The sequence below is a fragment of the Prorops nasuta genome, unplaced genomic scaffold, assembly GCF_024137725.1.
Source record: "Prorops nasuta isolate Cenicafe-Biocafe unplaced genomic scaffold, Cenicafe_Pnas_1.2 PNAS00045, whole genome shotgun sequence".
Taxonomy (NCBI): domain Eukaryota; kingdom Metazoa; phylum Arthropoda; class Insecta; order Hymenoptera; family Bethylidae; genus Prorops; species Prorops nasuta.
Window position 1 is genome coordinate 92,476 of NW_027116842.1, and position 121,896 is coordinate 214,371.

Sequence of the window (121,896 nt, forward strand, 5' to 3'; positions counted from 1 at the left end):
TTGCCAAAGACTCGATACTTTCCCACACCAGCACGCATTTCCGTCTTGCAGCAGATATATATATATATATATACTTACATTACTAAATTAAAAAGAGCTATATATATATATTAGTTGGCCCAACACGAAAGTATTTATTTACGAGAAGAAAGAAGAGTTAATGGCCGAGAGGTGGAGTATTGACAGGGAGTAGTTGAGGTTCGCACCGGTAGATGTCGCGGCGGTACGAAACTCGGCCACAATGTTGGCGCGCTTATTCAGTTATCGTGCGAACCGCGAGGCACGCTACTCCGCAGTTTGGTCGAGTCGCGACCTGCCTTACACGCGTCCAACCAGTGCAGCTCGCGATCCTTCTCGGATGATTTTTCTCATCCGCTGTTCCTCTCGCCTCGTCGCGCTCGCGTTATCCGGTTATCGCGACGTTTCTGTTGCTTCGAGGGGAAAACTGGAGGCATTGCGATAATGTGTGCGGAAGAGGAAAGGTGAAAGGAGAACGGAACGTAAAAGAAAGAGAGAATGAAAGATTGAAGTGGAGCGAGAGCGTCAGCGTCGTCGTCGTCGTCGTCGTCGACATGCAGGGTTGGTGGTATAGGTAGGGAGTGTTGCTCGCGACGCGAGAGAGAGAGAGAGAGAGAGAGAGCGGGCGCGGGGAATAGGAGAGGGTAAGCGGCGGCTCGGCGAGGGGAGGGGGGAGCCGGCTGGGTGGGCGGCAGTTGTCCAGGCGGTCGCAGTCTTCGGCGACGTGGTCTCTGCGACTGCACGGAGCGACGGAAGAAACGCTCGTCGTCCTTCACTCTACCTCCTCCGCGTCCTCGCTGATTTTCTTTCGTGTTTCTACCTCTCCCCCTCTCCGTCCCCCTACAGTCCCCCACACAGTGACGCGCCAAGCTAGCAGTACGAGCGTCCGTCTCTCTCTCTCTCTCTCTCTCGCCTCTTCCAACACTCTTCTAACCTCTTTTTCCTGGAGAACCCCCCCCCCCCCCAAACAAACTCGCGCGCGCGCGTGCACGCGTGCCTCCTCGAACGCTGTGCGACGACGCTGTTGCAATACGTACGGTGCGTGGCTTTGCGTCAAACTCCGGGCCGCGACTAGCGAGAGAAGGAATTCGCAACGTGCTGCTACGTGCTATGCTCCTCCGCTCGGAGATAAACTCTCGAGCGTGTTTGAGGTACACGCTGAAGGAGGAGGAGGAGGATTATTATTCGACAGGCTCCGGAAGCCGCGAGTCGTCGGTCGACGATCGTCGTCGGCGTCCGCTGCCTTCCGCCACCCTCGACCAATCGCGCGCGATTGTCTCCGAGAGCTATATAGTGTGCATTGTGAATCTTTTCATCAGCCGCACTCCTCTTCTTCTTTGTTTCTCGGCCAACGGACTCGATGAGTTATCGTCGCTTCGGTAATCTCCGACAGCAGGCTGCTTATCGGTCGGTCTCGCGGCGAGTCTTGATGAAACTTGATTGGGGCCGCTGCTACTCGTACGGAGAAAATCTATATAAATGTGAAGAGGGAGAGAGTGCATAATATAGCGGTGAATTTGGAATTTTTCACATCAACACCGAAGGACGCTTCTCGCGCTGACTCTTCAACAGCTCCATCGGGCCAATTCTGCGGAAAAGGAGGGAGAGATACGTGTTTGTGCGCGAGTCACAACAGCGTGAGAATGCGCCGATAGGGATTAACAAGTAGCAGGATCGATGAGTTTCGCGTGTTATTGTTGTTGTTGTTGCAACGCCGCACCCGATGACGATCGTGCCTCGGAGTTTGGTTCATCTCGACCGTAATAGTTTTGCCTCTTCGTGCTGTCGATAGAGCATCCTATATATATATATATATATATATATATATCCTTCGTCGTGGGCCAATATCCCGAGGTTTTTAACAACGGTTCTCTCTCCGAGCGACGATGAACCGCGGTGGATATGGTCAATGGACTCTCTCGGTGCCTCCGAAAGACAGTGGCACCACGTGACACGCAGTTCGTTCAACGTGAATCGATTGTGTATATATTACTGCGACCAGAATTATCATGGCCTGCTCCAATGCTAATCTCAGAGTCCATCAGAGTTGACCCTACAGAGTCACTGACTTTTACTCTAGTCCCCGAGTGAACGTTTCGTTTGACAGCTGTCACCTATATGGACAAGCTTTATCTATCTACGAGAGAGAGAGAGAGAGAGAGAGAGAGAGAGACTTTTTTTTAGATTTTCTCATTTTCTCCGTGCTTCGGTGGAATAACAGTGCTTTCTAGGCAAGAGCACAGCGTAGTCGAGGCTGTGTACAAGGTAGAGAGAAAGAAAATTAGAGGCAAAGGGAGGTATTTGCGAGAAACGCATAAGCAAGCGGCCGAGTGAGTCACGCCTAATGCTCCTCTCTCTTCATCTTCCTCCTCCGTCTCTACCTCCACCCCCCCCCCCCCCCCACTCCATCTCACTGTATCCCTTTTTCTCTCTCTCTCTCCCTCTAACTTGGCGAGTCTTTTCGGGCCAGCCGGTTCCGCCAAGGGATATAATCTGTGTCAGGTTTGTACCTGAGTTACCTGTTCAGGGACAAAATGTGTGTTTATACCGTAGCAATTCGCCTACCTCGAGGTCCATTTTTCGAATTCTGCCAGTTGGTTCCGACTGGCCTAGCCAGTAGGTTATAAAATCATCGATTCACGATGCGCTGGAACATTCGAATAATTTCGCCTAATTTTATCAGTGTTTGACTCTATAGCCACGTGAATTTAACAGTGCGTTCTAAAAGTTTGCTTCATTCACCTATATTTTCACACGATCGAAAAGTGGACGTTGATGGTGAATCTTGCTGATGCTGCAAAAGTACGGTTGGGGTGGATCTGTGAAATCATTATAGTGCTGAAATAATCAAATTGTTTCTACCCCCGGGCAAAATATATATATATATACCTATGTATAATTAAATGAAAAGATTCTCAGCGAGAGACGAGACTGGGAACAGCGCTGTTGGCATTTGTTGTGTATCATTCGTGAGTAAAAGAGAGAACGATATATAATTGATCCATAAACTGATCTTCTCAGTTGTTAACCATATATTTATGATATATTATTCTTCTATCATATATATTAATTTTAAAGTACGCAAGATTCCATTAAATAAACTGCTGGATGTACACTATTAGGTGCTTCGAGGAGGTTCGTAAGTGCAGATGTCCTTGACATCTCGGTACAGGTACAAAGTTTCGTAATTAGGTTGAATAGCGTAACTTTTTCTTCGCTACTCTGCTCTTTACCAAGTTCGAACAAGCCGTGGTTGAATTTTGGCATTATCTTCCAGTCGGAGCTTCGAAGGAACGCACACATACATATTCTTTTATCTATATCGATGATTTCGGATCGAACCCTCGTCGAGTGCCCACCCATTATACAATATTTGCCATGTGTCTCGTATCGGAGAGATGGAATAATTTATGTAAACACATATATGCTACAAAGTTATATATATATATACTTAATATTAAGTGGGGAAAATATGGAGAATGGTCGAAAGTTGAGATTTGAAAGTTATAAATCGATAGACTGCTGTTGCTGCAAAAGAAATGGTGTAAATGCATAAGATGGCATGGCGGTGATCGGAGAATGTTGTAAACGCGTTTCTCGACTCTCATCTCGCGGCTCTCCAGAGTTATCGGCCTTAAACGCGTTTACGGAATTGTGCCTTCGCATCTAAGCTGTCATTAAAGCGTCGATTAGCGCTTACGTCATTAAACAGCTTCTAATGGTACGTTTACGAGTGGCTTGGACAGATTGCCGCGTGGAACCTATATATATATATATATATATATATACGTACTCTGCCGGTCGTTCCAGATAAACCACTGCTTCGACTGAATTCTCTATAAATGCAACGTTAAAAATGCAGATGGTAAGAGGATAATAGCCGGATGCTACTATGGTCATTAAATATTAATGAATCGTCACTGCGGAGACGACGATCAATGGCGACAATGGATCACGCTTTTCCTCGCTGATTTATCGCTCCTCATTGCCTAGTCTCACTTCCCATCGGACTGATAAGCCCTGAAAACCAGCTTGCACAGTTTTCTTTTTCTCCCCCCCCCCCCCCCCCCGAAAAATGTCGTAATTCTTTATCGTTCGATCAGACGAGAAGGCTGTATAAAGGGAACGCAATAAGAGATTGCGCTACATATAGTCGCTGAATTTAGTGAAATAGTTGCAGATAAAGCGGTTATTATCTCGCGCTTACGTATTCTCCCGCGTCGAAGCACATTAAGGGTCTCGTATGGATGATAGCGGGAGTTTATCGCTCCTCGTTTGCTTCGCGAGTAGCGAAAAGTATTGGCAATGCTGAATACCTGCAATTTAGCCGCACACGTATTATACAATTGCGGTGTGTAAGCTTGGTAGTAAAATGGTGTGGCTCGGTTTGCCTTGTGTACGTTGCTCGCTCGCGGTACGTCGATCACAATTGCGAGCCGGCGCTGCGAGTAGCGCTTTCTACCTCTGGGCCCCACCTATCGATACACGCACACATTTGCGATACATGCATACAGCCATTGGTACGTATAAAAAGAGAACACCCAGATTTCGACAAACTCTCTGCGCTCCACCATGCTTGCGATAGATTTACAGGCTGCGAGCGTTCGTTCCTGTTAATATCGCATTATATATATACTAGAGTCATTATTAAGCAGCAATTAGTCGCAGCTACATTGTTTCTCTTTTAACGAACCTTTCGTTGCACTTGAATTACGTGGAAATTATTATGTTGCAACGAGAGAGAGAGAGAGAGAGAGAGAGGGGGGGGGGGGGGGGGGAGATGGTTAAAATTAGCTTATAATACACAGTATAGTGCAGCTTTACAGTTAGGGAGCATAGAAACTGGATGGTATAGAAAAATTGCTTCTTAAAACGAATAAGAATGATGAGTTGAAAAAGATCAATGCTAATACCGGATGAACATTAACATTTATATTGCTACACCCGTATATATATATATATATAGGTGTACTCTCTCGCGGTGCAGGGGCACTCTCGCGTACATTATAGATTCTGAAATAAGCGAGACTCCTTTCGAGTTATTATTTCACTCTTCGAGTCTAAAGCTTCATTCACACTGGAATACTACGGGCAGTTTTTACTCCAATGGGCCGAGTTGGCTCTAAATAAACACGTACAATGTTGTATAGGAGAGACGTTGAAAAGTATCTGGAATTTATAATATATATATAGGCGTAATGGATGGTGCCTCGTCGGTATATAATTGTTACGTACGCGCGTCCGAAAGCTTTATGAATATAATTAAGGAAGGAGCGAGAGAACGAGTTTGGTTGCAGGAAGATGTATGAAACGTGTAAAAGGTCATTTTTCCGAGAAGCGTCGCGCGTTCCTGCGCGCGTGGTCGATGACATTACAACTTACTGTCCCTCCTGGCGTTTTAATACTGCCAGAGACAAGATCTATCGATCTCTCACGGTTCTCCTGTTCATTTCTTATCCCCGATGTTGGGAAGCAGTTGCATGTTTTCTCACTTTTTTAATTCTCTGCAAACACACACATACATATGTATGATAAATGCGTCAATAAGCTGGCAATCTCGATCGAAGAAAGGGAGAGTTTCTTTCAAAAGTGAGTGGAATACGTAGCGTACATATTGAATGAGAAAATGACGAAAGAGGGAATGGAGCAAGCGAAGCAAAGCACCGGAGAATTTGGTTATTTTATTGTCGTTTGATTTGTGTAAAGAGTACACGTAGGCGTATAGCAGGTGGTGGTGGTGGAGGAGGAGGAGGAGGAGGAGGAGGAGGAGGAGGAGGAGGAGTAGAGCATGCGAGGACGAAAAGAAAGTGGTTTCCATCGTGAGAGATTGCACAAGAGAGGTTGAAAACGACCGCCACGGCGAGGCGAGGCGAGTTGGACGACGAGCAGCAGCAGCCACCACCCTCCCCCCCCCCCCCCCACCCTCCATCCCTTTGCAACATGTCCACTCCAATCGTGTCGCGCGTTTTCTGAATTTGGCACGATCGCGCGCGCCGTGTTCTTTGCCCCCAATCGACTTTGGTAATCCGCTCTGTGCGGGTAAAAACTGCAGAGGGCCATGCACCCACCGACTCGACTCCGAAGAAATATATATAGTATTTCCTCTGGCGCGCGATCCCACTCGCACGCCCTTTCTCCTCACTGACAAACCTCTGCGCCTGTCAATTATATCTTATCAGCTAATAGGCTAAGAAAGCAAAGAAATAAAGAAAAGCCATATTGCTTTCAAAATTTCAAGCCTATTTCACATCTAAAAAACTCTATAGAGTTCCGAAATCATTTGATTTTACTTTAAATGTATAGGAAAATCTTGTTCGATGCTTTAAAAAAACTTATTAAATTCTTTGTAGACCTATAAAATCTTCCCTAATAGATTTCTTTTCATAGAACATTAAATGAAGGATTTTTCTTAGGATATTGAACAAATTGCTATTCTCTCGATAACCCTCTTAACGCTTGAAAGTTTACATGTTATATCGTGATATATGTACATGCAATAAATGAAACAACTTACCAATTGCTCATTTAGAGTTATTTTAACGATTATATAACATTTCCTAAGTGATAAACACGTTTTTCAGATTTCTAATTTTTTTTTTTTTTTGCTAGTACTCTTCATACTACTCGGTTGATATATATAAGAACGAGCCAGAGGTATTAAAATATGTATCAATTGTGTAAACTTTTTAATGTATCCGTGCATTTTGTATATGTATTTGTCCCCCCTCGTAGAAAGTATTATACATGCAGGTTTCGTCGAATTTATTAGGTTTAATTGTATGTTTTTTAACGCGATGCGAAAAACCTTTTTAAATATATATATATATATATATATATGTGTGTGAAAAAAATCGGTGCTCCGATTCTCCTACTTCTACTAGATTCTCCCGTTCTGTTTTAATGAATTTAATGTGAAAAATGAAAAATTTACAAGCTAAATTCATTTAATATTTACCGTTGACATAATTTAAATATTAATTAAATATCACTATAACTTTTACTTTCGGGACCACAGCAAAACTTGGTAAGATTTCTTGCAAAAATCAATTATATGTACAATAGATATTCGTGGTATCGTAATTTTTACCGTGTACACTATAAAAAATATAATGCAATGCAGAGTTACGATAGCCATATTTTAAGAAATAGAGGACAAACTCCTGTGTTTTTCACCAAATTTTACCATAATTTTCTCACCATGTAGGAATTAAGATCTTAAAGCAATATGTAGGATTTTAAGAATCCTATTTAATTCGAAAAAAGCTGCATTGTTCAGTTTTCGACACTTTAGACTTTTGTAGGATTTTGCATGTACACAGAATAGCCTCCAATATAATTCTAAATTATCCTCTGGTAGAACCATTTAGGTTTATTGTATAGGTATTAGATTTTGACTTGGGTACGATTTTTTTCTACTACTAAATTCTATTTTTTATTACTTTATGCTAATCCAAGGAGCACTTCTCGAGAGATTTTATGTAAGGAAACCATTGTTTTATTTTTTATGCTCTCAACTTATCGTTTATACGTACATTAAACAACGGTCGGTGTTGATGGTACACAAGAGCTTTGCAATAAAACTCGATAGCATTGCTGAGCTACGGTTAAATTACAAGCTATATATGTATCTCCGAGCAAATGTATCGCGATAATGCGGGAGAGCAGCTTTATCAGATTAATGAAGTAAATTATTAGAAGGATTGTAAAAGTAGGGTATCTTTTGGATAAACATTGTTAAATTTACCGTAGGTGCATGTTTACGTAAACACGTGGGATCGCGTCATCCACGTGAATTACTCGGAACAACATTGGCGACTCGCTCGTGTTAAAAGAATTATCGCCTCTGAGCTTTCTTCTTCCTCCCTTTTTCTCTCCTCAGCAACAGCCGTATTTGGATCTTTCGCGACGACGATCGATGTCTAGAAGAAATAGCCCAGTCGATATATGTATCTATATACATATACATATATATATATATATATATATATATACGAAAAATGATCGGAATCTTTTACGAGGCTTTAACTGGTTTCTTTGCGATAGACTCGCGTGAAAAGGCTTAGTTTGTCCAGCTTTGTGGCGTGTCTTGTTGATCGTACGTCTTGAGATTAAAAAAGAAGCGTGTAAATATACCTATACCTGCGCGCACTCACATTCGCACTTTAAATATCATTTTTAGACATTTCGGTAAAATCTTTGGAAAATATCGTATAATTATATACGTATATGTATGTGTACATAGAGTTTATGTCTTTCTTTCGGCAGCTTTTTGCACTTTAGCATTGCACAATGAATTAATCCAGCAATCGATTCTCCGATTTTCTCTTTAGAGAAATGTATGTTGCTTAATTGTGTAGGTTCTTTGTGCAGATTCAATCACGTCCGTTTGGATTGCACGCCAGACACACGTGTGTATATATATATATATATGTATATAGCAGTATACGACGAGGGGAAGCAATGGCGGAGAATCGTGCTCTTATAAAGCTAATTTAAAGGCATAATGTCTGAAAGCATTGGTTACCTCTCGTCACACACTTTATACCCAGATCGATCCTTGCGTGGGCAAACTCGTTTGGGCAGGGCGAAAGACGTCTATATACGTTTTTGCTTTGCACGCCTGCCCTTTTTCGTCTCGTCGTAGGTTACCGCTATCAAAAAGTCCACCACCACTTTGGATTTTCACCACACGCGCCTATAAATACCACATTTCTTTTTCTCCCTTTGTCCATCAACCTCTCCATTTTTTTCTTCTTTTTTATACGAATATTCTTTATCTCGTATCATTGTCCCTGATTCAAACACATCTCTGCCGAGTTATCGGACCAAATATTCTTCCTCGACACTCTCATCGCATCATATATACATTGCACTTGAGATGTTTGTGGAAAAGAAAAATTTAAAAACACGTATGATATTCCTGGAAATAAGCTGCATATTGAATTTCTTGATTTATCTACGTCAGTCGATAAACATTTGATAGTTTCCACCAATCGAGACAATTCAAAAGTGTAGATTTTTAAAATGTTTGATTTACATTTGCAAAAAAAAAGTGGAGAATCCACTTGTGACAATTTCATCGACAGCATTGAACGTTAAATAAACAAGGCGAAGCACAGCGCATTGTGGCGTTAGAAAATTTAATCTCCGCTCTCGGAGCGCGAATGATCATTGCACAATTGGTCAGGTATCGAGACGATACTTTGGAATGATGCGATAAAATTGTGACGATACAGCGCTATTTTTTCACTCTTACCTAACGCAACGTTGCTCTCCCACGTAATTCAAGTCGGGCCCTCTCGGTTGGCCATTTAAGGATTGGTCGTCATATCCGATCGTTTCGACTGCCTGCACTTCTTTTCCGAGTACTTTATTGCCGGTCCTAAACGAGCAGAACAGCCACTTTTGCGGCTTGACACGGTCAGCATCAGCGAGCGAGCGAGCGACGGTGCGAAAGAAAGCTATGAAACTTTTTTTCGTAATCCGCGCCGGCAATATATGTGTCGCATCTGTCAAATATACCTACACGCGTACACCTGTTTTGGTCGGGCTGGTCCTGAGAAGCAGCGCTCGATTCACTCGAATGCGCGCGATTATACCTAATATGCTATATATCTATATATATTTGACAAGTTTCGAGAGATTGGGCCGGAGAGAGAATATCGGGGCCTCTCGGGGCCCCAGAGCGTCGTATTTCTTGAAAAAAAAAAAAGGTTGAACCTTTCGCGATACAGCAGCCTCTTTCCGCTTTGTTTCGTGCCGAGCTATTAAAGCAATCCTGCGAGTTTATTGGTCACACGTAGCAGAGAGAGAGAGAGAGAGAGAGAGAGAGAGAGAGAGAGAGAGAGAGCGAGGCCTTTGTTAGGGCTGCAATGCAGAATTAAAATCGGATTGGCAGGGTCGCGGCTGGTTGAAACGGTTCAAGGCCGGCCTGGCTCGAAAACTAAAAATACCCACTGACACTCGTCACTCTCGCGCGAGCAATAGCTACGTTTTATTAGTGCGAGCACCGATGCATCGCGCTCTTTTCTTTTCAAACACATTGGAAGCCTCGTGCGCTCGCCGAGCGTCTAAGCACGCCAGCCATTCGCTCCTCGCGGGGAATGAATAAAGTTAGCGCGCGCGCGCGCGCTCACTGCGATGCCTCTTTAAACTTGTCCTAGGTCGCGCGCTGCGCAACTTTTATTCCTCCATAGGTACTGTGTGCCTCCTCTTCTCACTCCTTCAATTAATTTTCTCGCACTCTCGAAAAACCTTCAAAATTTTAAACGATATATATATATATATATATGTCAGTCGTCACATTACATTAAATCCGCGGAATCTAGCTCGCATGGCTCTCATCGAGGAAAACGAAGTTGTTATCGTTGGTTCGCGTGTACGTGCATAAGCGAGGATGATGAGAAAAGCAGCCAGCCGATTCTCGCTGAGTTTCATGACGGAACTCTTTTATGGCCGCATGCACATGGTACTTTCCTCGCTACTATTTTAGACAATTGTTTCAGCCGGAACAATTCGATTTTTTCAAAGAAGCATTTTGGCCCCCGTTGAGACTCTCTTCGTGACTCTGCCTCGTTTCTTCCAACAGCTCTTATAATTCCAACGTAAAGCGAGACCTCGTGGTTCGCGTACGTTTCATTCGAATGAAACACTGCGCCCTGCTATTAATTAATTCCTCTACCACGCGACTCTTCGCCTATTCAAATATATATATATGTATGCTGGAACCTACGAGCGGTAAAGATCGATGATCGCGAAAGTGGATGATCGATCGCACGGATGATGGAAAAGGTGCGAGGTTTTGCTACTTTGGCACTTTTTCTTCTCGTCCACTTTTCTATATATATATATATATATATATATACATAGGCGAGGTGTGTATCGAGGAGCGTTTAAGGTGTTTGATCGGAGGTTAGTCGTGGCGAGGCGAACCGAATCGAGTCGAGCGGAGCCGAGGAGACGAAACGAGTGGCGCGCGCGGCTCAGCGCGGTGCGGTGCGGTTCTCTACTATACCGCGCGCCGGCTCTTGCTTATATCGCTGCAGCAGCAGAGCGAGAGAGAGAGAGAGAGAGAGAGAGAGAGAGAGAGAGAGAGAGAGGAGAGACTTTGGACCCGTTATGCAGCTCGACTGAAGAATGCTGTTGCAGCGTAGGGTCTCGTGCCGGCGAACCGACCGAACGACCAACCACCGATAGCAATGAACAGCAAACAACCTGGTACCTTCTTCCTTCTTCTCCTCCTCCTCTTTAGACTTTCGCTATTCACGCGTCCTCCGTCCTTTCCTCCCATTACACACATACGTGCACGTGTCTGATATCTGTGACGACCCACACACGCGCGCGTTTTAGCAATTTCGAGCAGCTCTGAGAATCCAACGATGTAGGGGAATAGGTGCGTGCACACTTTTGCGAAGGTTCGTTTTATTGGCTCTCTGCCGCCACGCCACGCCACGCCACGACGCGGCGTGCTGCTTTCCTTTTTTTTCTACCCGACTAGCCATTGCATAATCGAGAGATCTCTATTGACTCACTTTGCGCCTTTTATTATATATTACAGCCTTTGGAAACGAGATACTGGCCGAATGCAATCGATACGTCTCCATGGGTCTCTACTCGTGTATCTCCTCAAAGATCCGCATTCTTAGTCGAGCTTTTTTTCGACCTTCCAAACACCTCTTCTCTCAAGGATGCCTCGTGTTTCTCGTTCAAGGATCGATCGGATATCCCCCGTACCATGCTCTTGTATCAAAACTGCAACGTAAACGCTAGAATATATACGTATATATAGAGGCGAAATATATAGCGTCGCGGCGTGCTAGAGCGGAATGAGAGAAGAGCGAGAATCGATATAAAGAGATCGGAATGTTGCTGAATGGTCGTTGCGAGCTCGATGGACACCCGCGGCGGCGTGTTTCGAGCAGCGGCACTTGGCTTGTTTTGCATGTGCAAATGGAGGGGAATGCGTCGAGGCCGGACGGACGGACGGTTTTAGGGGGCGTATCCATGCAGAGGAGAGAAGCTAATCAATGCGACGTCGTATTTAATTTCATTCGTCCATATTGCGCTATGTGGAAAGAAGGTTCGCGCAGCTTCTGCCGGCCGGCCAAGCAGTATCGAGTTCGCATTCGTGCAAACGAAACGTGTGCCGTGCACAATAGTAATCCGCGGACGGACCAGATCCTCGTGCATCCAATGCCCCCGAGCAAATCTGGCATTACATATAATAAACTGATTCATAATTGATTACAGTTTAGCAGTAAATGGTCGTAACTCTGAGGCCTTTTAATAAATTTAGTTTAGAGTGGGGGGGGATCACGTTGGTCGTATAAAATCCTCTTGGAAAATGCACGTGCATCTATATCGCGTTCCCTCCGCATATTAGCATGCCTCTATCTAGATGAGATAAAGCTAGCAAATGCGAGGAGGAACACGTGGGTCCCCGCTCGGTCTCCGCTCTGCTTCCGCAGCAGCTGCGCCTTCTCGGTATCAGCTGTTTCAATGGGAATTATGCCGGTCTCTCCACTACTCGATCGATTTTTTTCTTTCTTATCACTGCACAATCGGTACAGCACGAAGCGTATAGATCCTTCGATCGAGTTTGCTAACCTGCGGAGATATATCCCATTACTGGCGTTTCGCGTCTCGATGAAACTGATCAAAATTGCAAATTGAATCGTCCCCGTTTTTCCCTGCTTCCTTAAATTTCTTTCTCCGATGAATCGAGTATTTTTCGTCGATCGATTCCGACAGATGTCTCGAACGGTCGATAATATAATAGAGAGGAGACTATTAATAATATTGATGTCTTCTCGTCTATGATTACTTTGGACGAACGGTGAATAAGAATAAGAGGAAGAAGAAGAAGTAGTTTGTCAGTGCCAAATACTCGAGTTGATCAAGGCGTGCATTTGCAAATTGGCAGACGTTCAAATCGCTCATGCCTCCTCCTCGTACTTTCTCGCGGCTCTCTCAGACTCCACGTGTATGTATATATGTAAGTTCGCGTCGGAAATTCCACTGGCCTCTCTTTTAAAATGTATGCGACCTACAATTGTCAAATTTTTCTCCCCTCTCTTATCTTCATCGATTCTTATGGACGAAACATTGGAAAATGATTGCTGTACTTTATATTGCAACCAATAAGAAAGGGTTTTGCAAAAATGCTTCGCCAATTCTCCTCGACGATACATATTGAATTTTTCTTATTTACGATAATCAACTGTTCTCTCCTTTAACGGTATACCGTAAAACAGCAGAGGCTTTCTTCTCGTGTTCACCGGCCACAGTTTAGAATGTCCCTGAATTTACGTATTGGCAAGCACTCGAGCAAAGGCCTGGCTGCGTGCTTTCGCACGCCTCACACGCATTCTCGCACGTGCATGCCACTCGTGAATACCTGAAGCGACCGTCCGCGCGAGCTGCTGCTCGCCGCTTCCAAATGATGGCGATGAGCAAAGTAACACGAATGGGGCTTTTGCTAATTATTGCGCCAACTTGTTATACTTGCAAGTGTAAATTCCACCAGTAAAGATGCCGTAAGAAATGTACAAATTTTCTAGGGAAAGAGTATTATTACCTTTGTTAAATGCGAGAAAGAAAAGAAATGGAGGAGGGGGGGGGGGGGGGTTGTATATAGTTGGATATTTTCAAATAATAAAACGACCGCAAGGGTACCACCGTGCTGCACCTGCACTCTTCTCCGATCGCGTCAAATTGTACAGCTACTATATATATATATATATATATATATATATATACTGATGTGTGTGCCGCGAGAGGAACCCAATTGTGTCGCGTCTATATCGTTCACATTGCAAAGTGGCACGTTGATGAAGGTTCGACAATAACAGTATAAGAGAATCGTGCTGGAGTATCCGAAGGAATTATAGCGCTGTTCTGTGCTATTCGAGGGGGAGGGAGCATTTCCCGTCGTTGTTTCTCTTCTTATTCGAATATATCATCGACGACGACAGGACGGACAGTAGGAGGTAGGCTCGTTATTGTTACGATTAATTCTATTCGCATTGTCTTTGCTTCTCGCAACTTTTTTTTCAATCTTTACGACGATTCGTGAAAATTTACGGACGAGCTTTCTCCGAGAGTTTGTACACACATATATATATATATATAGGTGTATATAGTAGCGAATGAGGCTGACCGTCGCGACGAGTCGGGTCGGGTCGGGTCGGGTCGGCTTCGGAGAAGAGTCGAGGCACACACGCACACACCGCATCGACGACGCGAGGCCAGCCATTCTATTTTCTATTCACTGCTAATTCCAGCAGCAGCAACGTCGTCGTCGTCGTCGTCGTTGCTGCTGCTGCTTCAATTCCGCTCCGTGCGCCCTGCTTGATGCCGGCAAGCCATGCAGTTACGTATACTCGCGCGAGCCGCCGCCGGTTCATGCACGCTGCGAAACGCAAGCAGTGAACGAACCTTGCCGCAGGAGTTAACTCTTGTCGCGCGTGCAAGCAAAGCTATAGATAGATTTTCTCTATTTTCTCCATTTTCGCCCCTTTCACCTCCATTTCATCCTCTCTTCTCTCTCTCTCTCTCTCTCTCTCTCTCTCGATAAATTATAATACTAGGAACAAACTCGTCAATTTTGTAATTTTATTACCGACTCAACCAGGAAAGAAGATTTTCGCTCTTCTCATCATTGTAAACTCTATTCTTCCTTAATTAATATATACCTTTGGTGCCCAGACTCTGTAATATTTTCAAAGTTGCAGAGGCTCGATTTATGGGACAGTGGGAAATTTTATATAGTATGAAAATTTTCAGGTCGCTCAATTGCAAAGAGAACTAAGACCACTGTTGCTTGTTTTCGCTATACATACTCGTAGGTTATATGTTTATTGCAATGTGGCTAATTATAATGGACTGGGAGGAAGCGTGGTTTTTGTTGATAGATAAAGTACAGGAAGCAACAGTTTCATACGTATTTTAACGAATGGTCATGTGCTATATTTGCTACAAGCAATTTCTTTAACGTCGAATACTCTGCGCAAAGGAATTTTTACCTCCTTATCGACCTATATTTATATATAGTTTGGTATAACATAATTAGCGAGATTATATAATGAGAATCCACAGGTGTATTATAACCTTTCGCTCGTTTCATAGAGAAAGGAACGTTTGCTTTTTTAAATAATACAAGGGATAGAAAATTATTAAACGTGACTAAAATTTTCTTCAAATGGAGATAAGATAGATGGAAGAATTCGTCGATCGTATTTACCAGGAGGATGCAACGTAGTACCAGCGATATATAACAAAATTTCATACTTTCATCGTTCATGTTACAATCTGGGGAATCGAATTTCGCGGTATCAAAGGGACAGGTGCGCTCCGTCCTCAAAGATTATTTCGAGCAGGGAACGCCTCTACTTTCGCAAGGTACCGTTAGGTATGTTTCCTTTAAAACCACTCAATAATCTCTTACCGATCGTACAACGCCATCTTTATATACACACGCGAGCTGTGTTCCTAACTTATTCCGCCTGTAGCAACAATAACGCGAGCTTTGCATAACAATTACACGTATATAGATAAATATCTCTAAAGAGATTCCTCGAATTAGTCTTCCACCTAAAAATCCATCTCTCTCGCTCGATATGTGTATTTGCATCTGCAATGCGCACGATAGCGACGGAACGAAGTAATTAGTGCTGCGGGCAAGTAGCAGTTTATTGCATACTACTGTCAAAAAGTTGCCGCCTCTCGGATCTGAAAATAGGTCGCGCGCGCACGAGCGAAACAGGCCTAAAAGGAAACGCTGCAATTCTCGAGCAATGTACCGGAGCAAACGTTCTCAGCCTCCGAGCTAATTCTTTCCAAAGATGCAGACCGCGGAGCTTAACCACGACTCGCGGACAACTCTATTCGTTCTCGAGAAATACGAGTGTTGGGTAAATGGATACGACGCCTGGAAATTACTGCCGAAAATTTATTCACTTCCCTGATGACTCTCCGCCTTCCTAATAATATACGTCTCGCTAAACTTGACTTTCCGCGGTTAGTACGTTATTAGTATAGATGTCGGGAAATGTCCGAGAATCGTACGCGTGCACCCAATCTATATTCCTATACCGTGAAATCAAAATATAGCCGAGTTAAATCATACCCAATATATATATATATATACGATATATTCTTTATTAATTTCTTTGAAGATTAAAAAATCCTCGGATATAATTAATCGGAGGAATAACACGCGAGCGGCTGATAGTTGAGAGATAACAAAGTTAAATTTCATCGAGGATCAAGAGGATTACAAAGTCGAGCTTCGCGTGGAAACTGTAATATATCGATCTTATAGATTCCTTAAGCTTGATTTATAATCGCGTTGGGTAGAGTAGTGGCAGCTGTAAAAAATATAGTGTGATAATCGAAGAAAAAAAGTGTGGCATATCGCCGCGCGCAACACACGTGTTTTAGTCGTCTATATTAAATATATACCGTATGGTGTAAAAGTGTATTATTGCGAGAGTGTGTGTATATATATATATATATAGGAAGGTTGGGTCCTCTAGATACGCGCGCGCGACGCTCTCGCAGAATCCCGTTTATGAGTGGAATGGCGTCGACCTTGCCTCGGAACGTTCTGAATGAAACGCGCTCTTTCGAGAGAAATCTACTTTGCGAGGATGAGGACTGGGCTCTCGCCCATAGCTTTTGTATATGTATACAAGAGTATACACGGGGAGAGAGACCGATGGATGATGCTATCGCACGCTCGCCCGTCATATCAATGTCAAATGCGGAGCGTGTCTTCTCTATACCTATATATACACACACAATAGAATATATGTACATACAACCAACACCTACCGCTTTGTTTTTTCTACCGTAATTGCATCACTGGCGCAAAGTACCATCTCTTTCGACCGATATATAACGAGGCAAAGACAGCGGAGAAGAAAAAATCACTCGTATACGTAACAGCAAAGCTGCTTTTATATATATAATTAACATTTGATTGAACAATGCAGAATCGAGTCTCGTTACAGCATCGGTGGACCGATAACGTCCTCGATTCTCTCGTTTCTATTCATATATGATACAAGGTTTGGAATATAGTCGCGCTATTACTCGCGGTGCAATTATAGCGAGAGTTTGAATAATGCGAGCACGTGGTGTATCTCGTGGATGCTGTAGCTGCTGTACGTTACGAAAGTGATTTAATTTGACACCGAGGGGCAATAAAAGCTATAGGGATAATGGGGCTTCTTCTATCCAGCCGAGTTACGTTAATACAGACCAGATTTCCTGTGTCGTGGAAGGAAGAAGAAATAGTTTCGAGCGAGGCGTCGCGCGTCTCGGGACGGGACGCACGAGTGTGTTGGGCCCGAAAGAAATAAAGGAATGTTATTTAGGGAGGAAGAGAGGGAATTGGTGACGCGTCGTGTGCGTATCACCAACATGAGAATCGTCAGAGTAGGAAAATCATAATCTCTCTCTCTCTCTCTCTCTCTCTCTCTCTTAATTATTGGAATTGGTATAGAGAGAGGGAGTTACGCGTTATAAAGAGAGAGAGAGAGAGGAGAGACGAAGCTGCAAAGTGGTAGCGCGAGTGATCGAGGCTTTGACCGCGATTGGACGAGGTGAGACGCGAGACGGTCGATGATTGGTCGAGTCGGCTGGATCCAGAGGACGACACCCACACTCAGGCGTTCCTGGATTACCATATGCGGGCTTCCCGATCGCGCTAAGGTCCGTTCCGGTCGTCTCGAACAGTTCTCGAGCTCTCTCGACAGTCTCTCTCGCCACTTTCAGCCAGTTTCAGCTCTCAGTGTCGCGTCCACGCGCTTCATGGACAGTCAGTCGGTTAGTCAGTCAGTGTCGGCGCTCGCCAATCGCGCTCCCCGGCAGTTGCTCCCGTGTCCCGTCTCCTCCACCCCTCCTCTCCTCGTCCTCTTTGCTGCCACAACCGACAGCACGCTTTTATTTTCACTCTCAAACATTGTATCGGCTCGCCCCGCGACACCAAACTCTTTGCCTCTCCCAACGTCAATCGTCTCTCTTCTAGTTCTCCTTCTCTCTCTCTCTCTCTCTCTCTCTCTCTCTCTCTCTCTCTCGCTTCCAATCGCTAATTCGCGCGATTAACACCGCGCAATTTGATCGGACAAACAAATGTGATGAACGTGCGTGTCAAATTTTGATATTCCTGCATTTATGATCAATGTGTCGCTGTGTATCGTTAATCGAAGCTTCCTGCACACATCCAATCGTCGTAAAGTATTTTTGCCTCTGAGTAGAAACGTTATTGCGACGATATTAACGCAATTTTAACACGCTATCTTTCTCTCTTCTCGGGAAATCATTTAATCGGCGCAACGTATCGATATACTCTGCTTTCACAAATTTTATCTTATCGCCTGGTCTCACCATGTGCCTTTTAAATTGCGTAACTGTCGTAGTACGCGTGTTTCTTTTTGCCTTTAATAAAGAGCTATATATATATATATATATATATATACGATTATAATTGATAATCGTTTTTCATTCTGCTCGCTTCGCGTACGATGACGAATCGAGGGCTTCTGCCATCGGAGTGAACTTTTGCACGTATCATCGTATATTCGTGGATGGAAAAGGAGAGTAAATTTTTTTCCACTGTATTTCATTGTTTATTTTTGAATTAATGTTCCTGGGGGGTGAAGGATCAGTGGTAATTGTGTTAGTAGGATTTGTGCCTCGATGCGAGGATCGATCCACGTGTTTCCGGGACAGTCAGTTGGTAATCGTTTGGTACTTCTCTTCTCGGTGTCAGTTGGACTGCGTTGGAAAGGCTGCCAAATGCCGGTCAGCTGTTTGATAGATTTTTATAGTGTAATAGACGTGATTCTCTCAGTGTGTGCGTGCTTTAAAATCTCGACTCTCTCTCTCTCTCTCTCTCTCTCTCCGTGTTAACACCAAGTCGAGCAGCGTTTGAGCAGAAAACGTATTTTGAGACAATTCTCGTGGAATGGGTTATTGCTCGGATAAGTGATTACAGCCAAGTGCAAAAGAGTGTAATGACTAACGTAGCAATGACATCACCGTTTGGACAGTCATTTCCTTTTGACAAAACGCACCTTATAAGGAAATTACCTCGTAATGTTTTTTTGGCTTAACGAGTTACTGTAAATCAGAATGAGAAGAGTTTCTTTTGCGTAGACCATATCGGGTTAAAGGCAGCTGGCAGAAAAGTATTTATTAACGAGTTCTCGAGAGAAACAATGACGAAATTGGGCTATTTCACATCCTCGCTCCGTTGGATGTTTGCCGAATTTCTTTCTTCCCACCGCTCTAGTTTTTGTCCCAGTACCACGCGTTTAATCGCCCGATATACTACCTCATCGCGTTACGTCATGACGGAACTGTTTAATAAGCGCGATAAAAAAATTGATTACCGTCGTTTCATGGAACTCTTCTGCTGCAGCAGCATTGTTCCTTTCTCTCTGCGTTGCTCGCTCACTGCCGAGCTCTCTCAGTGCCGACCGATGCACACGGCTAGAATTTCCTTTCGTCTCAACTTGCACTCGTTTATTTTCTCCAACCTACAGATATATCGACTCTTGTCGTGGTGTGTGGACACGGATCCTTTTCAAAATGTAAAACCTAAGGATCTCTTTGGTGCTCGCAATCTCTTATAATTGCTCTTGTTCAGCAGCGGTCGGATCCCTTTAAGGTTTATGCATTTTTCAAGGTTATCGTATCTCCTTTCCGTCGTCGTGCAAACTGTCTCGCAGCGTTCTTCGCGTTTCTTCCTCAATTTCTACCAACTTTTCTGCCGTTCCCACAAAATTTACCAACTTTTTGCCGCGTATTCCTCCTGCCTTTTTCTCAATGTTCACGCTACTTATTTAGAATTTTCTTAGTACAGGGATGAGTTAACATCCGCGAATGTTTTCAAATACAATCACGTATCTCGGTTGGTGTAATGCAATTGGAATGTTAAACTTTCCTCGAATCAAGCCGCGTACTTTTATCGTTGTAGATTATTTAGGCGATACGTCTCGAAGCAGATTTAATGGAATCTCGCCGTTTTCTTTTCTTTCACGGATTTACCATATATTTTCGTTACAATTTGCTTCTTTTTTTTTTTTTTTTTTCATTTCTCCTTTGGCAGCATTGCGAATCAGCGGGGAAGCGGGAACTCGACGAGAAGCGGCGTTATCGCTGGATCTGCTTTCAAGAAGGAAAACAAACTTGCATTCTGCGAAGCTCTCGAGTATTTTGACAAAATAGTACAGAGTTTCGCGCGGAAGAGAATTCACAGTGCCATATCGTCGGGGAATTATTTATAACGAAGGGTGGTGGATGGGATTTAGCAAGAAACGAAAAAGTGTTTTTGCCAAGTTTTTACTAACCTCTTTTCCGAGAGAAAAGAAAATAAATCGTTTACGGCCTAACGCGGATGGTATATAACGATATATAATTAATGCATAAATGCTTCGCACGAGAATCCTCATCGGGATCGACTAATATCTCCCAAGTATACATATAACGCCAAGACTAATTTTACATAAATCACAAATAAAAAAGTGCGTTCGATCGAAACGCATAACTCTTAGTAATATATAGATGAGTAGAGACTATACCGAAGAGGCAGGAGCGTACATAACACGGCACACACTGCAATATTACAGATATAATATAAGGGGACGAAGAGAGGTAATCGAGGCAACGAAACGGAACTCGATATTTCCCATCGGTATATAGAAGGGTCGAGCTGCAAGTTTACCAACGGGACAAAGGTTGCCGCCGCCGACGACAAGTTTGGCATATCCTGAGCAAGCGATAAATTGTGTAAATATTCAGAGGGAGATATATCGGCGCGGACAAGTTTGGGAAAGTGCAGGCTCCAAGACGGATTGGAAGTGCGATGCGCGCGAGTGAAAATCTCCAGTGAATGCCCGATCCTCGTTGATAGTTTGCTCGAGTCGGAGCACGCACATCGGCAGCAGAAACAGCAACAACAGCGAGAGCAATATGTCGACCCAAGCCTACTACAAAGAGAGGCTGGGATTCGATCCAGCGGACACCGTGGCCGAACATCATCGCGAGCAGAGATCTCAGCACGGCTACGAGGAGTCGCTCTCCATGTTCAAAGGTCAGAATGGGAATGATGGTATCCACGTGGGAAATGGTGAGAGGGTTGAGGGCGATGATGGAAGAATGAGCAACGGGGATAGGAACGAGGAGGAGGATGAGCTCCGAGTACGACGTCCAGGCTACCCTCAGGCTTTCTGGGGTTGCTGGGCGATGTTCATCGAAGCGCACGGTAGGTGGGCATGCTCTCTCGACTATATATATATATATACCAAGGCTCATGTTTTTTCTCACCTGGTTCTCTCTCGTCTGGTGGCTCGACCAACAACACCACCTCCCTCCCTCCCTCCCCCCTCCTATACGTACTCAAGAAATTCTAATACTCGGCCATGTACCGCTTCGCTATATAGACAAATCCTAATCGATCTCAAGACTTGTGTATGGAAAGTCCGATTCACGTATTGCTCGGTCTTTTCCGATGGTTTCATCTTGTCTCTTTGATCGATTGGTCGAAATTGGTTTTAATCTCTAGTCGTGCTTCGAGTTTGATGAGTTTTCATCGGGCGGCAAGCTTTTTACAGATTTTTACATTTTTGTTTTTGATTTTGATTTTGATTTTGATTTCTCTTAGCAGCATGTGGTGTGATACAGTTAACACTAACTTTTTAGACAAATTTTCTAACGTTTATACCCTTTTCTTTAGCATTTGTTTGTGTTCAATTTTAGTTTGTTTGTGTTTTTTTTTTTTTTCTTCTATTTTAAATTTGTTCGTATAGTCGCATTATTATTACACGCGGAAAGATTTCGTGGAAAAGTAAATATCTATCTTGTTTTTCGACACTTACGTATATATATATATATATATATTTAGCCTCTTCTGCTTCGTGGCGATTGATGGTACAATTATGACTTATTGAAGAATTGTGTATCAAGCCGTGGCATCGTTTCCTCCATTGGAGCCGATTGATAATTATATCCACCATGAGAGCAATTAGTGTCGGTTATACGTGCTTTATCGTAATTAATGACATTTTATCGTTCCGCTCATTACTGTCCGTTTTTACGAGATTCTGCTATTTCTCTTATATTCAAGAGTGTTTAAGCGTGTATTTGAGAACAAAGATTCGTGTTTGATCCTAAAGCGGTCGAAATGTCATAAATTATCGATAAAGATACGTGATATGAGCTTGGATTATATATTGCGAGCATACTTACCACTGTGTTATAGCACAATAGTGTTATCTCCTCACGAATCATCTTGACTCTCCGAGATTATTAATTAGTATACACACACACGCACATATATATAAGCATAAACAATGATTAAAATTTCTCATACAGTCACCAGCCAACGATACGATATACTCTTGTCTCGCAGTTATGATTTAACCAATTACGTAATCCCATAATTAATGGATCGATTGATAAATGAATTTTGTCATTAACAAGCGCACGCAACATTCAATTATTTTATCACGGCGAAGAATGAAAACTGACGGCGAGAGTACGGAGTCTCGTGGAGCGTGAAAAAAAAAAAAAAAAAAAGAAAGAAAGAAATAAGTTTGGTAGTCGATGCGGCATATCCGCTAAGCACATATTTACCATAGTTAGTAAGAAAATGCATCGCGCATGGTCCATTAGTTGGGCGAGGTCGCACACCTGTTCTCTCCGCTTATAATCGCGTCGATCGGTCACCGCGAGGCGCGCGCTGCGAGTCGATCGGAGTGAACTCGTCGATGCATGTGGGAATCACCCACGTGACGTCACACGCCGCCACCACGCCCTTGCGCACCTGTAATCAATGTACGCGACACGCGTGGGTGTTGCACGCCGGCAATTTGGGATCGTCGATCCATCGAGCGGGCAAATTCATGCAACCATTGTGACGCGGTCATTCGGAGTCCTTGCGCGTGATTCTCGTCATCTTTCGGCGAGATTTCGCAAGACGGAGGAGCGAATCGTCAGAGGCCGGTGGTACTCGGTAGTCGCGAGCAAATTCCAGCTGAGCAAATTCAGGAGCTCTCGGCGACGGAGCGTGCCTATACGTATGTACGGGTGTCTATACTCAGCTTGTGTGTATTCGCGTTGCAAATAGAAGCAAAGCTTCTGCCAATCGCGCAAAAGCGATTTCCTTTACGTAATCGCGCACGAGCGTCCTCGCCAAGTGTATTCTATAGCTATTTCACACTGTATGTATACAGTTTGAGAACCACTGCTTCGACATCGTAGTCTCTATTTTACGCTCGAGCGATCGTTTTGGTGTAAATTGAATTTTTAAACTCTTTGCTCTTTTCTACCAACGCACTATATATATATATATATATATATATATATATAATAATCTTCTCACAGCCATAGAGGCGAGGCTCGCTATTATAGAGGCGCGCGCAATGCGCATCGTAAATCGCAAGGACGCCTCCTTGGAAAAACCAATTCCATTGTCATAAATACGTAAGAAGGCGAATAGTTGAAATATCGCCGATGATATTTCGTCTCTTCTCATCGCCGTCTTATTCTTGTATTAAACCAGCTAAAGAAGGTTTCAACATGCTCATGCGTGTACGTGTCGTTTGATTAAGCGTAAAAATGTTCCTTTTCCTCGACGGCACGAACCGTGACCGATACGCGCAATCGAGACTGCCCTAATGTCTTTTCAAACACGTACGTTTCTCGATCCTTCGCTCCCTTATTTGCTGCAACTTTTCATCCCTATGGGAAAAACCACACACACATATATACATTTATGTATAAATCTGTTTTCATTTAACATGAAAAATGGGGAGAATTTTGTGCGTCGTCGGATTTTAGCGTATAAAATCGGACGTTGAGAACAACGGAACAATCGTTATACACGCGTGTACGTTGATGGGTTTTAAGGATCGATAATGGCCGCTATAAGAGGGCAAAGTTGAAGGTGTATGTGCATAAATGTTTAGGTAAAGAGCGATAGGCTCTGGGTTTGTACGATGATGAATGGCGTATCGTAACGCGCAGTCAATGAAAATCAACCCACGCAGCATATATTGTAATCGTTCTGCGCTAGTGATATTCTATTGGCGTTACGTATGTATATACATATACATATATATATCTGAATAATTTCGAGCTTCCTCGCAGCCGCGACTCGAATTACGCAGGTGATACGCGATATTCCGATGATCGCGATTGGAATTGGTTTCGTCTTACGGGTCGAGTCACCTGTAACCGTTCATTTCCGTTTCAGCCGTTTTTAAGCCATAATTCGCGCGCGTTTCCGTTCTCCTATATTCGATCATATATCTCTCTTCGTAGCTCTCGTCGTATCTTTTTCTCTCATCTTCTGAAAATTACTTAATGAAACTTACGACGTACCGTATATGAGAGACAATGTACCGATTGCTGCAATGTGTACGGGTCGATTTAACGAATCGCGTGCTGTCTCTCACGTCGAACCTCCCAATCTGTCCGATTTCTATATACAGAATTCAACCTGAATCTCGGGTACACGTTGACTGTCGATAGGCTAGAAAAGTAGGTCGAAGGATTCACAGCAGGGTAAATTAATCTGTCTGAAACAGATGTTGGCTCGCATGCTTTCAATCGTCGAACAGAGTGCAAAGTTATTGTGATATTTGTGCGATGTGGCCGGGATATTAAGATTTTACAACGCTTGAAATTCATCGTTGAATCAATGTGCACGATAAATGAGAATCCATTGTTACTTTGGAATGGGATTCTACATAGATAATGATACCTACTTGCGAATGAATGGTAAATGTTTTTAACGTAGAAAGTGTAGTTTTGCTTGAATTTTTCATTATTATTGTTTCGACAGGGGTTTTAAATTTTATAGAGCGGGAGATTAGGAGGGGCTTCAGGAAAATATGATTAGAAAATAACAGCGAGCGTGGTGAAACTCGAGGTTTATCAGGGTTTACTCCCACGTAACAGGTAGCACTCAATAAACCCTGCTATCTTCGAGAGGCCACCACTTAAAATAGTTTAAATCGTCGAAGCGTTTTAGACAAGCCTCTTTCGAGGGTGACTGAACGGTGGAATGCGTTTTAAAACCTATACCACTCTCTCTCTCTCTCTCTCTCTCTCTCTCTCTCTCTCTCTCTCTCTCTCTCTCTCTCTCTCTCTCTCTCTCTCTCTCCGTTGCTGCTGCTTGCGTTTCACGATCGTCGATGATGACATCCCAATTGCTGCATCTTAATTCTCTCATTACGCATATATCGTTATTCTTTCCAATCATTATCACGCATCTCGTACAATAATTATATATCACTAGATCGACTCGATATATTATCCAACATATGGTACACGATCTATGTTAAAAAAGAAAATACCAAACGTATCATAAAGAACAAAATTTTAAACATATATCACAATATGCTTATTATCGCATGCTTTACGATAATTAAACGTAACGCGTATGTGTATATACTGCAGTTGCTATACACAATATGGTATACTATATACATATAGTAACAGTGTTAACAAGCACAATTACATGGTTGGTAATGTCTTCTTCATCGTCTTCTTCGAGGATTTGAGACGTAATTGAATCCAGCTGGATGCAGCAGCACTATATCGGTAACACTATATATATAGATATATATATACATATATATTTGCCATTTAAATCTACAATTCGTGCCTCCTATTAAAGCATCATCGCTTGATCCTTCGGTATAATTGATAGAGTTGACACTGCATCGATGTTTCGTAACCGAATAGAAAAATCTCGCGTTATGAGTCAATAGGTTATTGCTGGATCGCGGTGCATGGTGTAGCGCGATAGGAGATAATCCCAAAGGCTGAGGAGGAGGCTCGTGCATGCATGATGGATACTCGAGCCCTCGCGCAAGCTGCGAGGGCGGGCGGACAGAAACCACGTGTGTAGCCCGAGCATTTTTTCGGAAAATCAAGTACAACGTCGAGTCTGGCAATGCGATATCACATCTGTATATATATATATATATATATGGGAATATCTCGAAAGGTCGAGTTTAATTTTGAACGATTGCAAATCGACACACGTGGTCTCATTCTCTCTGCGGGTCAATTCTAACGGAGAAACGAGTGGTCCGAAAGAATCCGACATAGTCTCTTCTACATATACGTTATTAATCAAATGGTCACTCGTGTTTTTTGTTTTACCACTCCGTGCCATTGACATCGAATCGGTGCATGGTAGCGCGAACGGAGAGAGCAGATGGCTTCTTCAGCTATCGTGATTCGTCATCGCGACTCTCGACGAGCCAAGCTGCGAGTCGCGACTGCTAATATACGAGTCGTTGCACATTACTCCCTGCAGTCATGACACGAACTACGACCTCGACTCTGTATAGTTATTCGCGGCCGTAGCTTCGCAGTCCATTAGCACGAATCCTTACGGAATATATGGGAGTAAGACTGCTATTTGGAATTCCTGCCTGCGACCCGTTAGCCTCTCGGCGAATCTTGACAAATCCCGAGGAGGATACCATTGTCTCGTGGTATGGTGGTACATCGATGAGGTTCTTCGTGTCTTTGCTACCGTACGTCCTCCATTGCTTGTGCCAATATAATCACTGATCGACACTTTCTTTCAATCTATATATATATGTACCATGAATAAGACAAAGTGACAAATATCTTGCCTCTCCATCCTTTCTTTTTCATATACTTATTCAGACCCACGTTAATAAGATGTGTACGCACAGATGCTTGGACGTTGAGAGATATTCCACGTTTAAGTTGCGATACTGCCATTTATCACCGGGGAATAATCATTAATTTCTCCTCGCTCTTGTACAGTGAGCTACTACTGTGAAAAAAGCAAAGTATAGCTTGTGTTTTTTCCAGTAGAAAAAGAGGCATTATTTTGCGTAGAGTGATTCAAGTTTAAGCTACTTCTCGCGTTCGATAAGCGATGATCGTTTCTAACGGAACGATTATACGTACGTGTGTGTATATCAATGGTATATGATTTAACGATGAGAGGACAATGAAAAGAGACGTCTTTTGTCGGAAAGCTCCTTTTTACATTGTAATTAAGCATTGTTCGTTTAATGTTTCAGGATCAATTGCACTCGAATGTGTTGTTTTTATCGGTTTGTTTGTATGGTTACAGACGAACGAGACGCTATACAAAAGAAGACCTTCACGAAATGGGTGAACAAACATTTGAAAAAGGTGAGTACAGCATTTTAATTATTATAATTATCCCTCATTAGCATACACAGAGCCTTTAGGCGCTTTCGGGAAGATCGTGGCAATCTCGATGCTTTTGAAAATTCATCGTGGAGAAAAAAGTCTCTTTTAATGATACATGTATATATATATATGCGTCGCGGTAAGAATCAGCTGTAGGCCTTTTCTCAAGAAGCACGTGTGATCCGCAAAAACTCGAATCTATGTTAATTCATGCATCATTGCCATGCAGTTATTGGCGATATTGCTAAATTGAGTATCATACACGTGATATCGTGCGCATGCAGGGAAGGTGTACGCTACAAAGTTGCATTTTGCCCAAGGAAAGTGTCGTAGGTTGTTCCGCGAGCTTTTGTAATACGCGCGCGCGCGTTTTATAGTTTCTCTATATAACATATATCGTGCCGAAGAATGAAGCAATAACAGCGCAGAGATTGATATCTGGTCTCGCAAGCAAATTTATCGCTGAAGAAACGACGACTAAATTGAACATGTCACTGTTCCGAAAGGAAAATTAAGCGTCGAGTACGCACGGATTCGTCGTGTGTGCAGGTATTTCGATGATAATTTACGGAGCTAGAGAAAAATGTGGTGGATTTACGCGTGGGTGCGTTTCGGACCCAGCAACGGACCCTGAAGAAGAGACACGTCGCGCAAATCCATATAACGCCGCTTGGAATATTCCAAAGAGTTTGTCAAACGCTCGGGACGCGCGCGTCTCTTATTCTCTCCCATGATATAAACGCAGTAACGAGCCGGGGCATTGTAACATCTATTTCATGATTTATTTATGAGCTATCGATCCGGATGCACGATCACTCAGAATTCGTGACCGAGACTGATATACACCGCGGAGTATTTGGAAATCTTATCCGAGGCTCTCTCGATCCTTTTTTCCCAATCTTTTTGATAAATTAAGAAAAATACGAAGAAAGCACCCTATCTCTTTCGAGTTATTTCCGATAAGAATAAACTTCTCCTTAATTTCTTTGCCAGATTACATACCATATACGCGTACATCGAAGATCGGCATCGTAACAATTCTGAAACTTTGCCAACGACTCGAACCAGTCGAGTGCCATTTGGTATATCCTGCGGCTACGATATAAACGTTTTTCTATTCAATATCCTTTAATTAACGGCAAATATTCGCAGGTGAATGTGGTTGGTTTGATCTTACCGATGCGAGATTGAGAAAAAGGGAAAACCATCGGGATTGGATGAGAAGAAGGAAATGAGGATAAATTGCTGAGGTCTCCTCGAGCCATTAGAAGCTAATAATTCATCGTTCGGTTAAACGAACTTACCGTTGCGTGGGTCGAGAGTCGCATTGCTCGAGTAGGTGTCATGTATAGGAAAGCAAAGGTAGCCCGTATGTTCGATCCTGACGCACGTCTCATGGCACGTAGCACGTGGGCCGTTGATTCCCGGTTAGTAGGCCTATAGAAGGCAGTAGGTTTTTCAATGCTTCGATAAGGAGTAGGCGAGACCGAGAAACATTTTCACTGAAGTTTTTTTGCTCGTCGAACAAACAATTAGCACCTTCGAAAAGTCATTGGTCCAAGAATGCAAGTCTGTCGTCGCGTTTAATTGCGTATTACCCCTTTTAATTGCACCTTTCGATAAAATCCAAACAAATCTCTTTCTCTCCGAGTATTATATTCGCTCTCTCTCTCTCTCTCTCTGGCGCAACCACCGCGCTGTATTTATTCAATCAACTTGGTTCGTTGACTTGCTATACGAAGCTTATATCGATTACGTACATTCGGAAGTCGATTCATCCGTAATTATAATTACCATCTTATTTTCATAATGGAATTGCGTTAATCCCGTGTCACTTGCAATCAAAATACGCTTGTACTACGAGTGAAGGAACACGAATGATCGTTATAAAAACGTAAACGAGTGATTTTTAATGGATAAGTAATAAGAGCATCCGGTTCCTTCTACGAATGTCTGGGGCAATTACAAGTGCATCGATGAGAGGAATAATAAAACTCTTCATTGTTTATTTTTCGAGACCTAACGCGCGATTAATTATTGGACTTGGAAAAACACAGTTCCGCTCGTCTGGTTGGATTATGAGTTTTTGAATGTACAAAAGTAGAAGCGATCGCGTTTGTTTTCATCGCCTAAAAGGAGACTCTCGATTACACGAAAGTTGGTGCGCGCGATGCGTCAGAGTTGGAGTCAGTTGAAGATCGAACGGTGGAAAAAACGTCGTCCAAATTGGGCCAAGTCGACTCCAAGGCGAACCACGACCTTCCGTGGACGAAAGCGTATATCCCGAGAAAAACGAACGCGATCGGAAACATACCGCGTTCCTTTTCACTTGGCGTATCGAGTCTTGTTTTCAAAGTGACTCATCTGTTGTCAAACAATACGAATACGGTGGGGGGGGGGGGGGGGGGGTGGGGCTCCAACACACGGCCAACATTTGCATACGTGTGCGTCTCTACACTTGTAAACACAGGGCTTGGACTTTCAACGAAAAAAAAAAAGAAAACATTAGCAGTTCTCCGAAGTTGACGCCTTATTATTTCTCCCAATCTTTCCTCGAACATCAAAGCACATCAGCTTCTATAAACATTGTATACTCTTCTATTTTATCGCGACTGTATATCAATAACAGCTTTCGTGCATCTTGCCGTGGAAATTACAGAAGAGAAGAATTTTATAGTAAAAAAAAAAAGTTTAATCTTTGCGATTACAAGGAATAATTCACACTAAAATTATATATCGTATCGTAGATTCACCCCCCCCCCCCCATTTTAATAAGGTTAATAATAAGAAGAAAATGGAGTTTGCAAGAACAGAGGAATATGAATTTCTTTTTCAAGCGTTTTAAAGATTCGTCGAGGAAGGTATTAATGGCGAGTGTTTTCCGTGTGTGGTCCGCGCGTTTATAGACGAGCAATGGCGTTGACGGCTGTTATCAGAGCAGTAAAAATAAATGACGTGACAAATGCAGGAGATAATACCTGCGTACGTGCTAGAAAAGCACCTGGTTTATTCCGAAGGATACGCTACTAGATCGTGGACAATAAGCGCAACCTGATACTCGGGAGAGCCTTGATGCCTCGATGGCTCACTCTCCTTAACGGCTCCAGCGCTGTTTCTTGCTCAGAGGGTGTATCGGGCGCACCTCTTATTACAATTGCCAAGGCCGAATGGCACTTCTTAACCACCGACACTTATTTTCCTCCGTCTCTTTCTCTTGCCTTAATTAGCCACGTACCTTATGTACCCAATGACAAATCACGGTGTTTATAGTCGGCAACGTCATTATTCTTTCCGCGAATAATACCACGCTATATTCACTGCCATTTTACCGTGCTGTACAAATTATACCCAATGGCAAAATGCAGCGAGGAGCGATGAAAACCTTTGGATTTTTCCGTACGTGCATATATGTGTGTATCCTGTACATAACCTCCATTACCTTGGCAGGTTTGATATAGGTACACGGTATATTGCAGGATCCGATCGATCAGCAAATTGAATAGGCGACGAAAGAAAGTTTGGATTGTATACGTACGTATATCGTAGAGATCGTGGGGGTTGGTATGGGTTTTCCAGTGAACGTGTGGTAGAGTCGCCGTGTGATCTAATTGACGAGGTAGGTGTGGGGAAGGGCTTCCTGCGGAACTATAACGGCGCGTAATTTTAATGCGAAAGGTGCATCTCCGGTGTATACGAAGAAGCAATTTTAAAGCGTTTTAATACGATAAGGAAGAAGGGCGTGGATGGATCGACTGGTGCTAGGTAATAATGATAGTCTAATGGGATTGGAAGGAGCCTCCGTACATGACCGAGGGGAGGGGGTAGGCGTGGATAAAAGTTTTTCTGCGAGCCGCGCGAGGGGTGTGTCCAGTCTCTGGCATTAATCTTCTCGGCATCGATTTACAAATTGTAGAGGATACTTAGTAGGCTCGTTCCACGCGCGACGAGTCACAGCGCGGACACGGCCCACAACCCGTTCTTTCTTTACTTCGTCGAGCGTAAAATTGGCCCCGCGGTCACTCTTATACCTTCAAATGCTTCATCAAACTCGAGCGTAATATTTATTCCATATACCTATGGTAAACGCTCTCTAATGTGTCTTGCACCACTTTTGCAGCATATTGTTTTCGCTTTTTATCTCGCGATCCCCTTGATTTACTTGCACCCCCCTCCCTCGTAAGTATTATTCTTAAGGGGGGCTCTCTCGACTATCGTTAATTCTCTCGGAAGACATTCGAGTGAATTTTAACGCGACGAACGACTCGTGGAGGAATTTTGTGATTGTTTTGGAGATTGGAGAATGGGCATAATCGAGCAAGCGCGTAGTCTGCGAGGGTTAGAGAGGGGGGAGGGTGGGGGGGGGGGGCTCGAGTTTCGTGGCAGGCATCTTATCCTCGCGTTGACCGTTCTTTGTTGCATTATTCATGTCGCTCCTAAGGTCGCGCTGATTGTTACACACGGCTCTGTGCTGTAAGGTACATACGCGCATTGTCGCAGCCAGGTACGCACTTTACGCTCCGTTACGCAAAACGATAATAATACCGAGCGGCTGTGCTCTCGAAGCACCGTGACGAGAGTTACAGGACCCCACAGTCTGAGCTCTGTTATGAGATCACGTATAGCGTGTACCAGAAGATACGAAAAAAATTCTTCGTTCGTGATTCGTCCTTGCCTTTTCCTTCAATTTTACTGCGCGTGATAATGAAAAATTACAGTTTTCTATCGCAAAATACGCGAGGTGTTGTGCTCGATTCTTCATTGCGGGTTCAACGGTATATATATTTATGTACAGGGTATTTTCCTAACAGCGGAGCATAGTAGATTCGTGTTAGTTGACTATAGCACTCGGAATGATGGAATCTGAGAGCGCTGATTGGTCAATATTGCGTAGTACCAACATATAATAGGCCGTTACCAATGGTTGGATACGAAAAATGAGATTCATCCGCCATTTTGATGTGGAGAAATGTTTACATGCTGATCGTAGCAGAAAGAGGTGTAAAATGGAAAAATGTGAAATGTTGTCGTTACTAAAGTAAAAATTTAATACTTTGAATGAAAATGAAAAATATTCGTACTTTCCACTCATTATTTTCAACTTTTACTTTATAGTAACCTTACCATTTGACATTTCTCCATTTTACACCTCTTTCTGCTAGGATTAGCATGTAAACATTTCTCCACACCAAAATGGCGGATGAATCTCATTTTTCGTATCCAACTATTGGTAACGGCTTATTATCTGTTATTGGTACTACGTAATATTGACCAATCAGCGCTCTCAGATTCCATCATTCCGGGTGCTATAGTCAACTTACACGATTCTACTATGCTCCGCTGTTAGGAAAATACCTTGTATATATATATATATGTATATATAGTGCGTTTGTCCACTCTCTAAAAGTATCGTATCGAGATGTTGAAGAAACGGATCATGACCGTGTGACGAAACACCGGTGGTTTTGTGTCAGGTCGAATTTGCATTCTTATACGAAAAGCAGAGGAAATTTCTCGTGGCATAAAAGGACCGGCGCTAAAAGTCGTTTCACGGTACCACATAAATATTTGATTTGTCGTGGGTGTCACGTGGAAGGTGAAGGAGGAAGTGCTTTCTTTTTTGTATGAGTAAAAGCCGTTGGTATAGACTCGAGCGAGCGCACGCTTCTTTTTGGTCACTTTCGATGACGGTTGCATGGATGACGAGAGATACGCGTGCTTTGAAATAATACGTGATTCTTCTATAACCTACCGCCATATATTAACGTATATAGTAACACGAGTTTCATTCTATTGAGGCGAAAAAGAAATATTTTTCTTAACACGAGGCGTGGATGCTTCGATAACGCGTGTCTCTGTAATATTTAAAACGGTTTTTTATCGAATCGATGCTAATAATGTTTTACGAAGATTATAATGTAGTCCCTTTTTATATTTTATATATGATACGTATGTATATAGCTGTACATCCAATTAACAGCTCCAGCTCTGTTAATTTTCTATCCTCGCTCTGCGGGTGGGTCTCTCGTGTCTCGATCGGTACCGAAACCCTGCTGATATTTCGCAAATATCCAGCTTTGCGATAAAACCAAATAGTTTTAATGGGCTAATTCAAATGCAAACCACTCGCGCGACTCCCAGCTCAGATAAGATCAAGAGTCAAGGCTGAATTTTTAAGCAAGTCGAAAGAAAGGAACACGCGTTTTCTTTAAACCCGTATGTGCATCGTAGAAATATTTTCTTGCAGCGGGCAGTCGAGAGGAGAGAATCGGGATGATTTGTTTGTAGAGGAGGGGGGGGGGGGGTTGAATTTGTGCGAAGATGCGATACTTGGATCCGCAGAGATTGTTTTGCTTTTAAAGAAGCGCGCACGTGCTTCCCGGGGTGAATCGGGTTAGCAATGATATATTTTAAGATTTTACAGCAATCAGAGGCGAGATTGTTATGAATGTAGCTTTCGCCATATTTTAGCAGCATCCTGTTTCGTTTGTGTCAGCGGAAGAGGAACGCGGCGCGCGAGATGAAGAAGAGGGAGGCGGAGGAAGAGGAGGAGGGAGGGGGGGGGTGCCGTGGAAGAGGAAGAGAAGAGAAGATCATGAAAGTCAAAGTAGAAATGGGAAAGGAGGAGGAGATAGAGGTTGCGATGGTGAGAAGAGGTGAATGGCGAGGGGTGAGGGGGTGGGGGGATTTTTTCCTTCCTACGACCGACTCGCGCGAGAGCAAGCCGTACGCGGCTGGTGGTACCGACAGAGAAATGGATGTTTGCTTATGTCAGTGATATCTCGGGACTGCTTCTCGGAACCCTTCATCCTTCTTCTCCTTTTATTCTTCTTCTTCTTCTTCTTCCTCCTTCCCTCACTTTTCGTTACACCCTTCCTTTCACGACTCTCTCTCTAGTCTCTCGCAGCTATAAATCAAGCGGTTCGTCCTTTCCATTGCAAGTTGAGACGAAGCCAAAGTGAATTCTATTGCCGATACTTTATCGCGACTGTCACGTCAATGATTAATACTTTTATTGCCTTTTCCCCACTCGGCTTTATCAGTATCGCTTTTCCAAGCATCGCCAATGTTTTGCAAAGCTGTATAGGTATAATATACGTGTATATATAGGTGTGTGTGTGTAGAGAGAGAGAAATGGCCATTTTTCTACCGTTAATAGAGTCGTCCTTCATCGGATCCTAAGAAATACACCACAACCAGGCTAATAACCAGAAGTATATATAGTTGCAGCCGTCGCAACTCGCAATTGGATAAGACAAAGGAGGTCGATTCCCGGATTTCCTTTGGCATCGGACTAAAGGAAACGTCGTTCCGGAAACTGCGTCGTCGAGCCAAGCCGTTCGTCTCTGCAGCATCCTCCGCGAGGGGCGCCCCACACACGCTCCAGCCCCACTTGCATCACGCGCATAGTCCACGCAACAATATCAATTCTTCCGCATCTCTCTCTCTGAGATTTCGCGCGAAAGCACAATGGCGCTGAATTCCACCTCGATTTCGCGCCAAAGTAACTCTCTCGACGAATGATTCACCGGTGCAACTAACTCGAGATCCCAGCCAGACGTTCCGCAATCGCCTTGAGATCACTGCTGCTCCTCCTCGCAGCCATCAGAATCGTCTCTTTAACGAATTATCAGAACTTAGGATCTGCCTCGCTACTTCCTGCCCTCTACTCTCCGCCATACCATTTCGTCCTTTTCCTTCCCCTTTCGACCCTTTCTCGTGCCTCCTTCTCTCCTTCTCATGGTCTCGGATATAGCCGGTTTAGATCCTATAAATTACGAGGGACGCGACGCGAGAACACGTTGGATTAATCAAACATGTGTGTGTGTGTGTGCGCTGTTTACCTATATATATATATATATATATATACGAACGACTGCACGGTTCAATTAATCAATCTCGATAGGACGTTCGACAAATTGTACAAAAAACTTGGGACGGTTCACCGTGAAGATACAATTATAAAAGAAGTATATATATATAGGTGGAATTATTAGCGAGTCCACCAGCTTATTAGCACAGTGGATAATTCGATAGAGTAGACAATATAATGTCTGTTATTATGAATATCGTAAAAAATTTCGGATCCGGAATAGAGTTTACCAAGCGAGGCCATGAGAAAACTCCACAGTAGCGTAACCTTCGGTTCTTTGTATGGGTATGGGTATAGTAGGTGCCTACATGCGAACGGTGATCCGTTATAGCGTTCCATTGTGCGTACGACCTCCATCGTGCAAGAAGCACGAGCGCCCAGACCAGGGTCAAGGCTTGGGTGAACACCATCCTGTCTTTTTTTTTTTTTTTTTTCACGCCTACCTTATTTCAATCGATATTTCTTATAGTCGATGTACAGGGATAACACCGTTAATCCTGGAGGAAGAAAAGGGAAATTTCACCGTTTTCGTCGCATCTCTCTTTCAACATATATATATATAACGGCGAATTAAATTTGGATGCAAGAGGATTTATCAGCCATCTCGACCGAGTCAATGATTTCTTGGAGAAACGTATATATATATATATATATATATATACATAGGAAAGTTCTCGGTCAAAGAGGTTTGGATCTAATTCGAGCTAGTTTGCTGTACGAGAGTGTAAAGACCTATACGAGCGGGAATAACTCGTTCTTGTTACTTAAGAGTCTATACATATATAACACCTTTGGAATATCCGTAACCTGCAATTGTCGCTTTTGCGTAGGAGAGTAAAAAAGCTCCGAGATCCAGCGACCTGCTCGAACGAAACGAATCGATTCGAACCAGAACATCCACTCGTCGATAGAACTTGGATGGAATCTGATTACTACGCTATTCACTGCTTAAAATCTTCCTATGAGATATCGTAGTACCGTAAGTCTGATGTTCATCCTGACAATTGACCAGGCTATTTGTTTATAAGCGTTCTGTGTGTAGATAAATATCTCAAAATTGGTCAAACATACGAGAGATTTTTATCAAACTATTTTTTACCAGTCGTCATAAGGAACGAGAAATAAAATTTACTGTAAAATATAGAATTTTCATAAACGTGTCTAAATTATGAAGGTCACTTTCAATGTTTTACATAGAAACATGTATTTTTCATTTCATATTCTTGCAGCTTTTCAAAAACTTTACGAAAAGCTCTCCCAATTTTTTTTTAATTAATTTAATGGTTAGCCGGATATTTAAATTCGAATTTAAACACGTAAATGTGCAGTTTGCGTGAAACAGTGTGCGTGGCCGCTGTACGCAATCGTTAACCTAAGTACGCACTTTCAAATGGAAATAACCACTGGATAAAATGAAACGATGGAGAAAGAGGATTTCGGGAAGCTCTCCAGTGAAATTGCACGATTACATGCAATAAAAAAATATAAGTTTCGATTTAAAAAATTCAAGGTGACCCTTGTTGCTCGAAAACTTTATAAAAAGTTCTTTCTTTCATTGTTTATACATTTTGTGCTCTAGAAAAAGTCAGAGAAAAACATTCGACAAAAGTGTCTCGTATCTTTAACCAATTCTGAGATATTCATTTATAAACAAGTACCCTCTACATTCTAATTAAAAAAAAAAAAAAAAAAAAAAAAAAAAAAACTGTCTGTATAATGAATTGTTCCATTCTTCCCAGCTGCTTAATTATCAATTGACAAAGCAAACCAGCTAGTATATACCGTGTTACACAGACTCCACTCGCATCCCTCGTCTAGCAAAAATGGCGCAACACAGCGTACGCGCGTAGAGGAGGCCTTAATTATTTCGGTAAATCACTTTCTAACAATAATTAGATTCGATCGGTTGTTCGCCGCATGTTTACCGATTGGTTGGCATTCGATTTATGGCGCGATAGGCGGAGAGACGATTGAGCCTATCTTGGAATTTAAGTTACTTAATACAATGTAGCCAGTGGTTTAATTGCAACTTTACTAATTACTGCTGGTGGAGGCTTGCAAAAGAAGCGGTATTTTGGCGCTGTCGTTGCGGACATTGCGTGGACGACGAGAAGGCGAATTCCTCGCTTCTTTTCTCCTTGTCGTGTTCGCGCGCCAGCTGATACCCAAGCAACACACGCACACACACACATAGTAAGCTCTCGTGCATGGACTCGCAGCATCGATTTGTCGCCAGTCACTGTGTGCAGCTTTTTCTACTTGCCAAACGCACGACGCGGGAGATCCTACTACGACCACCAACCTCTTTGCTATATACATATATATATATATATATAGTGCAGAAGAAGAGGAACGCACGCGTTTCCTCGATTCGATGCGCGAAACCTTGCAGAAATTTGCAAGAGCGTTAGCTAAAATCCACTCGAACAACACAAGCGTATATCTAAAGACACACACACACACAGCAAACGCTATTAGCCGTGATTCTACATAGCAAAGTACGTTACACCCCGAGCTATAAATCTTTGCCCCCCCCCCCCCTCACCTCGCGTCGTCCACGCCAAACGCTGTGCGCAGCATTCGTTATGGAATCGGCCTGCCGCGGTATAATCAGGTAGAAAGCAACGTTATTAGCGCGATTTATAGTCCACGTGACAATTATTTATTCCTCTCTTTTTTTTCCATTAGAATTTTTTCGCACGTGAATTTTGTCGACGCTCGAATCATCGTCCACCGGAATGGAACCGCTTGATAAATACATATATATATATATATATAGGTATCGATCTCGCAAGGTGAGCGAATTTTTTGCAGCGATTAAACAGGAGTACCTGACTCGGTTAACGCGTTATTCGATTGGTCGACGCAGGTTTTTCAGCCCACCCGGGCGATTCCGCGCGCCCACGTATAAAGCTTGGAAGTCTGACCTTATTCGGACACCTTCTCCTGCGCCCACCGCGTTCGCTCACTTGCCAACTTGTTACTTCGTCATGTGGGAGGGGGGAGGGGGGTGTTTTACCCAGGGCTTTCGCAGCTCTCTTGTCGCAATAATCGCTCAAAGTGGGTGCACTTTTAACACCAGATTCGCGCACGCACCGTCTCTCTCTCTCTCTCTCTCTCTCTCTCTCTCTGCTGCAGCGATTCGCCAATATATATATATGTATAAGAGAGATTGATTCGCGCGTTTTCTCAAGCACATCCCCTCCGACGCAACGGCGACGGCAATACAGCGCTGCGAGTCCTGTCAGCTGACGAACAAAAGTCGATCGTGCTCTTGATCGATAGGCATTGCAGCGTGTTGTTTCGAAAGCAACGAAACTACGAGCCACTCTCTTCTATACGTATATCGATCGTCGAAACACTGCTTTTATAGCGAGCGAACGATCTCATCCATCAAAACTATATTTAACGTTGAATTTCTCCATAAAACTGATATATTCGATTGATGAAAAGAAAATGAGTGGGACGAGGCTTTGTAATCTAACCCACTGGATATACGAAACGTATATATATATATATATATATATATGTATATGTATAAGAGACTTTGCAGCGCCACGATCTTCCACGTGTATCCTACGAATGATTAGTTTAAAGAAATAATTTGTCCCAATATTATTATTAATCTTATATTTAAATATATATATATAAGCATTTTCTTTTCCCCTAACAGTGTTCCGTGCTATTAATAATACAACGATAAGCGTGTACAATTCTTTTTACGTAACTTAAAAATTAGTGTTGAAAAATTTTCACCTGTTAGTATATAATACTTTCCGCTCGTCATAATAACCAAGTCGAAAGTACGTTTTGCAATTAAGTGTTTACACACGTCGCTGGGCATTCTACCTTACCCAGTCGCGGAACAAACTCAGTCACTAACAAACTTACCTAGTCTATGTTTTCTCCTTCTCTTTTTCATGCTTTCCTCAGCATTGGAAATACGTCAAGGTACGTCGTCATTGCTTTTCATCAAATTTGTATAGGAAAAGACTTGATAAGAGAGTTGTGTGTGTGTGTGTGTGTGTGTGTACTACTTTTTTTCTCACCAATTATACCTGTAAAATGATAATTGGAGTAGGGTATGTTGACAAGTCTAAATGTATATAAGAGAGCAAATAAAATGACCCTATGCTCACTCTATACACGCGACTATAACGAAATATGCAAAACCGCGATGTATCAACTTGCATGAATTTCCATTGTCGAAATTCATGAGATTTAAAACTATAACCGCGACATTGTTCAACTGATTAGATAGCGAGAGATAAAATAGCAGGTATCGACAGCCGTCTCAGTCTCTAACGAAGTCATTTACAAACTTGTTATCATGAAACGCAATTTTTCTTTCCATAATTGTGCACGCGTTGTACGAACGACTCGACGAAAGAACTCTTGTGTGTGCGTGTAACTTGGCACCGAGGAATTTATTTACTATTTTAATTAGCTTCTAACGCAAAGGGTCGAGTAACAAAGGGATCTTGGAAACTTGTTCCTCGACAGAGCTATGTCTCTGCGCTTATACAAAAAACATCGATCAAGCAAACACACACAAGAAACACTACACTATATATATATATATATATATATACAAAGTTTCTCAAACACGCTATTGGTTTTCTTCCATTTTTCCAGACTTACACGTGCCTTCACGTGTGTGTTGTTGTCAACAATCAGCCCTGCTGTTCGCCTACAGTAAGTTGTTGCCCCCACACTTAACTATCGATGTTGTGTCAATCGTAAAGATTTTGCCTCAAGTTGCACGATGTCATCTTGCATGTTTCTTCACAGCAAATTGTTTCTCTTCGACAGATCCTTTCATCCTTCCTTTGCTTTCATCCCTTATCGTTGTTATACGTTGTGCAAATGTTACCGATGAGTATATATGTTTCCTCGCGAGCTTAAAGTGCACCGAGTGGTGCTCTTTAATTGCACTGCGACTACATATATATATATATATATATATATATATATGGCATTTTCTTTCCATTCTCGATACCATTTGTTTACACGTAAGCGCCATATATAAGCGTCCCGATTGTAATTGTATTTCTGATTTCGGTGTTCAAGCTATAATTAATATAACGAAGCGATATTTATCGGGCTCTTGATTTACGCTTATGGTCTTTACGTTTTATCGGCCGACTGTTATTCGTCCGTTATTTATTCCGATCGTGAGCTACATTGCACGGTGTGTTTAACGCTTTGCCCCATTTGGGAAAATGTTACAGGCTAGCAGACATGTTGGCGACTTGTTCGAGGACCTGCGGGACGGGCACAACCTCATCTCTTTACTGGAGGTGCTCTCTGGCGAGCATCTTGTAAGTATTACTATATATATATATATATATATATGTATGCTGTGCTTTTATTGCAAATTTACTTGAAATTATGACGAATGCTTAATTGGTAAGAAATCGTTGGAATGGTCGATCGGTATCCGACATGAAAGTTACAATCGTGTAAACGGTGTAAGGCTGAGGAATAGTTGATGTAAACGCGATGAGAGGTTAATCTCGAGTGTATCATCAATCTGTGTATAACATCGGATTACAAGAACGAACGATCCGCCTTCTGGCAGTTAATTACTTTACACTTTGAAACTTTGGCACAATTAACCAAGTCGTGCTTATATATAGAGATATAAGAAGAAGAAGAAGAAGAAGGCAAGAAAGGATTATTTTTTAACGAATTACCAGGCTATCGGGTAAATCTAGCAGGTTCTCTCTTTACCCTTTAGAAACGGCCGAGAATACAATGAATCAATCAGTGAAATTAGCGTAGCTGAGACCTTTATTGCTGACACGCGATATTTGAATATCGGCCGCGGTTCGCATATTTAGGCCGGCTGCCAATTTCATTTCGAACCGATAAATTCCGGCCTTACCAATCAACGCAAACTGACACTGCAACTATAATTAATGCGTCCAACCAGCAATCGCTCTGCTGCATAATTTCCGTTTTGTTCCACGCGCGTGTATTCCGTATATAGAAAAAGACACCGCGCGTAACGCAACGATTGTCCCGTATCTCTCTCACGTTGATTTTTCATTTTCAGCCACGAGAGAGAGGTCGAATGCGTTTCCACATGATGCAAAATGTCCAAATGGCCCTCGATTTTTTACGCTACAAGAAGATCAAGCTGGTTAATATTCGAGCCGAAGATATCGTCGATGGAAATCCCAAGCTCACCCTCGGTCTCATATGGACCATTATCCTGCATTTCCAGGTAAGTCCGTTTCTTGGTGCGATTAATTTGCTCGATTACCGATCATGCGAGAATTTTCCTCGGGCGAGCATAAGTGATATTAAACATATCTACCGTAGTATATATATATATATATATATATATATATATATAGTTGTTGCAAAATGTGCGGTTGAGTTTACGTCGTAAATCGATAATCGAAGAGTGGCGCGAGGTCGGACTGACTGTGGTGGTAAAATATTCGCGAGGAATACAAATTAGCCGAGGGAATTACGTACCCTGAGAATTTTAAGTCTTCTTGGGAAAACGCGCGGCGCGCACTGCGCAGGCCAGCCTCTTTTTCTTCGCTCTGCATTGCTCGCATCGTAAACGAAGATTTGCATATATGCGAGGAGGAAAGATCGACCGGGCATCGGCTCACGCGTCCCCCGCTCCTTCCACGCTCTCCTCTCTCTCTCTCATCGCCTTTTCTCTCTATATAGCGATCGATCCACAAGTATATATCTATATTTTGCTAAAGAGAGACGGCCCTCCTTTGATTCCGTCTCATCAGCACGGCGATTAAAGAATTTTCCAAGTAATTAAATGTGCCATTTGTTTTTCCTACCTCTTCCAGGAGGTTCCCACACGCGAGACACAAGAGACCTTTATTGTCTTCCCTCCCTACACACAACATTTTCTCCCCAAGTTTCTACTTTAAAATCTCTTCGCTTTCACTCGCAAATCTGGCAGCTAGCTACAAATTTTACATCCACGTACCTTCTTGGATACTGTAGGAATTTTTGCATAAAGGAAAGTTTCGATAAACTCGAAAAATTTACGGCTCGATTCTTTCCGTAGCGGATATAGAACGCGCGAAACGTAACTATCGGGTGTTTCCGATCGATCGGGGGAATAACGTTGTAATAACGATGAATGCCGATCTCGAGGGACTCGCGAGGTTTATATCGGGTGACTCGATTGGAAATTGTTTATGTTACAATAAAAAAGAATGAATCGTATGTTTACATTGGGTATCATCGCGAGGAACTATGATGATATTTTACGCGTTGAGGCTGAAAGAGCTTATTCGTGCGATGTTGAGAAGAGGAGGAGTCGGTGTACGAGGGGGCAGCAGGCGAAAAGTCCAAACGGGCTTTCTTCGATGTTCAAAGGGTACGCGCGCCGATCTGGTATGTCGAATGCATCGTTGAAACGAGGTCGCGTGCACGATGCGGAGCAGGCAGACTCGAGGATCGAGCGACAGCGGACGAGCGACGTTCGCACGTCGAGAAAATTATGAGCGCCTCGCGAAGCGCCAGAAAAAGTCGCGAGAGCCGATTAACCGAGTTACGCGCGCGCGCGCGTACAAAGCCGATCGGTCTTTCCAACTCGTTGCGTTTCTTGGCCTTTTTTCATTCCCAATGGGACTCTCGACAACTATCGATCCATTTCATTCAACTCCATACACACAAGAGCACGCGTGCTTTACGAGCAATGCCACAACAATTTGCTCTTATCGCAAATTCCAGTCCGTCGAGTTCCTCCGAGTGTGTTGGTTTTTATAGCGTTGCCGAAGCGATAAAGATTAACACCTTGAAAATGAATTTATTTCGTAGATCGAGGCAAGAAAGAAGTAAAACAGTGTGGTATCCACTATTTTTACAATAAGAACACCCGGTAGTCGTTAAGAGAGAGTGTATCATCGATCTAATTGATCTTCTTTGATTTTCTTTTCTTTCGCACCACAGAGATGGCGACGGAAGGTAAGTGAACCTTTTCTGCACCCCGTAGAGTTCCAATTAAAGTATCTACTCGATTCGATGAAAATTTTCATCTCCTCTATATTTATATGTTTCGATGGTAGGGATCTACTTTATCGAGCGTTTCACTTCTTTCTCGCTGTTTTACCGGCAGAGTTACCGACCGATCGTTAGCCTCGTTCAGTGTAGATGGCGACACTAGGATGATCCCTGGCGTGCTCCTCCGAGGCTTTCAATCATCGACGGTGCTGCCAATCCGTTGAATTATTACAACAAACGGGGATCATTTCTTCTCTCGCAGTACACTTTTCTCTCATCCACAATTTTCACCCTATGGACGATCCATTCCCGTTGAAACGACGCTCTCTTACCAAGCGATATATACGATAACCAGCTGGCACTTTTCTTATCGCTCCATACCGTGTTTAGGTTGAAAAAAATTAATTGGACCGATTAACCGTGGTCGTTTATCGAAGAAAAAGGTTGCTCGATCGTCATTTAAATGTTGCTTTGGCTCGAGAGTTTGTAGATGAGAAAGTCGAGGTGCAACTTTGTAGATGCGATAGATTAAGATCGGAACGACGGTGGTGCAGGGGATTGGCGAAAATTCTGCGAAACTGCAGTCCCAGAAAAGGGGTGGAGTCACATCACACGCCAAATGGCCAAACACGCTCACTCTCGGATTCCCTTTACCGGTCAAGGTAGCAGTACGTGTGGTAAATACCCACGTGTTCTGCAATCCTAATGAATATTATGTCGCAACCTGCTCGCCGCATTCGTCAAATGACTCGTCGACTTTCGCGAGATCCAATTGCCGATCATCCCTTATTCGTCCCATGCACGACTCGAATGTTCGCCAAACGCCTGCAATGTTTTTCCTCGCTAAAATCTCATAAATTTATATCGTCGAGCCGAAGAATTAATCAGTTTGATTAATCCGTGCTCGACATTTCCCATATCTGGCTTGCTTCTTTAAAAACCATTAATATGTCCTACGCAGTCCCCTATACATATATATATATATATATATATATATGTATATAAACACTCGTGTGTTTTATCCCTGAGACACACACGCTTCCTCTGCCAACGGACCGGAACAATCCTTCTCAGTCAAAACACTTATGTACATTTGCTATTATCGTTTGCTTTATTTATCTTTCTTTTTTTTTTCATAAAGAATTAACCGCAAGTATAAAATGGGTGGTCCATGTGTGCGTGTTTGCGGTGTCCTTTTACGGTTTTTCACGGATTGTTCAGTGAACGTCAATAAGTAGTAGGAGCAGAGAACGTGGGCGAAAACGTGCCTTCCTTATAATTATGATAATACGAATCTACCTCTGTCAAACAACGTAACGGACAACACGTTTCTGCCATGGAAATAACCACGTATTCGTTCGTCCAATCGCCACGGGCTAAATGTAAAAAGATACGAGGCAGATTTCTGTTTACCAAACTGACTGGTGGGATAAGACAGCCGACAAACAAAAAAAAAACAAAAAAAAATTGACCGAGTACAAGGATTATTTTGATTTCGACCGGATTATCGGACGTTCGATCTTCGAGTTTCTATTTAACGCGATGTATACATATAAACAGTAGCGCGGAAGCTCTACCATCTGTATAGAATGTTACACTTGCTAGTGTAATCCGGCCAGTGTAAAAAGGCTTTTTACAATTAATTTAAAGCCGAGCTATCAATACACTTTTCCCCATAGAAGATGATGCGAACTTTTGTTGCAAAAAAAAAAAAACCATTCATCCATGTGTTTTATCACTCTACAAACCATGTCATATATATATATATATATAATTGTCGATCGAAAGGAAGTACAATGGTTATTTGAGAAAGCGACCGTGGACCTTGACTCTTCGTCCATGTCCATCGTGACCTGGTTTCTCAGCGAGCTCGAGAGGAGACGATCTTGCGTCCTACGAGAAACGAGTAAACAGCACACCTACGCAATTGCCCTGACCAAGTCCTCGAGAGGATAGAAGAGTCGCATGCTGCAGCTCGACAGTAGTAAAAAGCTAGTCGAGCGCTAGCGCGCGCGCTGCTCTTTGTCTTTCTCTCCTTCCTTTTTCGTCTCGCATTGTCCACTCCGATCTCCAACTTTGCGATGACGCTACTTTTCTATGACATCATCCAACTCGAATAACCGCTAAGAGAGAGAGAGAGAGAGAGAGAGAGAGAGAGATTCTTGCAACGTTTCTCAAATCTTGGCTTACCTGCGAGTATACCGTCGAGCGCGGCCAAGAAACATCTCCGCTCTCTGTACGTGTATATATATATATATAGTATATAGCTCTGCGCGCTTACTCCGAGGAGCGAGTATAAATACCGGTATGATATTCGCTTTAACGGTACCGAGCATTTAGCGATGGTCTTTTCCATCCTCTGAATTTTTCTCAAGCGCGCTTCTTCTCTCCTACCTGCCTCCTCCTCCTACAGAGTTTCAGAACTATAAGAAGCTATTGCTCGCAAAGCAAAAGATCAATCGGACACTCCACTATATCTTTTTTTTCATCTTAACAATTCATTTTTACAACTTTGTCACTTGGATGATTTTTAACTCTTCGAACAATGTATATTTTCCAATATATCGTTGGAATACGATCCTCCGTCCAATTTAAACCATTACCTCTGCAGTATATGGGCAATTTACGTATAAGAAGAGAGCATAGGAACCGTTTTTCATCGCGTGTACTCGTAAAACCGGAACTCTTTTGCTATATGCTCCATTTGCAGACGAAATATGGAAATTTCTGCTCCTCGCTTCGGAGGTGAATCGAGTTTCACGTATATATATATATATATATATACCACGTGTAGCCTTATGTACAGTGTATTCTACTCGACTTTGAGATTATGAGAAAAATAGCGTCGGTTGAATAATGGAAATCTGAAAGTTTTTCTCCTGCGAAGCGTTCGATATTCCGATCGGTTGGAAATTTGGAAAGTTCGGAAGACGCGCGCGGTTGGTCGGAGAAGAGCAAAATTGAGTTTTCGCACCGAAGCCGGTAATTGGTATGCGCCGGAAGTCGCGGTACAATCAAATACCGTCGAGTGCGATGACTTCATATCCGCCCTGCGATCTCTCCTGGCGAGCACTACTAGACTCCCCTTCTCGCCCTGTCCTCTTTTTACGTGTCCCGCGCTGCTCATTTATCTCTCTCACCTCTGATTCGCCCCTCTGATCAATCAAACATAGCGAAGACGAGCATCCGAATAAGGGATAAAAAGTGCTACTCCGACTCTATTAATTTCAGCAACTCGAACGGATCGCGCAATAAGCCGTTCGAAGGTGATAAGGACGCGTTGCGCAAGTTGCGTGGACCGTTTGGGTGCTCGCTCTACGTCATGCACAAATCAAAAGTGCTTTTCGTGGATTTTTCATCGAGGCGAGCAATTCCAACGAAACTGTTGTATCGTCACTGTTTACGCTCGAAGATAACTGGCCAGTGGGGAGACAAGGAATTTTCGTCGTACATCGGTTTACGCGTATGTGTGATTATATGCTGAAAGTTTGTAAAAGAATAAAGAAGCCCGGGGGGGGGGGGGGGGGGGTTTGGCCTCGTTATTCCTCATTGTAATAGATAAGCGAGCGAGTAGACAACGAAAATACGACGGAACGCTTTTCACAGACGCTCGAGACGCTCGTATCTCGATGCTCGCGCTACGCGTTTCATTCAGAAAAAAACTTGTTCGTTTAGCGCTGGCATTATTCAATTCGACGAAAGGTTCGTTATTTGCTTTTCACGTTTGGTGCAGTCACGTGTGGCCGACTTATGAATGGTTTCCACACGAGGAACAACGCTGACGCGTAATCGCCGTGCAACGATACGTTCCACGATAGAGAGAATTAACGAACGCAAGTGCAATTTTTCTCTAACGACGATAGATTACGAAAAATTAAGCGAGCAAAGGGAAAGCTGGAGTTGACCTCGTTGAGAAATTTGCAGGAAGCGCACCTGTCGTATCACGTGCCCTCTCCAAGCGTGCCCCCGGTCTAAGCGTTTTTTTTCCTTTTTCTCTTTTTTTTTTTTACAAAGGGGCATGCTGCCCAGCGATGCGTAGACACGCTCCGCACTCTGTCATGCGCACAGAAAAATTAACTCGAAACGCATAGCTCCGCCGCTTTGTTCAAAAATTCGTATCATGCAAATGCAGGGTTTCTTTCGAAATGCGTCAATTTGCATCATTGGGACTTATCTTCCAGCCCGGTTTGCACTCTTTTGATTAATTCATGCAAATATACATATATATATATATATATATATATATACATGTGCATGCGATAAACCTACCGTTTGTCGCGATACTCGAATCGATTGCACGAGCAATAAAGTGCGAGTGTCTTTTACGGATTTATGATAAAATCATGGAAATCCGTGAGCGAAGAAATACATTTGTATAATGGAGATTTAAGTATAAATGGCATAATTGCCGGCCGGGTTATATAATGTGATCTCGATACGTGAGAGATGGTTGGAGCAAAAATATCGATTGCATCGTAAGGATTTTTCGAGCCGAAGGCGTTTCCTTGTTGTTTTGCCGCTGGAGATTCCGGGTAGCCTTCGCGGCCCGGGCTTGCGCTTGGAGGATAATCGCGCCCACCTCTTATGCTTATTCGCGCATGCAGATGAGCGCGCTCGTCAGCTGTCTCGCTGTCGCATATCTCTCCGGCTAAGACGATCGAGTAGCGCGCGTGGTCGCGAACCGGCCTTTAGCCGGGAGAGGGAGAGAGAAATCCTCTCTTCTCTTATGGTCTCGTCGAGCAGCGAAATCTCTCGAAAAGGAAAGGAGGAAAAACAACTAAGGTAATTCACGCCGACTACGAAATATGATCGATCGTCTTAAAAGAGCACTGTGGACCCACTTGTGGCATACCAAGCATGAATTACCCGTAGAAAATTCACGATTGTGCAAGATATTTCAAGTACACGGCGCACTTGGATCGACTGTGCGTTGGAAGAACGATCGCCAGGCTTTTCCAAGTAAATCTAACCAAGGTTCACCGATCATAATACACAATAATAAAGGAACGTCTCGAGGAGATTCGTAAGAAACCATTTCTATAGCGATGTTTTGGAATCTCGAGTGTCTATAGAAAATGGGCACGCAAAAAAGCAAAGACGTTGAATGAGTTGCAAAGGTAGTCGAGGAGATAAACAAACGAGGATGGTGGAGAAGGGGAAGAACACGGCGGGCGCATGCGCGGATGCTCTTAGCAGCGAGTTTGGAAGGGATAGCAGGAGGGAGGGGGGGGGGGAGCAGCAGCTTAGGCGCGAGTGCGCACAGGGAAATGTCTCACCTGCGCGCGTTTGGCTAGCCTGCTCTCTGGCTGGCGTGGTTCGTGTCGTCATTGGACGCGCGGCGCGAGGCCGGAGGCCCGGAGCCGCTGGAGGCGAAGTCAAAGCCAACGACGGAACGGACGAGTATTGCCGAATAGCACAACGGGAGAGAGCGGAGCTAGCGCCGCGCGGAGACTCGGAAACACACCGAACCGATCGCGGCGCGCTGGTGGTGGTAGTGGAGAGGGGGGGAGAGGGGACAGCGAGGCAGCGACGACGACTGCTCACAGTCACTGCTGGATGGATGTCGGCGATGGACACGCGTACTCCATTCTCTCCGGCGCCGACTCCTTCGCGTCCTTTCGAAACGTCCACGCTCTTACCTCCTGGATTCCCCTCGTCGGCACCGACAGCAGCAACGGGCCCGACTTTGATCATGACCATCGACGATCCCCCGATCCGATCGCCCCTGCATCCCACGCTCCTCCCACACCTGCTCCGCCGACTCGAGCCAGTAGTAACGTTCCGCATCTCGTCCACGCCGGTATTCTCTCTCTAGTCTTCCACTCGACTCGACTCTACTCGACTTCGAGTCGAATCAATTCGATTCCGATTATTCCATCTCTCTCTCTCTCTCTCTCTCTTTCTCAGTGCGCGTTCTCTTCCGACAACTCGCGTCGAGTGATTGTTTCCCGTGTACGACGTGACACTGGTGTTCGTGTGTATGTGCTTGATCCTCTCTGTTGTCGATACGACGGGTACAAATCTCTTGTTGTTATGTACTTGGTAACTCCTGCCAGAGATACGCCTTGTGTGTACCCAGCTACTTTTCCAATTTCATGCAATGTCGGAGTGTAATCTTATATAGCTGTATTTCAATCTTACACGTATAAATTTGGTAGCTTTAGCTTCCCCGGTGCTTTTTCCCGAATTCTTCCGAATGATACAGCGAAAACGATAAATAAACTAGAACCCGTTGCACACACTCGTGTGTTGAATCCATCTGAAAATAATAACTGACGTCGCGTGGAATCTTTGCTGGGCTAACAACGCGATTCTTCAACATGCCGACAATTTGATTTGTACTTGTGTGTATCGTACGTGTGTGCTCGCGAGGATTGATAACCGCGAGTGTAACAGCGAGCGCTTCGAACGCGCTCTCCTTCCTCCATTCAGCAGTGATAGACTTTTACCGTGTCTCGCGCGCAAATCTTGAAGAAAATTCTTCGAAATAAATAGCGTGAAACTCGCGAAGCTTCCTCGCGCGTTTATTCGCCTATTTTATGGATCGGTTGCTTTAATTTCTAGAGCTGCGTGTTCGTTACGGTCTGGTATATATTGTAACCTGGTGGAGAACAGGTGCAGATGAGTCTCTCTTCCGTCGATCGACCGTCGATGGAAAGGGATCGCTTCGGTGCTGTTCGATCGAGAAAAGTATATAGTGAAGTTTGAGAGGCGGAAGGGACGATATACGGAAGGAAGAAAAACTCGCCCCTCTGTGCACATACATATATAGAGATAGAAGAAGAGGGAAGAGAAGTAGGGAAAGTTTGTGGTGTGGCGAAGGAAAAGGATGTCGATGTATCGCTTCAGCAAAGGCGGTCGCCTCTTTGTACAAGGCACGCGCGAGGAGGACGATCGCGACAATGTAGCTGCGTCGAATGCTCCTACAGGAAATCCGGCCAGTGACGATTTGCAGGCAGTCTACACGAAACGACGACTATCCACCGAAGTCTTGGGTACGACACACCCCCGCGCACCTGGAAAATTCAACAACCTCCGAATCACAATGTGGATTCGTCTCTCTCCTCCTCGAAGGATTCGCTTTCCCGCCTCGCAAAACTCGGAGTGCCATCCCATGCCGACCGCGCATGCGCGTCCCAACCACGTGCCACCATTGGACATTTCGCACTTTCCAATTCAATCCCTTTTCCATCGTGAAAGTTTGCTATCGGTTTGACGAGTTTTTTCCGCGGTCGCGTAACCAATCTTGACGGAGTCGTTGCTCTTGCGTTGGAATTATTGTCGTGGAGAATCGATTTTAAAGACGTGCGCGATAATCGAGGCAGGTGTTGCCGCTGCTCGCGAAACAGCTGATCGGCCCGTGTGACCTTGATCTTGCCCACGCTCCTCATGCATACTTTCAAACTGTCTCCTTAATAAACTCTGCGATTCCGGAGATCGTTCTCGTGTAGGAGTGAGATACGTTGTCCGTGCTCGTTGTTATTGGTCGATAGGATCTTGATCGCGCGCGCGCGCGCGCGGTGTGTCCTTCGTTATGCATATTTTCCAATGTATAATCAAATTTTATGCAAAGTCGCTACAAGGTTTGCGCGTTGCTCGAGTTAAATTGGTCGAAATCGATATATCGGGATGATCGTGGGATGTGGCTCCTTTGACGTTTTTTTTTTTTTCTTAGCGCGAAGGCGAATCCTTTGTATGCATATATGAATACTCGTGGAGGTGGTATCGAGAGAGAGAGAGAGAGAGAGAGAGAGAAGCAATTGAGAAAAGTTGGCTTGTTGAAATTTAGGCTCGTCGATCGAGTCGACGAAAACCTCGAGACGAGGTGAGAATGGCACAAAACGCATCGTCACTCGAATCGTTCGAAAAACAACAACGCTGACGCGTGGCGAGGAGAAAAGCGTTCCTCAGGATCTTACGAAACGTGCCTATCAGAAATCCTTGCAGGACACCAAGTGCATCTCGGTTACTCGACAACAATCTCCCAAACCGAAAACTGTTCGGGTAAGGAAACTATACAATTATTTTACACATGCTTTGCGCAAAGTGCTCCTTTAAATATATTTACACTCTGTATAGCCTTGTGAGAATTGGGTCTTTATCTCTGCGTAGCATGTATGTATAAAACCTATGAGGTATAATTTGAATAAACATCCATAAAGAGAGAGGGAGAGAGAGAGAGAGAGAGATGGATTAGAACCGATCGAAGCGTAGTGGAAACCAGTACAGAAATTATCTCTCCAGAAATTATCTCATCCTCGTTCACATAATCAGCATGATCGGAACAAGAATTAGGAATGAAAAGCGTTTATCACGATGCTCAAAGTTGTTGCACTGGAGAGACTGCGGTAATCTTAATGAGATGCGAGGAAAGATTGGATACTTAATTAAACAACACGGTAATAATTTCATAATCTCATTTTATTCACGAGATATATTCATAAAGCGTTCGTACATTCACCCAATATTCGAGTCGCTACTATTATTTATCGCCGTGAAGTATTCAATGAGAGCTAAAACGGATGCTATGCAGCTGATAATAATTAGGATGCACGAGACTGAATGCATCGCAGGAAAGGAGTTGTTTGGAGAGATTGATCGTAGCTCGTGCCGCGCAGGATAATTGCACTTTTGGTTAATGCGTGATGAGCTGGAATCGGTTATCCTATAGTTAGGGGAAAGAGAGAGAGAGATTGAATTTTTCCCAAGCAAGTTAATTATTGCCCTGCATAACTGGACATTAATTAGAGAGCAGTGGGGAGGGGGGGGGGCGGGGGCGGGGGGAGGCTAATAATACAATTATATGAAGAAGGCTTCATTCGCGATCGAGGAAAGCTCCCCAGAGCCATGCTATGATTGGGGGTCTTTGGGGAGTTACAAGTACCTATATATATATATATATATATAGTTAGACAGATAGATAAATAAAAAGAGCAAGTGGGTCTCATTATGAAAGAGCCCCGGGCGTGAGTGGAGCAGTCTATGTAGCTCCTTGCTCGATGTGTATCACCACTGCCTTGCATTCCTCGTCTTTTCTCATTCCGGTCCGTTCCGGTTGCTGTTCGTTCGGGACCAGTTCCGCAACTTGGCTCGCCTTGCCTTCATCGCGCGTTCTACTCGGCTTCGAGTAACGTTAAGCAGCCCGGTCGGCTGGACGGCCGGACACCAAGCAGCCTGCGCACCTTCTCTGCCGCGCGAACCTTCTTCTTTCTCTATCCATGCACCGTAGTATATATATAGTATAGTTGAACACTATACCAGTATATATACTTATTCGTTATACTTATACACATATATACGGCCAAGGTGATCGTGGCAAGTGGAAACCGATCCAACGGCAGATTTCTCGCTCGCCGCACGTGACCGGTTTATCGTCCGCACTTTTCTCGGAAAATCAGAATCGTCCTTTCACTAAGCACTTTCTTGCTCTATCAAATATACAATCCTATCATCCATTAATCATTCCTCCACGAGACGAGGCACGAGGCTCGAAGCCCTCCACTTTGCACCGAGCAATTCTCCTATTGACGCTCGAATACACATTACACACCTATAGCCTCCCATCTTTTCTTTCGCGATTATTCTCTCCTTACAAAGTCTGCTCGAGTCGTTTTATCGCTTCTGCTCTCTCCTCTACATTATTTATAAAGGATTTTACGCGCGATGAGTCAGATCTCTCTCTCTCTCTCTCTCTATATATATATATATATATATATATGTGTGTGTGTACTATATATATATGTATATACCTTTTGGCCTTTTTAATCCCGTTTTCCTGAATGACTCCGATATTCGGGACAAGGTGAACTTGGCAGGATACGCCAAGGTCGATTACGCCATAGAGCAGTACGTTCACACTGCTGCAAGTACGTTATTGTTGGAACAGAGTCCGTGTGTTTGTTCGATAAATCTACCCGATTGCCGAGCGATCGGAAGTCGCATGGGGCAATTTTCGACTTTCTTGCGATATAAATATTAATAATGCTTGGGGCCGACGAGAGTCGTTTCTATTAATAGAAATAATACATCGCGTCCGGAAATTGTCGAGGATCGATCTCGAAGGATTCTCGCATATGGGTGTGGGATTAAGGCGACATTTAGCGGCCTCCGACGCAGCTGGATTGGCGCGCACGGTGCCATAACGGCAGTCGACGTCAAACTCGATTAGCATCCATGACGCATGATTGATCGGTTTGTTGCTTCGATCGTAGAGGGACAAGGTGGTTTTTCTTTGGACCGGGCGCCGGCCGCCGTCGCTGTTTGGCGCGCCGCGTGGGCCGAGAATCCCCATCCGTTCCTCCTCGACGTCCTAGCTCTTTTAAGGCTTCGCGAGCAACTGCCTCCTCAACCTCGGCCCAACTGTTTATCGATGGACCGTGAAGCAATGATAGAGTATAATTTGCAATTAACATCTACCAGACGGAAATACCCGGACCACGGTCCACCAGCCCACGTATTCTATATACGAATTGGTACAAGACGATAGAGTTGCGTCTTGCTTCCTCATATATTTTTTCATTAAGAATCTGCTTCATAAGTATTTGCCGTGATTCACTCATGTATGTCTCCTTATAATGATTTGCGCAAATATCAAGTTTTTTTCGCTTTGCCAAAATATATTTTTCTTTACAGCTGCAGGAAACGGCGAATTCTTGTAGAGTTGGTACTGGGAAGAAAATTGCATCGTATACTTTCTTCGTTTATCTGCTTTAACCATGCGCACTCTCTCGGGAGGACGGAAGATCGCGCGCAAATGCAATATCGGAAATTACAGGTTGCAAGTACGGTGTCTGGTCTCTCCCTCCTGGAAATGGCGAGAATTATCCTCGACTGACGTTTTCCTCTCGGGAATAATACCTACAGCTAGTCCGACTTTATCGACGCTTTTGCCATTTCTAAACACGCAGCAATCCTTTCTCCCTCTTCTTCCCTCGAACATCGCTCATGTATACCTGCGAATAAATTGCACATCTGCTTCGTTTCTGCTCCCATTCGTTCGGCGTTCCATCGGATAACTCTCGACTCATCCTCGGATATTCCTGCAATTTCTTATTCTAATCCAATACAAATTTTTATCCACTTTTCGCAAATTATTCACTCAATCATATTTACACTTTTATTCGTTGTTTCGATAAAATTCAAAAAATTTAATCTCACTGTTTACCTTTTAATACTTGAACCAGTATTCAGAAAATTCAAACACTAATGTCAATTAATTATTACTCAATATTCAGTTATGGATATTTGAATGTACATAATTATGCACGATCCATAAGACTCTAGATTTCAGCAGGTATTTAAACTATATATCGTTTTATATTGGAACGTGTATACACAAAGATCCTTGGTAAAGGTTCATTTTGTCCTTTTTTTTTGCAAGTAAGCAACTTTCTCCAATCCATAGGAACTTGCAGTTAATACGGCAAATGCCACCCACTGTAAAACTATTAAGTTTGCTTGTAGAAGCAAATTAAAGGGCATTAAAGATCGTCCGGTCTTTTAGTTGCCATGCAATCGTTTAGCTCATGTTCTCTTGTTCGGTGCTTTTCCGCCGTTCAGCTCCTTCTTTTTACCCCCCCCCCCCTCCCCCCAGTTATTCCCTCGTCTAAAAAAGTTAACAAGCCTTCGTTCCCTTTTACCCTCGTTATTGGCTGATTTGGAGAACGAGAGGATAAAAGTCTGCTCGGATAACACTAATTATTATCATTATTATTACGTACCCTGTATGAAATATACTAATTAAATTACTGCAGAATAACATTTGTGAATGTTCGAAACTGCGCGATTCGCGCGTAAAAGGATGATTTTCCTGCGCTATTTTTATTTATGGGTTTCCGCAGGAAAGAAGAGCGGTGCGAGATGAAGAAACCTCGAGGTTCTTGAGGGGAGCGAACCGACGAAATGGTGCTTCTTAAAACTCGTGACGTCACTGCGACGTTTATGGCAATGTCGGGGACTCGATCGGGCTATCGAGTTATTGTGTCTCTCGAAAAGGAATGGAACCTGGAACCACGCACCGTAGAGGCCGGCACGGTGCGGCAGTAAATTGACGTTGCGAAATCGAAGAGATTGACAAGATGCATTATTTTATTGGTAGCCAAATGTCTTAACTTGCCCAACGTCCATGGTTCGACGACTGACCAAACGTTTCTTCGTGCAATATCTCGAACCACCTGTTCAACACACCTATATATATATATATATATATATAGCACCAAAAAATAATTGGGTCAAAAGAGATAAGAGTCGGAACCTTACATCTTTGATGAGATAATCGTGTCGTGTCTTTATTATCGTTATAGCACCCTTGTGTTTTTCTCGACAGTGTACCTCGCTGTATATATATATATATATATAGAAATGCAGAGAGAACAGCGGTTAAGGCAATGGTATATAATAAAGCTCTGCTCACAGCGCTCCTTTAGACTTTTGACGCCGTATTTAGCACATGCTGCGGCGTTAAACGCTCCGAGATGCTCGGTGAAAACAGGATGCAGAAATTCTCCCTCGCACGCGCTGAAATATTCGACGTTGACGAGTGCGCGGTCATTAAAATGGAAAAGCGCGGCGAGATTGCCATTAACGCCGCGGCGAAAGAACGGTTCGCGAATCTCGAGTCTCGACTCCACCCACGCTACGCGAACCTAGCGAGACTCTTCAATTCCATGATGCATTCGGCGGAATTAAGAGACATAATTTCACTTGAACGACGGTCGTCGTTAAAAGGACAGTGGGGAATAAGGCAGCGCGATTACTTTCACAAACTCTCACGAATTCTTTCATTCTTCTAAATAATCTTTCAGCGCGACATGTACGACGATTATAACTTTAATCTCTAATTGCTTCGAGCCGTGCTTTGTACCAATTAGTGTCTCTTGATGCGTACACGTACCTGCTGTATCGTTTGAATTAGCATCGTCTGTATAATCTGAAAGAGAGAGAGAGAGAGAGAGGGAGACTCTTTCCTCTGATATACATATACTCGTACGTATACCAAAATACAATTGATTCTGCTTCTTCCATTTCATCCCCCCTCTGGTATTAAATTCTTTTGGAACAGAACACGGTGTACATTTTCTAATTCGCCTGCTTTTCCTTTTAAAGTACGATTTATGTCGAGGCCGTGACTCCTGAGATCGCGCATTATCAGAGCCATCGATGATGATGATAATAATTGAAATCGTGCGACTTTTCTCTGTCGTCGTCGTCGTCGTCGTTGTCGTTGGCGACGGGGCGGGCTTTCTCCCTTATACTATATATATATATATATATATATATATCACTTTTTTAATCGATACTTATTATGCGTCGGTTGCGATATATAGCAAGAATTCCTTGAACCAAACAATGCTGCGATGCTTTCTCACGGAATTCAAGATTCCAACTCGATTGAATCAGTTGAATCAAAGCCTGGCACAAGTAATGTTTTAAAATGATCGTATATATATACAGCCGAGCGAATTAATGGTGCTGTAATGGTGTTTCGTGTCACCTGATCGCTCCTAGGCGACATCATTAGCTACCTAATTACACATCTCTACGGTTACTATACATTTAATTAGAAAAAATTCCCTTAATAAAAGGTAATGTCGGTGTGTTGTGACTTTTTAACAATATTGCAAGATGCACCATTAATAATCATGTCAAGCTTCTGCCAGCTACTCTATTTCCCTCTTATACTTTTGCACTTTTTTCCTCGACCAGAGTCAGCCGTCGTATGTTATTACATAATGATGATGATGATGATGAGTGATGACGTCACAGCTGCTACGATCTCGTGGCGCATTCCTGTAAACGAGAATCTCGAGCCTTTTCACGAAGGAACCGTTGAGAGAAACCTTGAAGAATATTTGTGCCAAAATTCAATCGTGATTTATCATTGATTAATATTCCGTTGGATTATGCAATCTATAGCGGATTACTGCGAAACGATAGTGTTCGCTCGAACAAAAGTGAGTCCGTTTGCGTTCAATCGACTTTGATGAACAGTCATTGACAAGAAACTATTATCTCTGTAAGATTCGAAACTCGTGATAGGTCAACCGTCCGGATTTCAATATGTAACTCTCGCACTTGTTTAAATAAATTCAAATGTTATAGGTTCGCAGGATAACAATTTATTGGCGAGAATATCTTCTAATCCGACGGACCGAATTTTAGCTCAAGCTTCTTCCTCGTGACCTTTGACCGCTCCGATGAACGAAACTAATCCCGAGCGTCCTCTCTCGCCGTCCATGTAATTGTATCTGTGTTCTCTCCTTCCTTCGATTCACCAAAATTAGAGTTATCGCCCTTTGGACCGATCGGTCGTTCGCGTCGTTGTTGTGGCATTCTAAATTCAACTCTAGACACAAATTAAATTTCGAGGAACTTGTAGCAATAAAACATGGAATATTCCAATTACTCCAGGGCTTTCACTCGAACGAATAGTCTTGTGTAATTTTTATACCGTTATATAGGATCGATCGGCTAAAAATACCAATGAAAGTACAAAATGCGTTTGTCTCTATGTATATTTAAGAGAAAGAACTGCTTTTGTACATGGAATATTTCTTTCTATTTACAGCACGTAAAACGAAGAGTATAAATTAATGCGATTGTTTGAAATTTTGCAGATATCTGACATTGTTGTTGGACAAGAACCAAACGTCACTGCCCGTGAAGCTCTTCTAAGATGGGCCAGACGATCGACGGCTCGCTATCCCGGAGTCCGAGTGACGGACTTTACGGGTTCCTGGAGGGATGGCCTGGCCTTCAGTGCGCTTATACACAGAAACCGTCCCGACCTCGTAGACTGGAGGACCGCGCACTCTTGCCAGGCTCGAGAGCGACTCGAACGGGTGTTTTACGTTGCCGAGCGCGAGTACGGCGTTACCAGGCTTCTCGATCCCGAAGGTATATATATATATATATATATATACTTCCACGCATTTTCTCTCATTTTTATTGCAGCAAACTTATCAATCGCGAATATATAACGTAAAGCTTGTTCGTTTCGCGGGTATCCATTTCAAACATATTTATATATAGCCGTTGATAGGTAAGTTTGACGAGAGGTCAAATGCATGGCTAGTGATTAGGATCTCGGAAGAAGAAATCCTAATCCAGAATCACGAGTGGCAGGGTTCGATAGGTCGGATAAACGAGTACTCTCCGCTTTCAGCCAAGTATAGTGGCTATCTCTGCGCGAGAAACGTATACGCGAAGCATTTCTTCGGCTATGTATGCTCGAAGGATATTTATTCCATTTTTTTACCACTTGGGTAATTAAGAAGTGCAATATAGATTTTCCGGAAGATTTTTATTATATACACTATCTGTTCCGGAAGGTACGCTCAAAAATAATAGTTTGTTTCTCTCTTTTTTAAAACCTTGAGCCTAGACATAGTTGGTTTCTAACAAAGCACAATAGGACTCGGTGATTTCTCAGCTACACGTGAGAACTCGAGATATCCTCAGATACGACGTATTTCTTACAATGAATTTTCACTTGGCTGATAGAGAAGATAACGTCAATCACTTAAAAATCTTAAACATTTCAAGTTGGTAAAAGTTTTTCTATAATTGGCGAGGATTATTCTACTGGAGTATCGAAGAAAGGATATATATATATATATATATATGTAGATATATAGGTGGAGACAGGACGAGTGATTCGTGCTCCTCTCTCGACAAAGTGCATACATTGTTGCTACCCAGTGTGAGTGGACTGACACACATGGTCGTACACGTTTTTTTTTTTTTGGTCACGGTACTCGCTACACTACTTCCGGCCAAACTCGCACACCGTGACACCGGCTTCTCATACAATTATAGCTGCCATAGGTGACGCACACGGAGCTCTAACGTCCATTGTCTCGTAGACGCGTGGCCGGAATTGGAGAAATCCAAAAGTATTTCGGCTTTTAGCACAAAGAGACGTAGCAATAGCTTCACTCTGTGAATTCTTCGCTTTTCCTCTCATTGGTCATTAAAAAATCATTCATTTTCACGAATTACAGTTTCACTCGACTATTTATTCTCTTCTAATCAAAATACTCTCTTTTATGTCACAAAAACCTTTCAGTCTTCTTCTCTCGGTTGAATATTGACCTAAAGAAGAAATTAATTGTGGTTCAAGAACCTTCTGTTTTAGCGCAGTGTAACAGCAATTTCATTGTTCTCCAGATCGAATTGCATCACTGATCTTATTAATGACTATCGATATTACAAGTGTATTCGTTACGTAATCCAAAGTAGTGTAGCTTTTCGTGCGACACGTTTTATATTTATACCCATTGTTCTTAATGCGGTTATCTCATGTTAATCGAGCCTCGAGAATGGTCTATCGTAATTATACCTTGTTTGATGATCGAGCAGCACGTCATGAAAGTTCATTGAAGCTCGAAGGAAAAGTGCAACGGGTATTACACCTGTCTGTGGAGCATTCGACGATTGTGCCATTAATGCGTAGTTGGAAGAAAAAAAACTTTGACATTGGAAACATGTTGATTGACGGCTGTGTGTTTATTCCGTTGCAGATGTTGATACCCCCGAACCGGACGAGAAGTCCTTGATAACGTACATCTCATCGCTCTACGATGTATTCCCGGAGCCGCCATCGATTCATCCTCTCTACGACCCCGAAGCGCAAAGAAGATCGGCCGAGTACCGCGAACTCTCCAGCTCCCTCCACCTCTGGATGCGCGAGAAGATGAGCCTCGTGCAAGAAAGATCCTTCCCACCTACTCTGATCGAAATGAAGAAGCTCGCGACTGACAGTGCTAAATTCAAAAACGAGGAAGTGCCACCCCGACACCGAGATAAACAGCGCTTGACTTATATATTCAGAGATTTGCAGAAATACTTTGATGCGGTCGGCGAAGTTGATCTGGAGCCGGAATTGCACATCGAAGTCATCGAAAAGAACTGGACTCGTCTTATGATGCTTCACGAGGAGAGAGAACAGGCCATAATCGACGAGATCAAACGGTTAGTTGTTTTATGAACAGCCTCTCTTACGAGAGAAATGTAGGTACTCTGAACATTTTATCATTTATTCTCACACACTCCGTTGTTTATAGTCTCGAAAGATTACAACGACTCGCCGAGAAAGTACATCGTGAGATGAAGTCTACCGATAATCGACTGGAGGAGCTCGAGAGGCGCGTCGAAGATGAAGCTCGACGTCTCGATCGTCTACATCCGTTGAAAGCAAAACACGCGGTGGATTTATTAGAACAGGATATACGCAATACAGAGATTCAAATTCAAAACATCTTCACGGATGTTCATACTCTGACCGAAGGCAGATACAGTCAAGCTGGAGAGCTTCACAAAAGGTACGGACAGTTTTTTCTTTTTGTAATTTTTATATTACAGCATCTTTCAATGATTTTCAGAGTACAAAAACTACATCAACGTTGGGTTGCTCTGCGCTCCCTTCTGCATAAGCGCTTGGTGCAACCACTTTCCGCTGTATCATTCCCCGTAGAAGAGCGAGTCGTAACCAAACATCGCACAACCGTCCATGAAACGAGATTGGTCGATACCAATCCTCATTTCCGAGCTCTTCACGATTGTATCGATTGGTGCAAGAGCAAACTGAAACAGCTACAGGAAGCAGAATATGGATCTGATTTGACCAGTGTTCAAAATGAGCTTGAGAATCATCAACGCGAGCATAAGAACATCGATCAGTTCCATTCTAAGATTGAAAAATGTGTTCAAGCCAAGTGTAACTTCCAAGGGGAAGAACTCACTTTGTACAGTCAGCATCTTAGTACTCTGCAAAAGATATATGCAGAGTTATTGACTACCTCCAATAAACGACTCTCCGATTTGGACACCCTTCAGGACTTTATTCAATCCGCTACCAATGAATTAATTTGGCTGAATGCAAAAGAGGAAACCGAAGTCACTCGCGATTGGAGTGATAAGACTCTCAATGTGCAGAGCATCGAGCAATATTACGAGGTATGTATGGAGTATAATTTCTTGACTTACTTCTTTAGCATATGCAATAGTTCAATCATTACCTTATACAATTTTTTCTATGATTCCCAAGCAAACTTATGGATCTGGTATAGAGGTAAATAGATTACATTGGTTTATAGATAAGAAAATTGGTTTTTAATTTGTTCGAAAGTCTTTCTAATTTCAACGGATATATTCGGATCAGACGATATAATTGTAATTTATTTGCAGTCTTTGATGAGTGACTTGGAGAAGCGTGAGATTCAATTCTCCGCCGTTCAAGACCGTGGCGAGGCTCTGGTTCTTCAACATCATCCTGCCGCTAAGACAATTGAAGCGTACATGTCGGCAATGCAGAGCCAATGGGCCTGGCTTCTACAGTTGACTCTGTGCCTGGAAGTTCATTTGAAGCATGCAGCTCAAAGTCAACAATTCTTCAAGGATATTCAACAAGCGGAACAATGGATCTCCAAGCGAGACAGCGTTCTTAACTCTGTTTACTCGCAATCGGACTTTTCTTTGGCCGAAGGCGAGCGTCTCCTGAAGGGCATGCAAGAATTAAGGGAAGAATTAAATAGTTACGGCGAACATGTGCAGAGACTCGTCGAACAAGCGAAAGAAGTAGTGCCCATGAAACAACGTAGACAACCGGTGACGCGTCCTCTTCAAGTGACGTGTATTTGCAGCTACAAACAAGTGAACGTGAGCTATATATTTTCTATGAGCACAGATATGATATACATGTTGCTTGCTGCAATAAGTTGATTGCTAAATTTCATATTTTATTAAATTTTGGTTTTACAGATGTCCATCGAGAAAGGGGAGCAATGCACGTTGTACGACAATTCGGGCCGAGTAAAATGGCGTGTAAAGAACTGCCAAGGTGTTGAGTCTCCAGTTCCTGGAATCTGTTTTGCTCTTCAACCGCCGGATAAAGATGCGTTAGATGCAGCCGAAAGATTAAGAAGACAGTATGACAGAAGTATTGCTCTATGGCAACGAAAGCAACTCAGATTGAGACAAAACATGATATTTGCCACTATCAAGGTAGTCAAAGGCTGGGATTTGCCGCAATTCTTAGCTATGGGTCAGGATCAACGCACAGCTATACGAAAGGCGTTGAACGAGGATGCTGATAAATTGTTGTCCGAAGGAGATCCATCGGATCCGCAGTTGAGACGATTGAGGCGCGAAATGGCAGATGTAAATAGATTGTTCGATGACTTTGAGAAACGTGCCAGAGCGGAAGAAGAGTCCAAGAATGCTGGACGTATTTTCAATGACCAGGTGACGTCGCTGCAGCACGCTCTGGACGAAGCCGAAAGAATTTTGAACATTAGAATAGCAGCACCCTTACCCAGGGATCTCGACAGTCTCGAACATTTGGTTCTGGAACACAAAGACTACGAGCAGAATTTGCAACGATTGGCGCCCGACGTTGAACAGGTCCAAACAACGTTCCGTGGAATAACCCTGAAGACACCGGCCATGAGAAATAAGCTCGACAGCGTGATGACTAAGTGGAATCATCTGTGGAACCTGAGTAGTCTGTACGTGGAGCGTCTCAAATGCATCGAGATTGTACTCTCCAGTCTGGACGAAAATACCAACGCGATCACCGAATTTGAGATCAAATTAGCGTCCTTCGGGGAACTGCCTTCTGACGTGAAGGGTCTTCAAAACGTTTTGGAAGATCTGATGATTCTTCAGAATGCCATTGCCCAGCAGCAATTGTCGATCGATCAATTGAACGACGACGCTCATAATGCACGACGCCTCGTTGAGAAGTCTAGGCCAAATCACAGGGGACCACATGGAGATATGGATAGACTGGATGCCGAAGTAAATAGACTCAATGCAAGATGGACCAATGTCTGTGGTCAATTAGTCGATAGGCTTCGTAGTGCGGAGACGGCATACGGCCTTGCGCAGCAGTATCACAATTCCTACCAGAATGAGGTTGATTTTGTCGACGAGTGCTATGTCAAGCTTGACGTGGAGAATGCAAAGGTATTGCTACAGTACGGTGGAATCGATGCGAAAATTATATTAATTAATTACACTCAAAGGCTTCAACTAATTTCGCTGTACTTTTAGAACCTAATGAACCAAGTTGTCGATCGTACTCCGTCAATCGAGATTGTGAATGTAACCGGTGGCAGACTGATTCGCGAGGGCAAGGTAAGATGAGAGTTGCATTCGGCAGTTGAAGGCAGATTCTAGGTAGCCTTAAGGAGCTTACTGTATGTGTGTGTGATGAATGAATGAATGGAATTTAGATATACATAGTCTCGACACTGTACATATTTGACGAACATTTCGGCGACATGTACACATATCAATATTACGTCGAATTAAGACGATCTTTCAGCGATCAACGACAGAACATTCCCGAGTCTCTACGCTTCCTACAGCCTATTGTTTACCGAGATACTGTCTTTCTCTCAATCGGTAAATGTTATTCTTTTTACATCCTTCATTTTTTAGCGATTTTTGTTAAACAAAATTTTACCTATTAAACTAAAAAAAAAAAAACTGCTCCACTTATGCTAACGTTTCTAATCGCGCCAACTAAACACTTGCGTCATACATTTACCTAAAACTTGAAACATTACTTTAATCACAATGTAGTACATTAAAACGAGTAGAAAGGTTGAATGGTGATTCAGGTCGGCCGCCTAGAAGGTAGTAAAAAAAAACGCACATAGTCTGCGGGTGTTGGATATAGTATGTATATATGCCGTCACTTCTATTGCGGGTGACCCAGTGTGGTATGCTAATACGTTATATCGTTAATTTTGCATAACTCAAAAAGACGTAAAAGGACACATAAATTATTTCATAAAATGAACTCATTCGATAATTCCTTAATAGACATGATCAATTAATGTTAATATATCAGGCTTTTAATCAATTCTAATTCTAATTATAAGAACGTGACATGTTTTGTTCGAATAATACCAATGCGTAGCACATAAACGCGCGTCATTCACTAATTATTACCCAGAAGTAGAGTGTATCTTAGAAATTAACTGGAATTAACGCAATTACCACATTGGGTCAATAACGTTGAAGCAAAGTGCACTTACACACAATCGTGCTCTACCGTCTTTCACTGTCGCTTGTGAAGGCTAGCCGGTAATGGTCCAAATGATCTAATGTACTAACCCTAACGGACTAACCGAAACCTTTAGATCTACGGACAGAGGCTCAGAGCGTTTAAAGAACTATTGGAAGAGGTTTGTCCATCCTTGGACGCGTCTGTCAAAAGGCCTCGAAGAGATTCCGTCACTACGGTGGATAATATAGCTCGTGATTTGGATACTCTCAACAGAAAATTTACCACCCTCCTTAATCTACTCGAGGAACGTGTCAGGCAGCTGGCTCTGTTGCATCCGGAGGACGCATCTTTACAGGTAAATATCCCGTTTTCTCTTATATATTTTATATCTACTAATCTCGCAGCGATTATTAAATTAATTTAATCGTTTTCTCTCGTAAGCGTAAATTTAAATGCGTTCGATGAATCTAAATCAATGCCGAAATGGACTGACTAGGAATTTCAGAGTCCTGACACAGTTGGCTACGTATGTGTATATATATATATATATATATATATATACCTATAGTTGCAATTAGAAATTCGTATCACAAAGTAGGTGGCTCCCCAGATATTTTAGGGTCCTCCTAACCTTTGGAGCTTAGGAACGTTGGACGCGAATAGAATTAATTGCAAGGAGCAAAATACGCAAACGTTTCGAGCTCGCATTACACGAGTTAAAGTGCTGATTGTGGAGCATCGTATACCCATTAAATCTCGTAGTTTGGCCCATTTCGTATCATGCCAGTTGGTTCCTGATAATGAATACGTTCAACTACTCGTTCGCACGCTAACACCTTTTAGTGCCTTATCTCTACCGGATTCTATGCACACTTACCAGATATACTCGTGCGCAATTTATTATCCATACTTCCCTACACTAAAAATTTTATTTCTCCACCGATACGCGAAAAACTCTTGCACTTGACTTTTTTTTCTCAATATTCCATATTCAAGTTAAATATTCTCATACAGCATTTGTCCACGCGTAAAAATTCCCTCTTATGCACGTATCGTAAGATTTTTTTGTCAGGTCGAGATAAGGAAATCATTGGTGTGACGAATAATTGATTTCTCTCGTGTCGTATATGCACCTCGCTATACCAATTGATAGCGGTATAAGCACGTGCAGGCTGGAAGTGCATGCGATCAGGGAACACGTTGGATCGTGCGATTAATCGAAAACGGCGTCCATGACGTAGAAAGTAAATTTCAATTCCGATCGATATTACATCATGTATATATATCCTTCCTTTTTTGATTCCACTGGATGATGTCACGAGAAAGAGACGCCGGCGGAGAGTGTCTTGCGCAAATATTCTAGTTTCTCCTCTCGTCTTAGCCCAATATACATATATATGGCCCATGAGAGAGAATCAGAATTTTAACGAGGCAAACGAATGACGCTTCCGGTTGAAAAAAAGAAAGAAATGATCTCATTAGCGAATTTCAAGGGATTCTTTCGCGTTTCCTCCCCGCTGCTTTCGCGAAGAATCGATAAGCGCAAAGGGCGGAGACGTGGTTTCTCCCGCTGGTGCTGCTGTATTCGTGCACTATACGAGGCTCTTCAAAGTTTCTTCCATAAAAAGATATCATGTGGCAAAATTACGTGGGTGGTACGACCAACTGTCCTTGCACCTAAAACTATTTACGCGTATGGAATAACGCGCGAGCTGCACGTAAACCGCACAAACAATCTCTCTGATGCCTGGAATCAGAATTACATCGAAGGTGGCGTATATGACACTTTAAACTCGTAGGAGCGCCGGATTGTTAAACGCTATGTACATGTATACGCTATAAATATAGAAACACGAATAAAAATTGACAGCGCGACGTACAGCTGTGTTTATTTAAAAAAAAAAAAAAAAAAAAAAAAAAACCCCTCGTTACGGTTAAAAACAAATTATCGCAGAGAGAATATTGAATCAACTGTCAAGCCCGTCGAGAAAGTTTTTGTAGACGTAGAAAAAGTGGAAGGCTGTATAGCTGTGTTGTATTACTCATACTGTTTGCGAAAGTGTGTTGTAAGAAAATTCACGCTGGCTGATTAAAAAAAGAAGAGATATCTGGTACATTACGTAAGACGAGTATCAATATAGCATGCCCATCGCATACTAGAGATATTCCTGAGAGGTTTATCGGCCAATGACAGATGCAACGGCGCGATGATGAAGAAGAAGTTGAGGAAAGTATAATATCGCGTTGAGCACGTGCCTCGAAGCACGCCGGCCGCTTCGCCAGCTTTAGCGTCAGTCAGTCTCCCGGATGAACTCGTTCCGTTAACGTCGTTTCGAGCACTTTCGTCGCTGCGGCTAAAAATGGATTCTTATTTTGTCACACGTGCGTTGACCAAGGGCCACGAGAAACCCTGCGAGCCTCGTTAACGAGTGCCTATTGTACAATTGTTTTCGCTTCGCGAGTGCTTGGACGCGCGTTGGACCAGTCGACCCCGATAACGTTTCGTACATTGTAATTTTATCGGTGACGTCGAGAGCCTCTCTTCATTGAGAGACGATCCTTCCACGTTTTGCGTAATCGAACCGAAGCTCTCTCTCTCTCTCTCTCTCTCTCTCTCTCTCGTTGCCCTAGGTCGTCTCGGAGCACTCGTTTACGCTCGTCAGCGTCTTCTCTAATTATACGATATCGGTGCGATCAGTGACCATGTATAATTGTACGAGTAACTATATATAACCGTGTTGGACCGAGAAGACAAATATTTGTCATCGTCCGTCGCGAGTTGCAGTAACAACGATGGAAGCTCCCTCGAGCATGCTCGAATATGAGTTATTTTTAAGAAACAATGAATGTGGAGAATGAAACGCTGTTATACGCAGGCTCGTCGAGGTAATAGATACAGACTTTGACATATCGCTGGAACGATGAATCCATCGAGAAAAAGAGTCGTAACGCAGGTAATTCACGTTCTTCTCTATCGTGTGGTCATTCCTTGACCGTATTTCTCTCGCATTAATAATTAGTTTCGAGGTGGTAGAATCGATCAATTTATGAACGAGCGACACTCGAAGGAATCAAAAATAGCCGGATTTTTATCACGGACGAGTGTCACGCGAGAGACGCGTTGGTCCGATGAAATAAAAATACGCTAATTTGTGTAGAGACGTTAACGAGGAGGAAGGATTTTGGAATTGATATTTTCGTCCGCGGTGACGCTATTCCTGTGAAAATCACTCGTTCGAGAAGGGCAAATGCAAATTGCCGTGATTACCGGTAGCTTCGAGTCGTCGCTCAGGATTTATGCTGCGTTTCAACGAAGCGTGCTCCCCCAGCTCTCTGCGTGCTCCAGGAATAGTGTTTTGAACGCGTTGCAAAATTACTGTCACTGCTCCAAGTGCCGGCCGGCCGGCCGATTACGCAATTGTACGCGAGCTTCGAGGTTTCAAGTTCACGGTGCTGCAGTGCTGTCGTGACGTCATAATAGCCATGATGTCACCACCGTTTATTGCAGCGCGAGTTACCGATGACAGCGCACGGTGACACTCTCTTTCAGGACTCGACGGATTCGCGACGGACGTATAAAAAGTTTTCATCCAAGGTCACGATTCATAGTTTTGCATTATACACGTTTATGCTCCGGGCTCGATCAGCTATTGAAAGGCTACCGCGCGCGCGCGCCAAAAGAGTCGGGATTGAATGGCCGAAGGACGACCGTTTATGTTTCTTATTCGGTGGATATAAAGAGCGATTCGTGACGTCATTTTTTGTGGCCTCGCTAAGGAGGAAAAGAAAGAATAATTATTGCAGTTTGCACACGCAGTAGCTCGATCCTGCAGAGGTTTACTTGCCGCGAGAAACACGAGAAGAGTCGAAGCAGAGGCCACTCCGTACCGGAGAGAGCCGATCTTCCGTCGATTATCGCGTGGGAAAAATCTGCACGCGTTACGTCCAGCATGATAAATGCTTCCCGGCGTCCTTTCCATATCTGGAATTGTTATTTCCACATTTTCTGCCCATGCTCCATGAGAATTAAGAGAGCTTTCTTCATTCGTGACTTTGCTTTACTTTACGGCTTTTGTTATCTGAACAAACAACAATGATTCTCTTAATTCTGCACTTTTTCTTTCGTTACTTTAGCGTTACATTAATTTTCACTTTTCGCACTCGAGCCACATTAGCCACTTGAAGTTTAGTTTTGACGTTTTCAACGATGTCTCGAGCAACTTTATACCTCGACATTTAACAAGCGTGTGAAAGGCTGAGCGAAAAGCGCGCTTCTCTTTGGAATTATAAATAGTCAAATAACGCTCTATCAGCATATGTTTCGTAAACGTATGAGTACAGCGCGCAGACACACACACGCGCGCGCACCTTTGCTCATTGGTGTATCTTGTGCTTCGTAAAAGCGTGAACTCATCTAAAAATTATTTTTAAACTAGTTCAGTGTCACGCTGCTTGCCACGCGGGAGATGTCAATTTTTGAAGGAGTGAGAACGTCGAGTGATCGTTTTGTTTTCCGTGCAAGAAGGCCACTGTGTGTCCAAGTTCGTTTATTGAATCGTATCAAAGCTCATACATTTATTAGCTTGTTGTAAAAATGAGCTGTTATCGACGCGAAGAAGCGATCCCAGATAAGATCTGCCGGTGCTAGATACCTACAGAGAGAAATAAACAGTCGTAAACTTTGATCATTTGCATCCAACGAGCATAATTCGAGCATCGCAGTGCCGTTTTTCATTCGTAAATTTCAAACACACCAATTCCCTATTACAATAATTTTCTCGTTTGAGATGTTTTAACGTGCGGAGAGAATCTTTCGTAAGCGTGAAACAAATGTATATTATAGTAGTGGTGTTTTACCGGGCTGATACGGCTTATCGCAGCAAGTCGATGCGATATGCTTGCGCTGGCATAAATCAATGAAAGAAAGTATTTTAGAACACAGGACAAAATTATTTGTATACTTGGCACTGCGCTGCCTCGAGTCACACGTGTTTTCTTCTCGATTTACACGCTCGTATATATATATATATACATATACATATATATCGTAAAGTTATAACGCGCAAAGTTTAAGAGAGGTCCGGAATAATGAAGTTGAGAAATTGGTCGTTGCATCCGGATGAACGCGAGAAACTGCGCTACGGTGACCGCTGAACCGAGCGGATTAATGAAAGATGTTGACGGTAACGTACCTTCTGTCGTTACTGTTTCAGCGTGCTCTTCAGGAGCAACGGCCGCTGCGCACTTTCCGCACAGAGTTCAACATTTATGAGAGCACCAGCAGCGAGGAACGTTTTACCTCGACTACAACCCACTACACACAATCGCAGTGAGTAAAATTCAAAAACGACCAGTTCATTCATTGCTGCATGAAACACGCGTTCACGATCAAATTGTTCATTCGAAATCACCGAATCGCGAGATTCGACGAGCAATTAGAGAAAAGAGAGGATTTCAGTAGTATACGAACATGGACGGAGAAAAGGGAGAGTTCGGGTGTTGTGTGTATTTGTTTTATCGTTGACCTTGAGCAAAAGTGAAATAAAAGATGTATATATTCGTAGATATACATCGGAGCGTCATGAAACGACGGAGACCATCATCTCTAACCAAGTGCAACGGGTCTCTTCGAGGGAGTCTTCGCCCCTGAAGCGTGGCTATAACAGGCAGGGTGGTCTCCTCGGCACTAACGGGGAGACGGACACGCCTGATCGTGGCACCGGTAGCAGCATGCAGTTTAGCGAGATTAAGAGTCTGAAGCGCGTGCACAAGTTGGAGGGTGGCGTCGGTACCGAGAACGTGATCGAGGCCAAGGGTATCGTTCACCCTGCTACCGGTGAAATGTTGTCGGTAGGCGAGGCGATATTCCTCAGGGTCCTCGACGTTAGGAATGGTAGAATAGCAACGTCCAAGGACTTGACGAGTTACGCGACGATCGAGGAAGCGGCGCGACTCAACCTGATCGATGCCGATCTGGCCGCTCAGTTGTTAGGTCCCTGCGGAGTCGTTGAGGGTGGTCGTCGATTGTCTCTCCTAGAGGTTATTCAGAGGGAACTGTGCGACGCCGAGAGGGGCGACGATAGGGTCAAGGTAAAATCTTCGACAGTAAGCACTTCAGGGATTAGCGTTGCGGATGCGATGACCGAAGGCCTCCTGGACCCGGTCACTGGTCAGGTCGTTACCGAGAGTGGCGAGAGGATCTCCATCGAGGAGGCCTATTCCCGGGGTTACCTCGTCAAGGTCGATGTTACGGTCAAGGTTAAGAGGAGTGCGTTGGCTCTGTCAGACGCCGTTTCCCAGGGTCTTTTCGATGACAGAGCCGGTAGGATTGTCGATAGGATTTCCGGTCAAACTTTCCCCATAGACGAGGCGGTAGACAAGGGAGTCATTGATTCGAGCATCAAGGAAATCGTAGACACTAGGAACGACGTTAAGATCACCGTGGCCGAGGCCTTGAATCAGGGTATACTGAATCCAAAAACTGGCAAGTACATGCACGGCCTGTCCATGGAGAAATTGCCGTTGAAGGAAGCGAGGCGTAGAAAACTGCTGGTGAAACCGATGACTCTGAAAGACTGTTGCGACTTGGAGATTATCGACGATAAGGGTCGAGTGGCTAGTCCGGCGCACAGGAGCAAAATAAGTATACTGGAAGCCATATCGAGAGGTGTGCTGGACTCTGAAAACATCAGATCCGTCACGGATACAAAGACGGAGGAGCTGGTTACGCTCTCCGATGCTCTAGCGAGGGGCATTGTATTGCCTCGAGGCGTGTACAGGGATGGTTTGAGAGGCGAGGAGCTCACTATACCGGAAGCCGTCGATAGAGGACTGATCACGTCGGTAGCGCAGAAAACAATCTTCGACATCGATGCGTTCAAAGATCCGATCTCGGGGGAATACGTCAGTCTGAATGCTGCCTTGTTGAAGGGACTGATCAGTCCCAAGTCGGGCGGAGCTTTTGTCGTAGATTTAAAGAGTGGAAAGACTTTGTCGCTGAAGGAAGCGGAGGAGCAGGGATACGTTAGACCCGAGGTGCTCGAGATGTTGAATCGCGGTATCGGTGTAACCGAGAAGGGTCGCGAGATTAGCGTACTAGAAGCAGTATTATTAAATCTGTTGGATCCAAAATCGGGTCAGTTGTTGGATCCCCGAACCAAGAGGATAGTGCCTTTAGAAGAAGCTATCAAACGCGGTTTGATAACTCCGGATGGTGCTGCTTTACTCACTAGTCTATTAAATATTTCCGTTACAACGCAGACGGTCACGAAGACAATAAAGAAGTATGTAACGCTTCTGGAGACTGGGGAAACTGTAACTAGGAATTTCAAGTTTTCTTACGCCGAGGCCTTAAACAATGGCTCGATCGATACTCATAGGTATGAATTTACCGATCCTGAAACAGGACGAACCATGAGCATTGACGAAGCTATCGAGTCGACTCTATTGGAGGATCCCAGGAGTCCGATTGAGAAACCTTCGAACAAGACACGGGATGTTCCGGCTAAACAAATGACGTTCGAAAGCACAGTGATAGCGGACGTGGACGATATGACCAATCGCGGTCTCACTGTGAATCTTCCCACAGCCGTTGGAAGTACGACAACCATTATAACCAAAGATGTGTCCATTTCTAACGACGGATCATCGTCTCCTCCTAAAACTATGATCGCCACTACGTCAATTACGCCATCGTCCGCTACCTCCGATTGGTCCTCGGACAGAGACAGTTCGCTGTCACCGATTAAATTGACCAGCACCTCTAGATCCATTCTTACCTCCAAGTCGAGTAGCTCGTCACCGTTGAGGGAAGAGGAGCCAACCGACTCTTCGCCCGACCTCGACTCGCCATCGGTAAACGAAACATTCGTCAATTTTCAACTAGCGTCGACGGAGAAACGGGTGTTCGAATTACCAACGGATGGATGGGCCCTTTCCGAAGCTATAGAGCAAAGATTTTTTGACCCTTCGACTGGTCTATTTATCATTCCAGGTACGGACAGATTGGTCTCCTTCGAGGAGTGCGTGAAATTACAAATAATCAATCCCAATTCTGCTTTAGTCATAGATCCCAATAATGGTAGACAAATTTCTATATTAAGGAGTTTGGACAAAAATATTTTAGACTCTACCGGTCATTATATCGATGCTCGTAAAGTATCCATGGAAGAAGCCATTGCGAAAGGTCTGGTGATTCTGGAAGATAATTTGACTCCTATGGAGAATACAAATCAGCGGCTTCTACGGATAACCAAAGTCACGGGAAAACCTGACAAAGTCGAGATAACGGATTCTGGCGACCCAGCCAAGCAGACCGAAATCGTGCCATCCGAGGAGCTCAACATGCAGGATCCTGTACAGGTCTCGCAAGGGGTTATTTACGATCCTCCCACAGCGATAGTAATTTCTACCAAGACTGGAAAGTCCACTGATCTTTTCGGGGCATTGAATAAGAATATCTTGCAGGATGACAGAATTATAGTGAAGGATTCAGACACGGGCGAGTCGCTGAATTTGCGCGAGGCTATCAAACGAGGCATCGTCGATGAGGAGACAGGAGTCTACAGGAAGAGTAGCGGTGGAAAACTGCAGTTTACCGACGCAGCCAAACTTGGATTGATAACGGTAATCGGGGCACCCTTGGTAGCCGCTGCGGCTGCCGTGGAAGCCGTTAAGAGAGCCATGGTCGAGGATCCTGCCACTGGCGAGAGAATCCCTCGAGAAGTAGCTATCGAACGTGGACTGATTACACCCGAGAAACCATCCAAGTCATCTGAAATAGTTGCAAGAACAATTCTAGTGAAGGATCCTGAAACTGACAAGGACATTTCCGTGGATGAAGCAATCGCGAAAGGAATCGTGACACCCTCGAGTATACACGAACTGGTTGCATCCTCGGATCCAAGGATCAAGATCGTCTCACCACTGCAAACTCCGGATGAGACTGACGACGCTGGCCCGTCGTTGGCTGAACGGACCAGAGCTCGCGTCACAACAGAGCCCAAATTCACGGTGACGATAGGTCAAGCCAAATCAATCTTGATGAGTCCCGAGAAAGAAGCGAAACCGATGATAGTACTGCAAAAACTTAGGAAAAGAATAGTGAAGGCGAAAGAGGCTTTGCAGAGTGGTCTGATAGACGCGGAGACTGCGAGCACCATTGAGAAAGAGATATGTAGCGACAGCAAGGAATACAATACATTGTCGGAAGCCATCGAGAAGAACAGGATCGACGGAGAAAAGGGTAAGATCGTTGATCCCCAAAGGGGGGATATCCTCAGTATTAAAGAAGCCATGGATCGTGGAATCTTAGATCCGAATAATGCTGATATGCTAGTACCATTGGCCAAGAGTCTCTCGGTCCCTGGTCTCTATAAACAGGGATTGATCGATCCTAAAGAAGGAAAAGTTATTCATCCTGAAACAGGAGCGCATCTGACGCTTAGCGAAGCTATAGTGTGCGAAATAGTCGATCCACTTTCCAAATTGTCGTTCTCCGATGAACATGTGACCTTGGAAGCTGCGATTGCCAAAGATTTAATAGACGCCGAGAAGCTGCTCGTGAAGATCCAAGGGGACAGTGTCAGCCTCGCTAAGGCAGTGGAGAGCCATATTTTTGATTCGAAGGAGGTGGTAGGGCCAGCTGTGATTCCACCAGCTGGCATGACATTCCCAGTCGCTCTGCAGCGTGGTTTGATTGACCCGTGCAAGAAACAAATCCGACATCCAATTACGGGAGAGACCTTGTCTCTGAAGGATGCGATCAACGAAGATTTTATTATGTCGTTACCGTATCCAGCATCGCCCGATGGTATCGAAGTAACCAAAGCCCTCGAGTCAGGACTCATCGATAAAGAGAAAGGTGTGTTCGTGCATCCAACCACTGGCACGCCGGTACCGATTTTGGAAGCCGTAGAGTCCGGGCTACTCATCATTAAATCTAAACCACAAGGAGACGAGATCTTACCAGCGGTCACTCAAACAGTTACATCCTATCACACTACTACAACGAAAACCATTGTGATATCACCCGGTTACGTTCTTTTGAATGCATTACAGGTGCAAAACATTCATACCGGAGAGATTCTGTCGATGGATGGTGCTCGAGAGCTCGGTTTGGTCAGGGATGAGAGCGAGCATAGAGAGGAATACACGACTAGAGACATCAAAGTAACGTTTAACGACGCTGTTGAGAAAGGTCTGGTCGATATCGGAGCAGGAACCTATACGGATCCTCATACGGGTACTATAATGCCGATCGCTAGGGCCGTTCAAGTTGGAATCCTCGATACATATTCGCAAAACGATTCTTCCTCCAGTCCTGCCAAACAATCGGCCAACAACAGCTTCACCGTTTTAGAGGCGGTTGAACAGTTTTATGACGAAGAAACCCAGAGTTTTAAAGACCCCGACACCAATCAGTCCTACAACCTCACAGAAGCAATGGAAGTTGGTCTCGTAGAGCCAGATTCTTTGTTGTACGACGTGCAAAAGGGAGAATCAATTACTACGAAAGAGGCGATAGAGAAAGGTTTGCTCGATTCGAAAACAGGTAGAATTAAACAAAAACAAGGCGACTCCATGAACCTTGCCGACGCTGCCAAATTGGGTCTTTTAGCTGTGGTCGCGGCTCCTGTATTAGCGGGCAAATTAGTAGTCGACTCGATTAAAAGTAAAGTTGCTGAGAAGAAAGTATCGAGCAGTTCCACTGCGATCGAGCCCTCGACCATTGCTGCGACGACGTTACCTACAGTCGAACAGACGAGTTCCAAAATATTAGAACAAACTCCACTGCAATTTGCTCACCGTCCAGACGAAGAATTTCATAATATTCGTGAAAGCTCTCAATTGACCGAAGAAAAGATTAATATCGTTACCAAAAAGCCAAGATTTAGCGTGACTGTTTCAAAGGAGTTAACGCCTCGATTCCTAGCCGAGCATGGAGCATTTGATTTGAGCAAAGATAAATTTCTTGATCCAGAGACTGGTAATGTAGTTTCTTTTCAAGAGTACGTATTGGACCTGGAGATATTGGATCCAGATAATGTTTTGGTTAAAAATTTACCTGCCAAGCCAGTGAGTTTTGTAACGTTGAGAGAAGCAATTTCCAAGCCTCTCCTAGATAGAAATATGGGCAACATGGTAGACCCAAAGACTGGCAAGAAAATTCCGTTCTTCGTAGCGATTCAGCAGGATTTCATCATTCAAAAGTCATCTATTGTTTCGGAAGACGACGAAGATCGTCCCTTAACTTTGGAGGAAGCTGTGGCGATTGGAGCTTGCGATCCGTCTAACGCGAGCTTCCATGACCCGAGATCCGGCCAACATCTGACATTGGCCGATGCTGTGAATGAGGGAATGATCGATGCAGACTCGCTAGGAATCCGCAATCCTGTCAATGACGAAGTTGTTCCCTTGTCCGAAGCGTTGGAATCTGGTATGGTCGATCTTGATCGAGGTGTAATCATCAATACCGAGACTAAAACAGAAATTGACATTAAATCAGCTTTCTCCAAGGGTCTTATTGTACCTGGAGCGCGTAAGCCTATTTCCCTCGAAGCAATTGTAACGAGAAACATGTATAACGCTGACACTGGAAAAATTCAAGATCCTCTAACTAAGCAAGATATCGATTTGGAGGAAGGTGTTCGTCGAGGAATCGTCGATGCGTTCATCACAGAATGCAAGGATACGAAAGCAGGATCGTACATATCTTTGGAAGATGCGCTCACTGTAAAAATCGTTGATCCAAGTACGGGTCGTATTCGCGATACGAAGGCAGGCAACGACATCCCCGTGGACACAGCTATTGACCGAGGTTTAATTGTTACTGCACCATTCGTTCCATCTTTGATCGACGTAATTGTTCAAGAATATTATTCGCCAAGAACCGGTCTCACCTTAAATCCAATGAGTGGCGAGGAAGTAACCTTGAGGAAAGGTTTGGCCAGTGGCTTTATCGATGGAAGAATGATAATGTTGAAGGATGACAGAAAGGAACAGGTTGTGCCTCTGCATGAAGCGCAACAGATAAATTTAATTGATTTAGACAAGGGTATTCTACTTTATCCCCACGACATGACGTTAGACGTTGCGTTAGAGAAGGGTTACATTTTGAGCACTGTGAAACCGTGGACTCTGCCAGAGGCATTGGCCCATCAGGCATATGACCCAGAGACCGGTAAATTCAGCATAGATGGTAAAAAGGTTACACTGGAAGACGCAATTACGTCCGGTTTGATTAGTCAAGATAGTCCTTCCGTGAAGGATCCGAAGAACAGCGATATAATAAGTCTGAGCGAAGCTATCAAGCTTGGTCTGATAAATCCGAAAAGTGGTACCGCACTGGATTCTTCGAGTGGCACACCATTATCTTTAACAGACGCGTTGGAGCGGGGTCTCATACTACCGGCCAAACGCAAGATATCTCTTCCCGAAGCCATCATCAAGGGCTTCTACGATCCAAAAACAGGCCAATTTACAATTCCCGAGAGCCAGGAGAAGCTCGCCACTGATAGGGCGATTAAGAAGGGAGTCATCGACCCTTCAACCGCCATTGTACGCGATGCCAGTGGAGACGTTATTACTTTCAGCAAAGCTATCGAGGAATCTATCGTTGACCCGAAATCTGGAACGATAACGACTGAAAAAGGACGATCGGTTGATTTCCAAGAGGCATTGGAGCACGGGCTTCTTCTCGAGGCTCGAAGACCCATGAGTTTCAGCGAAGCCGTGACCAAGGGCATTCTCGATCCGAAAACAAACAAATTTTTAGATCCACAATCTGGTGCCAATTTGACACTGCAGCAAGCTATTGAACGAAACTTGATAGACGCCGACTCGGTAACGGTGAAAGATTCGAGAACTGGCTTCTGGAAAGCCATCACTCTTCTCGAGGCGATCGAAACCAATCAGATCAATGGAACCACTGGATTCGTTAAGGATTACAGCAGAGGAAACATCGACGTCCCGTTGAAAGAAGCCTACGATCTTGGTTTGATAATCGACAATAAGGCACCGGTATCGGTGCAGCGTGCTATTCATCAAGGTTTGTACGATGATAAAACCGGAAGAATAACGGATCCAACCAGCGGAAGAGCAGTGACGTTGCACGAAGCTATGAGAAAATGTATAATTTCTCCAGTACTGGCGTGTTATTGGGACAAGAAGGCAGAACGTTTGTTATCTTTGGCCGAAACTTGTCGAGCAGGCGTTATCGATAGACGTTCCGGAATGTTTAAGGAGCCCGGTGCTAATTGCTCGGTTTCGTTAACATCAGCCTTGCAGCATGGCTTGATCATAGATATCGAAAGCATGGGTTTCAGTTTGTACGACGCGTTACTGATGAATATGCACGACGTACCAACCGGAAGTTTGATAAATCCAAATAACAATAAGAAGCTGACCTTGGCTGAAGCGTGCCAAGTGCAGCTGATAAATCCCCTCGCATCGATCGTTAAGGACACCAAAACCGACAAGTACATTCCACTATCGGAGGCTGTTTCTCAAGGAATCGTCGACGATATTCGCGGGACATACAGCATTGCCGAGACTGGTGCTCTATTGAATTTGCAAGAAGCCAGGAAGAAGGGCTATATCGTGCCTAACGAGCAGCCACTGTCCATAGACGAAGCTGTGAAGTGTGCATTGTATTCAGCCGGAAGTGGGAAATTTGTCGATCCTTTGGCCAACGAATCCCTCGATTTGCTGCAAGCCTTGAACTCTGGTTTAATCGATCCGGACACCACGGCTTTGAAAGATACGACCACGGGACAGATCAGGAGGTTGGAGGAAGGGATTGCGGACAAGACTATAGATGTTGCCAAAGGGAAGATTCTCGATGGAAAAACTAAGCGCTCCTACAGCATCGACGTGGCTTTGCAGCGTGGTCTTCTAGTTAATTTAGAGAAGGCATTAACGCAGAGCTCTGCGCGTCGTCCCTCGTTAGATCGGAAAGCTGATGAAACGAATAGAGTTATCAGGGAATGCAGCATCGAAGAAGCCATCCGATACGGGCTTCTGAATCCAAACTCGGCGGTTCTAAAGAGTCCTGCGTCGGGTAGATTTATCACTGTCGCGAAAGCTTTGGATGACGGTGTAATCGACCCATCCAGCAGAGGGTCCATGGAGTCTCAGCCTGGTAAAACGGCCTTGAGATTCGTACGCTTCAACGACGTCAATATATTCCTTGTCGAACCTCTCTCCTTCGACTGTGCGTTAGAAAATGGGCTCCTATCTTTGGAGACCGGGAAGCTTCTAGACCCTGCGAACAATGAGATGTATACGTTGAAGGAAGCCGTTGCTCTCGGTATTGTCGATTCGGATTCTGCTTTGGTGAAAGATTGGCAGAAAAAGAAATTGGTGAAACTCCCCGAAGCTTTCAGAAGGGGCTTGATGGATTCCGAAAAGGGTAGTGTTTTGGACACGGAGTCCTCCAAACTGTATGCTTTGCCCAAGGCGTTGGAAATTGGTTTACTATTGACCCCGAAGAGAGGATTGTCGTTCATCGAAACGTTGCAATTTGGACTGTATAATCCAACTACAGGTGGTTTCAACGATCCATTCCTAGTAACGACGTCCGTATTAGATCGCAAGCAACTAACATTAACGGACGCAATAGAATCGGGCTTGGTAGATCCGTCCACTACCGTAATTAAAGATCCGAATAACGGTAGCATTGTAAGTTTGGTAGAAGCTATGAGTAGTGGTCGTGTAGATTCTGTAGGGGGAAGGTTTGTTGAAGAGTCACAAGAAAAAAATATCGACTTCACGAAGGCTTTGGAACGGGGCTATATTCTCGCAGCAGAAGCTAGGGTAAGTCACTCCAAGTGTTATCCCCTTTTTTCTATCTAATATAGCTTGCTAGAGGTTATGGATTAATGCACACTTTTGCTTTAATTTTTTTATCTATTTAATTAATATTGCAATAGACTTCTGGTCTAGTTTATTGCTGTACTAGATAATAACAATTATTCTCGAAATTTATACTGGTGAAGCTTTTGGTGGAGCATGGTCCTGCATGGACCTTACAAACGTCGTAATAAATATAAATAATCGCTAACGTGGGGTGGTCAGTGGACCTTAATAGACCACGTATGTCATGCCAGTTGGTTCGATTATTATTTTTCATATACTATCACACAAATATTATTCACGTGGAGCGAAAAATACCATCCCATACCATATCATTCTTCATTCGAATGCTCGCTTTTTCAAAGTTTCTGTATATCGTTTTACCGAGTGTCCATGTTACATAACTGGTATTCATGCTTGTTGTCATTAATCGTTGATCTAACGAAAGGTATATTATACTCCTCATTGACTAACCTTTGCCGTATACCCATTGAGCCTTTTAAAACAGACGGGTGTATTAAATGACCGTTGCGTCATGCTTAATTTATACACCACATTGGTATAATTTCATTACTCTGAAATCGTTAAATCGCATCAGCAGCGCTAATTCGGCCTTTTATTAATTTAGTAATAATTATCTTTAATGAAAATTACTGATCTCATTGTTCATGGCAGATGCTCGTTTTGTAACTCTTTATTAACTTAATCTTTCATTAACTGATCATGAGCAATGAGATACGTAAAAATTAAATGGTTTGCGTTTTGTTTGGTTGTTAGTAATAATAATTATGTTAAAAAACTGAAATTAAGGCCAAATTAGTAGGACTCATCCTTGTAGGGAAAGTCACTTATTTAATTTATCATTGTTAAAACTTTGTTGAATATTTTAATTTACTTCATTACATCGTATCGAAATTAGGCAAGTTTATCCATCGAAACTTGCATTACGAATTAATTTTTTGATTTTCAAGCTGCATAAAATGGCTATTAATATATAGAGCTAACCATTTTAGTTGAATCGTATAAACTTAAAACGTAATAGGTATAATTACACATACACGCGTATGTTTAATCGATATTATTTGCTATGTAAATTTTTATTCTTTCAACTTAATTACTTAATTTTAATTCCTTTTAATCCAGCGTTTTGTAAATACTTCATATTTGATTATGATATTTATAAATTTTAATATTTTCCTTTTTCAGGTTTAATTACTTTTCTCTTACTTTTTAAAGTTTAGCAACATTTTCACGGATTTACTTGAAATATTATGTTTGTGTCATAATTTTATATTTATATTATACATATATATATATATATATATATATTTATGTCATCATGTCGTCACATCGTCATCATTATTGTGCGTTTTAATTTATTTGCTTGATATTTTTCGATGAAGAAAATGCTTGTTACAGTTTCATTTGCTTTAAACTGCATATAAAAAACATATACGACCAATATGCAGTCCTTGCAGATAAATTAAAGCTATCGTTCAATACTGTATCTATTATGCGGAATTATGTATGTTTTGTTGCGTGTGGTTGTGCTTGCATGCGTGAGTTATGTTATAGCTTAATATATTTTCTTAATATTGACTTGAAAGCTGCCAATTGGTGAGATGGCAGTATTTTCCTTTCTTTTTGCACCTAATCTTATTACATAGCAGAGGTAAAATGCTTTCCTTGAATTTTGTAGCAAGCGGTCGAGGAGAAATACAAATTGTGCGACGAAACACTCACGAAACTTCTGCAATGGATAGAAGAAATAGAAGACAAATTAGCCAATCAGGATACCGTAAGAGAAGACATCGAAGAGCTTAGAAATCAAATTAATACAATGAAGGTATGTAATAAATTTATTTATATGATCCAAAAGAGTCACTCGTCACATATTCGTATCCATATAGAGCAGACAATTCAATTTTTATATTTCTAATTATATAGCAAATCAAGGATGATTTGGAGTCTCATAGCCGACCAATTTCATCTTGCCTCGATCAAATACGCCAGGTGGTTTTAACTGGCAGCGATGTACTTTCGAGCGACGAAATCTCAACCCTGGAAAAGAACGGTAGATCTTTGAAAACAAGATTCGACAGAGCATCCGACCGTACGGAAAAACTGGTTAAACGTCTTCTCGGCGCAAGGGATGAATTGGCCAAATTTAAGTATGTAAATTATGAGACACGCTCGCTAATTATTCGTTAACGTACTAATTAAATCGTACATCAAAATTAATTTTTTTTTTCTATCACTTAGGAGCGAATTGTCTACATTCTCAATTTGGTTAGACAAGGCCAGACGCACGTTGGAGGACAAAGAGCGTTCATTGTCCGATTTAAATAAATTGAGCAGCAGTACGGACAGTACGCGCGACTTTATCAGTGATGTTATCGCTCATCAAGCGGATTTACGATTCATTACCATGGCGGCTCAGAAATTCGTTGATGAGAGCAAGGAATATCTGCAAGTTCTCAATGACTTCAGAGTCAGCTTGCCACAAAGATTATCACATTTGGAGCCTACAGCGAGCCAGGATTCTCCTGTTCGCAGCGAAGTATCTGTAGTTACCGCTCAGTACAAGGACTTGCTCTCCCGAGCGAATAACTTGTCCGACCGATTATCTGGCGTTGGTGGAAGACAACGCGATTACAACGAGTCCTTGGATAAGGCGAGGTCATGGCTGAGGGAAGTCGAGCCAAAGGTACACAGAATTATTTCCGAACCCGTGGCTGCGGAACCGAAACAAGTGGAAGATCAGCTGAACAAAGCCAAGGCTCTTAATAACGAGTTTTTGGCAAACGCCCGACTCGTCGACAATGCTAAATCGAGCTTGGATGCTCTTCTGCGTTCGCTCGAAGGGCAATTGACTCCTGGTGAAATGAACCAATTGGAAGAACCTGTTAGAGATTTGGAAGACAAATACCGGCAACTGAGCATCGCTTTGGCTGAAAAATGTCAGGAACTTGACACGGCATTGGTGCAATGCCAAGGTGTACAGGATGCATTGGATGGTCTCGTGGCATGGCTGAATAATGCCGAGGCACAGTTCAAGTTAGTTTTATTGAAAATTTTGATTCGTTAAATCTTTGAATAATGTGTGCTTTAGTTAACGAGTTTTTTTTTTATTACATAGGAACATACAACGTCCAGCGAGCCTTCAGAAAGACCGATTGGAGGATCAACAAAGGGAACAACGACTTTTGCAAGCTGATTTGGATAGTCATCGCTCCAGTATGGATGCTATTACATTGAGTGCTCAAGATCTCTTGATGAACTCTAGCAATGCCCGCGTTGCCAAGCGTATTGAGAGCAAACTGAAGGATGTGCAAAGCAGATTCGAGAAACTTATGGACAAGTCATTGCGCCGTGGTGAATTCCTCGATGAAGTGTCTCAAGCTCTTAATGATTTCCTTATTGAAACAGCCAAATTCGATACCTGGTACTCACACATGATCGAAATTTTAGAATCTAGAGAGTTGACGAAGCTTGATATTTCTGAATATGAGAGCAAAATGGCACAATTGATAGATAAACGCGAAGATCAACGTGGTAACTTTGAAGATCTTATACGCAATGGAAAGAATTTAGTTGCCAAAAAGGATATAACGGATGCTGGTCCAGTTAGAGACAAGATTAAATCTCTTGAATCGCAATGGAAGGAATTGAGCAACTTGCTCGATGAAAAGCAACGAATTAGTAAATCTAGAGCTGAACAGTTAACGGCTTATGAAAAGCTGCGCGATCAAGTTATCGATTGGCTCACCAGAACCGAGAACAAAGTGCAGAGATTGGAACCTGTCGCTGTTGATTTAGACAAACTAAAACGCCAAATTGAGGAAATTAAACCCATTCAAAAGGAATATCGTGATTATGGGAACACGGTGGATAAAGTCAATGATCTTGGCATAGCGTATGATAATTTGTTGAAAGAACGCGGAGAAAGTCCAACGAGACGACGAGGTAGTGCAAGCCCCACAAAAAGACCAGGTTAATATTAAACTTATCATTAACAATAAAAATTTCATAAATAAAACTCTATAAATGCTTAAAACCGCTTCTAACAACCATCATTACCCAATCACACACGAGACCTACACGTAGTATTTTTGTATACTTTTTTTTTTGTAGTACGTCGTATGTCACAAGACGGTCGCTCACCATCACCCACTAAAGCTTACGCAGCTCAAAGTCCGGTCTCTCCAGGTGGTAGCAGTGGATTCAGTAGCCGCCGCTCCAGCCAAGATGGATTCCATTTGGAAGAACTGTCTCTGGTTCAACAACAACTTTCCGAAATTAATAATCGTTATGGTTTGCTTGGAGTCAGATTAACCGATAGACAGTCCGAAATGGACAGCCTTAAGGAAGAATTGCGCAAACACCTTGACAATCTGAAAACACTGTCTCAATTCCTTGATAAGGTAAATTAGATTAATTTAAAGAAGCCTTTGAGCTCGCTTTTAACATTAATATAGCTAATGCTTAATCACTGTTACTATACCGTCTTTCAGATCCAGCGTCAGCTTCCTAAAGATAGCATCCCGGCGTCTAAGGATGAAGCTGATAAGACGGTTAAACAAATTAAAATTGTCGTTGAGGAGATGTACGAGAAGCAATCGCTATTGGAGAGTACTCGTACTCAAGTGCGTGATCTGGTTAGACGTAAGAAGGATTCTGATGGAGTTGATAGACTTAACGATGAAATGGAAGATGTGGCTAGTAGATGGAAATCCATTTCTGACAAGTGTAAAAACAGAATTCATTTCTTAGAAGACATCAAGGACTTTTATGATACTTATGAAGGTCTTAATTCATGGCTCGGGGCCAAAGAAAAGATGTTAGGGGCTTTAGGTCCTATTTCCTCGGATCCAAGAATGGTTGCTAGTCAAGTACAGCAAGTGCAAGTTCTTCGTGAAGAATTCAGAACGCAACAACCCCAGCTGGATCATTTGGTTCAAGTTGGAGAAAGTATTGTATCGAGCATTTCTGTTGATTCTCCAGATGGTCAAAAGATAAGCGCTAAAGTTAATAATATTTTGGAAAGATGGTCAGACCAATTAAGCAGACTAGAAGAACGTGCGCAAAGTCTTGGTGACGCTGTCGATACTAGTCGTGAATTTGATGCTAGTCTTAATCGTCTTCGCGATGCTCTACAAGCAATTTCCGATAACTTGGATGACCTACCTCTTGATAAAGATCCGGAAGAACAGTTGCGTAAGATTGAAAATTTGGAAAGGCAATTGGAAGGCCAAAGGCCATTATTGGCAGATGCTGAAGCATCAGGAGCACAATTGTGCGAGGTTTTGAGTGACCCTGCATCCAGATCTGAAATTCAAGGAAAACTTGCAGCTGTTGGAAAGTTGTACAATAATTTACAAAAGAAACTCGATCACAGAAAAGCTGAGATTGAAGGTAATTTGAGAGATGGTAGGCAATTCGAAGCATCTTGCAGTAGAACTCTTGGCTGGCTTGCTGATGAGCTTGGAAATATGTCTGAAAAACTATTGGTATCGGCCGATCGCGAAATCTTGCAGCAGCAATTGGATCACCACGAGGTAAGATGAGTATTTTCAATCAGAATAATTGTCTTGGATGTCTATTAAATATTTTTGTTATTAATTATATCATTGATTTTAGCCAATTTACCGAAACGTAATGGGCAAGGAGCATGAAGTAATAATGCTGCTGAACAAGGGAAGAGACATACTTGCACGCTCACAGAAGGTAGAGAATCGTTCTCTACAGAGGGATCTGGATAAGATGCAGTCACAATGGGATAGACTTAAAAAAGATACTTTGGATAGACATACTAAATTGCAAACTTGCGCTGAGCATTGTAAAAAGTATTATAGAGCTCAGGACTTATTCTTGCCATGGCTTCGTCAAGCTGAGGATAAATTGGAGAGTCTAAAACCAGCATCTTTCAAACGTAAGGATATTGAAAAACAATTGAAGGAACTTTCAGCGTTCAGAAATGAGGTTTGGAAGCGCTCGGGTGAATTTGAAAACAACAAGACACTTGGAGAAACATTCGTTGGTGCTTGCGATATTGACAAAGATGTTGTTAAGAATGAGCTTAGTGCTATGAAATCTAGATGGGATAAATTGAACAACGGTAAGTGTTGGTTAATAGATTTTATAAATAAAACGTAAAATATAATACTGTAATTCGATTACAGACTTATTGGAGAGGACACAATCTTTGGAAGACACGGCACGTCATCTTACCGACTTTAATGAAAATCTACGAGACTTGCAACATGCTTTGCAACGATGCGAAGATAAGTTAGCTTCTCATGATGCCCTTGGAGGTGCAGCAAAGGATCCAAAACTTCTTGACAGAATAAAGGTAAAGTTTATTAATGTATTTTTCACCTGGTAAGGAATTACATAAAGTAGTATTCAACTTACAAAGACAATTGTCTGTTAAAGAACTTACGAGAAGAAACCGTCAGTTTGAAAAAGCCGCTGCAGAGTGTAAGACAACAAGCCAATGATTTGGTTAATAATGCTGGTGAGCAAGGAGTCGATGCTACGCATTTGCAAGATGAAGTGGATAACGTAACGGATCGTATTGAAGATCTACAAGCTAAATTAGATGACAGATGTAGCGAACTGCAAAGCGCAGCAACAGCAGTAGCACAATTTACCGATCATTTGAAGACAATTAGTCAGACTTTAAACTCTCTTGAAAAAGAATTAGACTCAATGAAGGCACCTGGAAGAGAAATTAAGGTAGTCAGAGGCCAGATTGAAGATACCCGTAAATTGATTACCAAAGTAAATAGACTTTGCGAAGAAGTAACGGATCTTGACACTCGTGCAGAGCGGTTAGTCGATTCCGGCTTTGCTGCTGATGCTGTAGCTACAAGGGACCAAGTAGATAATTTGAAACGACAAATCGGCAAACTTGACGAGCGCGCTCGTAACCGAGACGATGAGTTGAACGCAACACTGAACAAATTACAAGAATTCTACCACGCGCACGCCGATGTCTTGGACGATATCACAGATGCTAACGATCAATTCAAGAAGTTTAAACCAGTAGGATCTGAAGTTGAATCAATTAGAGCACAGCAAGAAGATTTCAGAGCACTCAAATTGAACAAGATCGAGCCCATTGCGCATGCTGTTGAAGAATGTAATGTACTTGGACAAGGATTAATTCAGACTGCAGGACGCGATGTCAGTACATCCAACATTGAAAGAGACTTGGATAAACTAAATGAAAGATGGAATGATTTGAAAGATAGGGTATGCCAATTTTACATTTATCTATTCACTTTCTTAACAATTGCTAACGATTTATTTTATTTTTACAGCTTAATGAGCGTGACAGACGACTGGACGTAGGACTCTTGCAGTCTGGTAAATTCCAAGAAGCATTGGATGGCTTGGAGAAATGGCTAACGGACACCGAAGATATGGTGGCAAACCAAAAACCACCTTCATCCGACTATAAGGTGGTAAAAGCTCAGCTTCAAGAGCAAAAGTTCTTGAAAAAAATGCTTTTGGATCGACAAAATTCAATGTCATCTCTTTATAACATGGGACAAGAGGTTGCCGCTGGTGCCGATGCTAAAGAGCGGAAGGCTATTGAAAAACAACTCAAAGATTTAATGGGCAGATTTGATAATCTGACTGAGAGTGCCGCAGACAGAATGGCTGCGCTCGAACAGGCAATGGCAGTAGCCAAACAGTTCCAAGATAAATTATTACCTCTGGCAATTTGGCTCGACAAAACAGAAAAGAATATTAAGGATATGGAGCTTGTACCAACTGACGAGGAGAAGATCCAACAACGCATAGCCGAGCATGATGTGCTTCACGATGACATTCTTGCAAAGAAACGAGATTTCAGCGAACTCACCGAGATCGCTAGTCACTTGATGAGTCTTGTTGGAGAAGACGAAGCTGCTACTTTAGCAGACAAACTTCAAGATGCTGCTAACCGGTATGCTTCATTGGTAGAACGCTCCGAAGCTCTTGGTAATTTGTTACAACGGTCCAGGCAAGGCTTGCGTCATCTTGTTCTTACTTATCAAGATCTTCAAAAATGGATGGAAGAAATGGAATACAGGTTGTCAAAATACCGAGTGCTGGCTGTACATACGGAAAAACTATTACAGCAAATGGATGATCTTGCCGATCTTACGGAAGAGGTCTCGACACGACAAACTGAAGTGGACAGTACAACGGAATCGGGTCTTGAGCTAATGAAACATATTTCCAGCGACGAAGCATTGCAATTAAAGGATAAATTGGACAGTTTGCAGCGACGATTCAACGATTTAGTTACACGTGGATCAGATCTTTTGAAACACGCGCAAGAAGCATTGCCTCTTGTGCAACAGTTCCATGACAACCATAATCGCCTCATGGACTGGATGCAGGGCGCTGAGTCTGCACTACAGTCAGCAGAGCCACGAGAGGAAGAAATTATCAGACTTGAAATGGAGATATCCGAGTACAGACCTGTTTTAGATAAGATTAACACAGTGGGACCACAACTTTGCCAGATTTCTCCAGGAGAAGGAGCAGCTACGATAGAAGGTCTTGTTACAAGGGACAATAGACGTTTCGATGCAATCGCAGAACAGATACAGCGTAAAGCTGAAAGAATACAGCTTAGCAAGCAACGATCCCTCGAGGTCATCGGAGATATCGATGATCTGTTGGATTGGTTTAGAGAGGTTGATAACCAATTGCGCGAAGCAGAACCACCAAGCAGTGAACCCGAAATTATTAGAGTACAACTTAAGGAACACAAAGCTCTTAATGACGACATTTCAAGTCAGAAAGGAAGAGTGAGAGATGTTATCTCGACAGCCAAGAAAGTTATTCGAGAAAATACACACCATGAAGATACATCTACGATCCGTGATAAGATGGAAGATCTACGCGAGACAATGGAAATCGTTTCTACTCTCTCTACTGATCGTTTGGGAGCCTTGGAGCAAGCCCTTCCGTTAGCGGAACATCTTCGGGATACGCATGCAGGCTTGGTCAGCTGGCTGGAAGAGGCGGAACATCAAATATCCATGTTACCAATGCCTGCTCTACGACCTGACTTAATTGCAGCTCAGCAGGACAAGAACGAAATGCTGATGCAAAGCATTAACGAGCACAAACCATTGGTTGAGAAGCTGAACAAAACAGGAGAAGCTCTTATCAGACTGTGCAATGAAGAAGAGGGGGCCAAAGTACAGGACATTTTGGATAACGATAATGCTCGATATGCTGCACTAAGAGCGGAATTGCGAGGACGTCAGCAAGCACTTGAACAAGCCTTGCAGGAATCCTCTCAATTCTCCGACAAACTCGAAGGAATGCTGCGCGCTTTAACGTCTACAGCCGACCAAGTTAATGGTGCTGAGCCTATCAGTGCTCATCCTCCACGCCTACGCGATCAAATGGAGGAGAATGCTGCTTTAGCCGATGATCTTGCCCAGAGGTCAGAAGCTTATGCAGCTGTGAAGAAAGCTGCGGATGACGTTATAAGCAAGGCTGGAAACAGAGCAGATCCTGCAGTTAAAGACATCAAACGAAAATTGGATAAACTTAATAAATTATGGACCGATGTACAAAAAGCTACCACCGAACGTGGCCATACTTTGGACGAGACTTTGCAAATTGCAGAGAGATTCTGGTCAGAATTGAATGGTGTAATGGCCACCCTTCGAGAATTGCAGGATGCTCTGGCGGGTCAAGCACCTCCCGCAGCACAACCTGCAGCTATCCAGCAGCAGCAAGTAGCATTGCAGGAAATTAGACAAGAGATTGATCAGACCAAACCGGATGTTGAACAAGTACGAGCCTCTGGTCACGAATTGATGGGCCTGTGTGGTGAGCCTGATAAACCAGAAGTGAGGAAACACATTGAAGATTTGGACCAAGCATGGGACAATATAACTGCTCTGTATGCAAGACGCGAGGAAAATCTTATTGATGCAATGGAGAAAGCCATGGAGTTCCACGAGACATTACAGAACTTGCTGGAGTTCCTCCAAGATGCCGAGGACAAGTTTGCCGAAATGGGTCCATTGGGTAGCGATATCGACGAAGTGAAGAAACAGATCAGGCAACTGGCGAACTTTAAAGCAGAGGTGGATCCGCATATGGTGAAAGTCGAGGCATTGAACAGGTGGAGATTTTCAACTCTTTTATACCCCTTTATAATTTTAATGATCATGTGCATTACAAAGAGTTCAGTGCATTGCATTGTCCCCTTTGTAGTATTTCTTTAAAAAATTGAGATTATTTGAATCTAATACTAACTTTTTTTCTATGCCGGTTCCTGAACTTAGGAGTCTCACAAGGCAAGTCAACAAATCACAGTGTCGTATCGGTAGTTAGAGCATGGCTTGACCACGTTAAAATTATATCCCCTCTTAGTTTAATAATCCTGAAATAATTATATTTAACACATTTATATTATCCAGCATTATATATCAATACTTTTACGTATTGCGCACACAATTTACATTATTTATTCGCATGTCATATACAGCGTATCAACCACCATTCTCGGAGGAAGAATCAAATTAATGTAGATATTTGAATTATACAGTTAGGAAACTGCGTTAGTTAATATTGAGTTGTTTTTAATCAATCGTATTGTAGTTAAGCTGACTGGATTCTTACTTTGCCTCGTAGGTGTGGTATCCATATGTTGTAACGTCATAAGATCGATGTATGGTGTTGTGACAAATTTAACAAGAAAGTTTTATTGTTTAGGCAAGCGGCTGAGCTAACTGAACGCACCTCATCGGAACAAGCAGCTGCCATAAAGGAGCCACTAGGAGCTGTCAACAGAAGGTGGGATGGGCTGTTGCGAGGTGTCGTAGAGAGACAACGACTTCTGGAAAATGCATTACTCCGCTTGGGACAATTCCAACATGCTTTGGATGAATTGCTCGTATGGATCGATAAGACTGACCGTACTTTGGATGACTTGAAACCAGTAGCTGGAGATCCACAAGTGATTGAAGTAGAATTGGCCAAATTAAAAGTACTCGTAAATGACATTCAAGCTCATCAGACCAGTGTTGATACTTTGAACGATGCTGGAAGACAACTTATAGAAGACGGCAAGGGTACCGCTGAGGCATCAACAACGGCAGAAAAATTGGGTACCTTGAACCGTCGTTGGCGTGATTTACTTCAACGTGCGGCTGATCGTCAACGAGAATTGGAGGATGCTTTGCGCGAGGCACAATCGTTCACCGCAGAAATCCAAGATCTACTTTCTTGGCTTGGGGACGTGGATAATATGATTGTGAGCTCGAAGCCTGTCGGAGGTCTTCCGGAGACCGCGTCTGAACAACTAGAGCGATTCATGGAAGTGTACAATGAATTGGAACAAAATCGTCCAAAAGTTGAGACTGTCTTGCAGCAAGGTCAAGAATATCTGAAGCGTGCGGACACGACTAGTGCTGGCGGCTTGAGTCATAACTTGAAGACTTTGAAACAAAGATGGGATAATGTTACTGCTCGTGCGAGTGATAAAAAGATTAAATTAGAAATAGCTTTGAAGGAAGCAACTGAATTCCACGACGCGTTGCAAGCATTTGTCGATTGGTTGACCAACGCAGAAAAGGTACTTACCAACCTTAAGCCCGTTTCGAGAGTCATGGAGACAATACTCAGTCAAATAGAAGAGCATAAACTATTCCAGAAGGATGTTGGTGTACATCGAGAAACAATGCTTAAATTGGATAAGAAGGGAACTCAATTGAAATATTTCTCACAGAAGCAGGATGTAATACTTATCAAGAATTTACTGGTTAGCGTACAGCACAGATGGGAGCGTGTGGTTTCAAAATCAGCAGAAAGAACTAGAGCTTTGGATCACGGTTACAAGGAAGCCAGAGAGTTCCACGACGCTTGGTCAAATCTAATGAATTGGTTGGACGATGCTGAAAAGACTCTTGATGAATTTGCTTCGGACGGATTGGGTGGCAATGATCCAGATAAGATAAAATCTCGACTCAATAGACACAGAGAAGTGCAGAAAGCTCTTAGTGCTAAACAGGGAACGTATGACTCAACCATGAAGAACGGTAAAGCCTTGAGGGACAAAGCACCAAAGACTGACGAACCTGCGTTAAAGGAGTTATTAAGCGAATTAAAGAACAAATGGACAACGGTCTGTGGAAAATGCATAGACAGACAACGTAAATTGGAAGAAGCTCTATTGTTCTCAGGTCAATTTAAAGATGCGATTCAAGCTTTATTGGATTGGTTGGAGAAGACCGAAAGGTACTTGGCTGAAACAGGACCATTGCACGGAGATTTGGATACGGTAATAAATCTCGTTGAACAACACAAGACATTCGAGAAGGACTTGGAGTCCCGTGCATCACAAATGGAATCTGTTATGCAAACTGGACGGGAATTAGAATCCAAAGCTACAATCGAGGATGCTTCGACCATAAGATCTCAATTGAATGAATTGAAGAGCCTTTGGAATACAGTAACACGTTTATCTTCCAGTAAAACAGCCAGATTGGAAGAGGCTCTTCGTGATGCGGAGCGACTACATAAAGCAGTTCATGTTTTGTTAGAATGGTTGAGCGATGCCGAAATGAAATTACGTTTTGCCGGACAACTGCCCGAAGACGAGCAAGAAAGCAGAAGTCAGTTGATCGAACATGAGAAGTTCCTTCGGGAATTGCAAGCAAAGGAAATTGAAAAAGATCATACGCTAGATTTAGCCCATAGCATTCTTGGAAAAGCACATCCTGATGGTGCGGTTGTGATAAAACAATGGATTACTATCATACAGTCGAGATGGGAAGAAGTTGCTACTTGGGCTCATCAACGAAATCAAAAGCTTGAGAGCCATATGCAAGGATTACAGGTATACATACATACATACATTCGAACATTTATGCAAAGCTAGCACTCTCTTTAAATTTATAAAATAAAAATATTTTTCTCAGGATTTGGATAATCTCTTGGAAGAATTATTGGCATGGCTGGAAGGTTTGGAAAATACTTTAATCGCGCTAGAAGCTGAACCTTTACCCGATGATCGCCCCACGCTTGAAATGCTTATCGCGGATCACCGTGAATTCATGGAAAACACCAGTCGAAGACAGAACGAAGTGGACCGTGTCTGCAAAGCAAGACAAATTAAGCCTATCAAAGATGGACGAAAAATACCTAAGACTAAATCACCTGCACTTGTGTACGTATATGCATGATTATCATCTTTAAATGAAAAAACAAATTCTATTCCATTTATTAGATTAACGGGATCCTTCTTACGTATATTACAGAGCAAAACCGCATGGTTCAACTTTACGTAATTATTTGAAAAACGATTTCAAAATGATTTAATTATTTTAGTGATGTCACGAATTGACTTTTCTAATAAATAATCAGATTTTTGAAAAAAGGCGAAAAAAATTATGTTATAAAACAAATTATTTAATTACTTCTTTTTTGAAAATCGGAATATTTTATTACAATGAATAGTCAGGTGATTTCACTCAAGTACTATATTGATCGTGCTCGGGAGTCTATTGCTAGTACTGGCATCATCGTTCTATCTGCGCTTACTACTAGTTAATTGACAAAGATAAAATGATGCTGCGCGCGAGTACTGGTAGTATATTCTTAAATGCAGGCATTATAAGTTTTTGAGATTAATTGCCATATAAAACCGTAACGTTGACACGCGTTTTCGACTTTCACTCTGTAATATCAGTATGAGGTATCCCACTGAAGCATTTTAAAACTTAATTCATGCACATTATCTGCTTGTATCTAATGAATTGTTGTTTTGTGTTTGTCATATAATGTGTGCTTAGTCATATTCTGTTTTACACTTAAACATTTTTGTCGAAATGTTTTTGTATTTACACACGTACTTATTCGTTTTGCGACTGTGCTTGCATTTACACCTATTACATTTTGTATGTGTCTATTTTTGCATGGCACAATAATTCACAAACTGCAGAAAGGACCAGTACCATGAGAATGAATATGACTCACCTCCACTTCGTAAACAAAGGTACGTTGTTAGCCCCAGAAAAGATTTCATTTAAAACATTGAGGAATATTTGAATGAGTATTTCCTAAAATAAATTTTCATAAAAGTTATAATTTATTCTAAACGTTAATTCAAAAGTATTACGTCCAAAAAAATCATCGTTCATATCTTTCTTTTAATCCAGCTTTAAAGGCAGCAGGGACTTGGCACAGTCTCGTCGAGATAGGTAATTATATTTTTCTTTGCACTTTGTTCCTTACGCATGTTTTGTGTCGATCACTTGCTCATTCAGTGTTAAATGAAATCGTACATCCGAGATTTCACAATCATTATAAAACTGAACAATCATGAATACATTTGCATATTTTTTCGCACATGCTTAAGAGTTTATATTTTTATTTTTACTAATATATATTTTTAATTTTAAATATGATTTAACATCGTTAATTTCATTGGGTGTTTTCAAGCTTTTAAAATTCATTGTCAGCTGTTTTTACAAAATTAACGTTTCTTTAATTATTCTATTTTTTCAGATTTATTATAATAAAGTAAAAAAAAGCTATATAAAAGTTTTATATTTCAAAGAAACATAACGGTATTTCAGCAATGGGTTTTGACCTACTGATTATTCTATATGATTATTTATAAAATATTAAACATTACACTTAAATCCTTATTTAACTTAAATTTATTAAATAACACTTTAGAAAGGACATCCTTTTGCATATGAAGTTAAGTAGAGTGTTTGAGTGATGTGACGCATGTTCTTGTTTAGCCGAGCCAGCCCAAGTCGCGAGAGAACTCCTGAATTTTCGTTGCCACACATCGGTCCACGCTTCCCTCCCAAAGGAAGGTACGTAATGTACTCTTTTTATATATCGTTCTTTTATAGTAAAATAAGATCTTAGAATTGATGATTTGCATTTCATTTGAAAGTGTAAAAATTAGTATAGATTTATTGTCCGGATTGTAATTTAAAGAAAAACCAATTACGTTAATATTGATTTAATTATCACACGGTTAATAAAATATTTTTTACTTCAAAATGAGTAGCAAGGGTGCCGAGCCCGAATTCCGCAGTCCAAGAGTCAAGCTCCTATGGGACAGATGGCGAAATGTTTGGATGCTTGCATGGGAGCGTCAGCGTCGTCTACAAGAGAAATACAATTACATTCAGGAATTGGATCGAGTGGCTAACTTTAGCTGGGAAGACTGGCGAAAGAGGGTATGTACATTGAGCGAATTCAACATTTTAATAATTGATTATTTTTACGACTTTTCTTTTATATCCTTGCAGTTCTTGAAGTTCATGAACCATAAGAAATCAAGATTGACAGACCTGTTCAGGAAAATGGACAAGAACAATGATGGCTTGATTCCACGTGATGACTTTATTCAAGGAATTATGAATACCAGTTAGTACAATTTTAAATATTTATCGTTGTTGATTCTAGCTGAATGTGTTTACTCATAAATTGATTTTCATTCAGAATTCGAAACATCACGTTTGGAAATGGGCGCTGTTGCTGATCTATTTGACAGACATGGCGAAGGATTGATCGATTGGAAAGAATTCATCGCCGCATTGCGACCAGATTGGGAAGAACGCCGTACTTATAACGACACAGATAAGATTCACGACGAAGTAAAACGATTGGTTATGCTTTGCACTTGTAGACAGAAGTTCAGAGTATTCCAAGTTGGCGAAGGAAAATATAGGGTAAAATTAATACGCACACACACTTATTTAATATCTTAAAAAACCCTTTAAAATTTATATCACTTTTTGATATTGTTCATTCGTACCTTAGTTTGGTGACAGCCAAAAACTACGTCTCGTCAGAATTTTACGATCAACGGTTATGGTGCGTGTAGGTGGTGGATGGGTAGCCCTGGACGAATTCCTTTTGAAGAATGATCCTTGTCGCGGTAAGTACCTTCTTTTATTCATTAATTTTATAATTAAATTAAATTATGATTAACACATTGGTTGAAATGTATTACCTAAATTTGCAAGAAATTAACTTATTTATATTAAATACGAGATCATTGTCAAAATTAATAACTTGGCCGAGCCTTCTGATTTAGTAATACATTTTAGACCAGGTGTTCAAAATATATGACGTTATATTTATACCATTTAGATACAAATGTTTAAAATTTAATAATGATAACATAAAATTGACAGAGCTCACATTTATAAATTTTAAATAATTGACAAACGACTAAGTTCTTCTAAGAAGTATACTCTTCAAAGAGGCAAATATATTAACAATATTTTTTTCTTCTAAAGGCATTATTGCCTTATTATTTATTAAAAAACTTGATTAATATAGCATATTGCCATTTGTTATTTTAAGTTCGAATAATCATTAATAAGAATCATTTGCTTTGCTGACGTAGCAATAGAAGTATTTTGCTATAAACCTAATTTCATTAACAAGAACGTACATATTAACAGACACTAATACCGTCTATTATACAAGGGAGGGGGGAGGGTCAGAAAAGAAAACATAACTTTGATAACTTACTGGAATATTGTGTGTATGATCTCAGCTCCTGAGGTAGCAAGGATAATATTGTAACTCATATTAATCGTCGTAACTCTTAATAATGACGAATAAGTATGTGTGTCGGCTGTTTTGGTTTGCTTAATTAACGAGTAGCTATACTTAGTTTGTTTTTACTAATTTTATTGGAATCTGTCTTGAATACTACAAAAACAGACGGCTATTCCAGAAATTTTTGTCAGAGTATCGATAAAAATCTCAGAAAGATCTTTTTTTAATTTGTATTTACTACGGTTGTTGTTTTTTTTTTATTGTTTAAAATGAAAATTCTGGAATAGTTCGTCAGCTAGTAATTACATTAGTAGGTATGACATAACTGAATCAATCTGGACTAACATGGATTTAATTATCTCCTTCCTTCTCTCTGTCCTATTCTCCTATAATAATCCGACGAATGCTCCTATATTTTTTTTATCTTTTAATTTGACGTTAAATATTTTATCAATCTTATGTAAATTATAATTCGGTACTGCATGGCCTTTGACCCAATTGGATATTGAACTTGGTTGTTCACCTTTCAAAGTTTTCTTAATGCCTATTCCCGATCCTAATAAGCCGGAACAACACGAAGGCTGGTGTCCGCTCGGTGAGGACGCTTTTCTATATCAATTGTTTACTTCACAACCTATGCTACAATTAAATTTATGGCAGCATAAAAGGCTCCCTACAATAAAAGATGTACGGAACAAAATATTAGGCAAGAATATCGTTGCTCGCAATTATAAAAAGGAATTATATTCAACCAATGATATTCTCTTTAATATTCTGTACCTTATATTTTCCATTGTACGAAGTCCTTAATTTCACTGAAATGTGTAATATTCCACTAGCCTGTATAATAATGACCCGCGAAATACGCGTTGCATAAATAATGTCTGAATGTTAATGGCCGATGTTGAGTCTTGTATACCCATTGCAATATTTCTGTTGATTGTTATTTGAAATTAATATTCATTAAAAATTCGTCAATTGAAAAAACCATAAACCAAAAATAATACTTGCATGCTTAAAATAAATTAATGCATGGATATTAATTTTTTGCGAGTAGCTTCTACCTTTAATATTCGATTGATATATTCTCTCCCATAATACTACTGTTCACCTGAACCTTTGTTTGTACATTTGTTAAAAACAATTGTTGGTTGAGTTATTAAACTGTGAAGCTCTATATTTCATGTTAATATATTTACAATGATTTAAGCATGATATTCACTACAATCGTGAATATTATTTTAGCATTGTTGAAATATTACATTAAGATTAGTAATATGAAAATATATTCAATGTATATCATATACTTAATTTCATATTGCAAATCTTGATTGGTTCGAACTGGCGATGTGCTTATATATATATAATTTAATATACAATTATATAAATATTATTTAATGACTGAATACTGATCATGAAGTTATATTATTTGTTGCATTAAGAGCATTTATAATTTATTTGCTGTTGTACATACTATTATTTCCCACAGACTGTTAGGATTTAAGTTATTTTTTTTACTTGTGATATGTTTTTATATCATTTATTCACTCTAAATATGTTGTTTTTTTTTCTTTTTTTTCACAATACAACTACACTTAAACACGCACACAAACACATACATACGTGCTATATTTTCATCTTTCATTTTTTTATAAATATATTCTTTTATTATTATATTAAAAAACTATCATACGCTACTTTGACTTGCATGATTTGCCATTGTAAATCTGTAAAAATTATCTGTCAACTTTGTTTTCTCTGTATCCACTGTCATACTGTTACTCTTAAATTCATTTTCCGATCTTTTTCTGCATTGAAATTTTCTCTTGCGTACTATCTCTTATCTTAACTATCTTTTTGGTTTTAACTCTCTGTTCTTTGTACATAATCTTTGGCACCTCCTTATACATCTCCTGGCATCCCATAATGCCCTCCTTCTTACTGCGTGCACGTCACACACTATAGCCAAGGGAAGAACGAATATCGAGCTACGAGAACAATTCATTTTGGCGGACGGTGTCAGCCAGAGTATGACAGCATTCAGATCCAAGCCAAGTCCAACTTCGACATTACAGCGTTCGCAATTGTCCAGCGCCGGGCCAATTACAAAGGTAAAATAGTCGGATCCGCTCGGAACGAGACCGCGATCGAATCAAGATCTTCTCTTTCTCTTAGTCTTACAATATTATTTTTTTATCGTACCAGAAATCTTTATTTTTGTGCAAGAGAGATTTACCGATGTGCAATATAAGATTACTCCTTTTTTTCTTTTATTCTCCAAATGCAATTTTCAAACTAAATATATAAGCATGTAAATAATGTATCTATAAATTGATTCTTCACAAAAACATAGATTTCTCCGTTTACTCTTCTCTATATGCACTAAGTTGCACACCAATGTCTATTCTTTGCTCTCTCTCTCTCTATTTTCTATCATTTTCTTTCTTTCTCTTCGTCCCCTCCCATCTCTGTCTATCACCCTAAATGATCTATGGAGTCAGTAGGATTTGCTGCATTCTTTTGGTAAGTACAAGGTTTGATGCCTCAAGCTTGATTCTCTCATAAGACACATTGTGTGCATGGGCATGGAGCGCGGAAAATTGTAATTAGCTTGGCTATTCGAGATAAGTGCTTATTACTTATAGGTAAAGTGTATACTGCGATCATTATTTTATTGGGGTTTTCGTCGATAGAAAAAGTAGTCTTTAAACAATTTGTTTTATTAATTAAATTAAATAAATGGAAAAAGAAGTGAAATACCTCAGGAGATGCGATACAAAATTCATTGCGTGATGATTATGAAGCCGTTGGCTGTAAAAGAAGCATCGACTGTAAAGGCAAAACCAGTTTTGTTGAATCTCAATGTAGATTTTTTCCTTCAAAAACTACTTCCTACAGGATGCGAAGGATACTTTAATGCTATAGAGTAATGAATAATGATTGAGATGGCTAAAGACTCGTAATTCCAAATGTCATTTCGTCAGTAATACAAAAGTACGCAAATAATCATCATAGATACGTTTATGGTCTGTGATATAGCGGAGGAGTTTATGAGCCAGCTGATGCCAATATTTGAGAATTTGAGGCAAAAGGAGGATCTCCCGTGCTCGTATCCTCTCCACATGCACGCTCCCTCTTATCATTGGGTAAATAACAAATTGTTTCATGATTTTACTGCTGTTTGCGTGATGTTTACTTTCATGAATCTTTGTGAGGTTTGCGTTGTGTAAGATTACCAAGTTGTGATCTTTTCTAATAAGATTTCAGCCGAAAACCTATATGAAGAGAAGGAGCAATGCCACACTTTTCAACAATCGATTTTATTTCGCTACCTTGAAATGCATATAGCATTATGCACGCAGCAAAAAACTATAATTTTATTCGTATTATTTATTGACTTTACATGCGTATTTTCTTGGTTAGAGTAGGCACTTTTTATTGATTTATTTATGCTGTTTAGCAATTATATATATATATATATATATATATATATGCAATACGAGCATTATTTGCTAATCGCTAATGCTGCAATTATCATTCACCTCATAATTTTATTTTCGATATTCAATTTTATATATTTTACTGATTTAATATCTGTATGCCTCAAAATACTTCTTTATATATAAAGACGAACAGTTTTTGTTTTGGAGCATGAGAAAGCTCAGATCCTGACAGCTATGAAAAAAACTTATATTGCAGATTTTAAAAATATTACCTAAAATCAAGCGAGACGTTTAGTTTAAATGTATAATGATAATAAAATAGGATATAGAATCAATTTCAATATTTTGTTTTAAAAGATTAGAATATTTGGTAGTACAATAAAAATACGTAACAATGTCTTATATTGATGCGTGCTTAGTGGCGTTAATTGGAGATACTTCGAATCATCATAAACTACTCTACCTCTCTCAAGTATTAGTGGTAAGTTTGCATGTTATTTTATTTTCAAGTCAATTTTAATTATGGTAAAAAATGGTTTATTTATATTTACGATTATACCGTTTTACTATAATTTGATTCCTTTAACAATACTATAAAAACCATAAATAAAATTGATCGAGCAAAACCAGTATAGTAGGAGCAGTAGCTACGTAAGTAATTTGTATCGAAAGTTACATTAACCCATCTTTTCTTTTTATTTCTAAACATTATTTCGTTTGTGTCAAATAATTCAGTCATTCTAGAAATAGTATAAAGCATTTTGATATTATTTAAATAAAAGTTAATATATGTATATATATTGATTGTTGATTAGATATATTGTGCTCAAGTAACAAATACAATCGTATTAATGAGCTATTCAAATAATTGAGTGCTTTATAGTATTATTTCTATTAATAATTACTATTTTAGAGTTATTCGCTAAAATAAATTCTTTCTTTAATATTAGGTGAGGGAGCGCAGCGCAAGAAGCGTTCCTATGGGACAATCACGAGCCTCGCGTTCATCCCTCAGTGCCGGAACACCAGATAGTCTTAGCGACAATGAAAGTTCCTTTAGAATATCTGCAAGGAAAACTAGTACTCCATACAAGAGCTCTCTCACGCCAGGTATTTTAAAGTTTTTACCCCTTTTCCTTGGGAAAATATAAAAACTTTGCGATTAGGAATTTGTCTAATATCTTTGTAATAATTTTGAAAGGTGGTAGCCGACCATCGAGCAGACCTGCCTCAAGACCAACATCGAGACCTACGAGTAGACCAAGCAGCAGGCCAGCCTCCAGACAAGGAAGTAAACCTCCCAGTCGATATGGATCCAGTCAGTCGTTAGACAGCACAGGTAAAAATCTATTATAGTAAAAAGTGAAATACCAACCTTGTTATTTTACTAAAAAAACTGAATATTAAGAGTATAATTTTTTGTGTGAAACAGACGATTCAGGCACCCCTAGTAGGATTCCTCGTAGGACTGTTGCTAGTACTACAGCATCATCAAGCAGACATAACAGCTTGTCTGGCAAGAGATTAACTACACCCGTCAATGGCTCGAGTTCTAGGCCACGAACACCAACCGACCTCTCAAGCCCAGCTAGTGGCATACCTTCTAGGTAAGAGGATTGCCTTACAGTCAAATGAGAAATTTACGTTTCATGAAATACAACAAGATTTGCATTAAGCTAATAGCATAACAATCTAACTGCAAGTCAGCAGCAAATACATGCATAGAAAACCTGAGATTTATTTTCCCAATCAATAACACGTGATAATTCTTACAAAGTAGGTTTTTGCTAGACGTTTTTATTTCTAATTGTGTGTTAGTTGATGCATATTGTTATATCATATAGTTTTCCTGCATAAGTTTATAATAGATACCAAGTAATACAAATATTCAATGGGAGGACAATGAATTTTCGCCAATCAATCGGTTCAGTAGTATCTCATATAATACCGCATTATAGTCGTCGTTAATAACATTTTTTAGGTTTGGCTCAATCCATAGAGCTTCGAGTATACCCACATTGACTGGTGTCGGAACACCGTTTAGGTAAAATAATATTAACCGTAATTAATGCAGGGTGTGTTGGCTTGGGCTTACTATTTGTGTCGCCAGGCCATTCAGTATACTAATATCTGAAATATCGCACTAACCAATGCTTTGGGAAAATTATTTTACATGTATCTTCTTGTTAGTGTCTAATAATACATTGGCTATAAGCTACCGCAGGAATTAGATAATATTTCATGAATCTAATGGTTTAGCCGCTCAAGGATCCCTGTTTATGTCGGGCCGGATATAAAATCCCCTCAGTCAACAACAAGCAATATTTCAACTCACTCAACTCAAAGCAACCACTCCACTATTTCTACTGATTCTACTGGGTATGGATGGGTCTTTCGCTTCCCTCTGTGTTTCATTCTTTTTTTCTTGTTTGTTTGTTTCTTCATGCCAATAATGCTTTAACATATACCTAGTGCTTTATTGAATAGAAGTATTTCGCCACCTTTACGTTTTCTATTTTGCACAGTGTCTATGGATTTAATTTTTACTATTATTAAGAGAGAAAGAGACAAATTTTTACTTCATGGAGAAGTTCAAAATTGTTCTTTATCAATTTTTGATTGCTTCCACTTTGTTTGTACTGGTGGGCATACTATAATAATTAAAAAATGGAGTTTCAATTGGCACAATAATTTTAATTCTCGCACATAATTTCAGTTTAGTTTTGTATAGAAAACTAACCAACTAACTAAAACTTCTATTCGCCTTGACAGGAGCAGTTCCGTCTGTACAAATTCAGCAACTAATATTCCATCAGCTGTTAAGCAAGCTAGGTAATTCATTTCCCATCATCCCTTTAATATTCATCTCTCTGAAAATTCATTCAGAGCAAGTGTAAATATTTTATTTAAATTTTGGTTACCACATTTTTTTATTGTATATGTTGTAAATATTTTGAGAACAAGAGATGAATAATTGGAGAATAACAAATTACTTCTTAATATAGAACAAGGACACCGTCAAGTGGTACCAGTACACCTTTACCGCCATCAACGAAATTATCCAGAAAACCATCGGGGGCTTCTGATAATTCTGTGTCGACACCCCTGTCGAGGAAAGGAAGGCCGACCCCAATTGATCAAAGAGCGCCATTCCGACTGTAATACACTATGGACATATCCAAATAATCGACGATCGTGACTTATAAACAGGAAAAGAATTAAATTAGAAAAATTGAGCAAAGATTAATATAAATATATATTGTTGAAAGCATAATGATATTGCAATATGATCTATCAACAGAGAATATTTAAACTCAGACAGAAATTTCAGATAATTGATGAAAGTGAGGAAAAATTTGTAATCTTTTGAGATGCATAATTATGCCAAATGCTATTGATTTTTTAAATGTTTGAAACAGAGTTTTTATATATACAGATATATATATGTATATATATATATATATATATATCAAGGCATAATATTTTAAAACAGATAATAATTTTGTTTGGTGTAACAAAATTGTTATTTGTGTACTTTATAGTGCACTTGCCATTGTCATATTATGAGAGAACTAAATCTCTTAAATATTCGCGAAAAGGTAACTTTGGCTTGTTTTCGATCATACGAGCTTACAAATATTTATTTATTATTTAAGTATAAATATTTAATTGTGGAGCACCATTGAAGTGTTATAAACAAACAATGCCAGGTCTAATGGAAAAATATTTTTTTTTAGCCTATGTCGATTTAGGCACTATTATTCCAATCTTAAAAAAAGGAAAAAAAAATAGAATGAAACACTGATTTGTAACATCAGCTTATGTTATAAATTGTATTATTAATATTTGTCTAAAACTAGGTTATAGTCTTTTAGCTTAATATAGTCAGTTTACCTAATGCGATCACATCTCTCCGGTTCGGGGTATTTAAACGCAACATCATAATAAAACAGGATAGAGTGCGTCGCGCGGTAATACTGACAGTATTAATCTAATTCTGTTAAAATTTTAACGTACTAATTAATTTAGTTGTATTCGAAGCTGTTAAAAGATTAATATTTGTAATTCTATTTCGCTTCAATGTACGCGTTTTTATAAAATGTAATATGATTAATATTACCTAATTGAAAGAGTCTCTATACCGTAATGTATGCGTGTTTATAGATTTATTATTTCTTACTACTGTACTTTTTCTTTTAAACTGTCCCTATTTCATTTTCGATAAAATATTACTTACTGTGTTTTTCTAAACAATCTGAGAGTACATTTTCTTTTGTGGTCTTCTCCATTTATGTGTTACTGCTTATCGAAGCGAAGATGTGCAAGCGTAATTCACCAAAGTAATGAAAGCAACATCTAATAACAGCAGGAGAATGTATGATAACAAATTTGGCTTCTCTTACACGAGTTTTGATTTTATTTTGGAAGAAAATAATTATTGATATGAAACATGGAATTTAAGCAAAAATGGTACGATGAATAGACTTTTAGTTTATGTTTAATCTCACACAAATTACAAACTACAAACGTAATTTTTATAATTTTAAATCCAGTTCTACTGCCGCATTATCTATGAAAGTCTATTTCAAAGTTTTCAACAATCAGCTAAACTTATTTAATATTTTATCAAAATTAAAACTTTAATATTATTTTTATTATGAATGTAATTGTTATACCGAAAATAGTCTGCCTCTTTAATACTACGTAATACAATTAATACTTTGCATAATATTCTTTTTCCTTAACATCAAATTGTTATATAGCTAGAGCTGTAAGTTTGCATACACAACCAAGAAATTATTCTGATGCAGCAATTTAGTGTAACCCAGCATAAAAAAAAGTATTTAATTTTATTTATTTTACTCTTTCGTGTGTTTCTTACAAATCCTTCGATAATAGTTGCACGATGAATTTACCAGGTAAGTAATTTGGAATATTTGTAACAGCACAACATAAGAAAAGCTTCTATTAACTCCGTATAAAAAATTTTTATTAAGTATCAACTTCTCGTTTAATAAATACAACGTTAGCTTAACTTATTTAGGTTATAACAATAGGCGCATGTTAAAGATAAATATCGTATAAATTTAATTGCTCTTATAGTAAATTAAGTTTTGCTTTTCATGCCTTTTATCGTAATGAATATCGTGTGTAGAGCAAAATTTGATATTGCTAAAATTAATAGATTTAAATACAAATAATTTATTTTTAATACTGAATAATGCATGATAAGTAAATATAACAGATTCTTTTATAAACAAATATGGAAAGTAAGGACGGAGCATCCGAAACTTGATCGCATGCATGTAAAAAGACTCCTTAGCGATCTCTTGTTCCTGCAAGGATCGACTAGTAATATAGACTATATCACAAACATAATTAAATACTGCTTCACATATAAGAGTCTTAAACTTTTAAAAATGCCAAAAGAGCTTTAAATTTAAGGCGGTATCAATAAACGGAATTTAAGCTTAGTACGATCTTGAATAAGATCAATCGTCCCACTTTAACCTTCAGTACAATTTTTGGCTCGGCTTTCGTCTTAAGTATTTCCTCAGCCAAAATTTAATCCTAATTAGGTTTATTGATACAACCCTTAGTCATTGATCCAATTCGACGAAACGTTTTCTTAAAAAAAGAAGAGAAATATCAAGGTGCCATTATATACACGGCGTGTGGAGTGGCAGCACGCCACACGCCGTGTAATTCCACCTTTACAATGCAGTTTGTTTTCTTTCATAAAAAAGTTATTACGATATTATTATATTAAGTCGTATCTTTGTTACATGATAAATATTTTTTTTAGTTAAATTATCTATTTGATTGCTGTTTACTAGCCAGTTTTTTCTGGATACGCGCCTTTAGCCCTGTTGCACTTTTCTTGACTGTTTTCGTTCTTTCGTTGCAATAGGTATTATATTTCTTACGTAAGTCTGCTATTTTCTCCTTTTGTATTCTCTGTTGCTCCTTCTTCCAAATATCCTATTAAAGAATATTGATATAGTATATGCTAAGCATGTTTTCATCTTACTCTCTAAAATTATGTTAAATCTATTTGAAAAAAAAAAAAAAAAAAGAAAAGAAACAATTTACCTTGAAATCTTCACAAAAAGGAGCCCAGAGCATGAAAAAATCCTTTGGATCAGCCGTGTCTAAAGTGGCTCCTTTAGGCACGTAATGATAGAATTTCATAACGTTCTTAAATTTTAATTTTGCTTCAAGCAATCCCTCTTTCTCATTAGCCAATTCTTTGGTAGCCCTATCAAAAAATGCATCCATCTCTTTTTTAAACGGTCCTGCCGTTTCAGGATCAGATTCGACCACAATATCACATTTTCTTTTGCATGCTTAAAGAATAAATGACAATAATTAAAACAAAACTAAATCGTGACTTTTTGTTCTGAAAGATTTATCTTTCATACCCGATGGAGGAAATGTAGTACCTTTCAATTGTCCTTCTAATCTGTCCAGCTCCTTCGCGATATCCTCAAAATTGATCTCGCATGCAGCACCAATGTCCGCCGGTTCTGGAATAGGCAATGGCAGAGGTTCGTCGAAATTATAATTAACTTCTTGAGCCAATCTCAATCGTATTAAATAATGGAGTAGAGTAACACCAGGTTCTTTTGATTTGACATCCTTTAATTTACCAAGGATTTCTAGGCCGAAACCATCAGCTTGTCCACGCATTCTATTGCCGCCATTCATATAATTACCCAAAGATAAAATCAAAGCGATTATTCTCTTCAAGGAATTGGAGTTTCTCAGATAATCGCAGGTGGTGCGTATATTGGTCTGTTTCGTTTCCACCGACGAAATAGCATCTTGAAATTCTGAGCGAAACATCAAACAAGCAATTCTTTCAGCGAAATGTTTTATGTTGGATAACCTTTTGAGAAATTGCTCTGGTTGATCCAACGGAATATGTGGGAAGGTAGCTTCGTGCGCGGCTATATCTTCCAATTCCTGTGCGGTTGGTCGCTACAATAACACAAAAGTCAAATGTTATTTCCTTCTGAACGAATGACGTAAAATAAACAATGAGGAATCCTTGCTACTTACAACTTCGTAAATTTGGTGTAATGCCTCTAAGCTAATTACACTTGTGTCCAGGTTATATACAGCATTCTCTACTTCACTAAAATCTACGTGCAAGCTCTTCTCCAAAATTCCGACCATTTTTGATCTCTTTGGATCTAATATTTTGGCCGCTTGTACTCTCGACGGTTTTTCCTCTTCGTCCTTCTTCTTAGGCAATTTTCTTTCGGTCACTTGTCGAGCGAAGAGCTCGGCAAACTCCTTTACGTTAAACTCGTCCTCTTCCTTTATCTCCTCCCAAAGAGAATCCTGCACAAAGGGAAACATACCGTGTTAAATAAAATTTCTTGTGAAAGTTTTGGAAAATTAATCTGAAGAAAATACCTCGTCAGGGGAGGGTGGCACCAAAATTCTGGTCCAGTATAACGGTTTCATAGGTATCTGTGGATTGATGGGCTGCTTTCTCATGACTATAACCAACGTATAAGCGGAAAGGTGAGACGTTTGTTGTTTAACGAGAGAGTTATTTTAACGTATAACTCACTTGTTCTGCTCGGCGGATTCCATCCTCCGACAGGTGGAATTGGCAGTGGGGTTGGTCCGCTCTTACCTGGAAGTGCTGGTGCAACCGGACCACTCAAACCAGGCATCGGTGGCACTGTTGGTGCACCCATACCTGGCATTGGTGGTGGTGGTGGTAATGACATTCCCGGTGGAGGCGGCGGTGGTGGTGGTCCCGAAGCTCCAGAAATCGGTGGTGGTGGCGGAGGTGGGGGTGGCACTGATCCTATTCCAGGCATTGGAGGCGGTGGAGGTGCAAATCCAGGTATTGGTGGAGGTGGGGGTGGTGGTGCAGCGGTCGTTCCAGGCATTGGCGGGGGTGGAGGTGGAGCAGTCATTCCAGGCATTGTTGGGGGTGGTGGTGGTGGTGGTGGTGGTGGTGGTGGTGCAGTCGTCATTTCAGGCATTGGTGGAGGTGGTGGTGGAGCAGTCGTTCCAGGCATTGGCGGCGGCGGTGGTGGTGCTATTGGACGCGATGGCTCGATATGATGCGCTCCTTTTATAATCGATCCAAAATTTGATACCGAACTTTGGACCCCTTTATCGTTATTTGGCAATTTTTTCGTTGGGTCTTTGTGCACAGATGTATCTAAATTAATACTAATATTTTTATTCCGTAAACATTCTTTTCTTCGATCCCTAGTATCGTCGTTTTCATTAACTAGCTTTTCATTGTCATTTTCTTCATTTCCTACCGATTTTTCCACTTCCATTATTGCAGGCAGAACATTTTCCGATGAACTTTCAGTAAAATTAACACCATGTCTGGTAGTTCCATTGCTTTCATTAACAAGCACACCAGGGTCCAGTGGTATATCTGTTTTATGCGTGATTTGAGTAGATTTATTATCGACAGGGCAATTAGATTCATCGACTAATTTCCGGAGTCGCTCGACTTCTGACCGCAGCATCACCAACTCTGCCTGAAGTTTTTGTACTTCTTCATTATGATTTTTTTTTAAACTGGCTTGTGTCGACTCGGGTATTTCTCGATTCGTCCAGTAATATAATTGGTCTGCCTGTAAATTATGAGATAATAGCAGTACGAATAAACAAAGTCATTAATTGAATAATTGATTTAAAATTTGCAGAAACTTTTGTCTTGTTTTCATGCACAAACGTTACTGACTGGTCAAGCATCATAATTATTATATACGATTATTTACCGTGAATTTCGATGTGTGTTTCTCGGACGTGGGCTTGAGGATGCCAGCCGACACCAAGTGCGTTCCAAAGATTGATCCAAACTGTTTCAACTCTCTTTCGGTGATTTGTGACTTGATGTGATCAGGTAAAGAAGACACCAATAACTCCAGCAAATGCTGTCCTGCAACGAGCAACTGCCTGTTTATGAAACGAATGATGACTCTTCTTCGAGATGGAACAACTCAAAAAATATAAACAAAAGGATCAATTCCTTGCGTAATGGAGTTTCTTTTTGGTCGTCTACATATGTTGATTGTTAAATACACGTGGGTGTGTTCCTACGTATTTACCTACGTCTATCGCTAAGAGACAATGACTCTTTTACTGACTTATTGCTTCCTCCAGTTTCGAAACGCACAGATGCGGTTGGTTCAACAACGAGACGCCCGTAATTTTACAATTGATTCAAATTATGTTTCAGTCTATACCGCTACCTTTCGTTCCTTGAAAAGGTTGCAGCAAACGTACTGAAATTTTTCCATTTTAATTTAAAATATATAAATCAAGGATTTAACATATATTACAGATGTTATTATTGTAAACTTAATTCTCGTGAGTCAACGATTCGATACGAATATAGTACATTTATGGCCATCATTGAGATAAGGTACTCCAGACATTATTACCACGCTACTCTGAATATCTGTTTTATGTAAAGTAGACTTTTTAAATTCTGTTTTATCTAAAAAACTAACCTCTTGTTATCCGCATTCTGGCCACAATTGAGATTTTTAAATGAATAGTATGAGCAGAATATCTGTCGAGTTCCTTTGGTTTCAGTAATATTAACTTTTGCTTTTTCATTTTGCAAAATTCTTTTAAATTATTATTTTTTTCTTTTGGATGATACATGGCGCACATTATTGAGGCTTAGAGCTGTCTATTGCTTAAAATTTAAACTGGATCATGATACTATTATTAGAAAAAATTCATTAAAGTTATCACCAATCACTCAAACTACCTCTATTACAGTTTTATAACAAATCATGGTACAATACAGCGTTTTAGCAACAATCATTACTGATTAAAGTCTTATATTATCACAATGGAACGTTCAAACTACAGACTCGGAGAAAACGTGCATTAGCTATTCGGCTCTGGATTAGAATTATATTGACTGTTTCGAGGAAAGAAAATTACATTGCGAAGTCAGTTTGCACACTGACATGCATGGGCTTTGAGAGCGAGAATCTTATCGTGAAGTCTTATCGTAATACGGATATATGTACCCCATTTAGAGGTACAAGCATTATCAACTAATAAAGAAATACCGATGAGGTATGTGATTTAAAAAAAAGAGAAGTATTAAAAGATTAATAGAGTTTGGCTTCTATAGCTGCTACGGCAGCAATGACTGCAGATTCATATATCATTAAAAGCTATCGATAATTTTGCCATTGAAGGAGCTATCAATACCATATCGGAATCAAAATTATACTATAGCCACTTCTAAAAGCTGAATTTTTTGTTTTCATCATTGATATACTACTTTCCAATAATGAACTTTTAAACGTCGATATTTGTAACATCGTGATTAATTATATGTTTTCGTATTGCAATCTAAATCTTAATTACAGGATACATAGATAATCAATATGACTTTAAAGAACATTGAAAATGTAATCTCGAATGTCATAAATCACGCACAATTCGTTATTGACTGGATCAAAGAAGCGAATAAAAAAATAATTGTTTTCTGAGTTTATCTTTACCTTGAAGCTTCTCGTACATCTTATAATCCAGTTTTTGTGGCGCCAGCCTGGGAGATGCATGCTTTTTGGATTCGTGCGTTGCTCGATCTAAGGTAAGGCTGGCAACTCGCCTAAGGATTTTACTGTCACCAGCTGAGCTCTCGTTGATGCTATGCCTCCTTTGTGGTGGCGTCACTTGCAGCCCATTGCGTGACTGTGCACCTGAAGTTACAATTTCATTATTGTCTTTTTTGAAAGTGCAATAAAAAAAAAAAAAAAAAAAAAATCGTTCAAAGGTCAGGCCAAAGGAAGTCGAATAATTATAGTTTTACAGGTAAGCTAGCCAAGCGCGACAAGGCATTTTCGAAGCCAAATTATCCAACCGTAATACCGCTAGCTCCCCTAATTTAACGGATCAATCTTTATATTTTCCCCTCATTAAAAGCTACTATGGCGTTCCACGAATATAAAAATGTTAATAAAAGGTAAATACTCGTAACAATTTAATACCTCGGTGCACATTAATAATTAAATATTTGAAGTAAACCTATATAAAATTTATTCGACCCAAGAACAGAATGCAATATAAGAGTACGATGAAAAATATTTTTCTCAAACAATTGAAATGATAATTCTTTCCTTATTCACATACGCGATTGTCGTTCGTACAAAGCAATTAAATACGACACGTGATTGTTAGAACACAGGAAGTTCGCTTAGACGTAGTATGTATACTCCCGGTCATGCAATATTCGTTTGGAATGTTTTCCCAGTTCCAGATGCACACCGGTCAAAATCATCGTATCGAAGAATTCGAGGCCCGATCGGTGGGAAAGGGTTGGACGGTGAATGACACAATTACGACAACAGCAATAAGAATGAAATTGCTCGGCTGACAAGCCCCTGGAATAATCGATTTGCCGAGTGTCAGCAACAATTCTTACCAACGATTAGAGCAGTTACGGCTACAGAGAGAACCTCCCTTGAAACGATCGGTCTCCCATCCCACGTATCTATTGTCTCGAAACTTACACACCATTGATTATTAACGCAAGGCAATAGCGAGAATCAATGAGGCGAGACCTGTGCAATTTGGTGACAAATCGATAATACATTCAAAGGAACCCAAGAAGAGAGTGATTCAGTGCTTCTGCATGCGATGCAACACTTAAACCGAGATGTTCATTTGCCACATGGCATAACTGTGCATTACGAGCTCGTGTCATTGTACTTCCTCTTACTCTGCATGAGAAGCAAAAATAAAACTACCAAGTTCGGCTACTTTTAGTCACACTAAATACAATTACACTAATGATTGTTATTTTTTCTAAATTTATTATATATTATACTAAGTTTATATGTAAATAAAGTCAAGAAGCTCTGTGTATTTGAATTAATGGCGTATATCATGTAAAAATACATTTTTTTAACTTTGCGATCTGACAAATTTTAAAAGATATCTATTAATTCGTAATAAATTTTACTAAATCATTCTCGTAGTTGAGCCAATGAAATCTCCGGACTGTATTTGTCCGTGAGGTAAACCGCCGTCACATTTATTTCGCCATATTTAACCTCATGGCATATAGTTTAGCCAACTATGTTTCGTTTGATAATACAACATTTTTTTCTCGATGCACATAATCGTCGTGAAAGCAAGACCCTATCACAACAGCAAACACAATACTACCTCTGCCATGAAGGTCACGAGTCACGATAACCGGCCTTCCCGTACAAATAGGAACTCGTGACGTAGCGTGAATCACGCTCTTATGTCAGTCACGCAGGGTGAATTCGTTGAGAACGAAAGCGTCGACACACGACGGACCATTCGTCCCCATCTATTCATCCGCGCGTCTTTGGCCCTCTCTCTCTCTCTCTCTCTCTCTCTCTCTCTCTCCCACAGCGAGTACATCCCGTCGTAAAAAGCACTTAGAGCACCGTACGCTAATAAAATTAAATCCACCGGTCAACCTGTCGAGCGCGTCAAACACTTTAATATCATTTGCCAACATGAACCAAAGCCAAGTGTTTCGCGCCTTTAATCTCATGATAAAACAAATTATACCGCATATATATATATATATATATATATCTCTTTCCTATACGGTGGAAGTATAAAAAAATTTTTGCTCCTATAATACATTCATCTTGTGAGAACTCTCCGTGGAAATAAAAACAGCAAGAAAGAGCGCTACGTCGTACATAATCCGGCGCGTTGAAATTCATTCGGAATATGCAAACAGGTATGAATAGAATTTTAATATGAATCAAGTTTGGCCATAATCCGAACGTGTCTGGATTCAATGCCGAATGAATAACATCTTCCAGCAAAGAGATTACAGCATCTTCGCGTTCTTGAACTTTAACGTCGTCCGGTTAAAACGAGATTCGACTTACAGATAGTATTGTTTGAATTTCTCCATGCACGCAAGGTTTGTCTCGGCGTTCGGAAAAAATGGTGCCTTCCAGCGGGAGAAAAGGAGTCGAAGATGAGAATCGCGAAGCAATTGATTTTCTCGAGTAAACATGGCACACATACGACATTGCGACTCACCGATCGGTGAGGTTGCCGAAGAGAATTTGTTCCTTTTGTATTTGGCAATGGTGAAGGTGGTAGCGTCTCTTCCGGTGTCGGATTTTCTCAGACGCTGAGTCCTTTGACCGCTCGACAGATTGGTCTCGCCAATCATGATGGAGTCTTCGGGGTCCGTGAAGACACTGTCGCTCGATGATTCCTGACTGGGGGGTGTCGATGCACCTTTGGTGGCGAACCTCCAGGAATCCGTTACCACCAACGTCGTCGAGCTCGTAGTAGACACAACTATCTCTGCCTCCGACGGTACCGACTGTGCTTTCTGCCGCTGCGCCACAAAATCTGCGTCCCCCGATTCGTTGCTGCTGGTGGGGATCTCTGGACTGCCTTCTGACTCTCGGTGAACGAACACGGATACGGACACAGACACTGGCACTGCAACGGCTTCGGGGGATGGTGGGGCAGCCTTCTCCGATGCCTGTGACCATTTCATTGTTTTAATCTGCTTATTAACGTGGCGTGTATGTGTGTGTGTATATATATATATATATATATATATAAATGCAAACAATGTATATTACGCGCGTAAGTTACATCTGACCCATTCCAATAGTAATCAAATGTAGATCCCTGATAAGAAGATCGAAACTTATGCGAACGTCTTTCAAAGCCTCCAGAGTGAAATTAAATTTAACGCAAGCATTTTATCTTGCACCTTCATCTCTCGATACATCAACGTATCTCGTAAGATTCTTTTTTAAAAATTCCATCCTCTTTAAATCGTTCGTTTATAAAACTTACGTTTGTTTCCAATTCTTCGTGAATAGTTTCTTCCTCCTCCCCTTTCGGGGATTCTGGACTCGTGAGCCGTATAGAAATTTGAACATCTTCCTCCGAGACCTGAAAACCATAAGTAACATCAGCAACTTGTCGTATAACTTCCGGTATGTGCTACTTGGTAACACGTGCGAGCTCGTTCATCGAGAAATGGCTCATCGATCCGTCCGTAATTCCTTGACTTACTTTTACTATAAACTTTTTGTATACCGTTATCGGGATTTACTTAAATGGCGAGAGTGATCGAAATGACATTTATTGAAGAGAAGCCCGCGCTAGGCTACTTTTCTCAGACGAAGTATAAACTACAAGCGCGCTGCGGTTACGAAAGTTCGCGGGGGTTATCGAGTCTGATGTGTTGATTCATTGAGAAACAGTCGGGAGGGGGAGGGGGTATATCTCGATCACCCGTCAAAGGGCACACTCGTGCAAATGTCTCGCTCGGATCCTGTAAAATTCGGATCTCGCGTGGCTCCGTGTTCGCGCTGAACGCGCAAAGGGCACCCTTCCCACGTGTATACTTTCATAACGAATTGCCAACGCGGTCCGGAGGTTGCGTCGCAGGAAACAACAAAGACCGAAACACGGCCTCCGGTCATATATTAGCTAAACGGAGGAGAGGAAGGCTTTAATATGATTTGCGAGAGATAAATGTATATATAAACTAGCGCAAACACATTATCTCTCAAAGTGCATGTTACATAGAGGAGAGAAGAGAATAGAGCGAGAAGGGAGCACCGTGTAGAGTGTACTTTTTATTTCCAGAGGAAATACACAAGGAGAGCAAAGTGAGGGAAAGGAAAAGAATGGTTGACGTCGATGCGTCACGTGGCGACTGACCTTGGGTGGGGGCTGTGACTGCGGCTGTAACTGTGGTTGTAGCTGTGGCTGAGGCTGGGGGGGCTGGGGCGGCTTGGGAGCCTGTCGTTTCGCAGGCGTGTGCACTTTATCGAAGGAGGGCCTCGGATCGGACTGGATGGCAGTTTGGCGCTTCTCCTCGAGGGTGTCCGTGCTTCCGGTGAGCGTTCTCCGGGAGCCATCGATACTCTTGGTTCTCGCGTCGAGGCCGATCTGGGATGCAGCTAGTTCGCGACCCTTCTTGCCCTTCTTCTTGGTGTCGCTCTGCAGGTTGCCCATTGCGGTGTGGACCGCTCGGTCAAGCCTGTCCGAGGCGTTCCTCGACTTCCTGGTGTTGCGGAAAATCTGCAGCGAGCGGTAGCACAGCTGAGCTTGCCGGGCGATGTCGGCCCATGTCAGAAATCCACACGAAAATGACCTCAGTTGTTGTGCGACTGCGCCTTCCACCGACGCGCGCCGCTCCATCACCGCTCGATACCCCAAACACACCTGACCCGATGATACACGGCTCAATGACAATAGAGGCTTGGGGATCAATCGCCTGTCGCTCTTCTTCTTCTTCTCAATCTTCTCATCCGAACTACTGTATTCGAACAATAAAATTCCTTCGTTTCATCCTCATACCTGTTATTTTCCAGATAATCTCTAATCCGCTTAAGAGAACATTTTCATTGACTTTTCTCATCTTTCAAACCTTTACCATTGCAATAAGGAATTGTGACAGTCTAAACGTGCAAGGTTAACACGAATAACACTAAATTATACTTTTGTTCATTTCGAGTTACACTTTTCTCTAGGGGTTATATCGATCTCGCGTGACTGTCGTGTAACTTTAGTGACACGTCAAGTATTATTTCGAAATAAACGTTGGTGTTATTTGACTCGATTGCACTGGCGTCAAATAGGCTGAAATTAATGATTTTTAAAGAAATGTTAAATGAGCAAGACTTACTTTAAAAGTATGAGAATTATTGTTCCATCTGAAATATCCATGGCTGATATATGTACACACATGCACAATTAAGAATAAAGAAAGAAAACAACATTAAATTAACGTATTTCCTAATATTGTAAAACTTGATAAATTAATAACTATTATTCCATACGAAATCACACATTACTCTAATCATATGAATATTACAACAAACACTATAAAGCTTAATACTGCTGTCAAGCAAGCATAACCTTTGTCTACGATGTTGGGACAGTTGTGGCGACAAAAGAAGGGGTATTTAATAACACAGAGTTCAATTATGTCTACACCTAATTTCGCGTAGAGCAGATAAGTTGTGCAACGAGCAATGTAAATATTTGGGTTGTAAATTTTAATTAATCGTTTTATTTCATTACCTTCGTTATTTTAAATTAATAAGTGAATGCCCTCTGCTCTTGCAATGCGTACATTGGAAAGTCATTTCAGCCTGAAGCAGACAGCATGCGAAAATATAAATCGGATAATTGTTTGACGGGTAACACATCACTGTACGAAACTCGCAACATTAATCTTGGGGTTGTCGAGTACCCAATCAGTCCGCGCTTATGACCAACGAAATATTCACGTATGGCTGCATTCAAACAAAGCAGAGCGTGACTGCATCCACTGCATCTTATCACGGTATATATTTAGCTGTACATAGTATATAGAATATCTGACCGAATGACAAACAATGCCAAGTCACGTTATCTTATGGTGAACCAAGAGACTTGTTCCAAGTGAAACTTTTTTGCTATACAGGGAAATCTGCAGAGGTACCAAAATTGCATGTGACGCAAGAACTTTGAAAGTTACGATCTATATTAGTAAAAATGAGAGGAGTGTAAACACAAGTATTGTTGATAAAGAATATTTTCTTACGACAAACTTGTGTATCTGTCGAGGTAACGCTAATGCTGAAAAACTTTGAGCAAATGGTCTTTATAACACGTGCAAAGCCCTGTAGGCATGTTTTCTCGCAACGATGGGTTTGGTAGCCGGTAGTTGGTCGAAAGTACATTGACCCAAACGGAAGATCCGCAACGTTCGCGATGCAGGGAACTGCACCAAAACCTCGCTACTTCTTTTTCTCCCTCCTCTCCTTCCCCTTCTCACCTTTTTCGTCTCGAACAATTTCAGGCTCATCCCGCTAAATTCAAGCTGACCTATCAAATACGCAACACATTAATGATATATCGCATAGATTGATATATGTATACAGATATCTTTTAATTTATCAACGAATTATTGAAACCGCTTATCAATGGTTCGAGGTAGATTGTTGTCATTGAAATAAGAATACACGCTTCATCCTTTATGGATGCACCAATAATCAATAAATAAACACTGAAATACACTCAGGTATGTGATGTAAGAGATTATATATATATATAAATCTCGAAAACAAACTAGTGATAATTTTCTCAGAAAAGGAAGGAACTAATAATGGCAAAGTCAATTTTCAATATTTCTTACAAACATTATCTCAGTTATTTTATTAAAATGACACTAGAAAAGCATTAAAAGTTATCAGATAAGTGAAAATACTAGCATATCATTTGTGTGTGTGTGTGTGTGTGTGTTTTACTTCATACCGTTTAAAATTTTCTTTACGTCCAATGAATTATCTATTTGATCAAGTAATCCATTGTTAAAGAGAAATATAAATTCTTTATGTTTGCTATTACATTTCGTTACCGGTGTGATTAACAAAACTGCATCAAGCACTGAAGCAACGTCACATTTAGATTTCCTCTTTACGAATAGTAAGCAATTTTCTAATTACATATTCTGTAAGAGGTAGTTATATATAATTTTGAGCTGACGGTAAATGTAACGCCAGTAGGACAGGTTCGACTGGTTATAATACTATGAAAAGCGAGAGGGTTTATGGGTGGGTAGTAATTATGGCCAAAAAGGTTTTGAGAAAGAGGGTAGGGTATTAGGGATTATCGCTGCAAAATGCAGTGTTCAGACTTCTCAGGGCAATGCAAAACGATCAAGAGAAATTTTTCGGTAAGCGTGAGTTAATATGGTCATATCATGACTAATTTAGGGACCAGAGTGATTTCTTGTGACACGTGGAATACTCAAGGTTACCTCGTGTTACGCTTCAGGAAGATATGAGACATATATATGGTTTGAGATTCGTCTTGGATTGATAAAGATAATTAGCACTTTTATAAGTAATTTAGTTTTTCACATTACGACTTCATAATTAGACTTTGGTACAAAAAAATGTGATAGGTTTTATCTATGCATATTAATTAATTTATCTGAAAAATCGGTTAGATCGATTGCAGTTTTTTCGAGGGGAAAAAAATGTTGAAAAATGTATTAAAAATGATCTTTTATGCTAAATATTACAGAGTTTTTTGTTTCGTATTCACCTCTAGACGACGTTACTGTATGAAATAATACATAAAAGTGAACCTGAATTTTTTTGTATCATTTTCGACGGTAGCGCCGCCAGCTAATCGTGGAAAGAGTAAACTAAATATGATTCATCTTTATTACCAGCTGCTGGTGGTTGGTATTATCGGTAACGGATGGTGTTTGACGGTAATGTTGAAAGGTGGAGCTAGAGAGCAAATTTAACCTTTTAAAATAAATGGAATATAAGACTCTACTTTTGTTGCATGTAGCTTGGATAAGGGCATTAAAAATTTTGAAAGTAGTTAAAGGTAGCAGGCTAAAATAAATAGAACACTTATATATATTTTAGCAAAATTAGTAATTCAAGAAAATCTCCATTTTTTGATGTACTTATTTGCTTCTTTTTGTCTCTCCAATTGCTCATTAAACTGTGTTTCAAGACGATACAGTGCCACTTTTTTTTTGTTTCTAAATTATCAACAGAGAATAAAATACAATTGTTTAAAAATGTTTACCATTTTCCGAGAAACAGACGTGTAAGCATGACCAAACGAGTAATATGAATCTTTACGAATAAAATTGATATTCTTGAAATTACAGAAATTTACTAGAATTAAAGTTTTCGTCTGCTGTGCATCCACTTACAGTGGTTTTCATTGGATTGAACCGCCATTGTTATATCTGTATAGATGATATACTGTATAGTAATACTGCAGAGTAGGTTACCGGTAAACCAATGATGGTAGCTAATAAGAACGCGAGCCGCGTGATATCGCGAAGGGAAATTGTGCTCCCTCGACCGAAAGATTCTCATGGAGGCGCCTATTCAGAAATCAAGTGGGGTAAATAATTACTTTTTTTCTTGTATGGTGGGAACGAAGACGTTGACTTGAATTGTACATGACATCCGGTAGCCACGATGCGACTTAATTCGTAATAATTAAAGGTTGAACGTTTTTTCCTTTCCCCTCGAGGAAGAAGAAAGAGATCCTATTAAATTAGGGGGGAAAAATCGCACTGATGGATTCTCCCAGATTGTCAGTGGCCTCTGACAAAGTCCACGATTTATCCATGCACACAGCATACACTGCGAATTATTTATTTTATTCAACGATTTCCCGCTTAATAATAAAGCTCCAACCAAGCGCACCAGGAAAGGATTCGTTTCAAATCAACTCGCTTCGATAAAACTGTCACTTTATCATTTATTTTTTTTATATTGCAACATAAAATTTGTACAAATAATATTTCATAATAATGTCATAACTATAATAGACAATAATTAATATGTAAATTTGATGTGTGTATGTGTATGTATACGTGTAGGATAGTCGTGTGTATATATTTATATATATATATATATATATATATACAAAGTATAATCGACATTTTGCTGTTTTACGCTATTCATCGACGATTTTCGTTTATACGCGCCCACTCGACGGGCGTATCGTTAGACAATTTGCTGAAATGTTGAACAGGGAAACATATACGGTATGTAATATCGAATGAAGTTCTCCGACGCTATTGGATATAGTCATCCGATTCGGATGAGCATAACGAGCAACATTCTCAATGTCGTCACTATAGCTTTTTGAATATTCTTCTCGAGATTCGATCGAGCCCAAAAATGTCTCTGTATCCGTTTCTTCGCAATGTCTCTGTCGCAATTACCTCGTAGTTTATCAATACATATACATTATGAGTTCTTATAGCGTAACGTCGCTCGCTCCTTCGCTTATCTCTCACTATTTACATAAATTTCTGCTCATTCATTTTTTTTTTATACAATTCTAAAAATGAGGCTTGGACGCCGATCTTGGCAACGCTCGTTTTCTTCTTTCATTTCGATACCTACATATATGTAATAATATAATATGTATTTATGTGTATATATATATATATATATATATATATATATATATATACGTATATTTTCTCTCTTTTAAAGGTTCCGTTATGCAAAAATATTTTGACTATCTTTATTCTCTTCTCCGATCATTCGCTATTTTCTTCATTCACGCTTGTCGATCACTCGCCTTAGGATTGATTACATTGGTCGTGCGTGCCGCATCGAAGAACGCTTCTCTCTATCAGCTCGCTTCTTCTTTTTCTTCCATGTGTTTCTCACGCAAATTCGAGGGGCCTTTATCACGGTGCACGATATAAAGTAGTATCTCCTCCGAGCGTTCGCGCTGCTTTCTTTCGTTTGACAGATCGTCGATCCTCGCGCTTTAATTCATCCTGCTCGAATGATCCCAAAGAGAGAGTCAAGTCTCGTACTTTATATCGTGCACGAAAAAATCTTAAGAACTATACACGTCGGAAGAAATTCTGGCTTGAACGCAAAGGACGCGTAAAGAATATTTGTTACTCTGAACTTTGGAAATAAGAAATAATAAGTGGCTCGATGGAAAATCTTTGCTTTGTAAGCAGCGGTAGTGTCACGTGTGTGTATGTGTGCAGTGTGTTTGAGTCGGAGTTTGTCAAGACATTTAAATCCAAAGGTACATTCACGCAAGGTACGAATATTAACGAGCGCTGACAGAGCCAAAGTCCAAGATCTCTTAGTTTTAGAGGGCGTAAAATTATTGAGTATATACTCTATATACTATAAGACATGGCATACTTTCTTCTCTTTTTCATTTCATTCGTACTTGTACGCGTAAATCAAGCCAACGAAATACTTGAAGAGATGTGCATCGACTTACGGCCTCTATACATAAAAAATTATTATTTCACCTCGGAATGAAATTGCTGCGAAAGCTGCATCGGAATATCGATGGAGCATGTGTACCAAAGAGGAAAAGAAAGTTTGTAACAATTGTGTTTTCCTACCGAAATAGTCCGAAATTTGATTTGCAACGAAAGAGTCATCGCGCGATAACTATAAATTTTATTGTGAATATTTTGCATTACGAGCAAATGAGATCACAAACAGAAACGAACGGACGAGCAGTGCGTGTGCTTCGTCTTTTCTTAGATTTCGGACGAAATGCTAAATTTAGAGAGCCCCGCTCGCACCGTCGTCCGCCCGGAAACGTACAAAAAATAAAAAGAAAAAAAAAAATAAAAACTTTAACAAAGAGAGTCTGATACTTCTACACGTCGCATACAACTACGAAACAAAGTTACGCATATACTGCGTGAAACAAAAAAATCTTTATACACTTGTACGGCGGACTAAAATTGTTCTCAGTGGAGTATTCGTCGAGGAAACATTGGGCTGAAGCGGCAAGATTCTGCTCTATTACGAGGGATCCAATTACCGATGAAAATCTGAAATTTATGCGAAGCAAACGTTACACCGAGGATAGGAAGGAAGAAAGGAACTGCATTAAATGTGCATAAAGTACATAAATGATTTGCTTCGAAAACTTGGTAAGAGGATAAGAGAATTCCTCGTTAGGCTACCGAGCGTTCGCGCGTTAATTAAGGCGCGTTGCGCTAAAACACGCCGAATCTCGTTACACGATTAAGTACCTTTCGAGCTTACACTAATATGTACAGGGGTTCGAAGAATCTAGAGAGGTTTATAGGTGGATCTCGTTTGAAAAATACGTAGTAAAAATTTGAAAGATTGCGCGCGCTCCACACAAAGGAGGAGAAGGAGGAGGAGGAGGAGGAGGACGACTCGCACTCGCGACACTCTTCTTGCCGACTTCAGCTCAAAATCTCTCGCCCCGTCCACCCGCGCTCTCTCTCTCTCTCTCTCTCGCGCCTTCTTGACTCTGTGTAATCGTACTTGATAGCTTATACATATATATCCTATTTTAATACTATAATACAGCATTGATCACACACGTTTCCACATCGATAAATATATAATTTTTCGATCATACAGAGACACGGGATCGCAATCATTCATCATCGTTCGAGTCGACGGTTTGCAACACGATATAAAAGTATAAAATACGTCGGATCCTTGATCAAACGGTCGCCGGTAATCGATGCTGGATATCAACGAAGTTTTTTACCAAGTGCAATAATTGGATAAAACTTTCTAGGTCGGCAGTGTCTCTACAATGTTCTTGGTCTTGCCACGATTCATTTATCGTACGTTTAGCATTAACGAGCGGCGAGAGGTGCATGGAAGTTAATTAAAATGCAGCATTAAGAGATAAAATATGGAATGCTAACTTGAGTTGGAAACACTCGAGAGCACAGTGGCAAACTCGTTTAACGGCCAAACGAGTAAATCTTTTTCCGGTTGGAAAATCGTAGGTGCATGGGTATTAAAACGCGATGGGGTCAAAAGTTCAGCTAGTGGGTAAACAAAAATGCAATTAGACGGCAGCCCTAATAAATAAGGCAGCTATTAAAAAACTATTAGAGCCGAAACAGTCGGTGCAGAAGCTTTCGCGTGTTCCGGACCGAGTTTTAATAAGACAAATTTCAACGGAAAGCCAAATAATCAGCCAAATCGAGTCTCGCCCTGATCAACGCAACTCTAAAATAGCGGACTAGAAATCTTTGCATATTTTCACTCGCACTCCTCGGCTTTATAATTACGTAGGATGCGTGTACGAGGAGCAGCGTGACTTCTTCACGCAGGATTTCAATCGACTCGCACGGATCGAGGTACATGTTCGATCGCAGGCTGCGTGTCGTGTACCTCCGTCGCGCGCACCATTTCTTCATACACCTCCGTGTATATATATATATATAGAAGTCTGTTATATTTTTGGAAGATTGTATACGTAGTACGGAACTTGTGAAAATATTCGTTGATATGAACATCGCTTATATCCTAAAAAGAATCGACCAAGGTTGAATCGGTACGTACGTGGACTTGTAGGCTTTTGCGTGTGCCGGTTCTCAACCTGGTCGCGCCACTAATCGCTATAAG

The 121,896-nt window shown here is 41.4% G+C and overlaps 3 protein-coding genes across 3 annotated transcripts; 2 read left to right on the top strand and 1 right to left on the bottom strand.

The window, feature by feature from the left end:
• The first annotated feature begins 20,521 nt into the window (after positions 1-20,521).
• Positions 20,522-103,150, top strand: shot (dystonin-like protein short stop). Its single transcript, XM_066744474.1, has 44 exons — positions 20,522-21,118; positions 27,155-27,216; positions 39,041-39,058; positions 39,743-39,802; positions 40,339-40,428; positions 41,166-41,336; positions 57,712-57,991; positions 59,617-60,067; positions 60,160-60,417; positions 60,478-61,051; positions 61,143-61,166; positions 61,283-61,753; positions 61,856-63,061; positions 63,149-63,232; positions 64,246-64,467; positions 69,326-69,441; positions 69,677-78,926; positions 80,665-80,811; positions 80,913-81,136; positions 81,228-82,022; positions 82,105-82,958; positions 83,100-83,389; positions 83,480-84,523; positions 84,606-85,083; positions 85,148-85,317; positions 85,401-86,222; positions 86,291-89,112; positions 89,276-89,287; positions 89,706-91,830; positions 91,913-92,160; positions 92,935-92,988; positions 93,152-93,193; positions 93,743-93,820; positions 94,021-94,192; positions 94,265-94,382; positions 94,458-94,687; positions 94,779-94,896; positions 97,494-97,639; positions 99,922-100,081; positions 100,173-100,310; positions 100,404-100,578; positions 101,231-101,350; positions 101,744-101,803; positions 101,977-103,150. The coding sequence occupies exons 1-44, from the start codon at positions 20,998-21,000 to the stop codon at positions 102,131-102,133; spliced, it is 25,257 nt and encodes an 8,418-aa protein (XP_066600571.1). The 5' UTR covers positions 20,522-20,997; the 3' UTR covers positions 102,134-103,150.
• LOC136784020 (uncharacterized) lies at positions 48,546-51,293 on the top strand. The gene is made up of 4 exons (XM_066744473.1): positions 48,546-49,074; positions 49,661-50,091; positions 50,886-51,100; positions 51,176-51,293. The coding sequence occupies exons 2-4, from the start codon at positions 49,926-49,928 to the stop codon at positions 51,206-51,208; spliced, it is 414 nt and encodes a 137-aa protein (XP_066600570.1). The 5' UTR covers positions 48,546-49,074; positions 49,661-49,925; the 3' UTR covers positions 51,209-51,293.
• A 146-nt stretch (positions 103,151-103,296) lies between the features above and the next one.
• On the bottom strand, positions 103,297-114,875 carry LOC136784019 (protein cappuccino-like). Its single transcript, XM_066744472.1, has 12 exons — positions 114,651-114,875; positions 113,681-114,281; positions 112,805-112,903; positions 112,025-112,481; positions 109,489-109,689; positions 107,737-107,897; positions 106,554-107,589; positions 106,394-106,479; positions 106,034-106,318; positions 105,415-105,952; positions 105,065-105,318; positions 103,297-104,953 (listed from the first exon to the last, which is right to left on the bottom strand). The coding sequence occupies exons 1-12, from the start codon at positions 114,710-114,712 to the stop codon at positions 104,783-104,785; spliced, it is 3,951 nt and encodes a 1,316-aa protein (XP_066600569.1). The 5' UTR covers positions 114,713-114,875; the 3' UTR covers positions 103,297-104,782.
• Between the last annotated feature and the right edge of the window lie 7,021 nt (positions 114,876-121,896).

Bases quoted from the DNA above. Each gene is read 5' to 3' on its own strand.
- LOC136784019 (XM_066744472.1), bottom strand. From the start codon at position 114,712: ATGTGTGTACATATATCAGCCATGGATATTTCAGATGGAACAATAATT. The intron at 107,898-109,488 runs GTAAAGATAAAC...TGCTCGTTGCAG, and splicing joins GATGTACGAGAAGCTTCAAG to GACAGCATTTGCTGGAGTTA. The intron at 105,953-106,033 runs GTAAGTAGCAAG...GTGTTATTGTAG, and splicing joins TACACCAAATTTACGAAGTT to CGACCAACCGCACAGGAATT.
- shot (XM_066744474.1), top strand. From the start codon at position 20,998: ATGTCGACCCAAGCCTACTACAAAGAGAGGCTGGGATTCGATCCAGCG. The intron at 93,194-93,742 runs GTAATTATATTT...GTTCTTGTTTAG, and splicing joins GCACAGTCTCGTCGAGATAG to CCGAGCCAGCCCAAGTCGCG. The intron at 93,821-94,020 runs GTACGTAATGTA...CAAAATGAGTAG, and splicing joins CGCTTCCCTCCCAAAGGAAG to CAAGGGTGCCGAGCCCGAAT.
- LOC136784020 (XM_066744473.1), top strand. From the start codon at position 49,926: ATGTCGATGTATCGCTTCAGCAAAGGCGGTCGCCTCTTTGTACAAGGC. The intron at 50,092-50,885 runs GTACGACACACC...GTTGAAATTTAG, and splicing joins ACTATCCACCGAAGTCTTGG to GCTCGTCGATCGAGTCGACG. The intron at 51,101-51,175 runs GTAAGGAAACTA...CACTCTGTATAG, and splicing joins CCAAACCGAAAACTGTTCGG to CCTTGTGAGAATTGGGTCTT.